General features: G+C 45.5%; 1 protein-coding gene across 2 annotated transcripts; it reads right to left on the bottom strand.

The window, feature by feature from the left end:
- Positions 1-46,297: 46,297 nt before the first annotated feature.
- On the bottom strand, positions 46,298-118,686 carry LOC121577384 (LHFPL tetraspan subfamily member 3 protein-like). Of its 2 annotated transcripts, none has more exons than XM_041891140.2 (4): positions 116,995-118,686; positions 62,362-62,598; positions 47,221-47,248; positions 46,298-46,603 (listed from the first exon to the last, which is right to left on the bottom strand). In XM_041891140.2, exons 1-3 carry the CDS (start codon positions 117,425-117,427, stop codon positions 47,232-47,234), a joined length of 687 nt encoding a protein of 228 aa, XP_041747074.1. In that variant the 5' UTR covers positions 117,428-118,686; the 3' UTR covers positions 46,298-46,603; positions 47,221-47,231. The 2 variants fall into 2 exon arrangements, with proteins under 2 accessions (XP_041747074.1, XP_041747075.1); XM_041891141.2 differs by having other exon boundaries at positions 47,221-47,245.
- Positions 118,687-144,179: the final 25,493 nt, after the last annotated feature.

Raw genomic sequence — 144,179 nt, 5'->3', positions numbered from 1 at the left:
TCTGAACAGCTCATGCAGATTGCACCATGTCATGACAGAATGTATAATTAAAGGGTTGTTTGTGATAGTTTTTATAGATTTCATGTCCCATTTGTAAAACCAATCTGCCCCAGTGTTCACATGTACCTCAAACTTTTCAATGTTCAACCATGAGGGAGAAGGACCATTGTCAAACCTCTGAGACAGAAATCTAGACTGCGCAGCCTAGTAATATATTCTGAAATTGGGGAGGTTTAAGCCCCCTTGACCGTAATCTATGGTCAGTTTGTCCAGGCTAACCCTAGGAGTTTTGCCGTGCCAGATGAACCATCTGGTCAGCTTGTCGAGACAGGAAAATAATGCACGGATGAGGAGAGATTGAAACAAATATAGAAATCTGGTCAGGACATTCATTTTAATTACATTAATTCTGCCCAGTAGAGTGAGAGGCAAGTCCATCCATTTCCACAGGCCACCCTCCACCTTTTGCAACAAGCCAGACAGATTGATTTTATAGAGGTTCTTTTTTACCACCCACCATTATGCCCAAATATGTGAAGCCCATAGGCGACCATCTAAAAGGAAACGTATGCTTGATGGTATGATGGTCAAAGACAACGGTAAGATTGAGCTTTTATCAAATTTGACCTTATATCCATAGAAATAACTATAATACTGTAATAGGTTCTGTACGTGAGAGAGGGAATGTTCTGCGTTCGTTAGAAATAAGATAAGGTTGTCCGCAAAAAGTGATAACTTATGGGTATGGGGGCCCACCTCAAAGCCATGCATGTCAGGGCACGTTCGAATGGTCTCAGCCAATGGTTCAATGGCAAGCGCAAAGAGCTGGGGGCTAATAGGACAACCCTGTCTGTTTCCCCTATAGAGAGGGAAAGAGGAGGAAGTATTCCCATTGGTAGCAATCCTAGCTTTAGGAGATTTGTAGAGTGATTTAAAAAAGTTTACAAACACAGTGCCTAAACCAAGCTTTTCCAAAACGCGAAAGAGATATGGCCATTCGACCCTATCAAAGGCCTTTTCGGCATCGAGGGAGACTGCGACACTAGGTATTTTGTTTTTGTTAGTAAGGTGAATTACATCAAAGAATCTTCTGAGATTATTGGAGGACAATCTATGAAATTATGAAGCCAGTCTGATCTGGGTTGACAAACAGGGGGAGGCATGACTCCAGTCTCTTACATGCTAACCAGTCATCACGCGCAAGTTGATTTTGTCCCCCCACACCAGACGCGATCAGGACACGTAGGTTGAAATATCAAAACTCTGAACCAATTATATTAATTTCGGGACAGGTCGAAAAGCATTAAACATTTATGGCAATTTAGCTAGGGAGGTGACCAAGAACCAGATGGTCACTCTGACAGAGCTCCAGAGTTCCTCTGTGGAGATGGGAGAACTTTCCAGAAGGACAACCATCTCTGTAGCACTCCACCAAATCAGGCCTTTATGGTAGTGACCAGACAGAAGCCACTCCTCAGCAAAAGGCACATGACAGCCCACTTGGAGTTTGCCAAAAGGAACCTAAAGGACTCAGACCATGAGAAACAAGATTATCTGGTCTGATGAAACCAAGGTTGAACTCTTTGGCCTAAATGCCAAGCGTCACGTCTGGAGGAAACCCGGCACCATCCCTACGGTGAAGCATGGTGGTGGCAGCATCATGTTGTGGGGATGTTTTTCAGCAGCAGGGACTGGGAAACTAGTCAGGATTGAGGCAAAGGTGAACGGAGCAAAGTACAGCGAGATCCTTGATGAAAACCTGCTCCAGAGCGCTCAGGACCTCAGACTGGGGCAAATGTTCACCTTCAACTAGGACAACGAACCTAAGCACACAGCCAAGACAACGCAGGAGTGGCTTCATGTCACGTTCGTACAGGATTGGACCAAGGTGCAGCGTGGTATGCGTACATGTTTTTTTATTGAATAAACACCGAACAAAACAACAAAGCAATGTAACGTGAAGTTCTAAAGGCTAACATCAAACAAGTCAAACACACAGAAACAAGATCCCACAACATAGGTAGGCAACATGGCTGCCTAAGTATGATCCCCAATCAGAGACAACGATCGACAGCTGCCTCTGATTGGAAACCACACCCGGCCAACATACATATACAAACATAGAATGTACACCCTGACCAAACCAACAAGAAACAACAGGCATTAAAGGTCAGGGCGTGACACTTCAGGATAAGTCTCAATGTCCTTGAGTGGCCCAGCCAGAGCCCGGACTTGAGCTCGATCGAACATCTCTGGAGACCTGAAAATAGCTGTGCAGCGACGCTCCCACATCCAACCTGACAGAGCTTGAGAGGATCTGCAGAGAAGAATGGGAGAAACTCCCCAAATACAGGTGTGCCAAGCTTGTAGCGTCATACCCAAGAAGACTCGAGGCTGTAATCACTGCCAAAGTTGCTTCAACAAAGTACTGAGTAAAGGGTCTGAATACTTATGTAAATGTGATCAGTTTTTTATTTTTAATAAATTCGCAAACAAATCTAAAAACCTGTTTTTGCTTCATCATTATGGGGTATTGTGTGTAGATTGATAATACAAAACTATTTAATCCATTTTAGAATAAGGCTGTAATGTAAAATGTGGAAAAAGTCAAGGGGTCTGAATACTTTCTGAATGTACTGTATACCAAACATTAGGGGGGGTATACAGAAGATAGCCCTATTTGGTAAAAGACCAAGTCCATATTATGGCAAGAACAGGTCAAATAATCAAAGAGAAACGAAAGTCCATCATTACTTTGAAAGTTTCTTCAAGCGCAGTCGCAAAATCCATCAATCACTATGATGAAACTGGCTCTCATGAGGACCGCCACAGGAAAGGAAGACCCAGAGTTACTCTTCACAGAGTTCAATTAACAGACATCTCAACATCAACTATTCAGAGGAGATTGCGTGAAACAGGGCTTCATGGTCGAATTGCTGCAAAGAAACCACTACTAAAGGACACCAGTAAGAAGAAGAGACTTGCTTGGGACAAGAAACACGAGCAATGGACATTAGACTGGTGGAAATCTGTTCTTTGGTCTCGAGTCCAAATTTGAGATTTCTGGTTCCAACCGCTGTGTCTTTGTGAGACGCAGTGTAGGTGAACGGATGGTCTTCACAAGTGTAGTTCCCACCGTGAAGCATGGAGGAGGTGTGATCGTGCTTTGCTGGTGACACTGTCAGTGATTTATTTAGTGGGACAATCATTTGTTTTTCAAAAGGACAATGACCCAAAACACACATCCAGGCTGTGTAAGGGCTATTTGACCAAGAAGTGATGGAGTGCTGCATCAGATGACCTGGCCTCCACAATCCCCCGACCTCAACCAAATTGAGATCGTTTGGGATGAGTGGACCACAGAGTGAAGGAAAAGCAGCCAACAAGTGCTCAGCATATGTGGGAACTCCTTCAAGACTGTTGGTAAAGCATTCCAGGTGAAGCTGGTTGAGAGAATGCCAATGCAGCATTCTGCATTCTAACTAAAGTTATACGACAGTGTACTGCAATCTTTTTTTGTAAGGGTCCTTTCTTGAAACATTCATTTCTTAACAGCCTTATCTATAATTGACATGTTTGCGCAGTGGAGAACATATAGGCCTTCAGTGTGTGACAGGTTTGTGATTCTGAAAGGACAGCATCCGTAATACCAGCGCACTCATGTAGGCGAGTGCACTTGTAAAACAGACAAAGGGCCAGCGGTGTAGTGGAGGGTATATACGCAGATATAAACCGTATACCCACTTTTTCAGTGGGCATTGTGTATACCCTACTGATGCGTATCAAAGTAGTGTAGTGGAGGTATACGACCAGTGGCGATTTTAGCATGTAAATCTCAGTGGGGCAAGCTCCCAACATTGTTTTTAGATGCATGTCAGCAAACCCACTACACAACACAACACTGAACAATACATTAATTGCACTATAACGGTGACAAATGGTGCACACAAACTGTTAGGGCCTACATAAAGCTGTCCCAACAGCAGAGCTTTCTTTTCAGTGAATCCTTACCACTGCTACACCTGGATATCAGCGGAGCCTTGTTTGGCAGTGAAACAGTTCCTTCTGCCTCATTTACTGCCTTTAAAAAAACATAGCTGATATGGCTGACTTGCTTAAACAAATGTGGTTTCTACTGACAATTGAGATGTACAAACTATGGCATAAGGGAACAACGAGCGGATAAGAGACAATCCGTAATTTCTATTAAGATAATGAGCGAGCCAGGACGGACGTAGTCAATATAACATTGTTCAGCATTTTTTAAATGTACAGCGACAGAATTCAGAACATGGGCCGTTCTTAAGGTATTCTCCCTGTACACCAAGTCAGTAGGCTAAGTTATAATGGGAAAAGGGACACAATTATTAGGGTGAGGCACATGGGCTACTAACAGCTTTCTACACAACATACACTTAGTATTACTTAGCTACATTATACATATCTCCCTGGCATATTACATCATTTATGCAGCAGACAATACAATACATTTTTGGAGTCACCTTCTGGCACGTGGTCCTTGATGGCAAATTTTGTCTTCAAAGTCTGGCATTCTCAGGTGGAATCATAACAGTGATCTTCAGGTCAGAGCTCTAGAAAGAGGCGGAGTTCCCGACTTGGGATTCCGAGTTGGATGACCGCTCAAAACTTATTTTCCCAGTCGGAGCTAGGTTTTCCCCCGAGTTCCCAGTTGTCTTGAACGCGGCAGAAGTCATGCTGGATTGACAGCATGGCCAATGTATCCAAACTTTTCTGTTCCATGGTGTTGAATGTTTATCCTTTTAAGCTTGTAAAAGAGACCCTTAAACCTAGACTTGGAACACACCCAGTCCACTGAATAGCAGGCTAGTGATTGCTTTGCAACACTTGCAGTTAGCCACTGATTCCTTCCAAACCACTCATTGTTGAATTTACTATTTCTAACTTGTTGTGTAATGATTATGTCCAATGGCCGATGAGCACTGGAACGTTGTATATACAATTTCTCTTCATATGACAAGGATGGAAAAGGATTTGCCAGTAGATTGGCGACGTAATTCATGATGATGACTGCTTGTCTATCTAAAATTTTGAAAGTATGATGCTGACATGATCAGTCCAATCAAAAATACAGTAGATATAACGTGATTTGATGTGATTTTATCTGTGGCCAATGACCTTGAGCCTTCTTGGATGGGCACTTCTAATGAAACTCTATGGCAGCACCCAAGGGGATGGAATTTAAGCTCTCCCCATAGATTTTGCGGTGACGTAGTGTCCCCATGAGTGAAAGAACACTGAGCCAATCACGGCGCAACAAGAGAACATTACCAACCCCTACTCTCCGTATTTTCTGCTGGCTGCCCCACCACCACCACAGAAAGCACTGAGCTAGGCTGAAACACCTGCATTTTGGAGCTGCCTTACTCAAGAAAGCTGCATATCTGCTGGACTGTTCCTTTTTACGGTACTACATCCTGTTTATGTTTAGCCTCAGCCCAAACATGGTTAGTTTATTGTTGTTTCGGTTATTTCTAATTGTACTATATCACTGTAGACCCCCCAGCCTAGCTGAACCTGCCTTGGTTAGCCCCTTTGTCCCTCCACCCATACACTCACAGACCGACTCAATTTATGCCTCTAGAGATACTATCTCTTTCAGTGTTACCCAACGCTTAGGTTTGCCTCCACTTTACTCATGTCCTTCCATATCCTTGTCTGTTCATAATGCCCTGAATCTTTTCTATAACACCCGAAATCTGCCCCCTTTATTCTATGTACCCAACGCACTAGAAGACCAGTTCTTAAAGCCTTTAGCCGTATCCTTATTCTAGTCCTCCTCTGTTCCTCTGGTGATGTAGAGGCTAACCCAGGCCCTGTAGCCCCCAGTATCACTCCTACTCCCAGGAGCTATCATTTGTTGACTTCTGTAATCGCAAAAGTCTTGGTTTCTTGCACATAAATATCAGAAGTCTACTTCCTAAGTTTGAGTTATTCACTGTGTTAGCACACTCTGCCAACCCTGATGTTCTAGCAGTGTCTGAATCCTGGCTCAGGAAGGCCACCAAAAATTCTGAAATTTCCATCCCCAACTACAACATTTTCCGTCTAGATAGAACTGCCAAAGGGGGTGGAGTTGCAATCTACTGTAGAGATAGCCTGCAGAGCTCTATCATACTATCCAGGTCTGTGCCCAAACAGTTTGAGCTTCTACTTCTAAAAATCCACCTTTCCAGAAATAAGTCTCTCACTGTTGCCGCTTGCTACAGACCCCCTCAGCCCCCAGCTGTGCCTGGACACCATATGTGAATTGATTGCCCCCATTTATCCTCTGAGTTTGTACTGCTTGGTGACCTAAATTGGGATATGCTTAATACCCCAGCCATCCTACAATCCAAGCTAGATGCCCTCAACCTCACGCAAATCATCAACGAACCTACCAGGTACAACCCTAAATCCTTAAACATGGGTACCCTCATAGATATCATCCTGACTAATATACCCTCTAAATACACCTCAGCTGTCTTCAACCAGGATCTCAGCGATCACTGCCTTATTGCCTGCGTCCGTAACGGGTCCGCGGTCAAACGACCACCCTCATCACTGTCAAACGCTCCCTAAAACACTTTAGCGAGGAGGCCTTCCTAATTGACCTGGCCCAGGTATCCTGGATGGATATAGATCTCATTCCGTCAGTAGAGGATGCCTGGTTGTTCCTTAAAAGTAATTTCCTCTCAATCTTAAATAAACATGCCCCATTCAAAAAATACAGAACTAAGAACCGATATAGCCCCTGGTTCTCCTCAGACTTGACTGCCCTTGACCAGCACAAAAACATCCTGTGGCGTACAGCATTAGCATCAAATAGCCCCCGCGATATGCAACTTTTCAGGGAAGTTAGGAACCAATATACACAAGCAGTCAGGAAAGCAAAGGCTAACTTTTTCAAACAGAAATTTGCATCCTGTAGCACTAACTCCAAAAAGTTTTGGGACACTGTAAAGTCCATGGAGAATAAGAGCACTTCCTCCCAGCTGCCCACTGCACTGAGGCTAGGAAACACTATCACCACCGATAAATCTACAATAATCGAGAATTTCAACAAGCATTTTGCTACAGCTGGCCATGCTTTCCATCTGGCTACCACTAACCCGGCCACCAACTCTGCACCCTCTGCTGCAACTTGCCCATGCCCCCCGCTTCTCCTTCACACAAATTCAGACAGTTGATGTTTTGAAAGCGCTGCAAAATCTGGACCCCTACAAATCAGCTGGGCTAGACAATCTGGACCCTTTCTTCCTAAAACTAGCCGCCGAAATTGTCGCAACCCCTATTACTAGTCTGTTCAACCTCTCTTTCATAACGTCTGAGATCCCCAGAGATTGAAAGCTGCCGCGGTCATCCCCCTCTTCAAAGGGGGTGACACTCTAGATCCAAACTGCTACAGACCTATATCCATCCTGCCCTGCCTTTGAAAGTATTCGAAAGCCAAGTTAACAAACAGATCATCGACCATTTCGAATACCACCGTACCTTCTCCGCTATGCAATCCGGTTTCCGAGCTGGTCACGGGTGCACTTCAGCCACGCTCAAGGTCCTAAACGATATTATAACCGCGATTGATAATAGACAGTACTGTGCAGCCGTCTTCATCGACCTGGCCAAGGCTTTCGACTCTGTCAACCACCGCATTCTTATTGGCAGACTAAATAGCCTTGGTTTCTCAAATGACTGCCTCGCCTGGTTCACCAACTACTTCTCAGATAGAGTTCAGTGTGTCAAATCGGAGGGCCTGTTGTCTGGACCTATGGCAGTCTCTATGGGGGTGCCACAGGGTTCAATTCTTGGGCCGACACTTTTCTCCGTGTATATCAATGATGTCGCTCTTGCTGCTGGTGACTCTCAGATCCACCTCACGCAGACGACACCATTTTGTATACATCTGGCCCTTCATTGGACACTGTGTTAACAAACCTCCAAACGAGCTTCAATGCCATACAACAATCCTTCAGTAGCCTTCAACTGCTCTTAAACACTAGTAAAACTAAATGCATGCTTTTCAATCGAACGCTGCTAGCACCCGCCCACCCGACTAGAATCACCACTCTACGGGTCTGACCTAGAGTATGTGGACAACTACAAATATCTAGGTGTCTGGTTAGACTGTAAACTCAACTTCCAGACTCACATAAAGAATCTCCAATCCAAAGTTAAATCTAGAATCGGCTTCCTATTTCGCAACAAAGCCTCCTTCACTCATGCTGCCAAACATGCCCTCGTAAAACTGACTATCCTACCGATCCTTGACTTCGGCGATGTCATTTACAAAATAGCCTCCAACACTCTACTCAGCAAATTGGATGTAGTCTATCACAGTGCCATCCGTTTTGTCTCCAAAGCCCCATACACTACCCACCACTGTGACCTGTACGCTCTTGTTGGCTGGTCCTCACTACATGTTCGTGTCAAACCCACTGGCTCCAGGCCATCTATAAATCACTGCTAGGCAAATCCCCGCCTATCTTAGCTCATTGGTCACCATAGCAGCACCCACCGTAGTCTGCGCTCCAGCAGGTATATCTCACTGGTCATTCCCAAAGCCAACACCTCCTTTGGCCGCCATTCCTTCCAGTTCTCTGCTGCCAATGACTGGAACGAATTGCAAAAATCTCTGAAGCTGGAGACTCTTATCTCCCCAATAACTTTAAGCATCAGTTGTCAGAGCACCTTACCGATCACTGCACCTGTACACAGCCCATCTGAAATTAGCCCACCCAACTACCTCATCCCTATATTGTTATTTAATTTGCTCTTTTGCACCCCAGTATCTCTATTTGCACATAATCTCTTGCACATCTAGCATTCCAGTGTTAATACTATTGTAATTATTCTGCACTATAGCCCATTTATTGCCTTACCTCCATAACTTGCTACATTTGCACACACTGTATATATATTTTCTGTTGTATTTTCTGACTTTATGTTTTTTTCTTTACCCCATATGTAACTCTGTGTTGTTTTTATTGCACTACTTTGCTTTATCTTGGCCAGGTCGCAGTTGTAAATGAGAACCTGTTCTCAACTGGCTTACCTGGTTAAATAAAGGTGAAATAAAAAAAAAATAAAAAAAGCAAAAAAGAGACCATGTTTGTGTGCGGCTTTATTAACTGATATTTGACATGTATTAATAGCAAGCTAATAGGCTAGCGTATTTATTTATGTAGCAAGCTAAAAAAAAACATGGACATTAACGTTAGCTAGCTAGCTGCTAGGAGGATGTCATGTCATGCCATTGGAAGAGTGGGTGAGTAACTTACTTTTTCCCCTCATATCATTTTGCGGTGGCTATACACAGCTAGAGATGCAGGTGTAATTTGGTTAGGTAGCAAGAACTTGAACGACTGTTATCCAGTTAGCATATCTCATCCATTCACAAATTCACTCTGGCTATCTACTCCGATTTCAGAGCACTCTCGTCTGAGTGTGCCAGAGCGCAGAACAACTGACAAATGTATGAACGCACAACACCCACTGAATATGACCGGTGTAAGTAAACGTTGGCAAAAAAAGTAATAGCTAGTCAAGAACACTGTAGATAACATGTAAACAGCCTAACCAGCTCTGCTATGGCGAGTAAAATGGTCAGATTGAGGTCTTCTCTCATTTGTGTCTGGAAGTAGCTAGCTAGTAAGCTAGCCAACTTCAGCCAGTTAGCTTTGGTGCTTGGTTGGGACAAGCATGCACTGGCAGGAAAGTTGCAGACGGACAAGTAGGCTACAATTCCCCATCGTTTATCATTGCAATTCTGACGGCCAACTAGCTGAAAAAGTTTGAGAGGGTTTATCCAATGTACCTTCATTAGATTTTAGCTCATCTTGCTCTGGTTATCATTAGTTGTTGATCTTGTTGATGTGCATAACTGAGGGAGAGAGAGCCTACCTTTTCATGGTTTTTGATCAATAGGACTGTAATGTTCCCAAGTGTAAGAGGACTCCTGTGGTGTTTACATATTTGCAGGAATTCACTCAGGTGTATTCAGTGGCTTTTGGCGAATGCATTCTAATTATCTAAAGTCGCGCTGTTGCAACTGCTGTAAACACACAGTCCAATTCAAAGTGAATGATGGCAGGCCCGTGTGGCAAATGGCTTGTTTGTATAACGGCCTACTGTAGCTCTGATTGGCTATAGCGCACCGGTCTGTGTAGACTCCGGTCCTGGACAAGATTTTATTTGGTTTATTTCAGCAGTGTCTATTAATTGTCCAAACTCGCAGCCTCTTTCCCACTCTATATTGCTATAGAATTTTCACAAATGCTTTAGTATACGTAATCCCCAAACATTCGAAGAATATGAAAACGTGAAAATGACCATACTGTATCTAAGTGCTCGCTTGTCAGATTATTATTATTTAATTTTTTGTCATATTCCTCCTGGGGGGGTAAATGAACAGATTTGAATGAGATTTCATGTTGCTGTCAGTTCAACTTTAAATGCAACGTTTCACACACAAGTTATTTTCAAAGAGATGGCTAACAGCAAGAGCGCTGCAATAAAAAAACACAGTTCCACTCACCAGATGATCATTTGAAACTTAACTTCTTGTTGAAAGTTATTCTTGAAAAGGGAGAAGCTAACATATTAGCAACAACATCCTCTTTGATAAGACCTGCTGCAACCGCTGCAAACTAGCCAACAACAAAAGCTAGCTAGCTAGACCATGGCAAAACTACTGCTCGCTATTGTGCAGTGACCTGTTGGCCTTCAAGAAGGCAGACGTTTCCATGAGTTTTTGTAAAAACGGTCCCACTCATTAATAATAATAATAATATGCCATTTAGCAGACGCTTTTATCCAAAGCGACTTACAGTCATGCGTGCATAAATTTTTTTTGTGTGTGTATGGGTGGTCCCGGGGGATCGAACCCACTACCTTGGCGTTACAAGCGCCGTGCTCTACCAGCTGAGCTACAGAGGACCACATTAAGTAAAAATGTGATTGGTTGATTCCACTGTCACTCCCAAATTTTGCCCTAATACAGTTGAATGGCAGATGCCTTGATCTAGCTTCTGATGGCCTAGCCAATGGCAGACTTAGCTAGCTAGATTTATCTCCCCAGAGACAGCCTTCTCTGAAGGCGTAAAGGCCCATTGTTCCCCACTGTGTTTGGGTTAGTAATAATTTGTATAGTGGCTCTATTTTCCCCTCACCATGCATTTTCACTATTCCGAATGTCTAAAGAATCCATGTTGTTCTGAAATATGAACACAGAAATACTGGACACTTAGAACTCTTATTATGGTGGTGATTTGACAAAATGACAATCATGGTCTTGAATTGGACTCGCATTTTTCGAATCTCGGCCTACAAATCATATTGTAGACTGCAAATTGACCGCAACAAGCCCAAACAGATATAATATTTGACTAAAATATAATAATTTCAAACCTTGCTTACATTTGTATACGATCACATTCGTAAAGTATTCAGACCGCTTGACTTTTTCCAAATGTTTTACGTTACAGCCTTGTTCTAAAATTGATGAAATACATTTCTTTATCAATCTACATACAATACCCCATAATGACAAAGTGAAAACAGTTTTTGTATTTCTGCAAATTTATTCAAACAAAAAAACAGAAATACCTTATTCACATAAGTACTAAGACCCTTTGCTATGAGACTTGAAATTGAGCTCCGGTGCATCCTGTTTCCATTGATCATCCTTGATGTTTCTACAACTTGATTGGAGTCCACCTGTGGTAAATTCAATTGATTGGACATGATTTGGAAAGGCACACACCGTTCAATGTAAGGTCCCACAGTTGACAGTTCATGTCAGAGCAAAAACAAAGCCATGAGGTCAAAGGAATTGTCTATAGAACTCTGAGACAGGATTGTGTCGAGGCACAGATCTGGGGAAGGGTACTAAAACATTTCTGCAGCATTGAAGGTCCCCAAGAACACAGTGGCCTCCATCATTCTTAAATGGAAGAAGTTTGGAACCACCAAGACTCTTCCTAGAGCTGGCCGCCTGGCCAAACTGAGCAATCGGGGGAGAAGGGCCTTGGTCAGGGATGTGACCAAGAACTCGATGGTCACTCGGACAGAGCTCCAGAGTTCCTCTGTGGAGATGGGAGAACTTTCCACAACGACAACCATCTGTGCATACTCCACCAATCAGGCCTTTATGGAAGACAGGCCAGAAGGAAGCCACTCCTCAGTAAAAGGCACATGACAGCCCGCTTGGAGTTGGCCAAAAGGCACTTAAAGGACTCTCAGACCATGAGAAACAAGATTCTCTGGTCTGATGAAACCAAGGTTGAACTCTTTGGCCTGAATGCCAAGCCTCACTTCTGGAGGAAATCTGGCACCATCCCTACGGTGAAGCATGGTGGTGGCAGAATCATGCTGTGGGGATGTTTTTCAGCGGCAGGGACTGGGAGACTAGTCAGGATCAAGGCAAAGATGAACGGATCAAAGTACAGAGAGATCCTTGATGAAAACCTCAGGACCTCAGACTGGGGCGAAGGTTTACATTCCAACAGGACAACGACCCTAAGCACCCAGCCAAGACAATGCAGGAGTGGCTTCGGGACAAGTCTCTGAATGTCCTTGAGTGGCCCAGCCAGAGCCCGGACTTGAACCCGATCTAACATCTCTGGATAGACCTGATAATAGCTGTACAGCAACGCTCCCCATCCAACCTGACAGAGCTTGAGAGGATCTGCAGAGAAGAATGGGAGAAACTCCCCAAATACAGGTGTGCCAAGATTGTAGAGTCATACACAAGAAGACTCAAGGCTGTAATCGCTGCCAAAGCTGCTTTAACAAAGTACTGAGGAAAGGGTCTGAATACTTATATAAATATGATTTCAGTTTTTTTTAAATATAAATATGCCAAAAATTCTAAAAACCTGTTTTTGCTTTTGTAATTATGGGGTATTGTGTGTAGAATGATAATAAAAAAAATATTGAATCCATGGTCTAAGGCACTGCATCGCAGTGCTATCTATGCCACTAGAGATCCTGGTTAGAATCCAGGCTCTGTCGTAGCCGGCCGCGACCGGGAGACCCATGGGGCGGCGCGCAATTGGCCCAGCGTCGTCCAGGGTAGGGGAGGGAATGGCCGGCAGGGATGTAGCTCAGTTGATAGAGCATGGCGTTTGCAATGCCAGGGTTGTGGGTTAGATTCCCACAGGGGGTATGAATTTTTTTTAAATAATGTATGCACTAACTAAGTCGCTCTGGATAAGAGCGTCTGCTAAATGACTAAAATGTAATGTAAATGTACTGGCTGTAACGTAACAAAATGTGGAAAAACTCAAGGGGTCTGAATACTTTCCGAATGCACTGAATCTCTCTATATTACGTGTGGGAATACTTTGGAACATATTTCTAAAATTAAAATCACTTAGAGCTGATTTGCTGGGGTTTTTACAGTCTTTATCCTCAATAAAAAGTGTTATGTTTGGAAAAAATCCAATACAACCCATTACGGAGTCTACGCTCCATATTGTCAAGCATTGTGGTGGCTGCATCATGTTATGGGTATGCTTGTAATTGTTAAGGACTGGAGAGTTTTTCAGGATAAAAAATAAACGGAATGGAGCTAAGTACAGGCAAAATCCTAGCTGAAAATCCACTTCCTTTTGAGTAAGGAGCTGGTATGGTTTAGGTACTCTATGAGATTGGGAGTCACTTACAGAGCAGTCGGAAAGGGTCCCGTTCAGGCAGGGAGATGACCACAGAGTTAAACCTCCTCTCAGTTCACTCCTGCAGGCATCTCAGCCAGGCTCTGTCCACCTCCTCTGGAGCCTCCAGCTCCTCCACAGAACAGATCTCAAACACACTGGGGGGTTGGGAGGGGAGGAGGAGGAGGGGATAGAAGACATGAGGTTTACTATGACAGCAGTAATACTAGCTAGTAGCTAAAGGGACCTGCAATTGTGTTGATTTAACTGCATCATGTCCGCACGCACACATATGCCTATGTCCTGGGTCTTGGGCGTGTGGGTATCTATTACTACCCTCATTATTCTGCAAATTACTAAACTACTGGTAACTTTACCAACCATTATCTTCTTAATGTAGCGGTAAATTAATTTTGGCTGATCTACAAAAAAGTTGAATACATATTTTCACCAATGCAGTAAATCTGGATTAGTGGTCTGAGTAATTTTTTTAATGAAGTAAAGCATCTTATATAAGAGAGCTTAGATGAGGATTTCTTCCTAAATGCTGTCTACTCACCACACGGACTCATAGTTGTATCAGTTCTGCTGACTTGGTAGGATACAGAAAGCAGTTGCTGACTTCGTCGGGAGAGGTTGTGTTTTTCTCTAGCAGGAGGTAAGCTTGGCTTCTCATATGGTGTTGAGTAAAGCTTAAACCATGTATTTAGATCGTAGGTAGGTAGTTAATTTAGGTAGTTATTGTAGGTTTCCGTAGGCAATTATTGTAGGTAAGTATTGTTTACGTATTGTTTAAGTATTGTTACGGCGGAGCCCGGCGAAGCACGAGGCTAGCTAGCTAGCGGGTAGCTACTGGTAACGTTTATTGGTTATTATCTGTTTAGTGCAACGGTGGAGAGTGGTTTCCAATGTTAATGTGCTAGCTAATGTGCTAGCTAGCTAGCCAACGTTTAATTTTTTTGCTGCGTTATGAAAGGAACTTGACACGGACATGAATGATCTGTTTTGTGTGTTAACACACTCTTGGTATGCTAGCTAGCTAGCGGGTAGCTACTGGTAACGTTTATTGGTAATTATCTGTTTAGTGCAACGGTGGAGAGTTGTTTCCAATGTTAATGTGCTAGCTAACCAACGCTTAATTTTTTTGCTGCGCTACGTAAAGAAACTAGACACGGACATGAATTATCTGTTTAGTGTGTTAACACACTCTTGGTGGTTTGTTGTAACCAAGTATTGGTGCTAAACTGTGTGTTATTGGATGCTAGCATGCTAGTTAGCTATGGCGTCATAGCTAGGCATCGTGGGCTGTTGTGGTTAGTTACTGTGGGTTGGCATTGTTGTTCGGCGGTGCCGGGGTAGTACGAAGCTAGCTAGCTAGCCGTTCTTCAAACAAGGTCAACACAGTGGCCATTGCTAGCTAGCCAACAGACACGGACACGAATTATCTGCTTAGTGTGTTAACACACTATTGGTGGTTTGTTGTGACCAAGTGTTGGCGCTAAACTGTGTGTTTTTGGATGCAAGTGTTGGTGCTAAACTGTGTGTTTTTGGATGCTAGCATGCTAGTTAGCTATGGTGTCTTAGTTAGCTAGCTGAATAAAGTGGGTTGAGTCTATTCCTTTAAACATTGAACCGCTGTGGTTCACAACAATTCTGATTTCTAAAGGTGGAAGTTGGTAGAGTTTTTGTTCGGGTGGTTCAGTGAAACAATTATAGTTGTTAGAAGTAGAAGTTTTTGGTGAGGAGGCCCTGCTCTCTACTGTCCCAGATGTTTAGTTCATTTCATTCCGATCTCCTCTGCATTATTGTAGCCATTTGCTACAGCCTGTCAACTATGCCTCTGCCTATCCCTGTTCTCTCCTCTCTGCACAGGCTACACAAACGCGTGGCTGCTGCCTCTCTAACCTGGTGGTCCCTGCACGCACCCCACACCTGGAGTTCCAGGTCTCAGGCAGCCTCTGGAACTGCCGTTCTGCTGCCAACAAAGCTGACTTCATCACAGCCTATGCTAATCTCCAGTCCCTCGACTTCCTGGCGCTGACGGAAACATGGATTACCACTGAAAACACTGCTACTCCTACTGCTCTCTCCTCGTCTGACCATGTGTTCTCGCATACCCCAAGAGCATCTGGTCAGAGGGGTGGTGGCACAGGAATCCTCATCTCTCCCAAGTGGACATTCTCAATTTTTCCCCTAACCCATCTGTCTATCTCCTCATTTGAATTCCATGCTGTCACAGTCACTAGCCCATTTAAGCTTAATATCCTTGTCATCTATCGCCCTCCAGGTTCCCTTGGAGAGTTCATCAATGAGCTTGACGCCTTGATAAGTTCCTTTCCTGAGGATGGCTCACCCCTCACAGTTTTGGGGGATTTCAACCTCCCTATGTCCACATTTGACTCATTTCTCTCTGCCTCCTTCTTTCCACTTCTCTCCTCTTTTGACCTCACCCTCTCACCGTCCCCCCTACTCACAAGGCAGGCAATACGCTTGACCTCATCTTTACTAGATGCTGCTCTTCTACTAATCTCACTGCAACTCCCTCCATGTCTCCGACCACTACTTTGTTTCCTTTTCTCTCTCGCTCTCCTCCCACACTACTCACTCTGCCCCTACACAGATGGTAATGCGCCGCCGCAACCTTCGCTCTCTCTCTCCCACTACTCTCTCCTCTTCCATCCTATCATCTCTTCCCTCTGCTCAACCCTTCTCCCTCCAATCTCCTGATTCTGCCTCCTCAACCCCTCCTCTCCTCCCCTTTCTGCATCCTTTGACTCTCTGTGTCCCCTATCCTCCCGGCCGGCTCGGTCCTCCCCTCCAGCTCCGTGGCTTGATGACTCATTGCGAGCTCACAAAACAGAGCTCCGGGCAGCGGAGCGGAAATGGAAGAAAACTAAACTCCCTGCCGACCTGGCATCTTTTCACTCCCTCCTCTCTACATTTTCTTCATCTGTTTCTGCTGCTAAGGCCACATTCTACCACTCTAAATTCCAAGCATCTGCCTCTAACCCTAGGAAGCTCTTTGCCACATTTTCCTCCCTCCTGAATCACCCACCCCCCGCCCCCCCCTCCTCTCTCTCTGTGGATGACTTCGTCAACCACTTTGAAAAGAAGGTTGACGACATTCGATCCTCGTTTGTTAAGTCTAATGACACTGCTGGTCCTACTCACACTGCCCTACCCTATGCTTTGACTTCTTTCTCCCCTCTCTCTCCAGATAAAATCCTGCGACTTGTGACTGCAGGCCGCCCAACAACCTGCCCGCTTGACCCCATCCCTCCTCTCTTCTCCAGACCATCTCCGGTGACCTTCTCCCCTACCTCACCTCGCTGATCAACTCATCCTTGACCGCTGGCCATGTCCCTTCCGTCTTCAAGAGAGCGAGAGTTGCTCCCCTTCTCAAGAAACCAACACTCGATCCCACTGATGTCAACAACTACAGACCAGTATCCCTTCTTTTCTTTTCTTTCCAAAACTATTGAGCGCTGCCGTCTTTAGCCAACTCTCTTGCTATCTCTCTCAGAATGACCTTCTTGATCCAAACCAGTCAGGTTTCAGGACTGGTCATTCAACTGAGACTGCTCTTCTCTGTGTCACGGAGGCTCTCCGCACTGCTAAAGCTAACTCTCTCTCCTCTGCTCTTGTCCTTCTAGACCTGTCTGCTGCCTTTGATACTGTGAACCATCAGATCCTCCTCTCCACCCTCTCCGAGCTGGGCATCTCCGGCGCGGCTCACTCCTGGATTGCGTCCTACCTGACCGGTCGCTCCTACCAAGTGGCGTGGCGAGAAGCTGTCTCCGCACCACGTGCTCTCACCACTGGTGTCCCCAGGGCTCAGTTCTAGGCCCTCTCCTTTTCTCCCTATACACCAAGTCACTTGGCTCTGTCATATCCTCACATGGCCTCTCCTATCATTGCTACGCTGACGATACACAACTAATCTTCTCCTTTCCCCTTCTGATAACCAGGTGGCGAATCGCATCTCTGCATGTCTGGCAGACATATCAGTATGGATGACGGATCACCACCTCAAGCTGAACCCTGGCAAGACGGAGCTGCTCTTCCTCCCGGGAAGGACTGCCCGTTCCATGATCTCGCCATCACGGTTGACAACTCCGCTGTGTCCTCCTCCCAGAGTGCGAAGAGCCTAGGCGTGACCCTGGACAACACCCTGTCGTTCTCCGCCAACATCAAGGCGGTGACCCGCTCCTGCAGGTTCATGCTCTACAACATTCGGAGAGTACGACCCTACCTTACACAGAAAGCGGCACAGGTCCTAATCCAGGCACTTGTCATCTCCCGTCTAGATTACTGCAACTCACTGTTGGCTGGGCTCCCTGCCTGTGCTATTAAACCCCTACAACTTATCCAGAACGCTGCAGCCCATCTGGTGTTCAACCTTCCCAAGTTCTCTCATGTCACCCCGCTCCTCCGCACACTCCACTGGCTTCCAGTTGAGGCTCGCATCTACTACAAGACCATGGTGCTTGCCTACGGAGCTGTGAGGGGAACGGCACCTCCTTACCGTCAGGCTCTGATCAGACCCTACACCCAAACGAGGGCACTACGTTCATCCACCTCTGGCCTGCTAGCCCCCCTACCTCTACGGAAGCACAGTTCCCACTCAGCCCAGTCAAATCTATTCGCTGCTCTGGCACCCCAATGGTGGAACAAGCTCCCCCACGACGCCAGGACAACGGAGTCGCTGACCACCTTCCAGAGACACTTGAAACCCTACCTCTTTAAGGAATACCTGGAATAGTATAAAAGTAATCCTTCTACCCACCCCCCATAAAAAAATAAAGTGGTTGTCCCACTGGCTATCATAAGTTGAATGCACCAATTTGTAAGTCGCTCTGGATAAGAGCATCTGCTAAATGACGTAAATGTAAAAATGTTCATCCATAAATCAGGTGAACAGTTTAGAAATTACACCACTTTTTGTACATAGTCTCTCGACCCCCCCTTCCCCGCAATGATTACATAAAGCATGTGATGCACAAATATCATACCCCCAAGACACGCTAACCTCTCACTATTACAACAACAGTGGAGGTTAGCATTTTTGGGGTGTATGATATTTGTGCGTCTAACTTTCATTCATCATTATTCACGATTAATTCAGGATTATCCAATCATGGTAGCATCCAAATTAATGTAGAAGTGTTTAGAAACATATTATATTCTTATTTACAATAAAAGTGACTCTAAAATGACACAATACATTATTTACCATTCATTTCTATTGGACACAAAATAATCTGAAACACAAGCAACACAAACAGCAAATGCATCCAACGAGTTTGTAGAGTCACATGCTTGATGTAATGATTGTGTGATAGGAATATGGGACCAAATACTAAACTTCTGACTACTTTAATACACAAATGAATTTGTCCTAATATTTTTGGTCCCCTAAAATGGGGGGAATACACCAAATGCAGTGCATTCGGAAAGTATTCAGACCCCTTCACTTTTCCACATTTTGTTACGTTACAAACTTATTCTAAAATTGATTAAATTACATTTTATCCTCATCAATCTACACACAATACCCCATAATGACAAAGTGAAAACAGTTTTTGTATTTTTGCAAATTTATTAACACTAAAAAACAGAAATACCTTATTTACATAAGTATTCAGACCCTTTGCTATGAGACTCGAAATTGAAATCAGGTGCATCCTGTTTCCATTGATCATCCTTGAGATTTTTCTACAACTTGATTGGAGTCCACCTGTGGTAAATTCAATTGATTGGACATGATTTGGAAAGGCACACATCTGTCTATATTAGGTCCAACAGTTGACAGTGCATGTCAAAGCTAAAACCAAGCCATGAGGTCGAAGGAATTGTCCGTAGAGCTCCGAGACAGGATTGTGTCGAGGCACAGATCTGGGGAAGGGTACTAAAAAAATTCTGCTGCATTGAAGGTCCCCAAGAACACAATGGCCTCCATTATTCTTAAATGGAAGAAGTTTGGAACCACCAAGACTCTTCCTAGAGCTGGCCACCTGGCCAAACTGAGCAATTGGGGGAGAAGGGCCTTGGTCAGGGAGGTGACCAAGAACCTGATGGTCACTCTGACAGAGCTCCTGAGTTCCTCTGTGGAGATGGGGGAACCTTCCAGAAGGACAACCATCTCTGCAGCACTCCACCAATCAGGCCTTTATGGTAGAGTAGCCAGACGGAAGCCACCCCTCAGTAAAAGGCACATGACAGCGTGCTTAGAGTTTGCCAAAAGGCACTTAAAGGACTCTCAGACCATGAGAAACAAGATTTTCTGGTCTGATGAAACCATGACTGAACTCTTTGACCTGAATGCAAAGTGTCACGTCTGGAGGAAACCTGGCACCATCCCTACGGTGAAGCCTGGTGGTGGCAGCATCATGCTGTGGGGATGTTTTTCAGCTGCAGGGACTGGGAGACTAGTCAGGATCGAGGGAAAGATGAACGGAGCAAAGTACAGAGAGATCCTTGATGAAAACCTGCTCCAGAGCGCTCAGACTGGGGCGAAGGTTCAGCTTCCAACAGGACAATGACCCCAAGCACACAGCCAAGACAACGCAGGAGTGGCTTGCGACAACTCTCTGAATGTTCTTGAGTGGCCCAGCCAGAGCCCGGACTTGATCCCGATCGAACATCTCTGGAGAGACCTGAAAATAGCTGTGCAGTGACACTCCCCATCCAACCTGACAGAGCTTGAGAGGATCTGCAGAGAAGAAAGGGAGAAACTCCCCAAATACAGGTGTGCTAAGCTTGTAGCGTCATACCCAAGAAGACTTAAGGCTGTAATCGCTGCCAAAGGTGCTTCAACCAAGTACTGAGCAAAGGATCTGAATAATTATGTAAATGTGATATCATTTTTTATTCATTTACAAACATTTCTAAAAACCTGTGTTTGCTTTGTTATTATGGGGTATTGTGTGTAGATTGATGAGGGGGAAAAAACTATTTTAGAATAAGGCTGTAATGTAACAAAATGTGGATAAAGTCAAGGGGTCTGAATACTTTTGTCCTCAGAACAGTCTCAATTCGTCGGAGCATGGACTCAACAAGGTGTCAAAAGCATTCGACAAGGATGTGTCACTGTCCCAATACTTTTGGAGCTCACTGTAAGTGTGTGTTTTGTCCCCGCCTCTCTCACCCTCAGCTCCCTCTCGGATACTGATGCAGCTATGCTCCCGGTGCAACCCTATCACGGTACACACGGTACACACATACGCTACACTGGCGGCAGTAGATCCAGTTCATCTCCTGGTGTTCAGAGCACCTGATGATGATAAATGTTTTATTATTATTTGACAACTGTCAGCAACAACCTGAATTACATGCACAATTTACCATGAAATGATTCACTACAAATTATTAGAAGATGCAATATTTTAGTGTCATGTCAACCAAAGGTGTTAGGAATTAGACTTAGTGCAGCTCATAAAAAACGTACATGAATTTTCATAGCCTATAAATAAATACCACAGAGACAGTACACATGGTATAAAAAAGTTAGGTGAGTACAAGTTTACAAAACACCGTAAATATACTGAATAACACTGAAACTTTACCTCCAGGGTGATATATCCTCCATGGGAAGCAACAGGGTGTGGCTCTGGAACACAGGTGACTCCAGGTGGGGGCGGAGGTGTTCGGAGCACATGGAGGCTCCACACACCAAGCAGGTCTTCACAGCAGGGAGAGAGCCCTGCCTGGGGCAGTTGTGGCAGGGCAGGGGTGTTTCGCTGGAGGTCTGGCGGCTGGGGCCGGAAGTCCGGTTGTTGGCAGCACGGGTAGGAGAGGTGGGTGTGCTGATTTGACCAGGGGATCTGTAGGGGATCTCTGGAAGTGGCTCCCTCTCAGTTTCAGCTTTCTCCTTTGCAGGGGTCACTAAACGTAAATGGTTTGTTTGGGTTGTTTCAGCAGATTCCTTGGTGGGTGTCAGGGGTTCTCTTGCAGGGGGTGGCAGTGGGTCCAGTTCGATGAAGGTGACTGTTCTTGGCGATGTGTTGTTGATGCTACACATGTTACCTGCTGCTGCTGGTTCAGGTGATTTTTTAGGTTCATTCATGGGTTCACTTGTAAGAGGTACTCTTGCAGCAGAGGGTGTGTCCTGCTCATTGGGTTTCTCTCTCACAGGGGATATACAGTGAGGGAAAAAAGTATTTGATCCCCTGCTGATTTTGTACGTTTGCCCACTGACAAAGACATGATCAGTCTATAATTTTAATGGTAGGTTTATTTGAACGGTGAGAGACAGAATAACAACAACAAAAATCCAGAAAAACGCATGTCAAAAATGTTAAAAATGGATTTGCATTTTAATGAGGGAAATAAGTATTTGACCCCCTCTCAATCAGAAAGATTTCTGGCTCCCAGGTGTCTTTTATACAGGTAACGAGCTGAGATTAGGAGCACACTCTTAAAGGGAGTGCTCCTAATCTCAGTTTGTTACCTGTATAAAAGACACCTGTCCACAGAAGTAATCAATCAGATTCCAAACTCTCCACCATGGCCAAGACCAAAGAGCTCTCCAAGGATGTCAGGGAAAAGATTGTAGACCTACACAAGGCTGGAATGGGCTACAAGACCATCGCCAAGCAGCTTGTTGAGAAGGTGACAACAGTTGGTGCGATTATTCGCAAATGGAAGAAACACAAATTAACTGTCAATCTCCCTCGGCCTGGGGCTCCATGCAAGATCTCACCTCGTGGAGTTCCAATGATCACGAGAACGGTGAGGAATTAGCCCAGAACTACACGGGAGGATCTTGTCAATGATCTCAAGGCAGCTGGGACCATAGTCACCAAGAAAACAATTGGTAACACACTACGCCGTGAAGGACTGAAATACTGCAGCGCCCGCAAGGTCCCCCTGCTCAAGAAAGCACATATACAGGCCCGTCTGAAGTTTGCCAATGAACATCTGAATGATTCAGAGGAGAACTGGGTGAAAGTGTTGTGGTCAGATGAGACCAAAATGGAGCTCTTTGGCATCAACTCAACTCGCCGTGTTTGGAGGAGGAGGAATGCTGCCTATGACCCCAAGAACACCATCCCCACCATCAAACATGGAGGTGGAAACATTATGCTTTGGGGTTGGGACAGGACAACTTCACCGCATCAAAGGGACGATGGACAGGGCTATGTACCATCAAATCTTGGATGAGAACCTCCTTCCCTCAGCCAGGGCATTGAAAATGGGTCGTGGATGGGTATTCCAGCATGACAATGACCCAAAACACACGGCCAAGGCAACAAAGGAGTGGCTCAAGAAGAAGCACATTAAGGTCCTGGACTGGCCTAGCCAGTCTCCAGACCTTTATCCCATAGAAAATCTGTGGAGGGAGCTGAAGGTTCGAGTTGCCAAACGTCAGCCTCAAAACCTTAATGACTTGGAGAAGATCTGCAAAGAGGAGTGGGACAAAATCCCTCCTGAGATGTGTGCAAACCTGGTGGCCAACTACAAGAAACGTCTGACCTCTGTGATTGCCAACAAGAGTTTTGCCACCGAGTACTAAGTCATGTTTTGCAGAGGAGTCAAATACTTATTTGCCTCATTAAAATGCAAATCAATTTATAACATTTTTGACATGCGTTTTTCTGGATTTTTTTGTTGTTATTCTGTCTCTCACTGTTCAAATAAACCTACCATTAAAATTATAGACTGATCATGTCTTTGTCAGTGGGTAAACGTTTCCCCTCACTGTAGATCTACATTGTAGAATAATAGTGAAGACATCAAAACTATGAAATAACACATATGGAATCATGTAGTAACCCAAAAAGTGTTAAACAAAGCCACCCTTTGCCTTGATGACAGCTTTGCACACTCTTAGCATTCTCTCAACCAGCTTTACCTGGAAAGCTTTTTCAACAGTCTTGAAGGAGTTCCCACATATGCTGAGCACTTGTTGGCTGCTTTTCCTTCACTCTGCAGTCCAACTCATCCTAAACCATCTCAATTGGGTTGAGGTCGGGTGATTGTGGAGGCCAGGTCATCTGATGCAGCACTCCATCACTCTTCTTCTTGGTCAAATAGCCCTTACACAGCCTGGAGGTGTGTTGGGTCATTGTCCTGTTGAAAAACAAATGATAGTCCCACTAAGCCCAAACCAGATGGGATGGCGTATCGCTGCAGAATGATGTTGTAGCCATGCTGGTTAAGTGTGCCTTGAATTCTAAATAAATCAGACAGTGTCACCAGCAAAGCACCCCCACACCATAATACCTCCTCCTCCATGCTTTTTGGTGGGAAATACACATTCGGAGATCATCCATTCACCCACACCGCGTCTCACAAAGACACGGCGGATGGAACCAAAATTCGTAAATTTGGACTCCAGACCAAAGGACACATTTCCACCGGTCTAATGTCCATTGCTCGTGTTTCTTGGCCAAACCAGGTCTCTTCTTATTATTGGTGTCCTTCAGTAGTGGTTTCTTTGCAACAATTCGACCATGAAGGCCTGATTCACACAGTCCCCTCTGAACAGTTGATGTTGAGATGTGTCTGTTACTTGAACTCTGTGAAGCATTTATTTGGGCTGCAATTTCTGAGGCTGGTAACTCTAATGAACTTATCCTCTGCAGCAGAGGTAACTCTGGGTCTTCCATTCCAGTGGCGGTCCTCATGAGAGCCAGTTTCATCATAGCGTTTGTTGTTTTTTGCGACTGCACTTGAAGAAACTTTCAAAGTTCTTGACATTTTCCGTATTGACTGACCTTCATGTCTTAAAGTAATGATGGACTGTCATTTCTCTTTGCTTATTTGAGCTGTTCTTGCCATAATATGGACTTGGTATTTTACCAAATAGGGCTATCTTCTGTATACCGCCCCTACCTTGTCACAACACAACTGATTGGCTCAAACGCATTAAGGAGGAAATAAATTCCACAAATTAACTTTTAATTGAAATGCATTCCAGGTGACTACCTCATGAAGCTGGTTGAGAGAATGCCAAGAGTCTGCAAAGCTGTCATCAAGGCAAAGCGGGGCTATTTGAAGAATCTCAAATATAAAATATATTTTGATTTGTTTAACACTTTTTTGGTTACTTTATGGATTCCATATGCGTTATTTCATAGTTTTGATTGCTTCATTATTATTCTACAATGTAGAAAATAGTAAAAATAAAGAAAAACCCTTCAATGAGTAGGCGTGTCCAAGCCTTATACTGGTACTGTGTATATACAGTACCGTTCAACAGTTTGGTGTCACTTAGAAATTTCCTTGCCAGAGTTGCAAAGAAAAAGCCATATCTCAGACTGGCCAATAAAAAGAAAAGATTACGATGGAACACAGACAAAAGAACACAGACACTGGACTTTTTCTTTGCAACTCTGCCTAGAAGGTCAGCATCCCGGAGTCGCCTCTTCACTGTTGACGTTGAGACTGGTGTTTTGCGGGTACTATTTAATGAAGCTGCTAGTATATAGTCTGTTTCTCAAACTAGACACTCTAATGTATTTGTCCTCTTGCTCAGTTGTCCACCGGGGCCTCCCACTCCTCTTTCTATTCTGGTTAGATCCAGTTTGCGCTGTTCTGTGAAAGGAGTAGTACACAGCGTTGTACGAGAACTTCAGTTTCTTGGCAATTTCTCACATGGAATAGCCTTCATTTCTCAGAACAAGAACAGACTGACGAGTTTCAGAAGAAAGTTATTTGTTTCTGGCCATTTTGAGCCTGTAATTGAACCCACAATTGCTGATGCTCCAGATACTCAACTAGTCTCAAGAAGGCCAGTTTTATTGCTTCTTTAAATCAACACAACAGTTTTCAGCTGTGCTAACACAATTGCAAAAGGGTTTTCTAATGATAATTAGACTTTTAAAATGATCAACTTGGATTAGCAAACACAACGTGCCATTGGAACACAGGACTGATGGTTGCTGATAATGGGCCTCTGTACGCCTTTGTAAATATTCCATTTAAAAAAATCAGCAGTTTCCAGCTACAATAGCCATTTACAACATTAACAATGTCTACAATGTATTTCTGATCAATTTGATGTTATTTTAATGGACAAAAAATTTGCTTTTCTTTCGAAAAAAATGAAATTTTGAAGTGACCCCAAACTTTTGAACGGTAGTATATATATATATATATCCCTGTAATGCTTAGAGAAGATCTCATGTCAAGTGTTACTGAAGGTTCACCTGCCTCATCTAAAGCCTATTATTTTAGGGTGTTGCTTTAAGCCACCACAGGCTGACAGTCAGTATCTAGATAATGTGTGTGAAATGCTTGATAGTGTGTGTGATGTTAACAGAGAGGTCTATTTTCTGGGTGATCTGAACATTGACTGGTTAGCAACTAGCTGTCCTCTCAAGAGGAAGCTTCTAACTGTGACTAACACCTGTAAAATGACTCAGGTTATTACTCAACCAACTAGAGTGCATACCAATAGTGTTCGATCAGTGACATCCACTTGTATTGATCATATCTTCACTAATGCTGCAGCTTTGCTCCAAAGCAATATCAGTTCCCATTGGCTGTAGTGACCATAACATTGTGGCAATAATTTATAAGAGATCACAAAAAATGTTCTCAGGACATTTGTTGAAGATGTAAAAAATGTATGTTTGTCTGATGTGTATGAGGAAGTGAATCTAGATGCAGCACTGGAAGTATTTGTAAAATTATTCATGGAGATTGTTTACAAGCATGCACATGCTAAGAAATTAACCGTGAGAACTGTTAGAACCGCCGGATTGATGACGAATTGAAAAAATTTATGGTTCAAAGAAATGATGCAAAAAAGGTGGCAATCAAGCCAGGCTGCTCAGCTGATTGGTTGACATAGCCTACTGTAACTTGAGAAATATTGTGACTAAACTTATCAAAAAGAAGAAATTACATTACCAAACCAAGATAAATCACATAAAACACAATGGAAAAACACTTTGGAGTAGCCTACCTTAAATGATATCATGGGCATAAAACCCAATCCATCTCCATCACTCTTTGAAGTTGATGGGTCATTTATAACAAAACCTTTCGATGTTGCCAATCCTTTCAATGAGTAATGGAAAAGTGGAAAAACTCAGTAGTGAAATGACAACATTGAACAGTGAACCATCATATTTTTGTATAAAGGATCTAATCATGAAAGAGAAGGATTGCTGTTTTGAATTTGGTCAAGTCCGTGTGGGAGAGGTGGAAAAACTATTGTTATCTATCAGTAATTATAAGCCACCAGGAATAGACAACCATGATGGGAAACTATTGAGAATGGTAGCAGACTGAATTGCCACCCCTTTTTGCTATATCCTTAACCAAAGCCTAAAGGAGTATGTATGTCGAAAAGGGGTGGAAAGAAGCTAAAGTCATTCCACTGCCTAAAAATTGTAAAGCACCAATCAGTTTGCTGCCTGTTCTTAATAAACTGACGTGTTTGACTAAATACAATGCTATTTATCTGAGAACAAGTTAGCTACTGACTTTCAGCATGCATATAGAGAAGGGCACTCAACTTGTACTGCACTGACTCCGTTGACATATGAGTGGTTAAAATAAATGGATAATAAATTGATAGTTGAAGCTGTATTGTTAGATGCAGCCTTTGATGTTATTGATCATAAAATGTTGTTGAAGAAACTCACTTGCTATGGCTTTACATCACCTGCCATCACATGGTTGGAGAGTTATTTATCCAATAAAACCCAGAGAGTGTTCTTCAATGGAAGCTTCTCTAACATCAGATATGTACAGTGCAGTGTCCCTCAGGGCAGTTGCCTTGGGTAGTTACTCTTCTCTATTTTTACAAATGATTTGCCACTGGTCTTACACAAAGCTAGAATGACTTTGTATGCGGATGATTCCACACTCTACATGTCAGCACCCAAAGCCAGTGAGCTCACTGAAATTATAAATAAGGAGTTACAGTCAGTATCAGAATTGGTGATTAATAATCAACTGGTCTTAAATACAACTAAAAGCATTGTATTTGGTTCAAAACATTCTCTAAGACCTAAACTTCAGCTGGAGTTGTGTATAAAGGGTGGGACCATTGAGCAAGTGGACGAAGCTAAACTCCTAGGTATAACACTGGATGGTCAATTATCATGGTCAAGTCATATTGACAAAGTTGTTGGGAAGATGTGGAGGGGTATGTATGCTCTAAAAATATGTTCTGCGTTGACACAAAAATCAACTGTATTAGTTGTTCAGGCTCTGGTCTTGTCCCATCTTGATTACTGTCCGGAAATATGGTCAAGTGCAGCAAAGAAAGACCTAGCAAAGCTGCAGCTGGCTCAAAACGGAGCAGCACGCCTTGCCCTTAACTGCACATACAGAACTAACATCAACAACATGCATGCCAGTCTTTCCTGGTTGAGGGTTGACGAGAGATTAACTGCTTCTCTTCTAGTCTTTATGAGAAGTATTACTGTAATGAAAATTCCAGATTGTCTGCATAATCAAATAACATTCAGCAAACAGCCGTACATACCCCACAAGACATGCCACCAGGGGTCTCTTTACAGTCCCCTAAATGAATTCACGGCAATGCACAGTCTTATACAGAGCCATGATCGCATGGAATTCCATTCCATATCCAATTACTCAAGCAAAAAGCTAAATTACCCTTAGAAAATATTAAACAACATTTAATGGAACGGGACTGTGAAGGGACACACAAGCACCCGCACACACATTCATTGTTTAGTTGTATTGTTTGTACTATTATTTGTTGTTGTATTGTTTGTATATCACTGTATTTGACATTTGTGTGACTGTCCTTGTCTATCAGTGTTTTGTTACTTGCCTTGTGTTTTTTTGTGGAGCCCATGACGAATAGTTGCTGCTTCTTCAAAAGCTAAATGGGGATCCAAATAAACCAATAAATAAACGTGACATCCTGGCAACTTTGGAAAAAAACACTAAAAACACTTTGTCACTAGTTACCATAGACACAAAGTCATAAACCCTGCCAATTTCTACAATTTATCTTCTTAAAATGTGATTCTAAACATAACACTAACATGAACCACACTGCTAACCTCATGCCTAACCTTAAATTAGACCAAAAAGCACAGTTTAGTTTTCATAAATGTGTAATATCCAATCTAGAGTTTGTGACTGTGGTAACTAGTGGAAACATTTGTGCCTCTTGTTCACATGCGTATCTGCCCATTCAATGGCTAGAATGGTCCCACCTGATCTTGCCTCCTCCCGACTGCCTTCCATTTTGAAAGACATTTATTTTCATTGTTAGAGCGGCCACCAGAGTATCTGGTCAATATAATGGTGTGTTACCACGAAGGTTTGGAAAGTTACCTGTGGTGTGTGTATTTGAATACTCTTCATCTCGCCACGGCCTTGCAGTAGTGTCTCTCTCAAATCCAAATGGTAATTTCTTGTTTTCCTCCTCACACTCAGGACAGTAGTAAGGCCTTGTTGGCGAACTGCTCCACAACTCCTGTATACAGCAATAGCAGAAACAGTGTTTGCATCTCAGCGCGGGCGGATTCCGACATATACTGTGGCACAATGTACATACCATGGGCTCACGAGCTGGGGTCTCCAACGACGCACTCATGTTCTTCTTCTTCTTCTTCTTCAATGAGGTTTAACGACGGTTGGCTTCCAATTTGTTGCATTACCGCAACCTACTAGACTGGAGTACAACTCCCTTATATTTTGCTTGAAAAATTAAATGAAGAAATACCCTACCATCTAACACTACACTCCCAAATTCAAAATTGTTATTAATAATTAACACCATCCTTCTCCACTATTTAAATATATTAATTCCTCCCTCATGCCCTCATCCTGAAATGATTGGACATCACCACTTAGCACTCCCTGTAACTCTTCTGGTGTCAAGTCTCGCACACCCAAATACCTCGTCTGCAGCTGCCACCACAACTTCAATTTTCTTTGACTTACGTTCCATCCCTGCAGTACAATTAATAACCATTGCTATAAACGCTTAAAAATCCAATCTTACTGAAACATATCACTTGTTGGCCTATCCCTCTGTACTGGTACATATCTACTACTCTCACCACTCCTCCCCCATGACCCATCTTCTTCTACTGTCTTCACTGCCTCTGCATATGACAACTTCTTCACTACTCTTACCCTGGAAACCTCAACCTGCTTCTCTCGCACAGGACATTTCTGATCCCCAGCCCCATGGGCACCCCTACAATTAGCACATACCACTACTTTCCCCAATTCTACACAATCCTTTGTCTCATGCCCTTCTGCACACTTCTCACACCTTGGATCCTCTCTCCTACACACTGCTGCCACATGCCCATAAGTTTGACACCTGTAACATTGTAATGTATTCGGCAATAAGCTCGTACAGGATAACTTATATATCCTAACTTCACTTTGTCAGGCAAAGACTCAACTTCAAAACTCAAAAGAACAGACAATGACTCTTCTGTTTCCCCACTCTCGCCACCCTGTTTGCGTCGCACCAAATGACGAGCATCACAAACACTGGGAATCTTCCCCTTCAGTTGGTCCACTTTTACATTCACTGCTACCCCAGTAATCACTCCTTTCAATGGCGCCCTTTTCCTGAGAGCGAAACAATTCACAATTCTTTCCCCCATTTGTTTAACCCTGAGCGCCTTTTCCGTCTGCCCAACAGAAACACAAACAATTATCACTAGACCACTTCTGGTTACCCTCACCGATTCCACTATACCCAACGCTTTTTTCACCCATCTTGAAACCACAAATGGATCAGCCAAAAGGCAAGGGTCCACTTCTTCCACAAACTTCACTCCTACTGTCACAGACTCATCTTTGTCCTGACCCTTGGTGCAAGCCTCGGGCTCCGAGTACTTCACCACACCTACCACCTCCGATACTTCACCCTCATTCACTTCCATTTCTCCTCCTGTCTTCAGCTCACTTTGCTTACATTTCCTACCATTCTTTACCAAACCTTCTCCATTTTTCCCGTCATTTTTTCCCGACTCAAGCTCACAATCTTCCTCCCTCTCTCTCTTAGACCTCCTCTGTCTCTCTTTTTCCTTCCATTCCTCCTCCGTCAGTATACGTCTCCTTATCCCACAGCTGTCTGTTAGACATCGTTTTTCCTCCACAGGACTACAGATACTCCGGACATCTCTTCTTTCGACGTCAGTGAAGACAGGAGGAGAAATGGAAGTGAATGAGGGTGAAATATCGGAGGTGGTAGGTGTGGCTGTTTCACCACCACACCGCATTCACCGTCGAGTTAACACCTGACAACGCACCCATGTTACCGGTAAAAGGCTATTTTAGTCGTTTTTGACAGCGGAAACGAAAATGTTTGTAAAAGTAGGAGCAGAAGCCAAGTGTTTGAATTACCTACAGAAGCTAGTCCCTCCCACCTCGTCCCTTGTGCTCTTAAAGGTACAGTAACATAATTGCCTTGTCTGACCCAAATACAGTGCATTCGTAAAGTATTTAGACCAGTTGACTTTTTCCACATTTTGTTACGTTACATCCTTATTCTAAAATTGATTTAATTGTTTTTTCACCTCATCAATCTAAACACAATACGCCATAATAAAAACATTTTTGTAGACATTTTGGAAATGTAAAAATATGACATTTACATAAGTATTCAGACCCTTTACTCTGGACTTTGTTGAAGAACCTTTGGTAGCAAATACAGCCTCAAGTCTTCTTGGGTAGGACGCTACAAGCTTGGCACACCTGTATTTGGGGAGTTACTCGCATTCTTCTCTGCAGATCCTCTCAAGCTCTGTAAGGCTGGATGGGGAGCATCGCTGCACAGCTATTTTAAGGTCTCTCCAGAGATATTCGATCGGGTGCAAGTCCGGGCTCTGGCTGGGCCACTCAAGGACATTCAGAGACTTGTCCTTAAGCCACTCCTGCGTTGTCTTGGCTGTGTGCTTAGGGTCGTTGTCCTGTTGGAAGGTGAACCTTCGCCCCAGTCTGAGGTCCTGAGTGCTCTGGAGCAGGTTTTCATCAAGGATCTCTCTGTACTTTGCTCCGTTCATCTTTCCCTCGAGCCTCACTAGTCTCCCAGTCCTTGATTCTGAAAAACATCCCCACAGCACGTTGCTGCCATCACCATGCTTCACCGTAGGGAGGGTGCCAGGTTTCCTCCAGACGTGACGCTTGACATTCAGGCCAAGGAGTAAAATCTTGTTTTCATCAGACCAGAGAATCTTGTTTCTCATGATCTGAGAGTCCTTTACGTGCCTTTTGGCAAACTCTAAGCACGCTGTCATGTGCCTTTTACTGAGAAGTGGCTTCCATCTGGCCACTCTACCATAAAGGCCTGATTGGTGGAGTGCTGCAGAGATGGTTGTCCTTCTGAAAGGTTCTCCCATCTCCACAGAGGAACTCTGGAGCTCTGTCAGAGTATTTACCACAGGTGGACTCCAATCAAGCTGTAGAAACATCTCAAGGATGATCAATGGAAACAGGATGCAACTGAGCACAGTTTTGAGTCTCATAGCAAAGGGTCTGAATACTTATGTAAATATGGTATTTCTGTTTTTTCTTTTCAATACATTTGCAAAAATGACAAAAAAACTGTTTTTGCTTCGTCATTATGGGTTATTGTGTGTAGATCGATGAGGATTAAAAATAAAAAAATAAAAAAATTGAATAAGGCTGTAATGTGAAAAATGTGAAGAAAGTGAAGGGGTCTGAGTACTTTCCGAATGCACTGTACATGTAGAGAGGGCAGGCCTACAGAGAACATAGAAAGTAAGCCTTCCGTCACAATTTAAATAAATAAATAATGCATAGTAGCCTCACCAACCACTGAAAGCTGCTCGATATAAACTCTCTCTCTCTCTCTCTCTCTCTCTCTCTCTCTCTCTCTCTCTCTCTCTCTCTCTCTCTCTCTCTCTCTCACACATACACAAACAAACCATTCATATAGACTTTTCTGTGAAAACAGAATAACTTGTGACATGTTTTGAAGTTGATCTTGGACTCTGAATTCTAATCTCCGGTTGAAGCTATTTCTTAATCTGATTGACTGAACAATGCCACTGCATGTGCTCTGCTTCATAGTTTACATTCTCTAAGGTGGTCTGGGCTTTTGCAGCTCAGACATGCAGTCATAAACCAACACGACAGACATGGCTATAGCAGTGTTTCCCAAACTCGTTCCTGGGGACCGCAAGGGGTGCACATTTTGTTTTTTGCCGTAGCAATACACAGCTGATTAAAATAATCAACTCATCAAGCTTTGATTATTTGAATCAGCTGTATTTGTGTAGTGCTAGTACAAAAACCAAAACGCACATCCCTTGGGGTCCCCTGCCTAGTCCCACTGTTACATTTTATTGATTCTGAGATTGTTGAACCTACATGAGTTCCTGCAGTATTGCTTTGTGATCATGATTCTGTCAGCTCGTGGTCCAGTACCTATAGTTGAAGTCAGAAGTTTACATACACTTAGGTTGGAGTCATTAAAACTCGTTTTTCAACCACTCCACAAATGTCTTGTTAACAAACTATAGTTTTGGCAAGTCGGTTAGAACATCTACTTTGTGCATGACACAAGTAATTTTTCCAACAATTGTTTAAAGACAGATTATTTCACTTATAATTCACTGTATCACAATTCCATTGGGTCAGAAGTTTACAAACACTAAGTTGACTGTGCCTTTAAACAGCTTGGAAAATTCCAGAAAATAATGTCATGGCTTTAGAAGCTTCTTAGGCTAATTGACATCATTTGAGTCAATTGGAAATGTACCTGTGGATGTATTTCAAGGCCTACCTTCAAACTCATTATTGGAAAATCAAAAGAAATCAGCCAAGACCTCAGAAAAAAATTGTATACCTCCACAAGTCTGGTTCATCCTTGGTAGCAATTTTCAAATGCCTGAAGGTACCACGTTCATCTGTACAAACAATAGTACGCAAGTATAAACACCATGGGACCACGCAGCCGTCATACAGCTCAGGAAGGAGACGCGTTCTGTCTCCTAGAGATGAACGTACTTTGGTGCGAAAAGTGCAAATCAATCCCAGAACAACAGCAAAGGACCTTGTGAAGATCCTGGAGGAAACAGGTACAAAAGTATCTATATCCACAGTAAAACAAGTCCTATATCGACATAACCTGAAAGGACGCTCAGCAAGGAAGAAGCCACTGCTCCAAAACCGCCATAAAAAAGCCAGACTTCGGTTTGCAACTCCACATTGGGACAAAGATCGTACTTTTTGGAGAAAAGTCCTCTGGTCTGATGAAACAAACATAGAACTGTTTGGCCATAATGACCATCGTTATGTTTGGAGGAAAAAGGGGGAACCCTTGCAAGCCGAAGAACAACATCCCAACCGTGAAGCACGGGGGTGGCAGCATCATGCTGTGGGGGTGCTTTGCTGCAGGAGGGACTGGTGCACTTCACAAAATAGATGGCATCATGAGGAAGGAAAATGATGTGGATATATTGAAGCAACATCTCAAGACATCACTCAGGAAGTTAAAGCTTGGTCGCAGATGGGTCTTCCAAATGGACAATGACCCCAAGCATACTTCCAAAGTTGTGGCAAAACGGCTTAAGGACAACAAAGTCAAGGTATTGGAGTGGCCATCACAAAGCCCTGACCTCAATCCTATAGAACATTTGTGGGCAGAACTGAAAAAGCATGTGCGAGCATGGAGGCCTTACAAACCTGACTCAGTTACACCAGCTCTGTCAGGAGGAATGGGCCAAAATTCACCCAACTTATTGTGGGAAGCTTGTGGAAGGCTACCCGAAACATTTGACCCAAGTTAAACAATTTAAAGGCAATGCTACCAAATACTAATTGAGTGTGTGTAAACTTCTGACCCACTGGGAATGTCATGAAAGAAATAAAATCTGAAATTAATCATTATCTCTACTATTATTCTGGCATTTCAAATTCTTAAAATAAAGTAGTGATCCTAACTGACCTAAGACAGGGACTTTTTACTAGGATCAAATGTCAGGAATTGTGAAAAACTGAGTTTAAATGTATTTGGCTAAGGTGCATGTAAACTTCCGACTTCAACTGTATGTCGCATAGGTAGAATATCCTCATACACCAAGATGACAGCTCTTTCTGCCTCAATGGGCTTCAAAAATAGCAATCTTCAGGCAATGACCAAATATTACCTATCACCTATCACCATCACTCTATTGAAAAGAAAAATGGTCTCACGTTAAGTAAAGGGTGTATCGGCTCATACAATAATATTTTATTAGAGGCAGTCTGTCTTATGGCTTTCTACAGGTTTTTATGGTTGGGGAATACACTTCGTTTGAATTTCTATTGAATCGTTGCATGATCTCACAATTTCTGATTTATGTATGGACACTCGCATGTTCACCGTGTTGGTAAAGCATTCTTAAACTGATAGGAAGGGTAAAGGTACTCCAGTTGTCAATGCTCAAACTAACACTGCTTTCTGTCCTCTCTGCCATGTTACACTACCTGCAATGGCGACCACTGGCCACTCCGGGCGATCCATTATTCTTCACCAATGCTGGCAAACCAATGACGAGATTCTGGTTTTCATCACAGTTCCGTCTCCTCTGCAAACGCTGTGGGCTATCTCCTGAGCTATACGCAGCTCATTCATTTCGCATTGGCGCTGCTTCAATGGCTTCTCTATCTGTCCCTGCATCCACACTAAAGATCACAGGGGGTTGATCCTCTGCTTCCTACGAATACTATATTAGATTAAACGGCAAGGACATTTTGGATGCCCAAAAGTGATGAGTTCATCTGCCAGTTCCATGCCTTATATAGTTCGCTATGACGGCGTTCAGCCCACAGTCAATAGCATTGCTTTGGTGGTTATCGTAATAGATGTCAGTGCATACTAGCTACAGGTGGTTGGCTGGGTGCATATTGCTTAGGTTGCTTGTTAGATGGTAGATATTTCATGTAGGCCCACAGATGATTAGGCTACTCGTATAGTTCAGGGAGAGAACCTGGCGGTGCGTCTCTAGGGCGGCTAGGTTCACACTGCTACGTTGGCAAGATTGGCAGATGAAGCTCATCTTGCCTCAAGCGAGGGCTACCCGGTGGTACGTCACGAGGAATAGAAATCATACGTTTATGCCACACATGGTTAACATTCTCACATGGTATTTATTCTTGCGATGGTAGGTTTAATTTAGCTGGCCTATTTGATTATATCTAAACGGCGCTCTGCCGAAGCTACACATAGTCGGCTGGCGTAAGGTTCTGCTGTTTTGGGGGATAGGTATAGTTTACCACGCTTACTGCCTGTAGGCTATTTTATATTAAAGCTTTGCTTGGGCAATGAGCTACCCTGAAGGAGCAGAGCCTATATCACCAAGACTTGCATTATTCATTGCTTAATTGTCACATGCTTGGTAAACAACAGGTGTAGACTAACAGTGAAATGCTTACTTGCGGGCCGTTCCCAACAATGCAGCATCGGTTTGTGGTGGTAAATAGACAGCTACGAAAAATATAGATGAAAACTCTCTTGGTAAATAGTATGGTCTACAGCTTATCATGAGGTATTCTAACTCAGATGAGCAGAACCTTGAGACTTCCTTAATATTAGAGATAGCGCACCAGCTGTTGTTGACAAAGAGACACCCTCACCGGACGCTGCTGTTCTGTCCTCCGATGCATGGAAAACTCAGCTAACTGTATATTATCTATTTCCATGTCCTTGTTCAGCAATGACTCCGAAAAGCATAGTATATTACAGTTCTTAATGTACCGTTGATAGGATAGTCTCGAACGGAGCTCGTCCATTCTCCAGCGATTGCACATTCACCGATAGAACAGAGGGTGGTTTAGGATTTGTCACCATAGTCTCATCAATGTGCCCGCATGGCGAGCTCTATAGCGACGTTTTTTCCTCTTCCGAGTGTCAGGGATTAGGGCCTGGTCCGAGGTGAGCATTATGTCCTGTGCCGAAGACTCAAGTAGAGGTCTTCGTCCAGATCGATGGTGAGTTATTGCTGTTCTGATGTCCAGAAGCATTTTTCGGTCATAGGAAAAGATGGCAGAAACATTATGTAAAAAAAAAGTTCAGATCAGCGCAAAACCCCCCACAAAATAGCAGAATTGTCCAGGAGCCTGTAGAACGGGGGCTATGCATCCCAGCGCCATCCCAGTTCCACGTTTATTCTATTATAGACACCTTAATGCATACTTTTAAATATAATTATGTGAGTTAAACATACAAATAAAAAATTAAGTTGTAATGTTACTGTCCCCACTACAACAACAAAAACGACTTAAATACATGCAATTCTGTCTTTGAAAACATTTAATTTAAATACTGTAGAATTCCATTAATTCCTATGGAGGACTGCTTTTTCTCGGGAGTGCCAATATGGCCGACCGGTGGCTTCAAAGCCTCTCATTGGCCAATACATAGCATCAGCATTCCAGGGTTTATATACATAATTGATGTAAACAGGGTAAGAAAACCATACACTTGCTTGTCTGTCTCATGTCAATCTAGTGCTACAGTTTCTATAACTAGACAGCAGAGGATGCTAAAGGTCCCATAACATGATCAGTGCGTTTTTGCTGCCAACTTTACTTTATTTTGCTAGCTGACAACTTTATGTTTTTTTTGTTTTGTTTTGTTTTTAATTACCGTTTATATTTTTAGTTTTTCCATCGCAACTTTTTTCCCTCATTCAACTTTTTCACTCCGGACGCTTTATCTGGAAATGGTTCGTCAACATCTTCAACAGCCGAAGCTAAGTAGTAACATTAACATGTCTTCTAATTGCAGTCGCTGTACTCATAATATACAGGAGAACGATCGCCTTATGGCGAGAATAGCTGTGCTACAAGCCCAGCTTCAGACGCAATCGTTAGGCAAGGGTAATTTCAGTGTAGGAAAGGAAGAAACAGCGTCTGTGCCACCAGTAAGTACAGATAGTAACGTTAGTATAAATCCCCCCGCACAGTCCCCCGAGCCGGACAACTTTCTCATGGCTTCTGGAGGGAAATACTGTTGGAATGCTCAACCGGTGTCGCTCATTCAGCCGACAGAAACTTTCAACCGGTTTTCCCCATTATGTAGCGAGTCGGAGTCTGAGTCTGAGTCTTCTCTTGTCTCTACTCCTCCCGTTACGGGGTCTGAGACGCCGAAGGCTCCCACCATTAGCTCTGACAAATTGAAAACCCTAGTCATTGGCGACTCCATTACCCGCAGTATTAGACTTAAAACGAATCACCCAGCGATCATACACTGTTTACCAGGGGGCAGGGCTACCGACGTTAAGGCTAATCTAAAGATGGTGCTGGCTAAAGCTAAAACTGGCGAGTGTAGAGAGTATAGAGATATTGTTATCCACGTCGGCACCAACGATGTTAGGATGAAACAGTCAGAGGTCACCAAGTGCAACATAGCTTCAGCGTGTAAATCAGCTAGAAAGATGTGTCGGCATCGAGTAATTGTCTCTGGCCCCCTCCCAGTTAGGGGGAGTGACGAGCTCTACAGCAGAGTCTCAGCACTCAATCGCTGGTTGAAAACTGTTTTCTGCCCCTCCCAAAAGATAGAATTTGTAGATAATTGGCCCTCTTTCTGGGACTCACCCACAAACAGGACCAAGCCTGACCTGCTGAGGAGTGACGGACTCCATCCTAGCTGGAGGGGTGCTCTCATCTTATCTACCAACATAGATAGGGCTCTAACTCCTCTAGCCCCACAGTGAAATAGGGTGCAGGCCAGGCAGCAGGCTGTTAGCCAACCTGCCAGCTTAGTGGAGTCTGCCAATAGCACAGTCAGTGTAGTCAGCTCAGCCATACCCATTGAGACTGTGTCTGTGCCTCGACCTAGGTTGGGCAAAACTAAACATGGCGGTGTTCGCCTTAGCAATCTTATTAGGATAAAGACCTCCTCCATTCCTGCCATTATTGAAAGAGATCGTGATACCTCACATCTCAAAATAGGGTTACTTAATGTTAGATCCCTCACTTCAAAGGCAGTCATAGTCAATGAACTAATCACTGATCATAATCTTGATGTGATTGGCCTGACTGAAACATGGCTTAAGCCTGATGAATTTGCTGTGTTAAATGAGGCCTCACCTCCTGGTTACACTAGTGACCATATTCCCGTGCATCCCGCAAAGGCGGAGGTGTTGCTAACATTTACGATAGCAAATTTCAATTTACAAAAAAAAATGGCGTTTTCGTCTTTTGAGCTTCTAGTCATGAAATCTATGCAGCCTACTCAATCACTTTTTATAGCTACTGTTTACAGGCCTCCTGGGCCATATACAGCGTTCCTCTCTGAGTTTCCTGAATTCCTATCAGACCTTGTAGTCATAGCAGATCATATTCTAATTTTTGGTGATTTTAATATTCACATGGAGAAGTCCACAGACCCACTCCAAAAGTCTTTCGGAGCCATCATCGACTCAGTGGGTTTTGTCCAACATGTCTCTGGACCTACTCACTGCCACAGTCATACTCTGGACCTAGTTTTGTCCCATGGAATAAATGTTGTAGATCTTAATGTTTTTCCACAAAATCCTGGACTATCGGACCACCATTTTATTACGTTTGCAATCGCAACAAATAATCTGCTCAGACCCCAACCAAGGAGCATCAAAAGTCGTGCTATAAATTCTCAGACAACACAAAAATTCCTTGATGCCCTTCCAGACTCCTTCTGCCTACCCAAGGACGTCAGAGGACAAAAATCAGTTAACCACTTAACTGAGGAACTCAATTTAACCTTGCGCAATACCCTAGATGCAGTTGCACCCCTAAAAACGAAAAACATTTGTCATAAGAAACTAGCTCCCTGGTATACAGAAAATACCCGAGCTTTGAAGCAAGCTTCCAGGAAATTGGAACGGAAATGGCGCCACACCAAACTGGAAGTCTTCCGACTAGCTTGGAAAGACAGTACCGTGCAGTACCGAAGAGCCCTCACTGCTGCTCGATCATCCTACTTTTCCAACTTAATCGAGGAAAATAAGAACAATCCAAAATTTCTTTTTGATACTGTTGCAAAGCTAACTAAAAAGCAGCATTCCCCAAGAGAGGATGGCTTTCACCGTAATAAATTCATGAACTTCTTTGAGGAAAAGATCATGACCATTAGAAAGCAAATTACGGACTCCTCTTTGAATCTGCGTATTCCTCCAGGGCTTAGCTGTCCTGGATCTGCACAGCTCTGCGAGGGCCTGGGATCGGGAGAGACACTTAAGTGTTTTAGTACTATATCTCTTGACACAATGATGAAAATAATCATGGCCTCTAAACCTTCAAGCTGCATACTGGATCCTATTCCTACTAAACTGCTGAAGGAGCTGCTTCCTGTGCTTGGCCCTCCTATGTTGAACATAATAAACAGCTCTCTATCCACCGGATGTGTACCAAACTCACTAAAAGTGGCAGTGATAAAGCCTCTCTTGAAAAAGCCAAACCTTGACCCGAAAAATATAAAAACTATCGGCCTATATCGAATCTTCCATTCCTCTCAAAAATTTTAGAAAAAGCTGTTGCGCAGCAACTCACTGCCTTTCTGAAGACAAACAATGTATACGAAATGCTTCAGTCTGGTTTTAGACCCCATCATAGCACTGAGACTGCACTTGTGAAGGTGGTAAATGACCTTTTAATGGCGTCAGACCGAGGCTCTGCATCTGTCCTCGTGCTACTAGACCTTAGTGCTGCCTTTGACACCATCGATCACCACATTCTTTTGGAGAGACTGGAAACCCAAATTGGTCTACACGGACAAGTTCTGGCCTGGTTTAGATCTTACCTGTCGGAAAGATATCAGTTTGTCTCTGTGAATGGTCTGTCCTCCGACAAATCAACTGTACATTTCGGTGTTCCTCAAGGTTCCGTTTTAGGACCACTATTGTTTTCACTATATATTTTACCTCTTGGGGATGTTATTCGAAAACATAATGTTAACTTTCACTGCTATGCGGATGACACACAGCTGTACATTTCAATGAAACATGGTGAAGCCCCAAAATTGCCCCTCGCTAGAAGCCTGTGTTTCAGACATAAGGAAGTGGATGGCTGAAAACTTTCTACTTTTAAACTCGGACAAAACAGAGATGCTTGTTCTAGGTCCCAAGAAACAAAGAGATCTTCTGTTAAATCTGACAATTCATCTTGATGGTTGTAAAGTCGTCTCAAATAAAACTGTGAAGGACCTCGGCGTTACTCTTGACCCTGATCTCTCTTTTGACGAACATATCAAGACTGTTTCAAGGACAGCTTTTTTCCATCTACGTAACATTGCAAAAATCAGAAATTTTCTGTCCAAAAATGATGCAGAAAAATTAATCCATGCATTTGTTACTTCTAGGTTAGATTACTGCAATGCTCTACTTTCCGGCTACCCGGACAAAGCACTAAATAAACTTCAGTTAGTGCTAAATACGGCTGCTAGAATCCTGACTAGAACCAAGAAATTTGATCATATTACTCCAGTGCTAGCTTCCCTACACTGGCTTCCTGTTAAGGCAAGGGCTGATTTCAAGGTTTTACTGTTAACCTATAAAAGCGTTACATGGGCTTGCTCCTACCTATCTTTCCGAGTTGGTCCTGCCGTATATACCAATACGTACGCTACGGTCACAAGACGAGGCCTCCTAATTGTCCCTAGAATTTCTAAGCAAACAGCGGGAGGCAGGGCTTTCTCCTATAGATCTCCATTTTTATGGAACAGTCTGCCTACCCATGTGAGAGACGCAGACTCGGTCTCAACCTTTAAGTCTTTACTGAAGACTTATCTCTTCAGTAGGTCATATGATTGAGTGTAGTCTGGCCCAGGAGTGTGAAGGTGAACGGAAAGGCTCTGGAGCAACGAACAGCCCTTGCTGTCTTTGCCAGGCCGGTTCCCCTCTCTCCACTGGGGTTCTCTGCCTCTAACCCTGTTACAGGGGCTGAGTCACTGGCTTGCTGGTGCTCTTTCATGCCGTCCCTGGGAGGGGTGCGTCACTTGAGTGGGTTGAGTTACTGACGTGATCTTCCTGTCTGGGTTGGCGCCCCCCTTGGTTTGTGCTGTGGTGGAGACCTCTGTGGGCTATACTCGGCCTTGTCTCGGGATTGTAAGTTGGTGGTTGAGGATATCCCTCTAGTGGTGCGGGGGCTGTGCTTTGGCAGAGTGGGTGGGGTTATATCCTTCCTGTTTGGCCCTGTCCGGGGTTTCTTCGGATGGGGCCACAGTGTCTCCGGACCGCTCCTGTCTCAGCCTCCAGTATTTATGCTGCAGTAGTTTATGTGTCGGGGGGCTGGGGTTAGTTGGTTATACCTGGAGTACTTCTCCTGTCTTATCCAGTGTCCTGTGTGAATTTAAGTATGCTCTCTCTAATTCTCTCGTTCTCTCTTCTCTCTGAGAACCTGAGCCCTAGGACCATACGTCAGGACTACCGGGCATGCTGACACCTTGCTGTCCCCAGTCCGCCTGGCCTTGCTGCTATTCCAGTTTCAACTGTTCTGCCTGCGGTTACGAAACCCCTACCTGTCCCAGACCTGCTGTTTTCAACTCTTAATGATCGGCTATGAAAAGCCAACTGAGAGACCTGAGCCCTAGGACCATACGTCGGGACTACCGGCCGTGGTGACTCCTTGCTGTCCCCAGTCCGCCTGGCCTTGCTGCTATTCCAGTTTCAACTGTTCTGCCTGCGGTTATGGAACCCCTACCTGTCCCAGACCTGCTGTTTTCAACTCTTAATGATCGGCTATGAAAAGCCAACTGAGATTTATTCCTGATTATTATTTGACCATGCTTGTCACTTATGAACATTTTTGAACATCTTGGTATGGTTCTGTTATAATCTCCACCCGGCACAGCCAGAAGAGGACTGGCCACCCCTCATAGCCTGGTTCCTCTCTAGGTTTCTTCCTAGGTTTTGGCCTTTCTAGGGAGTTTTTCCTAGCCACCGTGCTTCTACACCTGCATTACTAGCTGTTTGGGGTTTTAGGCTGGGTTTCTGTACAGCACTTCGAGATATTAGCTGATGTACGAAGGGCTATATAAAATAAAATTGATTGATTGATTGATCAGTAATGCAGTACCCACAACAGCTATGCAAATCCAAGAAAAAACACTGGGCAAACACACCATTGTTCTACAGTGAAAACCTTTATTAATAATATTCATATATTCTTTATAATAACTTTATTTATTCCATTGCAGTTACCCTTCTCTTCCATGTATTTGCTTAATGTTTGGTGTCTGTATGATATTAATATTTACATTGGTGGTGCATATATACATACAGGCGAGGCTGGGACAGGCCTTTCGTTCCTACAGTATTAACATTATTAGCTCACACCTCTTCCTTCTCATATTCATTCTCTTTCTCCTCCCCCTCTTTTTGCTCTTCCTCCTCTCAGCTCATGATGGAGGTGACTTAAATAACTTCATCAGGCCTTATAGATTAATCAGTCAATTATTACATATGACCCTCTCCACAATGAATATACCCTGTATGTCCCCATAATGAATTATGAACACATACTGAAAAAGAAACATGAGAGAGAGAGAAAGCGAGAGATCAAGAGAGAGGGAAATAAATAAATATGTACATGACTACATAGTATAAGACTAATTCTGAGATGAGGCTGGTGTGTTGGTACATTAAAAAGGTGCATTTAACAAACACATGCTCATACTCACATACTGAAAAAACATGAGAGACAGAGAGATAGAGAGAGCTGGTGGGTTGGTACAATAAAACGGTTAATTTAACAAACACACACAGACACTGAAAAAACATGAGAGAGAGATAGAAAGAGAGAGAGCTGGAAAGGGGGAGAGAGAGAGGGAGAGTGCAACAGAGAGAGAATGAGATGGAGAAAGAGCAAGAGAGAGAGAAAGAGCAAGAACGATAGAGAAAGAGAGCGAGGAAGCGAGAGATCAAGAGAGATGTACAGGACTACATAGTATAAGACTCATAATGAGACGAGGCTGGTGTGTTGGTACAATAAAAAGGTGCATTTAAAAAACACACGTTATGTTCTTCTATCCTCGTGGGGACCTAAAATTGATTTCCATTTAAAACCCTATTTTCCCTAACCCAAAACCTAACTCCTAACCACTAACACTAATTCTAACCCTAATTGTAAACCTAAACCTAAACCTAACCCCTAAGCTTAAAATAGTCTTTGTTCTCATGGGGACATGGGAAATGTCCCCCGAGGGAGAATTTTCCTTATTTTACTATCGTGGAGATGTTTGGGGATTTTAGAACCAACCCCCCTACATGCACACACACTCCTACACACACACATTCACCCAACAGCTACAAGATATGGAGCAGACATACAGTCATATACCTCCCCCATCACAGTGAATAAGAATATACCATACCACAAACTACAAAATATTGAGATTCTCCTCAAACGCAAGTACTGTGCAAAACGAGCTGCGCTGGGCATCGACTACGTACGCTTGAAATGGAGTAGCAAACTGAATTCCTACAATAGTGCTTCTTTGATATTTTAGTATTTATACATGTTTCAGCCCCAACTTTGTAAAACTAGAATTATTTTCAGTGAATATCTATATACAGTAACCGTAGCCACTCACGTTAGACAACAGTACTCTAGTAAAGAGGGGTATTGAGGAATATTAGGAGAATGAGGATAGGTTTTGTTTGTAAGAGTTCACACATTATGTTGAGATATCATAAAGTTACACCCAGTAAATCATGAGAATAGGTGATTTCCTTCTTTTCACAACTAAAACATAAACACATATTCAGGAGATGGCATGGCATGGTACACTAATATACAATAGCTACTGTTGCTCAGCGTGTTAGCGTATGGATTTATTACAAGGTTAAAATCGAAGGATATGTATTCACGTGTGACTTTACATGAGTATGTGTGTGTGTGTGTATTTGCTCACTCACGTGCATTTATGTACGTGTGTACCGTACTACCGTGTTTGTGTATTTGTATCAGTACAATACTTCAACCCAGTACAACCCATCCATATTCTTGCAGATAATCCATACGTCTTCAGTTGGTCAGTCAAAGTCTCCTGTGTTGGTCTTGGTTGATTATCGGTTGTGTAAGGGTTGTCTGTCTCTGCTGGGGTTCTAGGGGCTCAGTGATAAGGGAGTAGTGTGGAGTAGAGATGCTCTATAGGGCTAGGACTGTGATCAGGGCAGACACCAAAGACATACAGTACCAGTCAAAGGTTTGGACACACCTACTCATTCAAGGGTTTTTCTTTATTTTTACTATTTTCTACATTGTAGAATAATAATGAAGACATCAAAACTACATTTACATTTAAGTAATTTAGCAGACGCTCTTATCCAGAGCGACTTACAAATGGGTGCATTCAACTTAGGATAGCACCATGGTTTTGTAGTAGATGCGAGCTTCAACTGGAAATAACACTTATGGAATCATGTAGTAACCAAAAAAGTGTTAAACAAATCTAAATATATTTTATATTTGAGATTCTTCAAATAGCCACCCTTTGCCTTGATGACAGCTTTGCACACTCTTGACATTCTTTGAACCAGCTTCATGAGGTAGTCACATGGCATGCATTTCAATTAACAGGTGTGCCTTCTTAAAAGTTAATTTGTGGAATTTCTTTCCTTCTTAATGCGTTTGAGCCAATCAGTTGTGTTGTAACAAGGTAGGGGGGGGGTATACAGAAGATAGCCCTATTTGGTAAAAGACCAAGTCCATATTATGGCAAGAACAGCTCAAATAAGCAAAGACAAACGACAGTCCATCATTACTTTAAGACATGAAGGTCAGTCAATCCGGAAAATGTCAAGAACTTTGAAAGTTTCTTCAAGTGCAGTCACAAAAACCATCAAGCGCTATGATGAAACTGGCTCTCATGAGGACCGCCACAGGAATGGAAGACCCAGAGTTACCTCTGCTGCAGAGGATAAGTTCATTAGAGTTACCAGCCTCAGAAATTGCAGTCCAAATAAATGCTTCACAGAGTTCAAGTAACAGACACATCTCAACATCAACTGTTCAGAGGGGACTGTGTGAATCAGGCCTTCATGGTCGAATTGCTGCAAAGAAACCACTACTGAAGGACACCAATAAGAAGAAGAGACCTGCTTGGGCAAAGAAACACGAGCAATGGACATCCGACCGGTGGAAATGTGTCCTTTGGTCTGGAGTCCAAATTTGAGATTTTTGGTTTCAACCGCTGTGTCTTTGTGAGATGCGGTGTGGGTGAACGGATGATCTCTGCATGTGTATTTCCCACCGTAAAGCATGGAGGAGGAGGTGTTATGGTGTGGGGGTGCTTTGCTGGTGACACTGTCCAGTCCAGACTGTGAGTGAGGAGGTGCCTAAGGTCGCCCCGGAACTGCGACCCTCTCCTGTAACAGTGATGGAGTGCTGCATCAGATGACCTGGCCTCCACAATCCCCCAACCTCAACCCAATTGAGATGGTTTGGGATGAGTCGGACGGCAGAGGGAAGGAAAATCAGCCAACAAGTGCTCAGCATATATGGGAACTCCTTCAAGACTGTTGGAAAAGCATTCCTTATGAAGCTGGTTGAGAGAATGCCAAGAGTGTGCAAAGCTGTCATCAATGCAAAGGGTGGCTATTTGAAGAATATATTTTGATTTGTTGAACACTTTTTTTGTTTACTACATGATTCCATATGTGTTATTTCATAGTTTTGATGTCTTCACTATTATTCTACAATGTCAAAAATTGTAAAATAAAGAAAAACCCTTGAGTAGGTGCGTCCAAACTTTTGACTGGTAGTGAATGTACATATCATTGGCAGATACAGTATATATTATAAACTAGAGAGTGAGGGGTAGAATATTACAGTGTGAACGTGCAAGTGTGAATGGATTGGAGGCTTCTAGTTCCATAGCTATCCATTTCTCCTCCTCTTCCCTCCGTCATCCCCCACTCTCTCTTTCTCCTTTCCTTTCTCTCACTCTCTCCTCGCTCTCTCCCACAGCCATGGTGTGCTGTCCTCTTCTGGGGGTGATGGGTAAAAAGCTGGAGAGTGATGAACGGTGAACACACACACTAGGAGAGAGAGGGGGAAAAGGGGACATGGTTATGGTGTGACCAATCAGATTGTTTATGCACTGACATTTCAATTTATGACCCATTTCCTCTGTAGTCCCATAATAGCACAGTGAGGACACATATTACATTTCCATGCCAATCAAGCCAGTTGGAATCATATTACATTAAATAGGACATGATAGTTTAAGCAAAGAGGCCCCCACTGCTAATTGAAATCATAGATACATTTTTTGGAGCCAAAATGTAGTTTGTCAATGGGGGCTCCTGAGTGGCGCAGTGGTCTAAGGCACTGCATCGCAGTGCTAACTGTGCCACTAGAGATCCTGGTTCGAATCCAGGCTCTGTCGCCGCCGGCCGCGACCGGGAGACTCATGGGCGGCGCACAATTGGCCCAGCGTCGTCCAGGGTAGGGGAGGGAATGGCCGGCAGGGATGTAGCTCAGTTGATAGAGAATGGCGTTTGCAACGCCAGGGTTGTGGGTTCGATTCCCACGGGGGGCCAGTATATACAAAAAATATGTATTCACTAACTGTAAGTCGCTCTGGATAAGAGCGTCTGCTAAATGACTAAAATGTAAAAAATGGGGCAGTTTCCCTGTATTTTGCATGACTTACCTATGGATGTTTTAGGCATTCCCAGCTTCTGTGCGAGAAGAGAAGGTGACAAGTAGAGAGACAGTGGGGGAGAGAGAAAAATAGAGATTGTTTTAGCAAAAATACACAGATAGCTGGTGTGTGTAGTATCTATAACAATCAGCAGCGTGTGTCACATGAGTGCAGTATGCGTTTCAATGAGACTGCAATGAACTTCAATGAGACTGCAATGAACCTCTCTCTCTCTCACTCACTCAGTCACTCTCTCACTCACTCACTCGGTTGTTTGGTTCCATTAAAACCTACACACTGATCCCATTCCCCAATGGTGTTGTTTGCGTAGGGATAGGGTCCTACCAATAACTATTTTCATCTGAAGAACCCTTTTTGGAAGAAAGCCTTATTTGACGATTATTTGGGAGGCAAGAAGGGTTCTACGTAGAACCCTTCTGAATAAGCTTTTTTATTGTAAATGTTTTTCTATTAAATAGTGCCTGAGCATTAGTGGTTACCTCAGTGTTTAAACTTTAACATTATGAGTGAGTAATCTGATAAATTTAAAATGATAGGAAGATGTGAGAATTTTTAAAACTGTACTTATATGGGAATATTTGTGCATGTATCTGGTATTCCCTTAATCATTTTACATATACAGTACTTACAGTGCATTCAGAAAGTATTCAGATCCCTTGACTTTTTCCACATTTTGTTATGTTACAGCCTTATTCTAAAATTGATGAAATCTACACACAACACCCCATAATGATGAAGCAAAAGCAGGTTTTTAGACATTTTTGCTAATGTATAAAAAATTAAAAACTGAAATATCACATTTATATAAGTATCCCGACCCTTTACTCAGTGCTTTGTTGAAGCACCTTTGGCAGGGATTACAGCCTCGAGTCTTCTTGGGTATGATGCTACAAGCTTGGCACACCTGTATTTGGGGAGTTTCTCCCATTCTTCTCTGCAGTTCCTCTCAAGCTCTGTCAGATTGGATGGGGAGCATCGCTGCACAGCTATTTTCAAGTCTCTCCAGAGATGTTCGATAGGGTTCAAGTCCGGGCTCTGGCTGGGCCACTCAAGGTCATTCAGAGACTTGTCCCGAAGCCACTCCTGCGTTGTCTTGGCTGTGTGCTTAGGGTCGTTGTCCTGTTGGAAGGTGAACCTTCGCCCCAGTCTGAGGTCCTGAGCACTTTGGAGGAGGTTTTCAACAAGGATCTCTCTGTACTTTGCTCCGTTTATCTTTCCCTCGATCCTGACTAGTCTCCCAGTCCCTGCCGCTGAAAAACATCCCCACAGCATGATGCTGCCACCACCAAGCTTCACCCTAGGGATGGTGCCAGGTTTCCTCCAGACGTGACAATTGGTCATCAGACCAGAGAATCTTGTTTCTCATGGTCTGAGAGTCCTTTAGGTGCCTTTTGGCAAACTCCAAGCAGGCTGTCATGCGCCTTTTACTGAGGAGTGAGTGAGAGTGAGTGATTGAGTGAGAGCGAGGGAGAGAGAGAGAAAGAGAGAGAAAAGTTAATTGCAGAAGTCTCATAGAAACGCATGCTTATTCAAACTGTCAACTTGATTGTTGATCATTGCTAGACAGCCATTTTCAAGTCTTGCCATAGATTTTCAGGGCAATTTATGTAAAAACTGTAACTAGGCCACTCAGGAACATTCAATGTGGTCCTGGTAAGCAACTCCAGTGTAGACTTGGCCTTATTGTCCTGCTGAATTTTTCTCCCAGTGTCTGTTGGAAAGCAGACTGAACCTAGTTTTCCTCTAGGATTATCCTAAAAAAAACTCCCTAGTCCTTGCTGATGACAAGCAAACCCATAACATGATGTAGCCACCACCATGCTTGAAAATATGAGCAGTGGTAATCAGTGATGTGTTGTGTTGGATATGCCCTAAACATAATGCTTTGTATTCAGGACAAAAAGTTCATTTCTTTGCCACATTTTTTGCAGTAGTACTTAAAGCTGCAATATGTAACTCTTTGTATGTTTTTAAATGTTCAAAAGCTCCAATAAGTCACTAGTGGTCTTCCAAAGTGATGCAACAGTGACAATAGTGCGCCCCTGGCCTGCCTGAGAACCGCTGTATTCACTGGTATTCATTTTCCCAGTCGGGTCGGATTTTCCCACTAGATTTTGTGGCGTGCAAAATGAGTGACGTGTTTTCTCAGTAATGTTATTAGCTAGCTATTATAGCTAGGAGTCAGAAGGGCAAAGGATTGAATGCATGCCAAAGCCAATGTTTTACATGAATGCAGAGCTATGATAGTCAAAAGTACACTTTTACAATCAATACACATCTTTATAGCCATAGCTCTTGAGAATCAAGACAAGGGGCCATCCCAGTAATATTATTAGCTAGCTAGCTAGTATAGGAGTCAGAGGAAGGCAAAGGATTTGCCAAAGCCAAGGTTATTTTCCATGCCGCGCTATGATAGTCAAAAATGTTTATATAAGTGTGATAACTAATGTAGTAAAGATATCGTCATATATCTTTTAGCATGTAAATCTTGGTGGGGAATTTTTTTTAAAAATTCAGATGCATGCCAGCAAAGCCACTGCACTACACATCACAACACTAAACAATACATTAATTGCACTACAAATGGTGCCCACAAACTGTTAGGGCCTACATAAAGCTGTCCCAACAGCAGTCCAACAGCAGTCCCAACACCTTACCACTGCTACACCTGGCTGTCAGCGGAGCCTTGTCTGGCAGTGAAACAGTTCATTCAGCCTCATTTAGTGCCTTTAAAAAAGATATAGCTGATATGGCTGACTTGACCTCTTAATGATCGGACCCTTTTTTTCAATTTTCGCCTAAAATGACATACCCAAATCTAACTGCCTGTAGCTCAGGACCTTAAGCAAGGATATGCATATTCTTGATATCATTTGAAAGGAAACACTTTGAAGTTTGTGGAAATGTGAAATTAATGTAGGAGAATATAACACATTAGATCTGGTAAAAGATAATACAAACAAAAAAACATGTGTTTTCTATTTTTTATTTTTTTCATCATCTTTGAAATGCAAGAGAAAGGCCAGACAGTGATGTAGGATTCTAGATGTAATTTAGATGTTGTCCACCAGATGGCATCAGTGGGTGTGCAAAGTTTCAAACTGATCCAGTGAAGAATTACATCACTACACAATATTTTGTATCAAGTCTGCCAGGAGTTTTGCCAAATTGGTTTTCTAGTACATAACTATAGAGAACATACAAACATTGTATGGTAATACAACATTTTAGTTTGCACACTCCCAGGAATGTCAGAAATGAAGGATCGTTAGCTCCGCTACAGAAAAGACACTAACCTTCACACATCTAGATGGCCGGGCGGGTTGGGTGTGGAGTCAGAGGTCAAACTGTAGAACCCAGCTCTTACATTTGAATATAAAAATAGATTTTTCAAACAAAACTACACTATATTTTATCTCTGGGACCCACAGGATGACAAATCAGAGCAAGATTACTGAACGTAAGTACATTATTTACCTTCAGAGGTGAATGTATCAAACCAGTTGCCTTGATAAAAGCATGGTATTTGTTCACTGTAATAGCTACTGTAAATTGGACACTGCAGTTAGATTAACAATAATGTAAGCTTTCTGCCCATATAAGACATGTCCATTTCCCAGAAAGTTAGCTGTGGTTTACAACACCATTCTAGTCACATATCGCATATTGAGCAACAACCGTCCCGTATAAGGGACACCGATCCCATAGAGGTTAAACAAATGTGGTTTCTACTGACAATTGAGATGTACAAACTATGGCATAAGGGGACGAGGAGCGAATAAGAGACAATCCACAATTTCGTTTAAGACATTAAAGAGCGAGCTAGGATGGAACTAGTCAATATACAGTGGGGAGAACAAGTATTTGATACACTACCGATTTTGCAGGTTTTCCTACTTACAAAGCATGTAGAGGTCTGTAATTTTTATCATAGGTACAAAAATCCAGAAAATCACATTGTATGATTTTTAAGTAATTAATTTGCATTTTATTGCATGACATAAGTATTTGATCACCTACCAACCAGTAAGAATTCCGGCTCTCACAGACCTGTTAGTTTTTCTTTAAGAAGCCCTCCTGTTCTCCACTCATTACCTGTATTAACTGCACCTGTTTGAACTCATTACCTGTATAAAAGACACCTGTCCACACACTCAATCAAACAGACGCCAACCTCTCCACAACGGCCAAGACCAGAGAGCTGTGTAAGGACATCAGGGATAAAATTGTAGACCTGCACAAGGCTGGGATGGGCTACAGGACAATAGGCAAGCAGCTTGGTGAGAAGGCAACAACTGTTGGCGCAATTATTAGAAAATGGAAGAAGTTCAAGATGACGGTCAATCACCCTCGGTCTGGGGCTCCATGCAAGATCTCACCTCGTGGGGCATAAATGATCATGAGGAAGGTGAGGGATCAGCCCAGAACTACACGGCAGGACCTGGTCAATGACCTGAAGAGAGCTGGAACCACAGTCTCAAAGAAAACCATTAGTAACACATTACGCCGTCATGGATTAAAATCCTGTAGCGCACGCAAGGTCCCCCTGCTCAAGCCAGCGCATGTCCAGGCCCGTCTGAAGTTTGCCAATGACCATCTGGATGATCCAGAGGAGGAATGGGAGAAGGTCATGTGGTCTGATGAGACAAAAATAGAGCTTTTTGGTCTAAACTCCACTCGCCGTGTTTGGAGGAAGAAGAAGGATGAGTACAACCCCAAGAACACCATCCCAACCGTGAAGCATGGAGGTGGAAACATCATTCTTTGGGGATGCTTTTCTGCAAAGGGGACAGGACGACTGCACCGTATTGAGGGGAGGATGGATGGGGCCATGTATTGCGAGATCTTGGCCAACAACCTCCTTCTCCTAGTAAGAGCATTGAAGATGGGTCGTGGCTGGGTCTTCCAGCATGACAACGACCCGAAACACACAGCCAGGGCAACTAAGGAGTGGCTTCGTAAGAAGCATCTCAAGGTCCTGGAGTGGCCTAGCCAGTCTCCAGACCTGAACCCAATAGAAAATCTTTGGAGGGAGCTGAAAGTCCGTATTGCCCAGCGACAGCCCCGAAACCTGAAGGATCTGGAGAAGGTCTGTATGGAGGAGTGGGCCAAAATCCCTGCTGCAGTGTGTGCAAACCTTGTCAAGACCTACAGGAAACGTATGATCTCTGTAATTGCAAACAAAGGTTTCTGTACCAAATATTAAGTTCTGCTTTTCTGATGTATCAAATACTTATGTCATGCAATAAAATGCAAATTAATTACTTAAAAATCATACAATGTGATTTTCTGGATTTTTGTTTTAGATTCCGTCTCTCACAGTTGAAGTGTACCTATGATAACAATTACAGACCTCTACATGCTTTGTAAGTAGGAAAACCTGCAAAATCAGCAGTGTATCAAATACTTGTTCTCCCCACTGTAACTATTTGTTCAGCACTTTTGAAATGTACAGCAACAGAATTCAGAACAAGGGCCGTTCTTACAGTATTCTCCCTGTACCCCAAGTCAGAACTGTAGGATAAATCAAGGGGGCATATAAGCAGACAATGAAAGCTCTTACAATATTCGATGATGACATTTCTCTAAAACAGGCTATAGGCTACATGTGCTCCACCAAGTCAGAACAGTAGGCTAAGTTATGAGGGGAAAAGGGACCAAATTATTAGGGTGAGCACATGGGCTACCAATAGCTTACTACACAACATACACTTAGTATTACTTTCTTAGCTACATTATACAGTAAAAGTCGGAAGTTTACATACACCTTAGCCAAATACATTTAAACTCAGTTTTTCACAATTCCTGACATTTAATCCTAGTAAAAATTCCCTTTATTTTAAGAATGTGAAATGTCAGAATAATAGTAGGGAGAATGATTTATTTCAGCTTTTGTTTATTTCATCACATTCCCAGTGGGTCAGAAGTTTACATACACTCAATTAGTATTTGGTAGCATTGCCTTTAAATTGTTTAACTTCGGTCAAACGTTTCGGGTAGCCTTCCACAAGCTTCCCACAATAAGTTGGGTGAACTTTGGCCCATTCCTCCTGACAGTGCTGGTGTAACTGAGTCAGGTTTGTAGGCCTCCTTGCTTGCACACACTTTTTCAGTTCTGCCCACAACTTTTCTATAGGATTGAGGTCAGGGCTTTGTGATGGCCACTCCAATACCTTGACTTTGTTGTCCTTAAGCCATTTTGCCGCAACTTTGGAAGTATGCTTGGGGTCATTGTCCATTTGGAAGACACATTTGCGACCAAGCTTTACCTTCCTGACTGATGTCTTGAGACTTTGCTTCAATATATCCACATAATTTTCCTTCCTCATGATGCCATCTATTTTGTGAAGTGCACCAGTCCCTCCTGTAACAAAGCACCCCCACAGTGTGATGCTACCACCCCTGTGCTTCACGGTTGGGATGGTGTTCTTCGGCTTGCAAGCAACCCCCCTTTTCCTCCAAACATAGCGATGGTCATTATGGGCAAACAGTTCTATTTATGTTTCATCAGACCAGAGGACATTTCTCTAAAAAGTACGATCTTTGACCCCATGTGCAGGTGCAAACCATAGTCTGGTTTTTTTATGGCAGTTTTGGAGCAGTGGCTTTTTGCTGAGCGGCCTTTCAGGTTATGTCGATATAGGACTCGTTTTACTGTGGATATAGATGATTTTGTACCTGTTTCCTCCAGCATCTTCACAAGGTCCTTTGCTGTTGTTCTGGGATTGATTTGCACTTTTCGCACCAAAGTACATTCATCTCTAGGAGACAGAACGCGTCTCCTTCCTGAGCGGTATGACGGCTGCGTGATCCCAAGGTGTTTATACTTGCATACTATTGTTTGTACAGATGAACGTGGAACCTTCACGCGTTTGAAAATTGCTCCCAAGGATGAACCAGACTTGTGGAGGTCTACAATATTTTTTCTGAGGTCTTGGCTTATTTCTTTTGGTTCTCTCATGATGTCAAGCAAAGAGGCACTGAGTTTGAAGGTAGGCCTTGAAATACATCCACAGGTACACCTCCAATTTACTTAAATGATTTCGATTAGCCTATCAGAAGCTTCTAAAGCCATGACATCATTTTCTGAAAATTTCCAAGCTGTTTAAAGGCACAGTCAATTTAGCGTATGCAAACTTCTGACCCACTGGAATTGTGATACAGTGAATTATAAGTGAAATAATCTGTCTGTAAACAATTGTTGGAAAAATTACTTGTGTCATGCACAAAGTAGATGTCCTAACCGACTTGCCAAAACTATAGTTTGTTAACAAGAAATGTGTGGAGTGGTTGAAATACCAGTTTTAATGACTCCAACCTAAGTGTATGTAAACTTCCGACTTCAACTGTACATACATCCCTGGCATATTACATTATTTATGCAGCAATATACAATACATTTTTGGACTCAACTTGTTGTGCTGTGCTCACTTGAACAGGAAGGTGGCACGGCGGTCCTTCGTGGGGCAGATTTTGTCATCAAACTTTGTCATCAAAGTCTGGCATTCTCTGGATTTATGATGCTTTCAAGACAACTGGGAACTCTGAAAAAAACAACGTCGAATCATGATGTCAGTGATCTTCAGGTCGGAGCTCTAGAGAGAGGCCCGAGTTCCAACTTGGAATTCCGAGTTGGATGACCATTCAAAACGTATTTACCCAGTCAGAACTAGTTTCTTTCGAGTTCCCAGTTGTTTTGAACTCACTGAAGTCAGAGTTCCCAGTTCTGAGTTTCCAGTTGTTTTGAATGTGGCAGAAGTCATGCTGGATTGACAGCATGGCCAATGTTGAATGTTTATCCTTTTAAGGTTGGAAAAGAGACACTTAATCTCAGACTTGGATCACACACCCACTCCACTGAATAGCAGGCTAGTGATTGCTTTGCAATGCTTGCAGTGTTACGGTTCGGCACTGTTGGTCCGGTTCCCGCTTGTTTCCCTTTTCCTTTTTCCCCTGTGTGTGTGTGTTGTCTGTGTCTGTCTCCCCCTGCTGTGCAGCCCAGTCAGAGGATCTAGGTCAGGGGGCGTGGCCATTCTCTCTCATGCTCCGTTACTTCCAGCTGCGGCTCATTGTCATCAATCAACCAGCAGTTATCTACCCGGGCTGGACACCTCTCCAGCGCCAGTTCGTTCCTACACTACCTGTGGTAACTTGGCCCCGTACAGCAATCTCAGTCTAGTTGTTACTATCTCAGCATTATAGTTGTTTCTGCCACGTTTTGTAACCTGTCTCTCCTTCGACCAGATCCCGTCTGTTCCTGCTGCCTGCCTACCTGCCATTCCCACGCCGCAACCTGCTCATCTGTTGTCTGATATCCTCGTCATCCAGCTCTCCGGACTACTGGCTCTCCCCCCACTCAGCTCCTACCCCGGTCTGAAGCTATTCCACCCTGAACTGTTTCTCTCTGCCAATTCACGCTGAATAAACGACATCCTAATTCACCCTCTGTTGTCCGTGTGTCCGTCTCTGCACCTGAGTCCCCCACCAAGCCTAATAGAACGAACTGGCCAAACATGGACTCAGCAGAGATGCCACATGAAACAACGGGTGATGGCGTACAACGCGCCCTCCATTCACAGGGAATGTTATTGGGACAACACGACCAACTCATCCGGACTCTTGTGGATAACAACCAGCAGTTGTTGGATCAAGTATCTCATCTCACCTCTCAGGTAGCTAACCTGGTAACACTCACTACCCTTCCTCCCTCTGCTTCTCCTCCGCCTGTTCCTCCTACAGTGGCTCCAGGCTCGGCTTCCGCTCCTGCCCTTCGGGAACCCCCTACAACCTCACCCGAACCTTTCACCGGGGACCTGAACAAATGCCGTGGTTTCCTGCTTCAGTGCCGCTTGGGTGTTCCAACAGAAGCCCCTGTCTTTCTCCACGGAATCCTCAAAGGTACATTACGCACTGGGGTTAATGAGGGGCAAAGCTTTGATTTGGGCAGAAGCGGCTTGTTCTACTCAGCAGATTGCCAGCCTGTCGTTTGACGATTTTTTCCTCTCAATTGAAAGTTGTGTTTGATCACCCGGACCATGCCGGGACCGCCACAAAGAGACTATTGAAGCTACGACAGGGCACGGGTAGCGTGGCTGAATACGCCATTGATTTTTGGACCTTGGCAGCCGATTCCAAGTGGAATGACGAAGCTCTTCAGGGAGCGCTTTGTTAACGGTCTAAGTGACACGATTAAGAATGAACTAGCTGTTCGTGATGAGCCTGCTAACCTTCATGTTCTCGTTTCCCTTGCTACACGAATAGACAACAGGCTACGGGAGAGGAGACAGGAGAGGGGCGGTCGGGTCCACACCGCAGGCGGCCCCCTCGCTTTCTGCAGCCCGAGCTACACCACCACTCGGACACCGCCCACACACCGCAGCGGATCCCTCCACGGAACTAGACGAGCCCATGCAGCTGGGCCGTGCTCGTCTGTCCCCTGCCGAAAAGGAACGGCGCATGCGGGCTGGTGAGTGCATGTACTGTGGGGACCGCACTCATTTCCTGGTTAACTGTCCGGTTCGCCCAAAAGACCAAGCTCGCAGGTAAAAGTGGGCATACTTGCGAGTGCTACACCTGACTCAATGCCCACAGCACCCCGTCTAGTTATCCCAGCTACAGTCCAGTTCAGGAATCTATCTCTCCCACTAGCTGCTCTCATCGACTCTGGTGCTGAGGATAGTTTCCTTGACGTTAACCTGGTCACTCAGGCTGAGATCCCTGTTAAGCCCCTGCCTAAGCCTATAACAGTAACCGCTATTGACGGCCATCAGTTTGCCAACATCACCCATCAAACTGTCCCCGTTTCTCTCATGCTGTCCGGCAATCACAAAGAAACCATCCAGTTTAAAGTAGTCTCCTCCTCGGCCTCCCCCTTATCCTCGGTTTCCCTTGGCTTAGCATTCACAACCCCCCATATTGACTGGCAAAACCACAAAATACACAGTTGGAGCACTCACTGCCATTCTGTTTGCCTTGGGTCGGCTATTCCGCCCTCGGTAGGTTCCCCTGCTTCCCCTGTCAAAACCCCAGACCTCTCTTCAGTCCCTGAGGAGTACCTGGACCTGGCCGAGGTATTCAGTAAGTCCAAGGCACTTTCATTACCACCTCATAGGCCATACGATTGCGCTATTGAGTTACTGCCTGGAGCCCCTTTGCCGTCCAGTCGGCTTTTCAATCTGTCCCGGTCCTGAGAGAGAAGCTATGGAAACCTACATAGGCGACTCCCTAGCCTCTGGCATCATTCGTCCCTCATCTTCCGCTGTTGGTGCTGGGTTCTTTTTTGTAGAGAAGAAGGACAAAACATTACGCCCCTGCATTGACTACAGAGGACTTAATAACATCACAGTCAGAAATACGTACCCCCTGCCTCTCATCAACTCAGCATTTGAACCCCTTCATGGTGCCACCGTGTTTACCAAACTCGACCTACGTAACGCTTACCACCTCGTTAGGATCAGGCCGGAGACGAATGGAAGACTGGGTTCAATACCCCTCTCGGACACTTTGAATACCTAGTCATGCCATTCGGTCTCACTAACGCCCCAGCAGTGTTTCAGGCCATGGTTAACGATGTGTTGAGGGATTTTCTACACCGTTTTGTGTTTGTCTATTTGGATGACATTCTAATATTCTCTAAGTCACAGGATGAACACGTCTCCCACGTCCGTCTGGTTCTCCAACGCCTCATGGAAAATAAACTGTATGTGAAAGCAGAAAAATGTGAGTTCCACCGGCAGTCCGTCCCCTTTTTGGGCTTTATTATCGAGCGGGGACAAGTGTCACCAGACCCTGACAAGATCAGAGCGGTTGTGGAGTGGCCCACACCCACGTCTCGGAAGCAGCTACAACGCTTCCTGGGCTTCGCCAACTTCTACCGCCGCTTCATCAGGGGTTTCAGCCGAGTGGTTGCCCCCTGACCAAGCTCACCTCCCCTAAGGTGCCATTCCTGTGGACGCCTGAGGCCGAGTCAGCTGTGAGTACATTGAAGGAACTGTTCACCACCTCACCTGTTCTTATTCATCCAGACACTAGTTTGCAGTTTATTGTGGAAGTGGACGCCTCTGATTCGGGGTGGGGGGCAGTCCTGTCACAACGTTCCCCACGGACCAGAAGCTCCATCCTGTGGCCTTTTTCTCCAGGAGATTGACCCCTGCTGAGAAGAACTACGACGTGGGTAACCGGGAGTTGCTTGCTGTCAAGTTGGCGTTGGAGGAGTGGAGGCACTGGCTAGACGGAGCAGAGCAACCCTTCATAGTCTGGACAGACCACAAGAACCTGGCTTACATCCAGTCATCCAAGAGGCTGAACTCCCGTCAGGCCAGATGGGCTCTGTTCTTCAGCAGGTTCAAGTTTATTTTAACATATCGTCCTGGCACACGTAATGTCAAGCCTGATGCTCTCTCTCGCCAGTTTACAGACAATGAAGACTTCAGCAATCCTGAACCTGTTCTGCCCGCTTCCTGTTTGGTGGCGGCTGTTCACTGGGAAATCGAGTCCCTCGTCCGATCGGCACAAGAGTTGGAACCTGACCGCCGATGGCCCCCCGACCTTCTCTATGTTCCCGCAGCCGTGCGGCCGCAAGTGCTCAACTGGATCCACACCTCACGATTCTCCTGCCACCCTGGTATGAACCGTACACTGTCGCTACTTAAGAGGCACTTTTGGTGGCCATCCGCCGAGGCTGACGTCCGGGAGTACGTGGCGGCCTGTTCCATCTGTGCCCAAAATAAGGCTTCCCACAGGGGCTCCTTCGGGCCTGCTGCGGCCTCTCCCAGTCCCGAGTCGCCCTTGGTCTCACGTGGCCTTGGACTTCGTCACTGGACTTCCTATGTCTGAGGGTAATGACACCATACTCACCATCGTGGACAGATTCTCTAAATCTGCCCATTTTGTTGCATTACCAAAATTACCGTCTGCCAGTGAGACAGCCGACCTCTTTGTCCTACATGTATTCCGTCCCCATGGAATACCTGTGGACATAGTGTCCGATAGAGGTCCACAGTTCATTTCTCGGGTATGGAAGGAGTTTTGTTCGGCTCTGGGTGCCTCTGTCAGTCTCTCATCAGGTTTCCATCCCCAGTCCAATGGCCAGACTGAGAGGACCAATCAGGACCTGGAGGCTGCTCTACGCTGTGTGACATCCCAGAACCCGTCCACCTGGGCCAAACATCTCCCGTGGGTCGAATATGCCCACAATTCCCTCACCTCATCTGCCACCGGCCTCTCACCTTTGAGGCGGCTTTGGGGTACCAACCGCCATTGTTCCCGTCTCAAGAAAAGGAGTTAGCCGTCCCCGCCAGTTCACGACAACCTTCGTCGCTGCCGCAAGGTGTGGGTGGACACCCGTGAGGCCCTTCTACGGACAGCAGAGCGTAACAAGAGGGTGGCGGACAGGCACAGGGTAGTCGCTCCCCAGTTCCAGCCTGGTCAGCGAGTCTGGCTCTCCTCCAGCAACATCCCCCTGCGCACTGACTCCCGTAAGCTGTCGCCCCGGTATTTGGGTCCTTTCGAGATCGACTCCATCATCAACCCTTCGGCTGTTCGGTTGAAGCTTCCCCAGGCCATGAGAGTCCATCCTACATTTCACGTGTCCCAGCTGAAGCTGGTCTCCTCCAGCCCTTTGTGTCCGCCTGTGGATCCCCTCCGCCACCGCAGTATTATTGACGACCATCCAGCCTACACGGTGCGGAGACTGCTGGACGTCCGGAGGCGTGGTAGAGGGCTTCAGTACCTGGTGGACTGGGAGGATACGGTCCCGAGGAGAGGTCCTGGATTCCCCCGACGATTTATACTGGATCCGCAGCTGGTGGCTGACTTCCATAGGGACCACCCTGACAAGCCGGGTGGCGCCGGGTGGCGCCCGTTGAGGGGGGGTACTGTTACGGTTCGGCACTGTTGGTCCGGTTCCCGCTTGTTTCCCTTTTCCTTTTTCCCTGTGTGTGTGTGTTGTCTGTGTCTGTCTCCCCCTGCTGTGCAGCCCAGTCAGAGGATCTAGGTCAGGGGCGTGGCCATTCTCTCTCATGCTCCGTTACTTCCAGCTGCGGCTCATTGTCATCAATCAACCAGCAGTTATCTACCCGGGCTGGACACCTCTCCAGCGCCAGTTCGTTCCTACACTACCTGTGGTAACTTGGCCCCGTACAGCAATCTCAGTCTAGTTGTTACTATCTCAGCATTATAGTTGTTTCTGCCACGTTTTGTAACCTGTCTCTCCTTCGACCAGATCCCGTCTGTTCCTGCTGCCTGCCTACCTGCCATTCCCACGCCGCAACCTGCTCATCTGTTGTCTGATATCCTCGTCATCCAGCTCTCCGGACTACTGGCTCTCCCCCCCACTCAGCTCCTACCCCGGTCTGAAGCTATTCCACCCTGAACTGTTTCTCTCTGCCAATTCACGCTGAATAAACGACATCCTAATTCACCCTCTGTTGTCCGTGTGTCCGTCTCTGCACCTGAGTCCCCCACCAAGCCTAATATGCAGTTAACCACTGATTCCTTCCAAACCACTCATTGTTGAATTTGCTATTTCCAACTTGTTGTGTAATGTTTATGTCCAATGGCCGATGCCATAGACTTACATTAGAAGTGCCGTTTTACGTAGGCTCAACGTCAAATCACGTAGCTTTGATTGGACTGATCATGTCAACATCATACTTTCAAAATCTTAACTAGCAAGCTAGCAGATCCTCATGAATCAAGTTGACAATCTACTGGCAAATCCTTTTCAATCCTTGTCATATGAAGAGAAATTATGAAGAGGCACTTCTAATGTAACTCTATGGCAGCACCCAAGGGGCTGGAATTTGAGCTCTCCCCGTAGATTTTGCGATGACATAGTGTCCCCATGAGTGACAGAACACTGAGCCAATCACAGTGCAACTAGAGAACATTACCAACCCCTACGCTTCGTATTTTCTGTTGGCTGCCCCACCACCTCAGAAAGCACTGAGCTAGGCTGAAACACCTGCATTTTGGAGCTGCCTTAGTCAAGAAAGCAAAAAAGAGACCATGTTTGTATGTGGCTTTATTAACTGACTGATTTTCTGCCCCACCTGCCCTGAATGACAGGTCGCCACTGGTCATATTGCTATCTTGCACCAGGCAGGGAAATTCAAGGTAGCTATTATCAACCATGTAGCTAGCTACTAATAGCTATGTTAGCTAGCTACCTTGACATTGCTAACGTTAGCTACCTTTCTGGCTGACAACATGAATATTACAACAATGTATAAAAAATTTGTACCTGTTCTGAAGACATTATTGCTCAAATGGAATCGAGTTATCTTAAATCTTGTCCGTAACTGTTAACGCACAGTCTCAAATTTCCCGACAATGTTTCCCGACAACCTCTCCCGAAATGTGAGCAAGACAAAGGAGCTGATCGTGGACTACAGGAAAAGGAGGGCCGAACAGGCCCCCATTAACATCGATGGGGCTGTAGCGGAGCGGGTCGAGAGTTTCAAGTTCCTTCGTGTCCACATCACCAACAAACTATTGTGCAGAAAACACAGAGCCGGTCAAGTTGTATTGGAAAGCTGATAAGCAGACAATTCATCAGGTTGACGATGGAAATCTTACCATGAACTTTGTTTTCCATCACCAACTACATTTCAACATTTCATTTTTTATTAATTTCTAAAATGTTCTAAAAAGAAATGTGCACTTTGAAATTATGGGGTATTGTGTGTAGATCAGTGACACAAAATCAAAATGTAATCAACTTTAAATTCACAACAAAATGTGGAAAAAGTAAAGGGGTGTGAATACTTTCTGAAGGCACTGTATATGGTTCCACTTACCACTTTTTTTCTAAGAGTGTACTCTCATATATGTGTGTGTATGAGCATGCATCCGCACATGAGTGTGTGTGTGTGTCTCTGTGTGCTGTTTGTGTGCTGCTTGATTGCAGTGTATCCATAGTGTCTTCTACAGTCCTTATAGGACCCGCACAGCACATCATTTGCTCCAAAATGCTCCTATTGCTCCATCGTACCTTTATTTGGCTAGTTCCCTACCACTTTGGATCAAGACGTTGTCAAGTAACTAGCCAAATAAAGGTATGGTGGAGCAATAGTGTGTACCGGTCCTAATGCGTCCTAATGGACTCCATTGACTATTCTCCAGTATTACCCTTGCTCTCGGCCAGCAGTTCCTCGGTCATGAGTCCGTCCTGCCTGTTGCCCAGTACGAAGGCCAGGAAGGAGAGCATGAGGGCATTCAGGACCCCCATGATAGCCAGGATGTAAGCCCAGCGCATGGAGCACGCTCCCAGGCTGTACTTGTCTGTCTGCTCACCGCACATCCTCCGCACCTCGTCACTGTCCCAGCCATCAGGGTAGATTATACAGCCCATCACCAGACACACACCTGGAGGGGAGGAGAGGAGGAGGGGGGAGAAGGGGTGAAGGGAGGAGAGGAGTGGGGGAGGGAGGAACAGAAAGATGAAGAGTAGGGGTATAGTAGTGGGATTAGGAGGGTTAGGAGAGAGAGACAGAGAGAGAGAGAAAGAATGATAGAGAGAAAAAACAGATATTATTTCCAGTGCTTTATGTCTTTCCCCTTCTATCATCTCCTGTTTGCTATTAATTCATTAATCTATCGATCTCTCCAGACCTCTGCTCTCCTGGGGACCACAAGAGTTTCTATCTGCAAGCTCGCAAGGGGAAAGTGGATACCTAGTCAGTTGCACAGCAGCAACAACAAGGCTGAAAAGCTTCGCCAGAAGCTAAGAGTAACAGAAGGTTGATGGTATGAAATCATTCCTCCAAGGCCCTGCAGTCTTTCCCTGCTATCTTCTATATCTGTGATGGTCAGTGAACTGACAGTCCGGGCTGAGCTAGCCTGTTAGTTAGTCTTGTTTTGCTACATGAGTTCATATTCATACCCCCCTCTCAGAAACTCAATGCATAGTACACACACGCAAGCATGCACGCACACACACTGAAGAGACACAGACCATGCACAGATGTGCTGCTTTGAATTTGGCTTTCGCCCCTTCGCCTCTCCCTCTTCAATATTAAGTAGCTACTTCTTGATCGCGGTTTGGTTTTCGCCCAAGGGGAAGAATCTTCCTCATCTTCAATTTGGATGAGGTGTGTGTGCTGTGTGTGTGAGTGTGTGTGTGTGTGTGTGAGAGAGAGAGAGAGAGTGTGTGTGTGTGTGAGTGTGTGTGGGCGCGTGCTTGAGAGTGTGTGTGCGTGCATGCGTGAGAGTTTGTGTTTGTGTGTGCGTGAGAGTGTGTGTGTGTGCGTGCATGTGTTAGAGTGTGTGTGTGTGTGTGTGTGTGAGGTGACGCTGTGGCAGTAGAAGAAGGAGGTGGAAAAGGAGCTGACTGCACAATTACCCAGAATGCATTTCAACATTAATAATACAACACGTTCCTCCACCCCCACAACTTCTCTCAAATCCCCTGACACTGTTTGTGTGTGTGTGTGTGTGTGTGTACTCTTCTCTCTCTGACCTTTCATCCTCTCCTTCCTCTCACGCCTTATGGAGGTGGAGGCACCAGACAGGCCGCCCGACACGGGAATCTCACGGGTCAGTTCGGGACAGCCCAGTTAGTGGACCCAACCTCCAGAACGCGAGGGGCCAGGTGATCGTGGTGGACGGCGTGCTGTTACCCGGGCTAAGTGAGTCGCACTACCCACACTTTGCCATCAAGCGTAATTTATTGTATCAGATAGTAAAGCACAATGGGGAGACGAAAGACTTGTTGTTCATACCCACCCAGTATGTTAGAACTGTCTTGCAGCTCGCCCACACCCACCTGCTTGGGGCACACCTGGGGATGGAGAAAAACAGGGAGCGGATTGTGAATCCATTCCACTGGCCCGGAGTCAAGCGTGCCGTGTAGGACTACTGCCGTACCTGCCCGGAGTGCCAGATCACAGCCCAGAGGGCACATTATAGAAACCCTTTGGTTCCCTTACCCATTATAGGGGTGCCGTTTGAGCGGATGGCAATGGATCTGGTGGGTCCGTTGGTGAAGACCACAAGGGGACGCCACCCGGTATCCAGAGGCGATCCCGTTACGTACGGCAGCAGCAAAAGGTATCGCACGGGAGCTCTTCCATTTATTCAGCCGGGTGGGTATTCCACGGGAAATCCTGACGGACCAGGGAACTGCATTCATGTCTCGTATAATGAAAGATGTCTGCAATATGTTACGAATCAAACAGGTGTGGACCAGTGTGTACCATCCACAAACGGATGGGCACATGGCCCAGGCGTAATGCGCCCAGGAGCAAGTATACAACCGGGGGGCCCAACCACGAGAGTTCCACCCGGGTGAGAAGGTCTTGGTGCTGATCCCCACAACAGAGAAAAAATTCCTGGCTATGTGGCATGGGCCCTACGACATCGTCGAACGGGTAGGCAACGTCAATTATAAGGTCCGCCAACTGGGGCAGAGAAAACCACTCCATGTGAACCAACTGAAGAAGTGGCACGCACGAGATGCGCTGTGTGCAATGTGGACCCGGCCCCAGCAGAACCCGCCCTCTGTCGAAGTTTCCATGGGGGAAGGCAAGATACGTCAGCACCCTGGACCTGACGAAGGGGTACTGGCAGGTGCCACTGCCAGCGGCCTCCCGGGAGAAGACGCCTTCTCCACCTCGGGGGAGGGGGGGGGCTATACCACTACTGGGTTCTTCCTTTCGGACTCTACAGGGACCCAGCGACCTTCCAGCGATTCATAGACCGTGTCCTGCGCCCGCACCGTGAGTATGCTGCTGCGAATTTGGATGATATAATCGTGCACAGTGACAGTTGGGAGTCCCATCTCTGTAGGTTACAGGCGGTGGTGGATGCGCAAAGGGATGCAGGGCTGACCGCAAACCCCCACAAGTGCAAGCTGGGCTATGCAGAGGTGGAGTACCTGGGCTATCGAATCGGGCGGGGAAATGTGAAGCCCCAAGAAAGATTAAGGAATGGCCGGTCCCCCGAACCAAGAGGCAGGTGAAGTCGTTCCTGGGTTTAGCAGGCTACTACAGTCGTTTTGTACCTAACTTTGCTGCAATAGCTTCTCCCCTCACAGTCATGACAAAGGCACGCCTACCCAAGACAGTGGGGTGGACGGAGGACACAGACGGCATTCCAGGCCCTGAAGGATGTGCTATGTTCGCACCCAGTACTCGTCACCCCAGACGGGGAGGTCTACCCCGGGGGTTGGTGATAGAGGGGAGGTATGTGCCGTGACGTTGGCTCCCTCTGCTGGGAGTACACGGGCTGGGCACCCCGACGCTGATGGGCCAAGTAGAGGTAATTAGGGGAGAGTGCCAGCCAGCTGTGCGGGCCACATAAAGGGAGCACCATGGTACACCGCGAGGAGGACAAGACAAAGAGAGAGGCAAGGAGTGCACCGGCGAAGGGGAATGAAGCTCCTGGAGGCACGGAGCCGAGTGTGAAAAGAAGTACAGAGCCAACCCTGAATGATTTTGTTGTTATCTTTATTTTTGTTGCCTAGTAAAGTTGTGTTTTTCTGACTAGAACCTCCCTGTTTCTGTGTCCATCTCTGCACGCTCAACCCAACACCCCACGGTTTACCACAAACGAAACGTCAACGTTCTCCGATATCTGTTGAAAACCCGTAGGTCCAATATGGGGCGTATCCCCCCCTTTTTGGGAACCAGGAAGTAATGAGAGTTGCTGGTACTATTCTGATTGCCCTTTTGCTCAACATAGAGCAGATCTCCTCTAGTATTCGACGTTTGCTACTGAAAGCACCACTCCGTTGAATGAGGTTTTCTTTCTGGCAAACTGACGCCTGTACCTTCTCGTAAACGTGGACAGGACCCATAAGTGAGCGAAAGAACGAGTAATTGAAATATAACAGAACAGAGCTTCTCCTAGCTTCTTCCTTTCCTCTCTTCTCCTCTCCTTCCAGTCCATCTGGCTCTGACTGTCAAAACCCATTTACACAAGGAGAGCAAGGAGAGAGTTCAGGTGGATCTACTGACTGTTATCAGCCTGGGATGGAAGGAGAGAGTTCAGTTGTATCTAATGCTGTCAGAGGGATGGCTGAATAAGTGCAGAGTGGACTAAGCCGTTTCCACATCAGGGGTTGATGAAGGGAACGAGACTAGCTGAAAGGCACTGACTTTGTACCCTTTTCACACTACTGAGCAGAGCAAAGCCAAGCTAAGCTGTACTGCACCAGTCTGGTTATGCCCTAGTTGCTGGAACCGCGCTGGACAAAGTGAAAAGAGAGCTGTTAAGGGAGAGGAGCTGTCCATTGTGCTGAAAAGTAGGGAAGCAACCTATGCACTGGGCTGTCCACGTTGCTGGGTGTGCTACACAGGAGAATAGGAGATGTCACTTGGCCTAAAGGGTTTGTGAAAAGGTATTAAGAGATGACAAAGCTTAAAATACAATCATGCGTTAGTAATACCAGCATTTGTCAGATTGAAGGGGATATTACTCAAGGGCATAGTCTACTTTGACTAAGATTATGATTTTTTTTAGATTATGATGTCATCAAGTTACTACAATTGCATAAGTATATGTATGACTTCAATCTTCAGTCTCATGAATGTATTTATTTCAAAGCTGAGAAAAGCTCTGGGGTTTCTCTCCTTGGATTTGGCTTTGTCTTGTCACTGACATGAATATTACATTGTGGCAAAGGGGAGAGGGGGAAAGGGAGAGGGGGAAAGGTACACATAGCTAGAGTGCTACTGGTACAGGTGTGAAAATGGAGAGAGAGAGAGAGAGAGAGAGAGAGAGAGAGAGAGAGAGAGAGAGAGAGAGAGAGAGAGAGAGAGATTTAATTGCTATAGAAACAATGGTGAACACAGCATTCAGTCTGGTTTAAAAAGGCTATTTAGCACAACTAGGGGGCAACACTGAGTTACTTTCCCATTTTACACACACACCTTTCCCATCTCCTGTCTCTTGAGACACCATGTCATAACAGGAACAGAAGGGGAGCACATGTCAAACACACTGTAACAACACACACACACAAACGCACGCATAAGCACACACACACACAAAGACACACACACACGCACACACACACACACACACACACACACACTGTATCAACCCAGAAACACTACAATCCACAGCTATACAATGCAGCACCTGCCACAGCCAGCACCCAGCAGCTCCATTCTAACATTTAAACAGCAGCACAGCACCAATCTGCCTTATAGCTCTGTTACATAACATAATAACAAAACCAAGGCTTAATCACAAACCACTAAGACACAATAACAACAACAGTTAAACATGCAACGAAAATGACAATGCTTAGTCCAGATTTTGGGATATAGGGTTTAATTGGGGGGTTTAAACACACTGTAGGAAGTGACAGAGTTGACAACTGGTTGTAATCTGGTTATACTGTAATTGCATCATTTCAACCAGGGTTCTCTCTCTCAATCCCAATCCCACTGCTTCAAGTCGCTTTGTGCAGAAATTATGGGGAATTGGGGATATATTAAAGTGATTCTAAATAACACTGTTTGTTGTAGTAGATCTATTAAATAATCTCAGAACAAAAAACCAAATATCTTGTGCGCTAGTTATATTTTGTTTCTAAATGAAAGTCTGACATTAGAAATTAAGTAAATCCTATACCACTAGCTAAAACATACAGTACTGTAGTACAGTTGACATCAGTGTTTATTTGTTCAAGTGTTTCATTACTGTAAGTACATCTGAATGTGAAGACTGACCCTTCATCTACAGAGTAATATTCGGGATGGATGAGTTATGCAATGAGTCATAGCAACAGCATCAGCACCACCTGACTGCATGCAGCTGTCGATCAAAGAGGATGTTAACTGATGGCATTTTCTCCTCTTTTAGCTTTGCCCTTTTCTCTCTGTTCTGTTCCCTTGAGAGCAAGACGAGAGAGAGAGAGAGAGAGAGAGAGAGAGAGAGAGAGAGAGAGAGAGAAATAACTACGTAGAGAAATGTAAATGAGCAATTAGAAAGTGCTAGAGAGGGCAAAAAGAGAGAGAGGTGGTGGAAACACAGAGAGAGGGAGTGATAGAGAGAGAGAGACAGGAAAGGGAAGAGTGAGAGAGAGCACCTGCGGGGAGTGGCGTCCTCTGTGTGGCTCACAGCACGTTCCCTGGATGGTACAATACCACTATGCATGTCACACACATACACACACACACACGTCATCATGACTCTGGCTGCCATATGACTCAGCCTTGAGCCCAGAGCCCTTTGGCCCAAAGAGGCTTTTCTCAGGCACCCAGCTGGAAACACTGGGACCTTGGGATTGGAAAACTGGGCTGTGTCTGAACATTTTACTAGCTAAATCCGTACATTATCCCTTGTTTCCTCAATTTCTTTCAAAGCTCAAAGCTTATCCTCCAATGTGGAGGAAACAATGATGGAGGAGCCAATCATTTGGCTAGTAGTGTTTTCAGACACAGCCCTGGAATGGTAAAACTAATTTGGCTAACAGGATCTTGTGTAAGTGATCCAGAGATTGTTGTGATTTAAGATGGGAAGAAGGGAGGGTAACCAGGGAGGGAGGGAGGTAGGGAGAGAGGGAGGTTGAGATAGAGGAGATGAGAGACGGATGGAGAGAGAGAGAGGGATGGGAAGGGAGGAAAACCAGGGAGGAACTGAGGGATGGAGGGATGTTTGAAAGCAAGACAGGTGTAGACCTTACCGTGAAATACTTACGAGCTCTTTCCCAAAAATGCAGAGTTAAAAAGTAAGAAAAGATTACCAAATAATAAGAAAAAAAGGAAATAGTAACACAATAAAATAACAATAACGAGGCTATATACAAGGAGGACCGGTACCACAAAATGTCAGGTCACGGAAGTCTGGAACTATCCTATCAACATCCTTTCAAAACTGGTTGAATGGCTACAGTTGAAGTCGGAAGTTTACATACACCTTAGACAAATACATTTAAACTCAGTTTTTCACAATTCCTGACATTTAAACCTAGTAAAAATTCCCTCAGTTAGGATCACCACTTTATTTTCATAATGTGAAATGTCAGAATAATAGTAGAGAGAATTATTTATTTCAGCTTTTATTTCTTTCATCATATTCCAAGTGGATCAGAAGTTTACATACACTCAATTAGTATTTGGTAGCATTGCCTTTACATTGTTTAACTTGCGTGAAACGTTTCCGGTAGCCTTCCACAAGCTTCCCACAATAAGTTGGGTGAATTTTGGCCCATTCCTCCTGACAAGGCTGGTGTAACTGAATCAGGTTTGTAGGCCTCCTTGTCCGCACACGCTTTTTCAGTTCTGCCCACAAATGTTCTATAGGATTGAGGTCAGGGCTTTGTGATGGCCACTCCAATACCTTGACTTTGTTGTCCTTAAGCCGTTTTGCCACAACTTTGGAAGTATTCTTGGGGTCATTGTCCATTTGGAAGACCCATTTGCGACCAAGCTTTAACTTCGGTTTTGGAGCAGTGGCTTCTTCCTTGCTGAGCGGCCTTTCAGGTTATGTTGATATAGGACTTGTTTTACTGTGGATATAGATACTTTTGTACCTGTTTCCTCCAGCATCTTCACAAGGTCCTTTGCTGTTGTTCTGGGATTGATTTGCACTTTTCGCACCAAAGTACATTCATCTCTAGGAGACAGAACGCGTCTGCTTCCTGAGCGGTATGACGGCTGCGTGGTCCCATGTTGTTTATACTTGCGTACTATTGTTTGTACAGATGAACGTGGTACCTTCAGGCGTTTGGAAATTGCTCCCAAGGATGAACCAGACCTTTGGAGGTCTACAATATTTTGTCTGAGGTCTTGGCTGATTTCTTTTGATTTTCCCATGATGTCAAGCAAAGAGGCACTGAGTTTCAATGTAGGCCTTGAAATACATCCACAGGTACACCTCCAATTGACTCAAATTATGTCAATTAGCCTATCAGAAGCTGCCATGACATCATTTTCTGGAATTTTCCAAGCTGTTTAAAGGCACAGTCAACTTAGTGTATGTAAACTTCTGACCCACCGGAATTGTGATACAGTGAATTATAAGTGAAATAATCTGTCTGTGAACAATTGTTGGAAAAATTACTTGTGTCATACACAAAGTAGATGTCCTAACCGACTTGCCAAAACTATAGTTTGTTAACTATAAATTTGTGGAGTGGTTGAAAAACGAGTTTTAATGACTCCAACCTAAGTATATGTAAACTTCCGACTTCATCTGTAGTTTTACCCCTTTAAGCACCTGCAATTTACCACTGGTGATATAAATTACACAGTAAACGAGAATTGCCTCCAACCAAATAATTAGAATTTTGAATCATTTAGTCCAGACAATTTTTTTTACTTTGAAGTGAAAAATCTCAATTTCAGATATTTCTTTTGGGTCCTGTGCAGTTGTAAATCAAACAAATGTCATGTTTAAGATGAGGGAGGAGGATAATTTTTTTAATGAGCATGGCCTTATTTCTATTACAGCATATTGGATGACTGTCATTCATATTCCATTCACCCAGTTCAATGTAACATCAATAGTTTTAGGCTACTACATGATACGAAAAATGTTCCCTATACACATCATGAGGTTGCTACAACCTAGTGTATGAATGAAAGTTTACAACGTAGGTGCACACAGGTCGAGAGAAAGATTTGAGGTGACAGACAGTGACACATGGACAGACAGTGACACATTCAATATCGCCTTGCACACTCTTGCCTGCATCTAGCTGATTTAGGGTGTAATCATTAGCCCAACAGTTGCAAACGAGAGTTTCTATTGGACAAATTCAGATATGTTTATCCCTGTTTCGTTCCGTTTGCTTCAGTTTAAGAAACAGAATTGGCGGAATGAATACACTCCTGATCACACGCAAACAGTTCACTTTCATAGCCACATACAAACAGCTCATTATATTCCTTCTCGAATCTAAGCGCTCTCCTCTCACCTTTTCCCTTCGCTTGTGGACTTCAATGCACAACACATCAGCTGTCTGTGACCAGGCAAAAAAAGCTTTCCAAGCCAAACCTTCATATCATAACTGCTACACACAGCCCACATTGTTGTCACCATATTAACTAAAGTAACGTCATAGTCAACATAGCTAATATAACTACTTCCTCTGGAAGTTGTCATAATTACTGTATAAGTCTTTGGAAGGGGGTGAGAACCATGAGCCTCCTAGGTTTTGTATTGAAGTCAATGTACCCAGAGGAGGACGGAAGCTAGCTGTCCTCCGGCTACACCATGGTGCTACCCTATAGAGTGCTGTTGAGGCTACTGTAGACCTTCATTGCAAAACAGTGTGTTTTAATCAATCATTTGGTGACGTGAATATACAGTATTTTGTATAGTTTTATCTAAAAAGTATAACTTTTTAAATGTTTCACTATTTTTATTTTTATGAAATTCACTGAGGAGGATGGTCCTCCCCTTCCTCCTCTGAGGAGCCTCCACTGGTGTGTGTGCGTGCATGTGCGTACATGTCTTCTCATGTCTTGTGTGTGTGTGGATGTGTGTATGACTATGCGTGCGTGCATGCGTTCATGCCTGCCTGCTTGCCTGCGTCCATGTGTGTGTGTGAGCATCTCTCTCTCTCTGCAGGGCTCAGTAGCTGTGTTCTCCTCATCTCTGTATCATCTGCAGCAGTACATCTAAGTAGCCATGAAATGGGATTATGATCAAATCAAAGTTTATTTGTTGCTTACACAGATTAGCAGATGTTAAAGCAGGTGAAGCAAAATGCTTGTGTTTCTAGCTCCTGCAGTACAGTAAATGTCTAACAGTACAATACTAATACACTAAAAATAAAAAAAGAGAGAAACAAGAAATTAAGAAATATCAGAATGAGCAATGTCCCCCACAATTTCCCACTCTCCCATACCGAATAGCATGAAGCCACAGGGCTCTTCTCGCAGGCTCCATTTCCCTACGTGGGATCATTGCGAACCATAGGTTTGAGATATTTTTCGGCATGTTTTGTTATTTACGGCGAAGTTGGCTCTTTTACACTGGGATCAATGGGAAAGAATGTTTGTTTTTCCCAATTTGTGGGCGTGGTCGAGGGTAATTCCTTATTATTACCTGAATATCGACTCGGCGTATGGACAATGTATAAGTATGAACAGCAGTACTTATATAGGAGGAGAATACAGTATGTACATATAAAATGAGTAATCCATTTCTTAATTTCTCAGAGATAAAATAAAATGTCAACAGAATAATGTTGCAGGAATGCTAATCTTATCTGTATCTAACTACAGAAACAATTTCAGAACAATAAACATGATTAAAGTGACAAGTGTTCAATGACTCTATGTACCTGCACAGCTCCCACTGTCCTTTGTGGAGCACAGCTATCTCTGTTTAAATAGCTGTGAAAAAACGTAATCATACACACACACACACACACGCACACGCACACACACACACACATATACACACACCTCTATCTCTCACAGCATTTGGACTGCCATTACATCTACTGTATGTCACGCCACCGCTGTTTTTAACATAATTTGTTACGTCTTGCGGTGACACATCCTCTTTGTGCTGATAAATAAATGTACATGTTTACTTAACAGACAACATGAATATTCACTAGTGTATGAAATGCCCTAAGGCTGTCAGGGTGGCATTTAAGGTAAAAACAAAAAATGTCTCTGGGTGATAAATGTATTATTCTGAACTTGCTGTATTATTTTGGGGAGACAGATTTGATCCCTGTGGGGATTTGTATTATTATGAATATTTATCTGTGTAGCCGGACGGTGTTACAAATGTTCTTCTCCCAAAGCCACAGGAGCCACAGGAGCCACAGGTGCAATGCTGACCCACATGTGGCCAAAGCACAACGAAGCAAAATGACAACAGTTTGTTCCCTAGTGTTGTTCATTAGGTATGACACAGTTGGCTTCCTGGCATGGAAAGTATGACCTCTCCCTAGAGCATTTGCCCTCTAGACTCTAGAAGATGTCCCTGTTTGTCCCTGGTGTCTGGCATGGTCTGACCTGTCTAGGACCTCCAGGCATAGGGACTCAAAGAGTCTGGCTACAGAGGAAAACTGGATTACTGGATGAGTCACTCCCTGGAGGTGCCACACTGCATGCCCAGACTGTGGGGGGGTAGTGGGAGCTGGGTGCTTGTGGCTGTGGGGCTCAGTTGGTAAATGCATGTTGGTAAAAGTGTGGCTCTACCAGCAATGCCAAGGTTGTGGGTTCAATTCCTTCAGGGATCACATACACATACAGTGCCTTACAAAAGTATTCATCCCCCTTGGTGTTTTTCCTATATTGTTGCATTACAACCTGTAATTTTAAATTGATTTTTATTTGGATTTCATGTAATGGACATACACAAAATATTCCAAATTGGTGAAGTGAATTGAAAAAATAACTTGTTTCAAAAGATTCTGTCCATAGGACCACTTTAAGCCGTACACTCCACAGAGCTAGGCTTTACAAAAGAGTGGCCCAAAAAAAGCCATTGCTTAAAGAAAAAAATAACACGTTTGGTGTTCGCCAAAAGCCATGTGGGAAACTCCTCAAACATATGGAAGAAGGTACTCGGGTCAGATTATTCTAAAATTGAAATTGAGAAAACGCTATGTCTGACGCAAACCCAACACCTCTCATCCCCCCGAGAACACCATCCCCACAGTGAAGCATGGTTTTGGCAGCATCATGCTGTGGGGATGTTTTTAATTGGCAGGGACTGGGAAACTGGTCAGAATTGAAGGAATGATGGATGGTGCTAAATACAGGGAAATTCTTGATGGAAACCTGTTTCAGTCTTCCAGAGATTTGAGACTGTGGCAGAGGTTCACTTTCCAGCAGGACAATGACCCTAAGCACACTGCTAAAGCAACACGTGAGTGGTTTAAGGGGAAACATTTAAATGTCTTGGAATGGCCTAGTCAAAGCCCAGACCTCAATCCAATTGAGAATCTGTGGTATGACTTAAAGATTGCTGTACACCAGCAGAACCCATCCAACTTGATGGAGCTGGAGATGTTTTGCCTTGAAGAATGGGCAAAAATCCCAGTGACTAGATGTGCCAAGCTTATAGAGATATACCTCAACAGACTTGCAGCTGTAATTGCTGCAAAAGGTGGCTCTACAAAGTATTGTCTTTGGGGGGGTGAATAGTTATGCACGCTCAAGTTTTCAGTTTTTTTGTCTTTTTTCATGTTTGTTTCACAATATAAAATATTTTGCATCTTCAAAGTGGTAGGCATGTTGTGTAAATCAAATGATACAAACCCCAAAAAAATCAATTTTAATTCCAGGTTGTAAGGCAGCAAAATAGGAAAAATGCCAAGGGGGGTGAATCCTTTCGCAAGCCAATGTACTATGAGGCTGGATGAGGATGTCCTAAAATGCACTCCATACTGTGAGAATAGAACCAGCTCCCTCTGCTCACTCACTCTGGACAATGAAGATGAATCAGTAGATCCCCAGTCAGACTAAGCCAAGTCCCAGGAAAGATAACGATGGGGTGCTGCTTGGCAGCAGACGATTATGGGCCATAATTGAGGAGAAGATAAATGGAGCAATTTAGATCATGCAGTAAGTAAAGACAGTTAATGACGTGTGGAGAGATCGAGGAGCTCAGAGGAAATCGAGAGAGAGCTTGCAGGCTTTAACTGAAAGCCCTTACTGTCAACATCATCATGTATTTTTTGCCAAGCCAGCAACATAATGCCTGCAGCAGCCTAGCAACCTAACATCAATTCAGGGATTATGTTCAGCTAGGAAACAGTTGATTCCATCACCACCTCATCTCTGATAGACCCTTTGTGTTTGGACTGAGTCAGGGTAAGTGTGTGGGGTGGGGTGTAGGGATGTGACAAATGTAAAAAAAATAACTTTAAAAAATTCGTTTAAACTGCCATTTTCTTTATCGTTGAAACTTCTAAACAAAATTAAAAAAAACATTAAATTACGTGAATTCACAATTCAGATATGGTACTGCGTATGACCGTGCGATGGACATTTTCATGTTTGTGCTTTTCTAATAACCAATTTCTGTGTTCATGCAAGTGTCTGATTGAACGTGCCTGGGAGGAATCCTCACTATCAGTATAAGCAATTTGGCATTACGCCCAGAACCTTGTTTTGAGAACGAAAGGGATATCTCAGTTTCAAGGTCTCAGCTTGGAGAGAAGAAGCCTCATGAGGTATTGGTCTGTCACATGCATGGACCGGTATTGGTTGGTCACATGCATGAACCAAACGCTAATGATGAATTCATTTTGAATAATGAATAAGCTAAATCATGCAAATGTAACTTGTCTGTGTAAGCAGTATTTAAGCAAACTAACGGGACTGCCCCGTTGGAGCTCACTTCAGACCGGTACTTTATGCATCTAAGTTTGATTGTGACCTCTCCAGCTTGCTGTTAATAAACAATGATTAATTTAAGATTGACTTCGAGTGTCCCGGTATAGAATTTCCATGGCAACCGCTAGGAGGCAATGCAGTTCAATGCAGCAAGTAGTCCTGGCTACCTACCAGATGGCACTCACCTGTCTTCCACCCACTGAACAACGATGATATTAATGCCGTTATAGGTTCTCTGTTGTGTGCCTCTCCTCCATGTTCTCAGTTGTCAGTACATGGGACTTCATGTCCCACTTCTCATTAATGTGATGGTTTGTTGCAGTGATGTATGACAGCGTGTTCATAGACGTACAACAATCTGTTGTTAATGCCACGTATGGTGTTTGAGAGCTCGCGCTTTGTACTTGCAGAGTAATCATTGTACAATTTCTCCATCAGAGCTGTCACGGTTTTTCGACATGGCATGTTGAAGTCTGGTTGTAGATATGCCATTGACAATGGCTGCATATCAACTGCAATCATTTCTGGAATCAGCTCTGTGATTTTCTCACTCCGTCCCTTATCGCACTGTTTGCATTTCATCAACTTCTCATTTAACTTCTCAAAGTATTGCCATACAGGTCTTCGCTGCTATCGCTTCCCTGTCTCACTCTCTGCCATTTTCCCAACTGTTAACGACGATGACGTGTGAGTGCTTTATGTCCGTGACAAATCTTTAGAAAGATGCATATCTCTAACGGTCGTCCCCAGCGTGCATTGTTTTATGCACGTGATGTCAGAATGCACTCACTGTTCCAAAATGTGATTGTTACGCAACAGGACAGTTAACATGAGCTGCCTGCTAATTATCTATAGGCTATGTTTCAACTTGTCAATTTCAAATTATTTTCTAACAAGTTTTATTTTCTAACAACAGTTTGAATTGAGGTGTGTTACGCCTCCTCATTAATTCACATAGAAATAGCCAATTTCACTGTTGCGGACAATTTATGTTTGAGGCTTTACTGAGCCGGACAAACTCTTCTAGGAGAGCCCTTCCCCATTTTTTCCACTCATCAAGTATGCAGACATTTGCGCAGTCTGGCAAATTTTCTGGCTGGCGCTCGCATTGTTGCGTTGTTGTTTTCCAAATAATAACTTTGGACATGTGTGTGTTCCTATCAAAGTAAGTGTTTTATTTTCTGTATATCGTGTTTTCGTTTCTACCGTAGCATACAGTATGTATGTACAGTGGGGAGAACAAGTATTTGATACACTGCCGATTTTGCAGGTTTTCCTTTCTTACAAAGCATGTAGAGGTCTGTAATTTTTATCATAGGTACACTTCAACTGTGAGAGACGGAATCTAAAACAAAAATCCAGAAAATCACATCGTATGATTTTTAAGTAATTAATTTGCATTTTATTGCATGAAATAAGTATTTGATACATCAGAAAAGCAGAACTTAATATTTGATACAGAAACCTTTGTTTGCAATTACAGAGATCATACGTTTCCTGTAGGTCTTGACCAGGTTTGCACACACTGCAGCAGGGATTTTGGCCCACTCCTCCATACAGACCTTCTCCAGATCCTTCAGGTTTCGGGGCTGTTGCTGGGCAATACGGACTTTCAGCTCCCTCCAAAGATGTTTTATTGGGTTCAGGTCTGGAGACTGGCTAGGCCACTCCAGGACCTTGAGATGCTTCTTACGGAGCCACTCCTTAGTTGCCCTGGCTGTGTGGCTGTGTCGTTGTCATGCTGGAAGACCCAGCCACGACCCATCTTCAATGCTCTTACTGAGGGAAGGAGGTTGTTGGCCAAGATCTCGCGATACATGGCCCCATCCATCCTCCCCTCAATACGGTGCAGTCGTCCTGTCCCCTTTGCAGAAAAGCATCCCCAAAGAATGATGTTTCCACCTCCATGCTTCACGGTTGGGATGGTGTTCTTGGGGTTGTACTCATCCTTCTTCTTCCTCCAAACACGGCGAGTGGAGTTTAGACCAAAAAGCTCTATTTTTGTCTCATCAGACCACATGACCTTCTCCCATTCCTCCTCTGGATCATCCAGATGGTCATTGGATAACTTCAGACGGGCCTGGACATGCGCTGGCTTGAGCAGGGGGACCTTGCATTTGCTGCAGGATTTTAATCCATGACGGCGTAGTGTGTTACTAATGGTTTTCTTTGAGACTGTGGTCCCAGCTCTCTTCAGGTCATTGACCAGGTCTTGCCTAGTAGTTCTGGGCTGATCCCTCACCTTCCTCATGATCATTGATGCCCCACGAGGTGAGATCTTGCATGGAGCACCAGACCGAGGATGATTGACCGTCATCTTGAACTTCTTCCATTTTCTAATAATTGCGCCAACAGTTGTTGCCTTCTCACCAAGCTGCTTGCCTATTGTCCTGTAGCCCATCCCAGCCTTGTGCAGGTCTACAATTTTATCCCTGATGTCCTTACACAGCTCTCTGGTCTTGGCCATTGTGGAGAGGTTGGAGTCTGTTTGATTGAGTGTGTGGACAGGTGTCTTTTATACAGGTAACGCGTTCAAACAGGTGCAGTTAATACAGGTAATGAGTGGAGAACAGGAGGGCTTCTTAAAGAAAAATGAACAGGTCTGTGAGAGCCGGAATTCTTACTTGTTGGTAGGTGATCAAATACTTATGTCATGCAATAAAATGCAAATTAATTACTTTAAAATCATACAATGTGATTTTCTGGATTTTTGTTTTAGATTCCGTCTCTCACAGTTGAAGTGTACCTATGATAAAAATTACAGACCTCTACATGCTTTGTAAGTAGGAAAACCTGCAAAATCGGCAGTGTATCAAATACTTGTTCTCCCAACTGTATGTAACGTTATGTATAAACTCCCGAGTGGCGCAGTGGTCTAAGGCGCTGCATCGCAGTGCTAGCCGTGCCACTAGAGATCTTGGTTCGAATCCAGGCTCTGTTGTAGCCGGCCGTGACCGGGAGACCCATGGGGCGGTTCACAATTGGCCCAGGGTATGGGAGGGAATGGCGGGCAGGGATGTACCTCAGTTGGTAGAGCATGGCGTTTGCAATGCCAGGGTTGTGGGTTTGATTCCCACGGGGGGCCAGTATATAATTGTAAGTAAGTATTTTAGCAGACGCTCTGGATAAGAGCGTCTGCTAAAATGTTAATGTATTCACGTTTCCAAGTACTGGTTGACAAATAATGCATTCCGATTATTGCATAGATTGTAATGGACACCTATAATGTGTGTAAATACTTTTTTGAAGGTTGTACTGATTATAATGAGCTAATGCTAAGCTATTTGCCAGCTATGTGTTGCACCATGTTTGTTGACATTATACAATGCATTCTGGGTGTCACGTAAACATCTGTTAGACCAAAGACGCTATAATGAGGTGAAGAAATGGTTCACTCATCGTTCGAATAAACTTCCGGAAGTGAAGGATCGTAGACGACAGCCCATTAGATTTGGCATGCAGAGTAAAAAAATGTTTCCTTTTATCTTTGTCAAAGTTGATAGTTTCAGTACAGTTTAAGTTTTTCAAAAGGATTTGTTAATTATTTTATTTCTGTTTACTAAATTGTTTTTTCATGATTACTCTTCATTTTAGTTTACTATAATAACCTTGGACTGGATATTTGCCAATAAAACCGAAGGGTGTGTGAGTCGATTTACTCTTCGTCTCAGTCTCATCAGGACACCAGCTCGTCTTCCGCGTTTACAATTCCTGCGCTTTTGTAGTCCAAACAAAGGAATAGGAAACAAGGGAAAGGGTGAGTTGGAGTGTAACTCGAAATTGAGGTTAGTAACTGTTGATCTGATGTCCAAAAGTGTTTGGCGATCATATGTGATAATATTATTAAATGTTTGTTTCAAAAAAAGTTGAGATAAACATGAAGAAAGTCACTAAATAGCAAAGTCGGGTTGGAGCTCGTAAGATCTCGACCTTTTCCGCCAGCGCCATCTGTTCAAAATAATAATTTATTATTTCTGAGCCATACACTCCATTTGTATTCCTCCATGGTGTTGCATTGATATACTCTACATACAGTGCATTCAGAAAGTATTCAGACCCCTTGACTTTTTCCACATTTTGTTACGTTACAGTGTCACGGATTCTGCCGAGGCTGCTCCTCCTCCTTGCTCGGGCAGGCTTCGGCGTTCGTCGTCCCCGGAGTACTAGCTACTGCCGATCGATGTTTTTGGTGTTTGTCTTGTGTTGTCTAGTTAGTACACCTGTTGCAGATTAGTGTTGATTGTGTAGCATATAAGTTCCCTTGTTTTACGTTTGGGCTTTGTGTGTTATTGTTCATTGTCTTCTTGATGTTCGGCCTAGCTACTACTTCGGATTACGCATATGGTGTTTTTCCCTCCAGTGTTGGAGACGTTTGTTTTGTGCGTAACGCTCAGTAAAGTAGTCAACCTGATTCTCTGTGTCCTGCGTCTGACTTCACTCGCCGCGTACACATCACCTCCTGACAAACAGCATTATTCTAAAATTGATTAAATCGTTTTTTCCCTCATCAATCTACACACAATACCCAATAATGACAAAGGAAAAACTGAAATATCACATTTACATAAATATTCAGACCATTTACTCAGTACTTTGATGAAGCACCTTTGGCAGCGATTACAGCCTCAAGTCGTCTTGGGTATGATTCTACAAGCTTGGCACACCTGTATTTGGAGGGTTTCTTCCATTCTTCTCTGCAGATCCTCTCAAGCTCTGTCAGGTTGTATGGGGAGCGTTGCTGCACAGCTATTTTCAGGTCTCTCCAGAGATCGGGTTCGAGTCCAGGATCTGGCTGGGCCACTCAAGGACTTTCAGAGCCTTGTCCCGAAGCCACTCCTGCGTTGTCTTGGCTGTGTGCTTAGGGTCGTTGTCCTGTTGGAAGGTGAACCGTCGCCCCAGGCTGAGCTCCTGAGCGCTCTGGAGCAGGTTTTCATCAAGGATCTCTCTGTACTTTGCTCCGTTCATCTTTGCCTCGATCCTGACTTCACCGTAGGGATGGTGCCAGGTTTCCTCCAGACGTGACGCTTGGCATTCAGCCAAAGAGTGAAATCTTGGTTTCATCATACCAGAGAATCTTGTTTCTCATGGTCTGAAAGTCTTTAGGTGCCTTTTGGCAAACTCCAAGCGGGCTATCGTGCCTTTTACTGAGGAGCGGCTTCCGTCTGGCCACTCTACCATAAAAGCCTGATTGGTGGAGTGCTGCAGAGATGGTTGTCCTTCTGGAAGGTTCTCCCATCTCCACAGAGGAACTCTAGAGCTCTGTCAAAGTGACCATCAGGGTCTTGGTGGTTCCATACTTCTTCCATTAAATAATGATGGAGGCCACTGTGTTCTTGGGGACCTTCAATGCTGCAAAAAAATGTTGGTACCCTTCCCCATATCTGTGCCTCGACACAATCCTATCTCTACGGACAATTATTTCAACCTCATAGCTGGGTTTTTGCTCTGACATGCACTGTCAACTCTGGGACCTTACATAGACAGGTGTGTGCCTTTCCAAATCATGTCCAATCAATTGAATTTACCACAGGTGGACTCCAATCAAGTTGTAGAAACATCTCAAAGATGATCAATGGAAACAGGATGCTCCTGAGCTTATTTTCGAGACTCACAGCAAACTTGAAATGTCAAAAAAAATACTTATGTAAATAAGGTATTTCTGTTTTTATTCTTAATACATTTGCAAACATTTCCAAAAACCTGTTTTCGCTTTGTCATTATGGGGTATTGTGTGTAGATTCTTGAGGATGTTTATTTATCTAATCCATTTTAGAATAAGGCTGTAACGTAACAAATGTGGAAAAAGTCAAGGGGTTTGAATACTTTCCGAAAGCACTGTATACTGTATACTTAGCGCTATCACTAGTGGGAAGCATTCGGAGTGTAACTGCTGCAGGCGGGTGCCTCTTTTCTTTGTACTTGGTGAGAAGGTGACAACAGTTGGTGCGATTATTTGCAAATAAACACAAAAGAACTGTCAATCTCCCTCGGCCTGGGCTCCATGCAAGATCTCACCTCGTGACGTTGCAATGATCATGAGAACGGTGAGGAATCAGCCCAGAACTACACGGGAGGATCTTGTCAATGATCTCAAGGCAGCTGGGACCATAGTCACCAAGAAAACAATTGGTAACACACTACGCCGTGAAGAACTGAAATCCTGCAGCGCCCGCAAGGTCCCCCTGCTCAAGAAAGCACATATACATGCCCGTCTGAAGTTTGCCAATGAACATCTGAATGATTCAGAGGAGAACTGGGTGAAAGTGTTGTGGTCAGATGAGACCAAAATCGAGCTCTTTGGCATCAACTCAACTCGCCGTGTTTGGAGGAGGAGAAATGCTGCCTATGACCCCAAGAACACCATCCACACCGTCAAACATGGAGGTGTTTTTCTGCTAAGGGGACAGGACAACTTCACCGCATCAAAAGGACGATGGACGGGGCCATGTACCGTCAAATCTTGGGTGAGAACCTACTTCCCTCAGCCAGGGCATTGAAAATGGGTCGTGGATGGGTATTCCAGCATGACAATGACCCAAAACACATGGCCAAGGCAACAAAGGAGTGGCTCAAGAAGAAGCACATTAAGGTCCTGGAGTGGCCTAGCCAGTCTCCAGACCTTAATCCCATAGAAAATCTGTGGAGGGAGCTGAAGGTTCGAGTTGCCAAACGTCAGCCTCGAAACCTTAATGACTTGGAGAAGATCTGCAAAGGGGAGTGGAATAAAATCCCTCCTGAGATGTGTACAAACCTGGTGGTCAACTACAAGAAACGTCTGACCTCTGTGATTGCCAACAAGGGTTTTGCCACCAAGTACTAAGTCATGTTTTGCAGAGGGGTCAAATACTTATTTCCCTCATTAAAATGCAAATCAATTTATAACATTTTTGACATGCGTTTTTCTGGATTTTTTTGTTGTTATTCTGTCTCTCACTGTTCAAATAAACCTACCATTAAAATGATAGACTGATCATGTCTTTGTCAGTGGGCAAACGTACAAAATCAGTAGGGGATTAAATACTTTTTTCCCTCACTGTAGCTAGCTAGCTAGCTCACTTTTGTATGTAAGTCAATGAGAACAAGATGGCGTTACGGATGATTTTTTTCCCGCTCATAAATGTTTTGCCTCTTAAATAGATGTATTTTTACAAACGAGGGCTCATATTTAGTGTATTTACATGTGTACATATGAACCAATACATATGTATTTTAGAAGGTTACTTTTTATCAAATGTGTAACTAATGGTCACTTGCTAATTGCTCACCGCTAAGTAGCTTAGTGATAGGCTATAACTAGATTTCAATTTTGTCCAAGCTAGCTATTTTTAGCTTCTGTTATTGTTAGTTGTCCATTTATTTTTGTTACATTTAATACTCAGGCCTAAAATAGATTTGTATGTATTTGAAAATGTGTGTCACGGTTTCGGCCGAGGCTGCTCCTCCTCCTGGTTCGGGCAGGCTTCGGCGGTCGTCGTCCCCGGAGTACTAGCTGCCACCGATCTATGTTTCATGTTCGTTTGGTTTGGTCTTAATGTTGTACACCTGTGTCTAGTTAGTCCTCGTTAGTGTTCTATTTAGTTCTCGTTGTGTGTGTCTGTGTTTGTGTGTGATTGCGCCTCTGTTACGTGTTGGAGCTACATTTTTCCCTCCAGTGTTTGGAGTGGTTTCTTTGCACATGTTTTGTGCACTGTTTATTTTGTCGCCTGTGTGCGCCTGGTATTCGCCTTCAGGCTTATTGTGCTTTTGTTTATGTGAATTTTGCACTAAAGCCTTTGAACTGAGCCTCTGCGTCCTGCGCCTGATTCCTACACCACACCCACCTTCAGCACCTTATGACAGAATCACACACCACAATGGAATCAGCAGGATCGGCAGAGACGCCTGTGTCGCTCGAGGAGCATATCCGTGGACAAGATGGCCAGATTCGACAACTGGAGACCGCTCTACAGGAGGTAATCTACACCTTGCACCGATGGGAGGCCAGCCGGGTACCCACACCTCCACCTATCCTGCCCACCCCATCGGTCGGTCCACCAGTCCTAGGTTCGGAACCCAGGGGGATTCGGCTCTCGCTCCCGAGGGCGTATGACGGAACAGCTGCCGGGTGTCAGGGGTTCCTCCTGCAGGTGGAGCTCTACCTGGCCACTGTACACCGGTGCCCTCGGGATACGAGAGCGTTTCCGCCCTCATCTCCTGTCTCACGGGCAAGGCGTTGGAGTGGGCTAACGCCGAGTGGAGGAGAATGGACGCCAACACCGTGACCTACGCAGAGTTCTCCCGCCGCTTCAAGGCCGTGTTCGACCATCCACCTGAGGGCAAAGTGGCGGGGGAGCGTCTAGTCCAGTTGAGACAGGGGAGGAGGAGCGCGCAGGCGTTTGCTCTAGAGTACCGGACTCTAGCGGCTGATGCAGGGTGGAATGAGCGGGCTCTCATCGACCATTTTCGATGTAACCTACGAGAGGACGTTCAACGTGAGTTGGCCTGCAGGGATACCCATCTTACATTCGACCAGTTGGTCGATATGTCCATCCGTCTGGACACCCTGCTGGCCACCCGTGGACGTCCCGAGGGGAGTCCGTCCATTCCGCCCTCCGGCGCCTCCGAGCCGAGCCCTATGGAGCTCGGGGGTGCCGAGCGCTAGAGAACGGAGTAGGAGGAGCCCGAGGGGGCCTGTCTCCTGCACCAAGTGCGGTCGTGGAGGGCACACTGCGGCCAGGTGCTGGGGAGGGTTCTCCGGGGGGAGAAGACAACAGGCCACGCACTGGGGGCCTCCCAGGTGAGTAGACGTCCCACATACCCAGAGCTTTCTGTTGCGCACTTTTGTATACCTGTGTGTTTTCCACAGGTTGCACCTCATTCCCAGCATAAGGCGCTCGTAGATTCAGGCGCAGCTGGGAATTTTGTTGATCGGAAGTTTTGTTTTGAGTTAGGGATCCCTCTCCTACCTGTTCACAAACCTTTTCCCGTTCATGCCTTAGATAGCCGTCCGTTGGGGTCGGGGGTTGATCAGGGAGATCACAGCGCCACTTCGGATGTGTGCGCAGGGGGGTCATGAGGAGACTATACAGCTGTATCTGATCGACTCTCCTGCGTACCCAGTGGTGCTGGGGATTCCCTGGTTAAGCACCCACAACCCTGCTATTTCGTGGCAACAGAGGGCTCTCGATGGGTGGTCTGCTCAGTGCGAGGGGCGATGTCTGGGTGTTTCCGTGGGGCGACTTCGGTGGAGAGTCCAAACCAAGTGCCCGCACTGCACATTCTGCCTGAATATGGGGATTTAGCTCTCGTGTTTAGCAAAACTAGGGCGACGCAGTTGCCTCCTCATAGACAGGGGGATTGTGCGATTGATCTCCAGGCAGGAGCAGCGCTCCCACGGAGCCATGTGTATCCTTTGTCTCAAGAGGAGAGAAAAGCTATGGAGACTTACATAGCCGAATCTTTGAGACAGGGATACATTCGGCCCTCCACTTCTCCCGCCTCCTCGAGTTTCTTTTTTGTGAAAAAGAAGGATGGAGGGTTGCGCCCGTGCATTGATTACCGTGGTCTCAATCAGATTACTGTGAAATACAGTTATCCACTCCCTCTGATTGCGACCATGACGGAGTCATTGCATGGAGCGCGTTTTTTCACAAAACTGGATCTCAGGAGCGCGTATAACTTGGTGCGCATTAGGGAGGGTGACGAATGGAAGACAGCGTTTAGTACCACGTCAGGTCATTTCGAATATCTCGTCATGCCATATGGGTTGATGAATGCTCCATCAGTCTTCCAATCCTTCGTAGATGAGATTTTCCGGGATATGCAGGGACAAGGGGTGGTCGTGTACATTGATGACATTCTGGTGTACTCGTCTACCCGAGCCGAGCATATAACCCTGGTGCGTCGTGTATTGAGGAGGCTGTTGGAGCACGACCTATATGTCAAGGCAGAGAAATGTCTGTTTTTCCAGGAGTCGGTCTCCTTTTTGGGTTATCGGTTGTCCGCGTCAGGGGTGAGAATGGAGGTGGATCGTTTGTCCGCTGTGCGTAATTGGCAAACCCCAACTACTGTAAAAGAGGTGCAGCAGCTTTTTGGGCTTTGCGAATTACTACCGGAGGTTTATCCGGGGTTTTTGGACAGGTGGCAGCTCCCATCACGTCCCTTCTGAAGGGGGGTCCGGTGCGACTGCAGTGGTCAGCCGATGCGGACAGGGCCTTTAGGAGACTGAAGGACCTGTTTACGTCGGCTCCGGTGCTGGCGCATCCGGATCCCGCATTACCCTTTCAGGTTGAGGTAGACGCGTCTGAGGCTGGTATAGGGGCCGTTCTCTCTCAACGGTCCGGCACGCCCCCTAAACTCCGCCCCTGTGCTTTTTACTCCAAGAAGCTCAGCCCGGCGGAGCGTAACTATGACGTTGGGGACAGGGAGCTGTTAGCTGTAGTTCAAGCCCTTAAGGTGTGGAGGCATTGGCTTGAGGGGGCTCAACACCCTTTCCTCATTTTGACTGACCATCGGAACCTGGAGTACATCCGGGCAGCGAGGAGACTGAACCCTCGCCAGGCTCGATGGAGTATGTTTCTCACCAGGTTCGTATTTAAAATCACGTACATCCCTGGGTCCCAGAATGGTAAGGCAGATGCGCTGTCCCGGCGGTATGACACGGAGGAGAGGTCCGTTGAGCCCACTCCCATACTACCGGAGTCGTTCCTTGCGGCACCGGTGGTGTGGGAGGTCGATTCCGAAATCGAGCGAGCGTTGCGTACCGACCCCAGCCCTCCACAGTGTCCTGAGGGTCGGAAGTACGTTCCGCTCGAGATTCGGGATCGACTCATTTACTGGGCTCACACGTCACCCTCCTCTGGACATCCGGGTATCGGCCCGGACAGTGCATTGCCTTAGCACTAAATACTGGTGGCCCACTTTGGCTAGGGATGTGAGGGTTTATGTCTCCTCCTGCTCGGTGTGCGCCCAGTGTAAGGCGCCCCGACATCTGCCCAGGGGTAAGTTACAGCCCCTACCCGTTCCACAACGACCATGGTCCCACCTCTCGGTGGATTTTGTAACAGACCTTCCCCTCTCTCAGGGGAATACCACCATCCTGGTCGTTGTGGACCGTTTCTCTAAGGCCTGTCGTCTTCTCCCTATGTCGGGTCTTCCTACTGCCCTACAGACTGCTGAGGCCCTATTTACCCACGTCTTCCGCATTACGGGGTCCCCGAGGATATAGTGTCTGATCGAGGCCCCCAGTTTACCTCCCGGGTGTGGAGAGCGTTTATGGAGCGTTTGGGGGTCTCGGTTAGCCTTACCTCGGGTACCACCCGGAGAGTAACGGGCAGGTAGAACGTGTCAACCAGGATGTGGGTAGGTTTCTGAGGTCTTATTGCCAGGACCGGCCTGAGGAGTGGGCGCGTTACATTCCCTGGGCCGAGATGGCCCAGAATTCTCTCCGCCACTCCTCTACCAACCTAACCCCTTTCCAATGTGTATTAGGTTACCAGCCGGTTCTGGCACCGTGGCAGCAGAGCCAGATCGAGGCCCCTGCGGTGGATGATTGGATGAGGCGCTCGGAAGAGACGTGGAACGCTGCCCACGTCCACCTGCAGCGGGACGTCCGTCGTCACAAGGCGAGCGCCGATCTCCACCGCAGTGAGGGGCCGGTGTACGCACCCGGAGATCGAGTCTGGCTCTCTACCAGAAACCTACCCCTCCGCCTGCCCTGCCGGAAGCTGGGTCGGCGGTTTGTGGGGCCCCTTTAAAGTCCTGAGAAGATTGAACGAGGTGTGTTATAAGTTACATCTACCTGTTGAATATAAGAATATTAACCCCTCGTTCCATGTGTCTCTTCTCAGGCCGTTGGTAGCTGGTCCACTCCAGGACAATGAGATAGGAGAGACTCCTCCGCCCCCATTGGACATCGAGGGGCTCCGGCGTACACCGTTCGGTCCATCTTGGACTCCAGACGCCGGATGGGGGTCTCCAGTATCTCGTGGAGTGGGAGGGGTACGGCCCGGAGGAGCGGTGCTGGGTGCCGCGGAGGGACATCCTAGACCCATCTCTCCTGTCGGAGTTCCACCGGGACCATCCCGCGCGCCCTGCTCCAGCGTCCTCCTGGTCGTCCCCCGAGGCCGGGGTCGGCGCACGGCTGGAGCCGCGCGTCAAGGGGGGGTACTGTCACGGTTTCGGCCGAGGCTGCTCCTCCTCCTGGTTCGGGCAGGCTTCGGCGGTCGTCGCTCCCCGGAGTACTAGCTGCCACCGATCTATGTTTCATGTTCGTTTGGTTTGGTCTTAATGTTGTACACCTGTGTCTAGTTAGTCCTCGTTAGTGTTCTATTTAGTTCTCGTTGTGTGTGTCTGTGTTTGTGTGTGATTGCGCCTCTGTTACGTGTTGGAGCTACATTTTTCCCTCCAGTGTTTGGAGTGGTTTCTTTGCACATGTTTTGTGCGCAGTTTATTTTGTCGCCTGTGTGCGCCTGGTATTCGCCTTCAGGCTTATTGTGCTTTTGTTTATGTGAATTTTGCACTAAAGCCTTTGAACTGAGCCTCTGCGTCCTGCGCCTGATTCCTACACCACACCCACCTTCAGCACCTTATGACAATGTGTGAATTTGTTTGCTAAACAGATACTTTTCTGCAAAGAGATGATTTTGAATTAGGGCTGTCAGAGTTAATCATTTAACTGGAGTTAACTTATTGTCAAGGCGACGTGTATGCTGTGAGCGAAGTCAAGCGCAGGACACCGAGCTACTGGCAGACGAACTTTACTTGCACAGAAATCAAAAATACAAGCAAAACCTCCAAACAGGGAGGAACAAAATACGCATACACCCGAACACTGCCGACCTCACGGAAAACAATCACACACAATAACCAATGAGAGACAGGGGGTTATAAAGGGAATACAATGTAACATAATGGGAAACAGGTGAAAATAATCAAGACAAACTCGACAAACACCGAAACATAGATCGGTGGCAGCTAGTACTCCGGGGACGACGAACGCCGAAGCCTGCCCGAGCAAGGAGGAGGAGCAGCCTCGGCTGATTCCGTGACACTTATTGTAATTTTAGTGCACACTTTTTTTTATTGTGATTAATTGCATTGTCTGAAAGAGTTCAAAATAGTCTGACAACATCCAAAATACATAATCTATACAGCTAAAAACAACAATGCGATGACAAAACAAGTTGACATTGAGGTTGAAGAAATTCCTTTATCAATTTACCTGATTTTAAGTAGACGTCAATACTCTTATAATGCTTTTATTTAAAACATCTTAAATTACAGCTCAATTAGAGCAAATTCTCAATTAGAGCAAATTCTGAAAACAGTCAATGTTCTTGGCCCTCTTGGTCTAATGGTCAAGACACTGGCTTCTCCTGTGGGAGACCCAGGTTTTAATCCCGCCGGTTACAAAAACACACGTGTAATGTAGGGAAACCACGCGTCTGAGTCATGTGAAAAATCTAAATTGATTTGTTTACATGTGAAAAATTAACATGAAACTTCACACGTGTCTGACTCTTCACAATACATTTTTCAAAATCAAATCAAATTTTATTTGTCACATTCACGTGTTTAGCAGATGTTATTGCGGGTGTAGCGAAATGCTTGTGCTTCTAGCTACGACAGTGCAGTAATATCTAACAAGTAATATCTAACATTTTCACAATTTCACTGCCTGTTCATCCTGCTATCATCCACAAGGTGAGGTCATTACAGGTGCATCAAAGCTGGGACCGAGATAATGAAAAACAGCTTCTATCTCAAGGCCATCAGACTGTTAAATAGCCATCACTAGCACATTAGAGGATGCTGCTGCCTATTGAAATCACTGGCCACTCTAAGAAATGGAACACTAGTCACTTTAATAATGTTTACATATCTTGCACTACTCATCTCATATGTATATACTGTATTATGTTCTATAATATTCTACTGTATCTTAGTCCATGCCGCGCTGTCATTGCTTGTCCATATACGGTGGGGAGAACAAGTATTTGATACACTGCCGATTTTGCAGGTTTTCCTACTTACAAAGCATGTAGAGGTCTGTAATTTTTATCATAGGTACACTTCAACTGAGAGACGGAATCTATGTATCGCGAGATCTTGGCCAACAACCTCCTTCCCTCAGTAAGAGCATTGAAGATGGGTCATGGCTGGGTCTTCCAGCATGACAACGACCCAAAACACACAGCCAGGGCAACTAAGGAGTGGCTCCGTAAGAAGCATCTCAAGGTCCTGGAGTGGCCTAGCCAGTCTCCAGACCTGAACCCAATAGAACATCTTTGGAGGGAGCTGAAAGTCCGTATTGCCCAGCGACAGCCCCGAAACCTGAAGGATCTGGAGAAGGTCTGTATGGAGGAGTGGGCCAAAATCCCTGCTGCAGTGTGTGCAAACCTGGTCAAGACCTACAGGAAACGTATGATCTCTGTAATTGCAAACAAAGGTTTCTGTATCAAATATTAAGTTCTGCTTTTCTGATGTATCAAATACTTATTTCATGCAATAAAATGCAAATTAATTACTTAAAAATCATACAATGTGATTTTCTGGATTTTTGTTTTAGATTCCGCCTCTCAAACAAAAATCCAGAAAATCACATTGTATTATTTTAAAGTAATTATTTTGCATTTTATTGCATGACATAAGTATTTGATCACCTACCAACCAGTATGAATTCCGGCTCTCACAGACCTGTTCGTTTTTCTTGAAGAAGCCCTCCTGTTCTCCACTCATTACCTGTATTAACTGCACCTGTTTGAACTTGTTACCTGTATAAAAGACACCTGTCCACACATTCAATCAAACAGACTCCAACCTCTCCACAATGGCCAAGACCAGAGAGCTGTGTAAGGACATCAGGGATAAAATTGTAGACCTGCACAAGGCTGGGATGGGCTACAGGACAATAGGCAAGCAGCTTGGTGAGAAGGCAACATCTGTTGGCGCAATTATTAGAAAATGGAAGAAGTTCAAGATGACGGTCAATCACCCTTGGTCTGGGGCTCCATGCAAGATCTCACCTCGTGGGGCATCAATGATCATGAGGAATGTGAGGGATCAGCCCAGAACTACACGGCAGGACCTGGTCAATGACCTGAAGAGAGCTGGGACCACAGTCTCAAAGAAAACCATTAGTAACACACTACGCCGTCATGGATTAAAATCCTGCAGTGCACAGAAGATCACCCTGCTCAAGCCAGCGCATGTCCAGCCCCGTCATGAAGTTTGCCAATGACCATCTGGATGATCCAGAGGAGGAATGGGAGAAGGTCATGTGGTCTGATGAGCTTTTTGGTCTAAACTCCACTCGCCGTGTTTGGAGGAAGAAGAAGGATGAGTACAACCCCAAGAACACCATCCCAACCGTGAAGCATGGAGGTTGAAACAACTTTTTTGCAAAGGGGACAGGACGACTGCACCGTATTGAGGGGAGGATGGCTGGGGCCATGTATCGCGAAATCTTGGCCAACAACCTCCTTCCCTCAGTAAGAGCATTGAAGATGGATTGTGGCTGGGTCTTCCAGCATGACAACGACCCGAAACACACAGTCAGGGCAACTAAGGATCTAAGCATCTCAAGGTCCTGGAGTGGCCTAGCCAGTCTCCAGACCTGAACCCAATAGAACATCTTTGGAGGGAGCTGAAAGTCTGTATTGCCGACAGCCCCGAAACCTGAAGGATCTGGAGAAGGTCTGTATGGAGGAGTGGGCCAAAATCCCTGCTGTAGTGTCTGCAAACCTGGTCAAGACCTACAGGAAATGTATGATCTCTGTAATTGCAAACAAAGGTTTCTGTACCAAATATTAAGTTCTGATGTATCAAATACTTATGTCATGCAATAAAATACAAATTAATTACTTAAAAATCATACAATGTGATTTTCTGGATTTTTGTTTTAGATACCGTCTCTCACAGTTGAAGTGTAACTATGATAAAAATTACAGACCTCTACATGCTTTGTAAGTAGGAAAACCTGCAAAATCGGCAGTGTATCAAATACTTGTTCTCCCCACCGTATATGGACAAGCAATGACAGCGCGGCATGGACTAAGATACAGTAGAATATTATAGAACATAATACAGTATATACATATGAGATGAGTAGTGCAAGATATGTAAACATTATTAAAGTGACTAGTGTTCCATTTCTTAGAGTGGCCAGTGATTTCAATAGGCAGCAGCAGCCTCTAATGTGCTAGTGATGGCTATTTAACAGTCTGATGGCCTTGAGATAGAAGCTGTTTTTCATTATCTCGGTCCCAGCTTTGATGCGCCTGTAATGACCTCACCTTCTGGATGATAGCAGGATGAACAGGCTGTGAAATTGTTAGATATTACTTGTTAGATATTACTGCACTGTCGGAGCTAGAAGCACAAGCATTTCGCTACACCCGCAATAACATCTGCTAAACACGTGTATGTGACAAATAACATTTGATTTGATTTTGAAAAATGTCATGTGAAGCGTCAGACACGTGTGAAGTTTCATGTTAATTTTTCACATGTAAACAAATCAATTTAGATTTTTCACATGACTCAGACACGTGGTTTCCCAACATTACACGTGTTTTGGAGGGCGGGTAGTTTGCCCCCGGTAATGCGTTCGGCAGACCGCACCACCCTCTGGAGAGCCCTGCAATTGTGGCGGTGCAGTTGCCGTACCAGGCAGTGATACAGCCTGACAGGCTGCTCTCAATTGTGCATCTGTAAAAGTTTGTGAGTGTTTTAGGTGCCAAGCCACATTTCTTCAGCTTCCTCTGGTTGAAGAGGCTCTGTTGCGCCTTCTTCACCAAACTGTCTGCGTGGGTGGACCATTTCAGTTTGTCAGTGATGTGTACGCCAAGGAACTTGAAGCTTTCCACCTTCTCAACTGCGGTCCCATCGATGTGGATAGGGGGGTGCACCCTCTGCTGTTTCCTGAAGTCCACGATCATCTGCTTTGTTTTGTTGACATTGAGTGAGAGGTTATTTTCCTGGCACCACACTCCCAGAGCCCTCAACTCCTCCCTGTAGGCGTCCTCGTCATTGTTGTTAATCAAGCCTACTACTGTTTTGTTGTCTGCAAACTTGATGATTGAGTTGGAGACGTGCTTGGCCACGCAGTTAGCCTCCGTCCTCCTCTGGGTACATCGACTTCAATACAAAACCTAGGAGGCTCATGGTTCTCACCCCCTTCTATAGATTTACACAGTAATTATGACAACTTCCAGAGGACGTCCTCCAACCTATCAGAGCTCTTGCAGCATGAACTGACATGTTGTCCACCCAATCAAAGGATCAGAGAATAGATCTAGTACTGAAAGCATAAGATACAGCTAGCTAGCACTGCAGTGTATAAAATGTCGTGACTAATTGACTCAAAGAGAGAGAAAGACAATAGTTGAACAGCTTTGAACAAATTAATTTATTCCCAAATGAAGCAGGAGCAAGAAAGAAATAGAGAGAGATTGTCATTTTCTTTCACTTTCAGTTTCACTTACTTAGCTAGCAAATGCAGCTAGCTAGTTTAGCCTACTCAACCATCCTGCTCAAACAGAGGGATGCTATGTTAACTAGCTAGCTATGACTATCCAACACAACACTGGAACTCTTCCAAGTCATGGTAAGCTTTTAGTTTTACAAATGTATTGCCGCCGGGGCCCGCCGGTGCAAGTGTTAAACTGCTTACTGACTGTACACTGTAACGTTACTGCATGATTGTAGCAGGTTTACTAACGTGTTAGTTCTATTGTTAGTTCTATTAGCTATGTTGACTATGACTACAATATGGTGACAACAATGTAGGCTGTGTGCAGCAGTTATGATATGGCTTGGAAAGGTTTTTTCGCCTGATCACATACAGCAGATATGTTGTGCATTAACGTCCACAAGCAACGAAGGGAAAAGATGAGAGGAGGAGAGCGCATAGATGCGAGAAGGAATACAATGTGGCTGTTATGAAAGTGAACTGTGTTTACGCGTGATCAGGGGTTTATTCATTCCGCCAATTCTTTTGAAAAACGTTCCCTAAATGGAACAAAACGGGGATAAATATATCTGAATTTGTCCAATAGAAACTCTTGTTTGCAACAGTTGGACTAATGATTATACACTATATCAGCTAGATGCAGGCAAGAGTGTGCAAGGCAGTATTGAATGTCACCTCACATTTTTCTCTCGACCTGTGTGCACCTACGTTGTAAACTTTCATTCATAGACTAGGTTGTAGCAACCTCATGATGGGTCTAGGGAAAATGTGAGTATCATGTAATAGCCTAAACCTACCGCTGTTACATTGAACTGGGTGAATGGAATATGAATGACAGTCATCCAAAATGTTGTAATAGAAATAAGGTCATGCTCATAAAAAAATTAAACATTGTCCTCCCTCATCTTAAACGGCACTGACCGCCACTGAAATCTTAATTGGGCTTGTCTAACCCGGTCTCTCTCTTTCTGACGCACACAATTCTCCAGGTTGTAGCTAGCAAAGGTGGGAGATGGAGGGATGGAGGGAGGAGTGCAGTCAGTGGTAACTGGAGCAGTGTGCTGAGCAGAGCAGGGAGCACAGGTTGCAGAAGAGGTGGGTGTTGGGGGGGATAGAGGGATTGAGGGATGGGGGAGAAGTGCAGTCATTGTTAATTGCAGTGTGCAGAGCAGGCAGCACAGGTTGTAGCTAGTAGAGCTGGGTGATGGAGGGATGAAGGGATGGGTAGATAGAGGGATGGGAGAGAGGAGTGCAGTCAGTGGTAACTGCAGGTTGTAGCTAGCTAGCAAAGGTAGGTGATGGAGGGATGGGGGAAGAGTGCAGCAGGCAGTGTTAACTGCAGTATGCAGTGTAGAGCAGGAAGCAGGCGGCTAGAATTGGGGCTGCAGAGCTCACTCTCTCTCTTTCTCTCTTATATAACTGGTCCAGATGCGTCCCAAGCCCCGACCCATATACCTCATTAGAGGATGGTGATTGGCCAGGCCAGCAGGGCTACCATGCTACAGCGAGGATAGAAAGGATGGGGAGCTGGGGAGCTGGACATTGGGAAGAGGCCATGACTGGATCTGAGGGCTTGTATCTTTCGGTCAGTGATTCACCAATCAAACAGTGTGACTGTGAACGCAGGCCAGGATTAGGGCTAAGGGCCTGTGGTGGCTTGGTACCGCCTGCTAAAAGAGGTCATTGACTTGACTAATTATATGGCTAACACTTTAGAGCCATGCATTATGAAACCATGGAAATGGCCATAGAAAAAGAAAAAAGACAGACCATTGCCCTAAATAAATCACGTACATTATATTGCACTGGTCATTCTGACCCCATCTTTATTTTTATTTTTTTCAATTGTTTTTCTTTTATGATCAAGCAAATAGGCAACTTAATCAGCATTGGACATTTTTATTGTTAGCGCACGTCCAACACATTTTAACATGATATTCAATATAACAGAGTAAATTCATAGTACATGCATACCCTACCAAGCAACAATGCTAATCAATTCTACCATTAGAACAAAACAAAAATGAATTAGAAAATAAACCTTCTGACCCCATACTGACATAGAGAATCTTTCCAGTAACATGCAGTAGTTAGGCAAAAAGTCACGCATGCACACACACACACACACACACGCGCGCATGCGCACGCGCACACGCATACGCACACGCACACGCACACGCACACACACACACACACACACACACACATTCACACACACACACACACACGCACACTGCTGCTGTCACTACAGTGTGGTACATTTTAATGGGTCGCAGTGTCCTTGTTGTCTCACCTCATCTCTGCAATAAATCATCAGCAGTGTGTGTGTGTGTCTGTCCCTCCCACTCTCAGATCATTGAGATTAGCTCCGATAGGAAATCTATAGTCCACACCCAGCGGGGAACTCTGGGACACTGGAGGACTCAGGCAGGATGACTCAGGGGAGGTAGGATGACGTGACATGTCATTTGGGATCCCACCGATATACACAAACAATGTATTCATTCATCAGCATTGATCGGCTTGGTTTGAATTCCACAAACATTGTGACTTTCACAGTCCTTAACCATATTCCTGCATCTATAAATCATCCACATAACTCTCTCTCTCTCTCTCTCTCTCTCTCTCTCTCTCTCTCTCTCTCTCTCTCTCTCTCTCTCTCTCTCTCTCTCTCTCTCTCTCTCTCTCTCTCTCTCTCTCTCTCTCTCTCTCTCTCTCTCTCTCTCTCTCTCTCTCTCTCTCTCTCTCTCTCTCTCTCTCTCTCTCTCTCTCTCTCTCTCTCTCTCTCTCTCTCTCTCTCTCTCTCTCTCTCTCTCTCTCTCTCTCTCTCTCTCTCTGCCTCCAAACCACTGCAGATCACTGTGACCACTCCGTTCCACTGTTCCGACCAGCATAATAAAGTTCTGAACCGGTTCGAACCAGAAAAAAGTACCAGTTTTTATCATTCCTTTCTGTTGCATTTTAACTTGTGAATTTTGCGGGGTGGGGAGAGAGCAAGAGAGAGGGATGGGTATGGAGGAGGCTTGACATCATGATATGAGGTGCATTATTATATAACACATATATATGTGTTTAGGTTATTAGAGGGCTTATCATTACTTCACTGAATTACATAATTATATGGTAGCTAGATACCTAGCTACGGAGGAGCGGCAAATATGGAGGAACTGAACAACCGAGAGTTGGCTCAATGCTGAGGCTAGCTCAATGCCCTGGATCAGAGCTAGCTAACAAACGTGTGTGTGCAGTGGCACCAGAATTCAAAACACGAATTACCTTTTTGTTGTTAATAAATCCAATGTGAAACGTGATAACTATAGTAACCTTAACTAGCCTAGAAAACTAGCTGGCAGGCAGACACTGGAAGGAGAAGTTTCTGAGTGACAAAGTGAGTGCTTTGCATAGGCAGGTGTTTTATTAACCAGTTCTCATGCTTTTAAAAGGTTCTGTTCCGGAACACTAGAGATCCGTTTTTTCGGTTTGGTTCCCTGAACCGGTTTCAACCCCTGGTTCAGGTGTTTGACGCCATCAAACGAGAGTGTGACGTGCGTGTGTGCGCGTGTTTGTCATATGTGCGTGTATGTGTGTGTGTGTGTGTGTGAAGTGCTTGGCTGATGGTTCCCCTATGCCTCCTAGCACCCTAATTAAATTGTGTTCAACTGGCTTGTTTCTTAATTAAAAAGCAGTAAAGTAAGGTATTAATGCAGAAGTGGTTTTTAAAGCTAATCAGCTGTGCAGAGAGAGGGGGGAGAAAGGGAAGGGGTAGTGAGAGCGAGGGAGAGAGAGGGAGAGATACAGAGAGGGAGGGAGGTAGAGATACACAAAGAGAGATAAAGAGATACAGAGAGGGAGGTAGAGATACACAGAGAGAGATAGAGAGAGAGAGTGTTTGTATACAAGTACCGTAGTTACCTACATTGTACTGTACCTTAGACTGCAGGTCCACTGGGCGCCAGTTCAAGTAGCCTATGTAGGCTACAGCACGTATCGTGTGAATTCTTCTTTGGATAATAATACATGGACAATATTTGTATGGGGTAGATGTATTTTTCTTTTTTTATCAATTGTTTTAGTATATGTTCAAGGCAAGCAATAGGCAGAATCCATTATTGGTGGCCTCAGTGCCTGTGTGGTCCAGCGGTTACAGCCACACACATAATTATGCCAGAGTTGTCATGGGTTCGAATCTCAGTTTAACAAAATCGTCTTTGGATAGGCTCAAATGCAAAGACATTTTCACGAAATGAAAAATTAAAGCCACACCAAACTGGCTTTCAATCCACAACAAGGATGACATCAAATGCCGGCATCAAAATGAGGGTACAGTAGGCCTATGCTACCGTAGCTGGCGCAAAACAGCTTAGCAATGGAAATCTCACCTATGTAAGGGCCATCCACACCAAATACCATACCTATATTGACAAATTATACATAGCCTAACTATAAAACGTGGGCAAGCATCCACACTGGAGGAAAGTGCATTGTTCTACAGTAGACCTACATTTGTCAATCAACTGATGGCCCAAATCAGCTCATCAACTCAGCCAGGGAAACACAAACAGTAGGCTATTATCGGTTTTAACCCCTTTCATTATGTGACAATGAATAGGCTAATGGTAAGCCTACAGAATGTATTGGAATATAATCAAATAACAAGGAGCCTATTGCAAACATCGATGGCACTATATTATTGGCGGCTGTTGTCTCGTTAAACCATCAATATGCGCTAAATTCACCCACACAGCTGATCTCAATTGCAACCATTATTGGTCACCTCATTACTTCTCCCTAAAAGATGATGTCGGTGTTACCTTAGTCCTGCTTGCAACCAAAGTCTTTCAAGATACAGTATGTTCGCACTTTGGTTGGTATTGTCATCAGAACAACTTAGTCCTTTTTGAACAGACTGACAGATGTCTTGAGATGTTGCTTCAATATATCCACATAATTTTCCTTCCTCATGATACCATCTATTTTGTGAAGTGCACCAGTCCCTCCTGCAGCAAAGCACCCCCACAGCATGATGCCGCCACCCCCGTGCTTCACGTTTGGGATGGTGTTCTTTGGCTTGCAAGCAACCCCCTTTTTCCTCCAAACATAACGATGGTCATTATGGCCAAACAGTTCTATTTTTGTTTCATCATACCAGAGGACATTTCTCCAAAAGGTACGATCTTTGTCCCCATGTGCAGTTGCAAACCATAGTCTGGCTTTTTTATGGCGGTTTTGGAGCAGTGGCTTCTTCCTTGCTGAGCGGCCTTTCAGGTTATGTCAATATAGGACTCTTTTTACTGTGGATATAGATACTTTCATACCTGTTTCCTCCAGCATCTTCACAAGGTCCTTTGCTGTTGTTCTGGGATTGATTTGCACTTTTCGCACCAAAGTACGTTCATCTCTAGGAGACAGAACGCGTCTCCTTCCTGAGCGGTAAGACGGCTGCGTGGTCCCATGGTGTTTATACTTGCGTACTATTGTTTGTACAGATGAACGTGGTACCTTCAGGCGTTTGGAAATTGCTCCCAAGGATGAACCAGACTTGTGGAGGTCTACACATTTTTTTCTGAGGTCTTGTCTGATTTCTTCTGATTTTCACATGATGTCAAGCAAAGAGGCACTGAGTTTGAAGGTAGGCCTTGAAATACATTCAAAGGTACACCTCCAATTGACTCAAATGATGTCAATTAGCCTATCAGAAGCTTCTAAAGCCAAGAATTTTCCAAGCTGTTTAAAGGCACAGTCAACTTAGTGTACGTATGTAAACTTCTGACCCACTGGAATTGTGATGCAGTGAGTTATAAGTGAAATAATTTGTCTGTAAACAATTGTTGGAAAAATTACTTGTGTCATGCACAAAGTAGATGTCCTAACCGACTTGCCAAAACTATAGTTTGTTAACAAGACATTTGTGGAGTGGTTGAAAAAACGAGTTTTAATGACTCCAACCTAAGTATATGTAAACTTCCGACTTCAACTGTAGATGTCGTAGTGGAGACAAATATCTATCTTATGTTATTAAGCTATATAACTCGACGGATGTTGATGTGTATGGATGCATTTCAGATACATTTGTGTACATTTGAATGTTGCAATAATAGGACCTACAGGCTTACAGTAGCAATAGGACATGTATTAATATTCTGTCTGGTGCTTTTAGTGTTTGAGCGAGCGAGAGCTGGCACTGGTCCGAATGACTCGACTGTCCCCACATGGAGAGAAAGAGAACTGCTGGTTTTCAGGCTCATTTGAATATCCTGATACGCAGGAAACATTTTCGTGACAAAGAGTGATCAAATTAAGATCCGACATCTGTAGAACACTAGTTGTTGCATATCTACTGTATGTAACATACCACTGAGCCATAGATTCCCCATATTATTCACTACTTGAATAATATAGAATGTAGATATGCTGTTTGAATACCTTGCTGTCAGGCTTTGTGTTTCTGTTCCTTTTGATCATGAATTAGAAGTGAGACACAGACACTCAGGTGAAGGAAAAGCTTTGATGCTATAAGTACCATGAAACTGCAGCAGTGAGAGCTACTCTGAGGACAGAGCCCAGTCAGCCCACATCTAAAACACACAATACCCCTGCTCAAGTAGGAGATTTAAGCACTGCGTAAGACATGAGACGAGGAGGAGATGAGAAGAGGAGAGGAGGACAGGTTTGGGAAAATGCACACGCAATCTATATTCTCAGCGGGAGTTTCTTCTTAGCTCTGCTAGCGCTGCCTGAAACTGTCTGTCCTGACCCCTAAACCCTTTTCAATCAAATCAACTCGAATCACAACACTGCTTTCTGCACATAAATCCGCACACACACACACACACACAGGCATGCATGTACACACGCCACGTGTGCGCAAACACGCACGTACACACACTTACACACTACACACCTACCACCGCCGCAGCCGCATCATGACTCGCTAAGGTGATATAGAAATGATCTCTGGAGCACTTTCTCATCTCCCTACACCTCCTCTCTCCCTCTTAATTTCTCTCACCACCCCTTCCTCTCTCTAGTACTATCTTTATTGCATTACCCCCTTCTCTTTCTCTGTCTCTGTCTCTTACTCTCTATCTCTCCACCCCCCTCCCCCCTCTCTCCTCTCTCTCCTGTGTATCATGGTTAACTAACACTTCATGGCACTGAAACTCCATTAGTGTCTTAGAGAACCACACACCACGCCGATGAGACACAAACATTATGACAAAAAACCAACCAAAGACAAAAAAAAAATAATAGTAAATATCCGTCCAACAAAGAACAAAACAAAACAAAAAACAAACCCCCAACAAAAAGCAAACCCACACAGTTTAAATCCGCCACCCAAAATAGACACCCGAACACCAACCGCCGCCTCAACTCCGACCGGGGGAGCATGCTCCAACCAAATCACACTCACCCAGCATAGAAATGAACAACAAGAACCCCCAACACAGAAATACACCCAAACAATGAAAAATGAACAACCCTGGCTCAATAATCAAAGTCCATGGAGCCAGAGTGTCACAGTACCCCCTAAAGGTGCGCACTCCGGGCGCACCAGCATACAGTCTAGGGGAGGGTCTGGGTGGGCGTCTGTCCATGGTGGCGGCTCTGGCCCAGGTCGTGGTCCCCACCCCACCTTAGTCACTATCCGCTTCGTACCCCTCCACCTGACCACCCCCAACTAAACCCCACTGGATTAAGGGGCGGCACCGGACTAAGGGGCAGCACCGGACTAAGGGGCAGCACCGGACTAAGGGACAGTACCTGACTAAGGGGCAGCACCGGCCTGAGGGGCAGCACCGGACTGAATGGCGGATCCTGGCTGGCTGGCTCTGGCGGATCCTGGCTGGGCGGCTCTGGCGGATCCTGGCTGGCGGAAGGCTCTGGCTGATCCTGTCTGGCAGAAGGCTCTGGCTGATCCTGTCTGGCAGAAGGCTCTGGCTGATCCTGTCTGGCGCGAAGGCTCTGGCTGATCCTGTCTGGCGGAAGGCTCTGGCTGATCCTGTCTGGCGGAAGGCTCTGGCTGATCCTGTCTGGCGGAAGGCTCTGGCTGATCCTGTCTGGCGGAAGGCTCTGGCTGATCCTGTCTGGCGGAAGGCTCTGGCTGATCCTGTCTGACGGAAGGCTCTGGCTGCTCCTGTCTGGCGGAAGGCTCTGGCTGATCCTGTCTGGCGGAAGGCTCTGGCTGCTCCTGTCTGGCGGAGAGCTCCTAGCGGCTCCCGATCTGGCGGACGGCTCTGAAGGCTCATGGCAGACGGGCGGCTTTGCAGGCTCAGTACAGACGGGCAGTTCCTGCGGCGCTTGGCAGACGGACAGTTCAGACGGCGTTGGGCAGACGGGCAGTTCAGACAGCGTTGGGCAGACGGGCAGTTCAGACGGCGTTGGGCAGACGGACAGTTCAGGCCCCGTTGGGCAGACGGCAGACTCTGGCCGTCTGAGGCGCATCGTAGGCCTGGTGCGTGGTGCCGGAACAGGAGGTACCGGGCTGAGGACACGCATCTCAGGGCTAGTGCGGGGAGAAGCAACAGGGCATGCTGGACCCTGGGGACGCACCGTAGGCCTGATGCGTGGTGCCGGAACTGGAGGTACCGGGCTGAGGACACGCATCTCAGGGCTAGTGCGGGGAGAAGCAACAGGGCATGCTGGACCCTGGGGACGCACCGTAGGCCTGATGCGTGGTGCCGGAACTGGAGGTACCGGGCTGAGGACACGCATCTCAGGGCTAGTGCGGGAAGCAGCAACAGGGCATGCTTGGCCCTGGGGACGCACCGTAGGCCTGATGCGTGGTGCCGGAACTGGAGGTACCGGGCTGAGGACACGCATCTCAGGGCTAGTGCGGGGAGAAGCAACAGGGCATGCTGGACCCTGGGAACGCACATAAGGGCTAGTGCGGAGAGCCGGAACAGGGCATGCTGGACCCTGGGGACTCACATTAAGCCTAGTGCGGAGAGCAGCAACAGGACGCACAGAACTCGGGAGACACACAGGAGGCTTGGGGCGTGGTGTAGGCACTGATGGGAAAGGGCTGGCGACGCGCACCGTATCCCTGGTGCAGTGGCCGGAACAGGCCGGGCCGGCTGGCGAAGCGCACCCGTATCCCTGGTGCGAGTGGCCGGAACAGGCCGGGCTGGGCTGGCGAAGCGCACCGTATCCCTGGTGCGAGTGGCCGGAACAGGCCGGGCTGGGCTGGCGAAGCGCACCGTATCCCTGGTGCGAGTGGCCGGAACAGGCCGGGCCGGGCTGGAGGCACACACCACTGGCTCTACCCCGGGAACTGGAACGGGCCGGACCGGACTGGATACACACCTCAGTCTCTCACGCCGTGCCTCTACATCTCCTTTCCCTACTTTGGCCAGTGACCCCCGTAACCTGGTTGCCTCTTGAATTCGCCCCTTCTCTGCCTCCGTTAGCCCCGTCGTCCAAGCCATGTGCCCCCCCAAAAAAACTTTTTGGGGTTGCCTCTCGTCCTTCCAACGATGATGGCCCTGCTGACGCCAGTTGCTCCTCTCTCGCCGGGCCTTGATCTTCCCCAGGTCCCTTGCCCCCGTTTAGACCCGAGCAGGCTGTCTGTAGACAGTAGACACAAGACAGTAATGTAGACAGTACACAACACTCCCCTGTTGTTTCACTATTTACATTAAATACATCTATCCCACTGGGGGTGTGAAGTCATCCACTCAGGAAAGTCTCCAATCAACTTTAAAACCTCTGCAATGTTAAGTCACATATTAAGGGGACTTCGAGTGGTTCTGGAATGGTTCCGACCAACATTGTTGTGTACAGAGCGCTCTGTGAACGGCGCAACATCAATTGCTGTGCACTCCGTGACAGCTTTAGTTGTCCCGCTTCGCATGCCGCTCTCCACTCTCATCTGAGATGCAGTATGTGAAATCTGACACCTCATTTGCATAGGGAGCAACACGTCACATTTTCTGGCCTATCCAGACAAAGGACCGATTTCTCCGCGCTATGAACCTTGCAGTCCCGCTTAAAATACGACATATGAAACGGAAGACCCTAGTGATTGCAGCAAACACAGTCCCATATAGCTGTGATGTTACCAGGTGGATTTAGAGCTCGCAACATGAAAAAATACAGCATAATTTTGTAGAATTGAAACAAGACTACTTTTTCTTCCTGGTCAGAGGGACAAAATCACCTTGTACTTAAAGCTGAAGTTTGAATGGCGTATCTGCATCGCTCAGAAGACACTAGGCAGAAAATCCTCTGTCTTCAGTTATATGGGGGCAGCAGGTAGCTTAGTGGTTAAGAGCGTTGTGCCAGTAACCGAAAGGTCGCTGGTTCTAATCCCTGAGACGACTAGGTGAAAAATCTGTCGATGTACCCTTGAGCAAGGCACTTAACCCGAATTGCTCCTGTAAGTCGCTCTGGATAAGAGCGTCTGCTAAATGACTAAAATGTAAATATGAAATGGTGGCTATTTTGTACTGTCACTAAGTATGATCATATTTATTTAACAGTATAAGAAAGGTGAAATATTATAGTAAGTTGTTTAGAATGTGATTGTTCATATATTTAGAAAGCATTTCAATAATTTCAAACCCTATTCCCCCAAGTTTGTGTATTATACTTTTTCTTTCATATTTTCATATTATTCTCATATTTGTACAGTGTACTTCACCTTGTGTCCTCAAAAGTGACTACGCCTCAGCAATTTATGACTATTTTTATAGAAAAAGTTGTCACAAGTGTAGAGAGGAGTAGGCAGGAGGCAGTCGCAGGTTTAGAACTACTGAATTTATTAAAGCACCACAGCTTAGAGCGGGACGAAACTCAAAATATAAAGCACTCAGGAAATAGTAGGAGAGATTCCTCTCAGGAAAACAAGCAACATATACAATGACCGACAAAGACAAATGACAGAGGGAGTATATATACAGTGATAGAGTGGGGATTGGAACCAGGTGTGTGTAAGTACCCCGAGGTGAGGCTGACCGTGACCCCCAGTCGTTCCATGAAGGCCTTCCAGACACGGGAGGTGAACTGAGGACGATGGTCAGACATGATGTCCTCCGGGATCCAGTAGTGCCGGAAGACGTGAGAGAAGAGAGCCTCCGTAGTCTGCATGGCTGTAGGGAGACCAGGTAGAGGAATCAAACGACAGGCTTTGGAAAACCAGTCCACAACGACCAGGACAGTGGTGTGCCTCTCCGAGGGGGGAAGGTCTGTGACAAAGTCCACGGAGAGATGGGACCAGGGTCGTTGTGGAACCGGCAGCGGGTGGAGTTTGCCATAGGGGAGGTGTCTCCTTGTCTTGCTCTGTGCGCAGGTGGAGCAGGAAGAGATGTAAACCCGGACGTCCCGTGCCAAGGTGGGCCACCAGTACTTGGCAGAGAGACAGTCGATAGTACGGGCTATACCCGGGTGCCCCGACACAGGTTCTGTGTGTGCCCAGGCGAGGAGACGGTCCCGCACATCAGAGGGCATGTAGTTACGCCCCTCGGTGTGGGCAGGTGAGGGCTCCTGTCGCAGGCTCGATGGATGTCCGCGTCCTCATTCCACAAGACAGGAGCCACAATGCGGGACAGGGGAATAATGGGTGTCGCTTCCTCCCTCTTATCCTCTGTGTCATGCATCGGCCTTAACGTTCTTAGATCCCGGCCGGTAGGAGAGGGTACAGTCAAACCTGGTGAAGAATAAGGCCCACCTGACCTGACGCGGGTTCAGCCTCTTCGCTGCTCGAATGTACTCTAGATTCTGGTCGTCCATCCAGACAAGGAATTGGTGTGCCGCCATGCCTTCAGCACCTTCTTGATGGCCAAGAACTCACGATCCCCCACGTCGTAATTCCGCTCCGCAGGAGACCGCTTCCATGAATAGAAGGTACGTGGATGAAGTTTAGGCGGCGATCCGGTACGTTGGGAGAGAACAGCCCCTACTCCAACCTCGGAGGCATCCACCTCCACGATGAAGGGCAGAGACGGGTTAGGGTGAGCCAGAACCAGTGCGTTCGTAAACCGTTCCTTGAGCGTACGAAAGGCTTCGTTGACCTCCCCAGTCCAGAGCAGCTGAAGAGGAACTCCCTTCAGGAGGGAGGTGAGAGGGGCCACCACTGTGCTGAAACCCCTGATGAAGCACCTGAAATAGTTGGAAAAACCTAGGAAGCGTTACAACGCCTTGATGTTGGAGGGAACAGGCCTCGACCGTACTGTGCTGACCCTCTGTTCTTCCATCTCCACTCCCGCGTTGGATATCCGATAGCCCAGGAAGGAGACCGCCTGCTGGAAGAAAAGGCAATTTTCCGCCTTGGTGTACAGGTGATGCCCTATCAGCCTCTCCAAAACGGACCTGACATGAGAGACATATTGCTCGCATGTAGTGGAGTACACCAAGATGTTGTCTATGTACACCACTACACAGCGACCCAACATTTCTCTAAACACCTCGTTAATGAAGGATTGGAACACCGAGGGTGCATTTGTCAGGCCGCAGGGCATTACCCTGTATTCGTAGTGCCTGGTGCTGGTGCTGAAGGCGGTCTTCCATTCATCCCCCTCTCTGATGCGCACCAGGTTGTAGACACTGTGTAAATCCAATTTGGTAAAGTACTTAGCACCGTGCATCTGTTCGATCACAGTGGGTATGAGAGGCAGGGGATAACTGAATTTAACCATAGCCTTATTCAGTGTCCGGTAATCGATACAGGGGCGGAGACCGCCGTCCTTCTTCTTCACGAAAGATAAGCTGGAAGAGGCCGGAGAGGTGGGCGGACGGAGGAATCCTTGGGCCAGCGCGTCCTGGATGTAGACCTCCATGGCTTCGGTCTCTGCATGCGAGAGAGGGTAGATGTGCCACCGTGGGAGGGTAGAACCAGGCAGTAGGTCGATAGTGCAGTCCCATGGGCGATGAGGGGGCAGGCACGTGGCACGAGTCTTCCAAAAAGCCACCTGTAGGTACCGGTATTCCTCACGTGGGTGACCTGGTCCGGACTTTCCACGGAGGTGGCACAGATAGACACCGAGAGATACCTCTCCTGACACTCCTGCGACCAACCCAACAACCTCCTCTCTGTCCACGATATACTGGTGTTATGGAACTGTAACCAGGGGAGACCTAACACTACGGGGTGTGCAGGAGAGTCTAAGATGAGGAATGTGATGCGTTCATGGTGGTTGTGATCAACTGTGAGGGAAATGGGAATCGTGGTCTGGCTCACCAGTCCTGTTCCTAGGGGACGGTTGACTTCCTGCAGTAGGAGCAGAGACCTTGTTGACGGCGGCGTTAACGTTCCTCTGGGGGAAGGTGCGTTGTGCCCACCTCCATAGGCTCAGTCTCGCTGGAGGTTCCTGAGAGAGACCCAAACCCCTGGGATGGGCGACGACGGGCACACAGGAGATTATCCAGGCGGATGGCCATGGCGATGAGCTGGTCCAGCGTGAGGTCCTCATCGCGACAGGCCCGCTCGGTCTGGACGTCCGCCTGTAGTCCGCTGCGGAAACCGTCAACAGGGCCTCGTCGTTCCAGCCAGTGGACGCAGCCACCGTCCGGAAATCCAGAGTGTTCTCAGACGCTGTCCTGGACCTCTGGAGCAGACGGAGGAGACGCTCACCTCCTTCTCGGCCCTCTGTTGGGTGGTCGAAAACGGCACAGAAGAGTTGGGTGAAGCGCTCATAGGACTGTACTTCTGGACCGTCCCTCTCCCAGACGGCGTGCGCCCACTCCAGAGCCCGGTGTGTAAGCACTGAAATCACCAAGGCCACCTTGTCCCTCTCGTAAGCCGTCCCAGCATGACGTGCAAGTTGGAGGTCACACTGCAGGAGAAACCCCCTACAGCGAGCTGGGGTGCCATCAAACCACTCCGGGAGAGGCAGGTGGACGTTGCTGATCGGACCAGGTGGTGTAGATGGTGGTGGGGTTGCTGGAATGACCGTGAGGAGCTGGGAAGGTGGAGGTGTAGCCTGCAGTTGGCGTACGGTCCGGATAACCTCGTCCATGGCAGTCCCGAGGTGCTCCAAGCACCTACAGCGGAGAGGTCGGGATGTCCTGCTGCCTCCTGTTTCCTTGGGTCGGTCATTCTGTCACAAGTGTAGAGTGGAGTAGGCAGGAGGCAGTCACAGGTTTAGAACTACTGAATTTATTAAAGTACCATAGCTTAAAGTGGGACGAAACCCACAGTGCAAAATATAAAGTACTCAGGAAATAGTAGGAGAGATTCCTCTCAGGAAAACAAGCAACATATACAATGACCGACAAAGACAAATTACAAAGGGAGTATATATACAGTGATAGAGTGGGGATTGGAACCAGGTGTGTGTAATGATGACGAGACAAGTCCGGGGTTGATGAGTGAAGGGCGTGGCCAGCAGCAGGTTCGGCAGCAGCTAGAAGGCCGGCAACACCGAGCACCTGAGCTGGACAGGAGGGGGAGCCAAAGCGAAGGCTGGTGTGACAAAATGTGAGATTTTACTCTATCTGGCAGTATAAGCACTAATATGTATTGTTTATGGCCCCCTCGTGATAAATAATTACTTTTGTGTATGTCTATTTAGACGGAAATCTACATTTTGACATTACATTTAACAGGAGGTTGTCTCTCTCAGAGGAACTGCTGAGGATGACTCACTCCACTGATCCAGAATCAGCTAGTCAACTAACAGGGTAGGGATCCTCAATTCACTGGGGCTCCATAACACTGCTCTGAAGTCAGTAAAAGATTGTGCCCACACAAGATTTTGACACGTCCTTTGAGAGAGGGTGTGTGTTCGAACCGTCGGCTTTTGATGAGCCCTACAAACCTCCAGATGACCCTCCCTAACCCTCCTAACCCTGTCTGACGACCCACCCTAAACCCTGGGTCCCTGGCTGATGAGCAGATGGCCTATGGCCCACTCACTCACTCAATCTAGTGGACAGGAACACAGTGTCATGTTCCACAGAATTAAACAGCACACAGGGTAGGGGTCATTACTGCATTTAAGCACACAGAGAGAGCGTGTGTGATTCAATATGCACGAACACACACAAACACAGCCGTGGACAATCCTGCAGACATAGATTACGTGTCTACGGCATATGGCTGAGGTTCCAGGAGTCAGGCATGGGTAAATAACTAATATATCATCACCACTAACAATCTATTAGTCTGATGCCAACATGCATATTCACTTTGTTTATGATTCGGTGCTGTAAGGGGCTTGATGTTTGTTTTCAAATTGAACGGCAGATTTAAGTGCCTCCTCATCAGGCCAGGGGCAGAGAGAAATTGAAGGTCACGCATCACGCAGTAGACTGCAGTCTGTTGGTAAGTTTCCCTACACTGTAAAACTTTTCCCTGTAAATGTACAGCATTATACTGGCACCAGAGTTGCCAGCTTAATACTGTAAATTGGCTTTACAGCATAGATGCAGTTATATCTTTGACAGTACTATTTTCCTTACTGTAAAAACACATTACAACATACCTGCTGTAAATTGACAGGGATGTTATAATGTTTTAAAGTAAGGAAAATAATACTGGTCATATCTTTTGAACCGCTAGAATCAAGCCAATTTGTCTGTAGTAATGGTGACAACATACCTGTCAATTATTATCTAGGTGATATTTTTCTTGGTTGCACAGCAAGTTATTTACGAGCAATTTAGAGCAGACCGAAATGGCATGCAGTAATTCAACATTGGCTAGCAATAAAGATAATAATAAACAAGTCAAGGTACCGTACCTATCCAGCAGCTGCTTTAAGAAGATATTTACATAATATAATATAATAATATAATAATATAATAACATCTCACCTGACAGCATGAGGTAATAATAACTTTTTTTGAATCTACTAATAAGAATTTGAATCTACAGTAGGCATAAGCTATTACTGTAAAGAAATACAGTATGTCTGAGTAATTTTTACAGGAAGCTTCTAAATACAGTTAATAACAGTCTTTTTCAACATTTTACCCATAATGCAGTGCAATCTACAGTATTAATATTGTAAAACACATTTACGGTATTTTACTGTTCAAATTACAGAAAAGTCTTACAGTGTAGGGATCTGATGGTGCTCTCTGAAACACTCACACACTCCAGTGCAGGAATGCATGCACATATGCATGTGCACACACACATTCTGTATTGCAAACACTGGCCACATCTGGTCTTCAGGTTTAATGGTGCTGGCTCTCTCTTTCACAGAGCTCTCTCTCTCCCTCATTCTCTCTCTCTCTTTCTCTTTCTTTCTTTCTCTCTCTCCTGCAGCAATGCATCTCTCCAATTAACTGGTCTTTAATGCTCCTTTCAGTAACAGCCTCTCAGTGAAGCTAATGGACTGTGAGAATAAGAGCCAGAGAGAGAGAAAGGGAGAAAGGGAGAGCGAGAGAGAGAGAGAGCAGAGAGAGAGAGAGAGAGAGAGAGAGAGAGAGAGAGAGAGAGAATCATCATATTCTCAACCTCATATTTTCATACATTGTCTGTCTGTCTGTCTGTGTCCAGAAAGCTTATGTTTCTATTAAATGTGTTATCTGCCATTTCTCCGCTTTTTGCTGCAGCTCTTCTCTTTTTCTCAACCTATTTCCTTTTATCTTTTTTATCCTTAATTTCTCACCACTCATTTCATTTTTCTCTTTAACACTCCATGATGTGATGGTAGAGTGTATATTTCTCCCCTCTCCCCAACGTCAGCCTGAAGTGGTTCTTCTGAGGCTGATATGTAATGACATCGAGCATTACATTTACTCCCCAAGTTCCTTGTTGAATTACCTCCAAACGCTCAAATGCTGGCTTTGATGCACACGCAAACACACACACTCCAAAGCACTAATAGGAACAAACGCTACAGTAAGTCCCTAGGTGTGCACTTAAACCTAAGCAAGCAGTGTATGTGTGTGTGCATGTGTGTGTCTGTGCTTGTGTGCATGTGTGTGTGTGCGTATGTTTGTGTTTATGTGTGTGAGCCAGATAGCCATGTGGTTGTGTCTCATTTAAGGTCATGTTGCAAGTTCAATTTGCCAATAAAAATATAATATACACCACTTGTAAAGGCATTACCCCCAAAAAAACAGGTTGTTTTTTTTACTAGCAACTGGCAGGATGTATCTGGCAGCTTTAGATGAGAGGGGAAAATGAATATATTTGCTAGCTATCCATCTGATTGATAAAGTTGATAAAAATGCCATTAGCTAGCTACACTGAAACAGCTGGGGGAAAGCTAGCTAACATTACCTAACTCACACCATCAGTCTCTGAGTTGACCTTAGCTATCGAGCTAGCTAACTAGCTAAGTGGACTGTAGCTAGGTTTCTAGAAAATAACAACTATATATTTTCTTGCTATACTTTAAAGACTATTTACTATTGAACACTTTTTGTCAAACTACTTCGTTTCCCTGCCTGTTTAATGATGCATTGGTGACTGAAAAGGTTGGCAAGAAAAATACCCCTCTTGATTTCACTGGAAATGGGCTGTGTTGTCTTGGTATAATTTAGCTTAATAGGCTTGTGCACATTTACAATATGATTACATTGACGGGGGGAGCTGGTCCTAGATCACTATTCCTACTCTGAAGATGCTTTGCAGTCAGACTGCAATACAACTGCAGTACAATGCAGTATAACTGCAGTTAGAGTGCAGTATAACTGCAGTTAGAGTGCAGTATAACTGCAGTATGCTGCAAATACTGTGTCCAAAATAACCGTTTTTTTACTGCAGTAATTTTGCAGGGTAACTGCAGTTACAGTGCAGTATAACTGAAGTTCAAGTGCAGTACACTCATGTTATTCTGCAATTACTGCATCCAAAATGCCACAGTCAACTGCAGTTACTGCACCTTTACTGCAGTTTCAAACTGCAATCTTTTTTTGTAAGGGGTGTGGTGTGTCTGATATACATGAATAAAAATGTATTCACCATGGACATGAGACTTTCATTTATTTGAGACCTTTTGAATCATAAACTGTAAGTGTATTTGTCTTAATGTTTAAGTTACCACAGAAGTTAGTACAAATGTGAAGACCAATATGACAAACATGCTATGAAAAAGTTATTGCTTTGTAATCTTACAATAAAAACATGTAAATGAGTTGTTTATACAACATTTTCTTGCATTTAGTCATCCCCAAAATGTGGCCATTGAAAACCTTGATAGATCCATCCTTCCTCAGTCTTGATAGATCCATCCTTCCTCAGTAGACTCCTTCTTACCTACTCCTGTCTCTCTGTCTTCTTCTAGTTTAAAAACTATACGGCTGTAGTCCAGTGCTTCATTGTCAAAAGAAACACACTCGCACACAGCCATCTGGTGCAGCCAGGCAGTCAAATGGCCTTCCCCTGAACATCAAGCAAGGACAATGTTCTATTTCAAGTTTTTATGGTGTGTGTGCAGCCCAGCAGAATACTGTATAATCGATTTTATCACCAATTTACAATGTCAGATTTTGTTTGATTGTTGACATATCAGATTGATACATACAGTATATGCACTACTAATTATATATATATATATACATCTTTCTTTTATGAAACATGGCCTTTAACAGAGCGTGCTGTAGGGCAGAAAACAGAGCTCAATAAGCTATGGGACCGAAATGGACCTTATACTTTTACACTCTAACGCAGGGCTCTAGCCTTTACCATGCATTTAGCATACGCTTATCCAGAGCAACCTAAAATCACTAATGTAGGCAAAACAACCACATCATGATCACAAAAATCTTCCTCAAAATAGCTGTTATCTGCACAATCAGTGCTAGTAAGAGCATAACCCTAAACAGTACATGCAGTAGGATAGATTCAATGTTCTTGAGCTCACACATTCTCTAGGTCTAGGTAATGTCTTAGTTCACTCACAGCAATTCACACCAATGAGTCATTCCCAATGTGCTTGTTTCTCACTACAGGAACAACAGCTTATTCACAATGTTCTGGCTGAAAAAACAACAGCAGAAACTACAGAGGGAAGGAGATAAAAATGTGCACAACATGACAACAAAATTTGCAGAGGAGAAATTATCATTGACCTCACGCTCTGGTTGCCTCTAAGGGCACTGCCTGCACTGACGGCTTTGTTAAGCTTTTCGCTGTTAATTGGTGCACCAAGTGGAGAGCTCCAGGATCAGAGGGAGAGAGTGAGGATAGAGAGAGAGGGAAAGGGAGAGAGGCACGCACTGTACAGACTGCAAGGAGGAGAGCTGCAGGATCTGACGAGAGAGGAAGCGAGGGAGGAGAGAGAAAACAGAGAGAGAGAGGAAGCACGTACTATACCGACTGCAATTAGGCTTAGAACAGAGGAAGGGTAGGGAGGGAGGGAAAAATAAAGTGAAAAAGGACAGATATGGGGGTAAGGTTAAAATTAAGGATAGAAAGAGGAAGAAAGTTCCTAAACCCAGAGGTGCACCATCGCAAGACTTCCGGGAACGCTTGCGAAACAGATCAAATAGACCAGGCTGGGGTTTAGGGTTTGGGGTTTGATAAGTCAATGAGAGAAGTGAAAGATTCTTCCTTAGTTGTCCTTTTCTCGAAATCTAAAGGCACAACCTAGACTCGAGCCAATGTCTTAATTGTTGAACATCGTGAAAGTGACAAACTGAAACGTTTTTATTTTAGCCAAAAACAACTTTATATCGAAGAAGTGCCTTTCATTTGATGGCTTGCATACGCGCAGTTCGGCACGAGACGACCGTTAGACCCGATGAGGTGTTACTGCGCATGAGCTTAGCTAGCCAACGTAGCCATGACATCGGGGTGAGTAGGGAACAGTCTCGAAAACCCGACCCTAGGCAACAGTGACTAGGGTCTGGTTTCAATTACGGACTCTTTTGGCAACTTCGATAAGGGGAAAAAACATGTTCCGGGTTGGGTCCTCTTCTCACATTTTCCGGGGTGGGACAGATAACTCTCCCAACAAATCACGAGGCAGACATGCCAGAACGTTGCGATTCGAAACCAAAGTTTGCAGGCAAAACCTTTACAGTGGTTTTAGGCAAGGTAGTTGATGCAAGCTAGCCACTTACGAAATGCACTCATTAAAAAGAACCTCCATGATCTCCATCTTGCTAGCTACTATTTTGTATTTTATTCAAGCGGATAAAGTAGTGACGTAGGCAGTGAATAAGTTCCTCTATGCCAAAATAGTCTGTCATTGAAACCAGACCCTAGTTGCCTAGGGTTGGGTTTTCGAGACTAGGTAGGGAAGGGAGTCCTTGGAAGGGAGAAGTGGCGAGTGGGACCGAAAAGGAGCACTTATGCGCTCTATGCGTTTTTAGGAAACGCATGGAGTGCACTACACACACGGATGGTAGACATTTTGAGTAGCTATAATATAATCTCTACTGCTCCTCCACTAATGTCTCCTGGTGGTTTTTACTCTCTCATTAACGATGCATCTTATTTCCTGGGTTTTGCATGCAGCCTTTTCACAACTCTTTTCCCCAGGTTTCAACCGAGAGATCCAGAGAAATATATATATATATTCGCCCTCAGAACAGCCTCAATTCGTTGGCGCATGGACTCTACAAGGTGTTGAAAGTGTTCCACAGGGATGCTGGCCCATGTTGATCCAATGCTTCCCACAGTTGTGTCTTATATTGCTTATATTGACTTGTACTGATTTGTATTACTCTCTAGTCTCAAGGCTAGAAAACATAACATTAGGGTAAGGGTCACATCAGGAATGCAAGTAAAGTGAACCACCTGTGCACCACTGCCAAGCCACGTCAGATAGAAGCCGAGTTAAGCCTTGCCTAACCTAACCTTGAGCGAAACAAAAAGTAATGGAGGTTGACTCTGATGAATAGTGAAGCTGGCCTGGCCTGGCACGCACGCTTGCACGCATACACACACACACACACACACACACACACACACACACACACACACAACTCCTGTTGGTTTGAAAGGGCTGCTTGTTTCCCTCGACTCTTTCATCTCTCTAACTGCAGCACCACGAGCACAGTGGTGTCCTCATTAAGACTGGCTTATTGCTGCCTTTATTCAGACCAAGATAACACATCATAGACCTGGACTCCTTCCAAATAATCGCCTTCTCATTCAGAGTGTGTGTGTGTGGTCAGAGAGAGAGAGAGAGAGAGAGAGAGAGAGAGAGAGAGAGAGAGAGAGAGAGAGAGAGAGAGAGAGAGAGAGAGAGAGAGAGAGAGAGAGAGAGAGAGAGAGAGAGAGAGAGAGAGAGAGAGAGAGAGAGAGAGAGAGAGAGAGAGAGAGAGAGAGAGAGAGAGAGAGAGAGAGAGAGAGAGAGAGAGAGAGAGAGAGAGAGAGAGAGAGAGAGAGAGAGAGAGAGAGAGAGAGAGAGAGAGCAGGAACTGTTTGATGCAATGTTTATTTACATGTTTAGATTGATTTGAGCAGAAGGAAAGAAGATACCAGGAATTTGACAGAATTAATGGAATGGAATCTTATCTGATCTAGAAGGTTCTAAAACAAAACAAATTTAAGAGTATCTTACATTAGCATAAAAACACTAAGTAAATATACTGTATCTTGATGGTATTCAATCATATCTAATTCCTATATAGCGCACTACTTTTTACCAGAGCCCTATGTGCCCTGGTCAAAAGCAGTGTAATATAAAGGGAAAAGGTTGCAATTTCGGACACAGCCTAAGTAACTACACTGTTGCGTCAGTGCTCCAGTGGGAAATCAACACAACGTGGTACTCAGGCTATTCTGCTAAAGATGACTGTAACCCATTTAAATGTATTCATGTTCAATCAGGCGACTCCTGACATTATTTAGTGAAATTGAAGGGAAGGAAACCTGGCATGGGGTCAGGTAATTATGTTCATCCTGTGTAGTGAATTAGAATTAGTCATTTTTACTGGTTAAATAGCTGCAAATTGAACTCATACGAGGAAAAAGTGGAATCCGCAAACTGCTCGAAAAATAATTACAAGTGAATTGGACCATAATCCAAAAACATCTACTGCACTGAGGACCTCAATTCACCTCTCTTTTACCACACTTTATCTATCCATGTATATGGAATATGCAGTAATTCTTCTGACTTAAATGCATATTCTCCTCGTTATACACAGAGTATACAAAACATTAAGAACACCTTCCTAATATTGAGTTGCCTAACCCTGACCCCCCTTTGCCCTCAGAACAGCCTCAATTAGTCGGGGCATGGACTCTATAAGGTGTCGAAAACGTTCCACAGGGATGCTGGCCGATGTTGACTCCAATGCTTCCCACAGTTGTGTCAAGTTGTCTGGATGTCCTTTGGGTGGTGGACCATTCTTAATACACACAGGAAACTGTTAAGCGTGAAAAACCCAGCAGCGTTGAAGTTCTTGACACAAACCGGTGCACCTGGCACCTACCACCTGGCACTTAAATATTTTGTCTTGCCCATTCACCCTCTGAATGGCACACATACACAATCCATGTCTCAATTGTCTCAAGGCTTAAAAATGATTATTTAACCTGTCTCCTCCCCTTCATCTACACTGATTGAAGTGGATTTAACAAGTGACATCAATAAGGGATTCACCTGGTCAGTCTATGTCATGGATGTTCTTAATGATTTGTATACTCAGTGTATTCTGAACTGCATGCACCTGTGACAATAACATGACTGCAGGTGAAACCCCTATAGCTGTCCATTCAACACCAAGGACAGCTCTAACTGGTCTATCTCTCCCTGCAGAACCACCTGCTAACCAACCTATACTGAACAAAAATATGAACGCAACATGCAACAATTTCAACGATTTCAACGTTCATTAAAGGAAATCAGTCTATTGAAATAAATAAATGTGGCCCTAATCTATGGATTTCACATGACTGGGCAGGGGCGCAGCCATGGGTGGGCTTGGAACCCACTTGGGAGCCAGGCCCAGCCAATCAGAATGAGTTTTCCCCACAAAAGGGCTTTATTACAGATGGAAATACTCCTCAGTTTCATCAGCTGTTCGGGTGACTGGTCTCAGACGATTCCGCAGGTGAAGAAGCCGGATGTGGAGGTCCTGGGCTGGTGTGGTTACAAGTGGTCTGCGGTTGTGAGGCCGGTTGGACGTACTGCCAAATTCTCTAAAACGACGTTGGAGGCGGAAATTAACATTCAATTCTCTGGCAACAGCTCTGGTGGACATTCCTGCAGTCAGCATGACAATTGCAGGCTCCCTCAATACTTGAGACATCTGTGGCATTGTGTTGTGTGACAAAACTGCACATTTTAGAGTGACCTTTTATTGTCCCCAGCACAAGGTGCACCTATGTGATGATCATGCCGTTTAATCAGCTTCTTGATATGCCACACCTCAGGTGGATGGATTATCTTGGCAAAGGAGAAATGCTCACTAACAGGGATGTAAACAAATGTGTGTACAACATTTGAGAGAAATAAGCTTTTTGTGCTTATGGAAAAATTCTGGGATCTTTTATTTCAGGTCATGAAACATGGGACCAACACTTTGCATGTTGCGCTTATATTTTTGTTCAGTATACATGGCTGTCCATTCAGTACCATGGTCAGAGTCAACCGACATAAGTACAGCATTACAACCCCTACAGGTCCCTTCAGCACCGTGGACAGCGCCAATCGCAATACCTAACCATTCTACATGGCTCTCCGTTCAGCACCATGGACAGTACCACATCACATATCTCTTTTCAGCACCACAGACAGGATTAAAACGGCATTGCTGTTCATTCAGCACCACCTGCCTACCACCCTACAGTCGGCAGGACAGAGTACCCTCCTAACCAGTTTAGGAGAATATTAGGACGGGAAAACATACTAGATGGATAGACATAGGGCTATTTCCTAATTCATTGGAATTGTTACAATGTAGGGCCAACATTGTGTCAGTGCAGGGGCAGTCCGCAGTAGTCTATTTCTTAACATGAAACATGAAATCTTAACACTTGACTAGCTCCATGCACGGGAAGACACTGATATAATAGGCATATGTGTTATATTTTGATCACTTAACCAGGCCAGATAAGCTAACCATAATATTCAGTTCATTTGTATGCATATAGCTAACTTAAAACGCTATACACAAACCTTGCAGGAGGAAGGTTTAGGACTACTTACAAGACATTACTCCAAAAACAAGCTGACCTAGCGGCACTCACTGACTTACCCGAGGCCCCCTGCATCCAGCCGCAGATCTTATAGACGGTGTTGGTGGAGAACAGGAAGAAGAGAGTGAAAGAAGCAATGCAAGCTATCACCAGCATCATTGACATCCCGACGAAGAACGACGCGGCCTTGAACGCGGTGGAAGGGATCTGAGCGAACTCGGTGAAGGTTCCTGTGCAGTCGAGCTCCCTCTGGATCCCGTCGCCGGTGCAGAAGTGGAAGAGGCCGAAGTAGCCGGCCTGCGGGGTGTCCACGCCGTCCCCGATCCAATAGGGCTGGCTGAAGATCACCACGTTCAAGATGGCGAACAGGATGGTGAAGATGGCCCACAGGAGTCCGATGGCACGGGAGTTGCGGACGTAGTTATGCTGGTATAGTTTAATGTCTTCCGAAGACATCGATGGGAGCATCGACGCAGCCGATCCGGGAATCATTGTAGCACAGTTAGTGTTGTATCCCAGTCCCGGTATTCTTATGATGTAGGTAAGCCTATTAAAGTAGGTCTATGAGCAACGGGGGGCACTGACTAATTAATTAGTTGAGAAATGCAGGAGTGAGTAGATATTTTTTGCTGTAGAAATGCAACCCAATGTAGCCTAGATAGATATCCACCCATGCAACTGAATGAATCACAGTAAAGGCAACATCTGGCAAGCATATTCAACTGGATAGCCAAAAGCTCATCTGCAAGCTCGCGCCTATATTTAGCCTAAACGATAACTCTGAGAACTTGGCGACTCCTGAACTAGCCTGTATGAGAAATAATTCCCTCCCACCTTTCTCATAGGCTATGTATGGCTGTCTAGCCGTTTGTCAGACATCGCTTCTGGCACGTGTCACTTGTATGTCTCCGGAATACCTCCTTGAAAAACACAGCAAATATCAGATTGTTATTCGGATATTACCCATAACACATGACTCATTATAAGATTCAAACCAATATCAAATAATAAGGCCTTCCAATAGCTTACAGAACAGCAGTTATTGCAATAGCCTATGGCTCTTTCCTAAGCAATGATGACGACAGCGACGGTGTCAAACCCGAGCAAACGAAACGCAATGTCTATGATGCCTTCCCTCCGGTATAGCCCAAATCACATTCCTACGGGATAATTCACAGCATCTAGTCGGCACAGCCCGGTCCAGGTAGTTGCTACGGAGATTTTTTTCACGAGCTACCGCAGCATCAGCAGCCTCCGTCAGTGATGCCGGAAGAAGGATGAGGAGGATGAGAGGAAAGAGAGAGACACGATTCAATATCCTCACCAGAGGAAGTAGACAATGATGTGCATGTCAGCGCTGACGGTGATCCGTTCTCTCAACTTATAACAACTCTGTTTCTGTCTGTCCCATGAGCTGGTTTAATGTAGGCTGTTACATTCTAAGCACGATCTTCAAAGATAAGTATAGCCGACGTGACAAGCCGTCAAACACACTGCTGCATCACGACCCAATCTCGCTCTAGCTCTGGTAGGCTACCCTCTCTGTAGGCTAGGCTACGGCAACAGGATCCACATGACAATCCCTCCTAAATCATCGCAATCAGATGATCAGAGCCGTTCGTGCGTCGAAATGGAGCCTATACAATAATCTCGGAGCCGTTTTGCTCACGCGGCTCGGTCAGGGCGAAATTGTCCTCCACAGACAGATTCAGTGGCACAGGCCAGGTTTGGTTAGTGCACGCGGCGCGCCTCCCCCGGTCTTTCTCAAAAATGTTAGACTACCTGCCATGCAGAACTGATCGCCACCGCTGCTGCTGTGCTCATAACAGTGGGGCCAATATGTATTGTTATTATACTGAACAAAAATATAAACTCAACATGTAAAGTGTTGGTCGCATGTTTCATGAGCTGAAATAAAAGATCCCAGAAATGTGTTTACATCCCTGTTTGTGAGCTTTTTTTTATTTTTATTTGTACATTTAAGTCATTTAGCAGATGCTCTTACTGTTATACTATTCCAGGTATTCCTTAAAGAGGTAGAGTTTCAAGTGTCTCCGGAAGGTGGTCAGTGACTCAGCTGTCCTGGCGTTGTGGGGGAGCTTGTTCCACCATTGGGGTGCCAGAGCAGTGAATAGCTTTGACTGGGCTGAGCGGGAACTGTACTTCCGTAGGGGTAGGGGGGTTAGCAGGCCAGAGGTGGATGAACGTAGTGCCCTCGTTTGGGTGTAGGGTCTGATCAGAGCCTGAAGGTAAGGAGGTGCCGTTCCCCTCCCAGCTCCGTAGGCAAGCACCATGGTTTTGTAGTATGTGCGAGCTTCAACTGGAAGCCAGTGGAGTGTGCGGAGGAGCGGGGTGACATGAGAGAACTTGGGAAGGCTGAACACCAGACAGGCTGCAGCATTCTGGATAAGTAGTAGGGGTTTAATGGCACAGGCAGGGAGCCCAGCCAACAGCGAGTTGCAGTAATCCAGATGGGAGATGACAAGTGCCTGGATTAGGACCTGTGCCGCTTTCTGTGTAAGGTAGGGTCATACTCTGCAAATGTTGTAGAGCATGAACCTGTAACGATCCCGGCAGTCTGAGTCGGGTCCTGTCTGGTGACTAGTGTTTCTGTTCGTGATCTCCAGTTTCCCGAGGGTTCGGGAACGCTCCGGGGAGCGCTCTTGATTTCCGCACCTGCATCCCATCAGCAATCTGCACACCTGGTCCTGATCATCACCCTTCTTAGGCTCTGGCCTAACATCCAGTTCCTGCCGGATCGTTAGCCATGAACAGTATGTTTGTCAGCGTATCAGCCTCTAAGCTACTAGTGTTAGTTTTGTTGTTTTGCACCTTGTTGGCTTGCCGTGTACTTACCTCCGTTTGTTTCTATCTGCAGTCTCTCACCCGGAACCTTCTCCCCACCTCTGCCTGATGGTCGGCGGCTGCCGAGCCATTACCGGACCAACCACTGCACCCTCAACAACCCATCCACGCCACCCGCTCTGTTCCCTGGATTATTCAGCCTCACTCGGGAATCTGTTAAATAAACACTCACCTTTGTCTCAACGTACCTTGTCCGGGTCTGCTTCTGGGTTCTGGCTTAGTAAACCGTGACAGAACGATCCGGCCAGTAATGAACCCAGCGGACCTGGACTCTGTTCGCCATGCCATTACCCAGCAGGAGAAGATGTTGGGCCATCATAGCACGGTACTACAGGAGATCGCGTTGTCAGTTCGGAACCTTTCTACCGGTCTGACGGAGGTCCAGAACCAACGCAAGTGTCCGGTGGAGGATCCACTACCGGTTTCACCCATCTCGCCTGCCGCTTCTGAAGTTGTGTCCCGCCGTGAGCCCAAGGTTCCGACGCCGGATAAATATGAGGGGGAGCTGGGAAGATGCCGTTCCTTCCTTATGCAGTGTGGATTAGTGTTCGATCTACAGCCCTACTCTTATGCCACAGACAAGGCTAGGATAGCCTTTGTGATTGAGTTGCTGCGTGGTCGAGCGCTGGAGTGGGCTTCAGCCGTTTGGGGGAACGACAGGATCCCTGCATGGCTTCATACCAGGGGTTCACGGCCGAGATGAGGAAGCTCTTCGACCATTCCGTCCGAGGGAGGGACGCAGCTAGGCGCCTGTTTTCACTTCACCAAGGAATTCGCAGCGTGGCCGACTTCGTGATCGAGTTCAAGACGTTGGCTGTGGAGAGTGGGTGGAACGAGGAGTCTCTGCAAGCGGCCTTTTACCAGGGTCTGTCGGAGCAGCTCAAGGATGAGTTGATCTCCTATCCGGAGCCTAGTGACCTGGATAGCTTGGTAGCCTTGTCTATTCGGGTGGATAATCGAGTCCGAGAGCGAAGGAGGGAGAAGCAATGGGGTCCGTCCAATCGATCAGCTTCTCAGTTCCCAGTCGGGTCGGGTGGTGGACCAGAACACGTCGATCATTCGCCACCACAAGGGATTAGTGGAGAGGACCTCTCTCCCGATTCTGAACCCATGCAAGTGGGGCGGCACGGGTTAACCAAGGAGGAGCGTCAACATAGACGTAAGACCAACTGCTGCCTCTACTGTGGTCGCTCGGGACATTACATCTCCACTTGTTCCCGGCGGTCGTCAAACTGCCCGGCTCGCTAAAGTTGGGAGGACTTTTAGCGAGCCAGTTTCAACCTCTCAGTACCTCTGTCAGACCCCGTTTCCGGCTACCCTTGTGAACAGGAATCAAAGCTTAGCGATTAACGCTTTTATCGATTCAGGTGCCGATGGAAGCTTTCTTGATGCCGAGTTGGTGGAACAGCTGGGGCTTTCAAGGAGCAATTGCCGAAGCCATTGAAGCGACCACTCTGAACGGCAGTAGTCTGGCACGTATCACGATGAGGACTGAACCGGTTAAGATGCGGTTGTCGGGGAATCATTCTGAGATGATTTCATTCTTCATTCTGCCGTCTTCCCATGTTCCTCTGGTCCTTGGATACCCCTGGCTGAAGGAACACAATCCCACGTTCGATTGGGTGACGGGCAAGGTAACGAAGTTGGAGCCTTGATTGTCATGCTAACTGTCTCAAGACTGCCTGCCCCCATTCGGTTCCCAGTCAGGTGATTGAGGCTAAACCCCCAGATTTGTCCCTGGTTCCCGAGACATATCACGATTTGGGGAGGTTTTCAGTAAGCAGAAGGCTCTGTCACTCCCCTCCCCACCCGACCATATGATTGTGCCATCAACCTGTGCCCGGGAGCTGTCTACCCCAAGGGAAGGTTATACAGTATCTCCCGACCTGAACGTGAGGCGTTGAGACCTACATCAAGGAGTCCCTAGCGGCTGGTCTCGTTCGTCCCTCGTCATCACCCCCTGGGGCAGGATTCTTCTTTGTGGGTAAGAAGGATGGCTCTCTTCGACCATGTATTGATTATCGGGGGTTGAATGACATCACGGTCAAGAACAAGTATCCCCTGCCATTGATGAGTTCTGCCTTCGACTCCTTACAGGGTGCTACGGTATTCACCAAGCTAGACCTACGCAATGCGTATCACATGGTCCGGATCAGAGAGGGGGACGAGTGGTTGACGGGTTTCAATACACCGATGGGTCACTTGAGTATCAGGTGATGCCGTTTGGACTGACCAATGCTCCAGCGGTATTCCAGAGTATGGTGAACGACGTCCTGAGAGATATGATCGGTCTCTTTGTGTTTGTTTACCTGGATGACATTCTGATCTTCTCGAAGGAACCTTCCGACCACGTCCAGCATGTCCGGCAGGTTCTGCAGCGATTGTTGGAGAATCGCCTGTTCGTGAAGGCCGAGAAGTGCGAGTTTCACGCCCACACGACATCCTTTCTCGGGTACATCATCTCCAGGGAGAGATTAGGATGGACCAGGAGAAGGTTAGAGCGGTTCTGGAATGGGCCCAGCCCGGTACGAGATTGCAGCTCCAGAGATTTTTGGGGTTTGCGAATTTCTACCGCAGATTCATCCGGGATTACAGCCGTGTGGCCGCTCCGTTAACTGCCTTGACTTCCAGTATCAGGACCTTCAAGTGGAATCCGGAGGCGGATCGAGCGTTTCTGGATTTGAAGAGGCGATTCACCAACGCACCGATTCTCTCTCAACCGACACGGCCCGTCCAGTTCGCCGTTGAAGTGGACCGCGTCTGATGTGGGAGTTGGCGCCATCCTGTCGCAGCGATGCTCCACGGACAGTAAACTCCATCCCTGCGCCTACTACTCGTCGCCCTTTCGCCTGCGGAGAGGAATTACGATGTGGGTAACCGGGAGCTTCTCGCGGTGAAACTTGCCTTGGAGGAGTGGCGCCACTGGTTGGAGGGGCGGAGCAACCGTTTACTGTCTGGACTGACCACAAGAATCTTGCTTACGTGCAATCGGCTAAACGTCTCAACTCCCGTCAGGCCAGGTGGGCGTTGTTTTTCGGACGATTCAAGTTTTCCCTGACGTTCCGACCTGGATCTAAGAACGGCAAGGCGGACGCCTTGTCCCGGATGTTCTCCAAGACGGAGGAGAGTGGGTCCAAGACCGAGACAATTCTCCCCGGAACTGCGTCGTGGGAGCAGTTATGTGGAAGATTGAGGAGGAGGTGCTGGCGGCCCTTCGGACTCAGCCCGGTCCCGGTAACGGTCCACCCGGGTCGGTTGTTTGTGCCTGAGTCGGGTTCGTCCTGCTGTCCTCAAATGGTCCCACGCCAGCAAGATGGCTTGTCACCCTGGCGTGGCTCGGACAATGGCGTTTCTTCGCAGACGTTTTTGGTGGCCTGCCATGGCCGAGGATACTCGGGGTTTTGTTGCTGCCTGTCCAGTGTGTGCGCAGAATAAGAGTACCAATCGGCCCAGCTCTGGACTACTTCACCCCTCTTCCTATTCCCCGGCGACCATGGTCGCATCTGGCCCTGGACTTCGTCACTGGGTTGCCCGCTTCTGAGGGGAACACGGTCGTTCTGACTATCGTGGACAGATTCAGCAAGTTCGCCCACTTTGTGCCACCGCCAAGCTTCCCTCTGCCTCGAGACGTCCGAGATCCTGGTTAGGGAGGTTTTCAGGGTCCACGGGTTGCCCAGTGATATCGCTTTCCGACCGTGGCCCTCAGTTTACCTCTGCTGTCTGGAGGTCCTTCTGTTTGGCCATTGGAGCTACAGTCAGTCTCACATCTGGTTTTCACCCCCCAATCCAATGGTCAGGCGGAGAGAGCCAACCAGAAGATGGAATCCACGCTACGCTGTCTGGTCTCTTCCAACCCCACCTCCTGGGTCTCTCAGTTGCCTTGGGTTGAGTATGCCCACAATACTCTCCCTACATCTGCCACTGGGATGTCTCCCTTCCAGTGCCTGTGGCTACCAACCTCCCCTGTTCCCTTCTCAGGAGAAGGAGCTCTCAGTGCCTTCTGTTCAGGCCCATATTCTGTGCCACCGGACCTGGCATCGGGCCAGAAAGGCACTCCTTAGAGTTTCGGGACCGGTATCAGTTCCAGGCGATGTCGCGGATCCCCGCTCCCACCTATACCATCGGAGATAGGGTTTGGTTGGCCACACGGGATCTTCCGTTACGGACTGAGTCTAGGAAGTTGTTACCGAAGTTCATTGGTCCGTTTGTGGTGGAGAAGGTGATCAATCCAGTGGCAGTTCGACTCAAACTACCGAGGACGCTCAGAGTCCATCCCACCTTTCATGTCTCCTGCCTCAAGCCTGTCTTCCTCAGTCCTCTGTTGCCTCCTCCGCCTCCTCCTCCTCCTCCTCGGATGATCGGAGGTGGTCCCTGCCACACGGTGCGTCGCATCATGGATTCCAGACGGCGGGGCCGGGGTTTCCAGTATCTCGTGGACTGGGAGGGGTATGGGCCTGAGGAGAGGAGTTGGATTCCGCGGCGACAGGTCCTAGATGCTGACCTCATCAGTGACTTCTACCGCCTCCATCCTGGCGCTCCGGGAGTCCGCCGGTGGCGTTTGGCCGGAGGGGGGGTACTGTAACGATCCCGGCAGTCTGAGTCGGGTCCTGTCTGGTGACTAGTGTTTCTGTTCGTGATCTCCAGTTTCCCGAGGGTTCGGGAACGCTCCGGGGAGCGCTCTTGATTTCCGCACCTGCATCCCATCAGCAATCTGCACACCTGGTCCTGATCATCACCCTTCTTAGGCTCTGGCCTAACATCCAGTTCCTGCCGGATCGTTAGCCATGAACAGTATGTTTGTCAGCGTATCAGCCTCTAAGCTACTAGTGTTAGTTTTGTTGTTTTGCACCTTGTTGGCTTGCCGTGTACTTACCTCCGTTTGTTTCTATCTGCAGTCTCTCACCCGGAACCTCTCCCCACCTCTGCCTGATGGTCGGCGGCTGCCGAGCCATTACCGGACCAACCACTGCACCTCAACAACCCATCCACGCCACCCGCTCTGTTCCCTGGATTATTCAGCCTCACTCGGGAATCTGTTAAATAAACACTCACCTTTGTCTCAACGTACCTTGTCCGGGTCTGCTTCTGGGTTCTGGCTTAGTAAACCGTGACAGAACCTGCAGGATCGGGTCACCGCTTTGATGTTAGCGGAGAACGACAGGGTGTTGTCCAGGGTCACGCCAAGGTTCTTTGCACTCTGGGAGGAGGACACAATGGAGTTGTCAACCATGATGGAGCAGGCAGCATTTCTCCTTCGCCAAGATAATAAATCCACCTGACAGGTGTGGCATATCAAGAAGCAGATTAAACAGCATGATCATTACACAGGTAATAAAAGGCCACTCTAAAATGTGCAGTTTTGTCACATAACACAATGCCACAGATGTCTCAAGTTAAAAAGGGAGTGTGCAAATGGCATGCTGACTGCAGGAATGTCCACCAGAGCTGTTGCCAGAGAATTTAGTGTTCATTTCTCTACCATAAGCCGCCTCCAACGTCGTTTAAGAGAATTTAGCAGTACGTCCAACCGGCCTCACAACCGCAGACCACATGTAACCACGCCAGCCCAGGACCTCCACATCCGGCTTCACCTGTGGGATTGTCTGAGATCAGCCACTGGGACAGCTGATGAAACTGAGGAGTATTTCTGTCTGCAATAAATACCTTTTGTGGGGAGAAACGTATTCTGATTGGCTGGGCCTGGTTCCCCAGTGGGAAACCCATGACAGCGCCCATGTGAAATCCATAGATTAGGGCCTAATACATTTATTTCAATTGACTGATTTCCTTTTATGAAATGTAACTGTTGCATTTTGCATTAATATTTTTGTACAGCATAGATAAGGATAAGGAAGGACATCCGAGTGTGTTGGTGCAATAGAGGAAACAGAGTCACCTCACTCCCATTTACCCATTGCCTATAATGAAAACAGACATCAAAATGCATTACTATTCTTTTTTTAAATTATGCCCAGCTCACCATGCCCCTTGGTGATGTGAGGCCTGAGGCAATTGCCTCTTCTGCCTAATGGTAATCCACCACTGAGTGCTAGCATTTGAAAATATGATTTACCTGTGGCCACAAAGTGATTGGATGTCTGCAACTTTGTTCTTCAAAATGACTTTCAAATATGAATTATAAATTCATAGCCAACTATTCATAATGGTAGATGAACTCACATAAACGTCTAATATTTGTACAGTATCCCATGCACACAGTGTTTACGGTTTGCGCATATGCAGTAACATACAGATTTGGTTCAGTTTTCAAGTTTTAAGTTTCAACAAATGAGGGATCACAGCTGGAGGGAGCAGGATTTTATACAACACAGGAAGGAGATCATTTTGATCTGGATTAAACAGGGTTCTGACAAACTGGCCCCTATTTCATCATCATGATGACTCATCTCCAAGCCAGGGTTTAGCTGGATTAGTCAGTACAAATGTATCCCAAATTGCACCGTATTCCCTACATAGTGCACTACTTTTGACCAGAGTCAGTCAAAAGTACTGCACTATAGGGAATATGGTGCTATTTAGGAAGCAGCCATGCAATGAGTAGCCATATGGCCTGTTCATACACAGTATTTGGGGGGATTTGTGTGTTTAACGCTGTCTTTTAGGGCACATTATTGCCGCTCTCCATGGCTACTGAGCGAAGAGCCATGTAGGTTGGTGCTGTCCATGGTGCTAAACCAACACGGTAGGTTGTACTCCTATGAAAGGAGTGCAATGGGTAGACTGGTTGTAGACCCCGAGCCCCTACTACACCCTGATCAGATCTGAGGGTGTAGGACAGAGCTTATACAACATGGTAAGAGCTTCATCTTACCTTTTGAATGGCTGGGTCCGCGTGGAAGGGAGGAAAACTATGGGCCTACTGGGGCTAGAGAGTAGAGACTGAGGAATATTTCATTATCCCCCCCTTTATTGATTTATTTCTCTGTGCTCTTTCAAAACATGACATAGATCTCTCTAAGAAACGGCACTGTTGAACAATGAGATGAAAACAATATAATGTGATTGTCACGTTCATTCATAAACGGGACGGACCAAGGTGCAGCGTGATATGCAAACATGTTTATTTAACGAATAAACACAATGACAAAACAATAAACCAACGATACGTGACGTCCTAAGGTACACACAACAAACCTCACACGGAACAAGATCCCACAACCCACTAGTGCCAAAAGGCTGCCTAAGTATGGTCCCCAATCAGAGACAACGAGCGACAGCTGCCTCTGATTGGGAACCACACCGGCCAACATAGATCTAGACATACTAGACTTTAAACATAGATCTACACCACATAGAAAAATACACACCCTGACTCAACAAATAAGAGTCCCCAGAGTCAGGGCGTGACAGTGATGAGGCCACAAGGTCATAGTATGGGTGGGATGACTGTGACCCTATCACACACACACACACACACACACACACACACACACACACACACACACACACACACACACACTGAACAAACTTTATCTTTGACCTGACGTCCTTAATCCAGAATCAGTTGAGTGCCAGACAAAACCCATTTGATCATTGTTTCATTATTTATATGGGAGAGGAGTTTTGGGATGAAAATTGCCTGGAATACAAACGACATTGAAACTGAAAGGGGAATTTCATAACGGAGTATATATTCATTTATCTGTCGGTCTTGCCATTTTGTAGGCTAGTATCATTTTGTGTGTTTTTGATGTAACATTTCAGTAGTCCTGGTTGGGAAGGCATGTTACACCAAACTAAAATATTACACACCCTCCCCCCTCATTGAATTAACTCAAAAATAAAGATTATGACCACAAATAACAATAACTGCAGCGACCCTGTTTTTATAAACATGGATATCAAACTTTGCCACTTCAGCATGCTTTTGTGGCAGAGTCGATGCCACGCAAGACTCCGGTCTTTCTCATTACACTACAATCAGAGCTAGCTGCAGACAGTGATCAGCTAGTGGGCAATTAGATTTGTAAATTTTGATGCCATATTTATAATTATATAAAATGTATGCCACCAATATTTTCTACCAACAGGTTTCTGTGCCAATAAGCAAAGCATAACTGCATACCGATTACCGACTTCGGGCGCATCAACATCATGGTTTGCGCTTTCAACACCACAATCAAATAGAGTATGTCAATCTCGACAAACAGAAAATATATCCCTCCCTACCTTGTACCCAGTATCAAAGGCTTGGCCAGACAATTTCTTAATGTAATTAAACTTTTTGGTGTTTTGTAACAGATGTCTCTTTCCATTCATCAATTGGCCGCTGCACAGTTTGGATGCTGGAATTATATTAGAGTGGAGTGGACAAACGAGCGCAGGTAGCCTACAGGAGACTTTTGAAGTAGCCTAATCAGATTAAAACGTTGTGACTGGTTGTGTTTATGCCACACATAAAATATAATACGTTTTAAAAGTTAAATGACAACTAATTAGGCTATATTGAAGTGTTAGGTTCTAGGTGTGTGAGGAATAGCTGCTCGGATCAGAGAGGAGGCAGAGAGCGTGTTAAGCTTCCCTGAATAACTGGGCCTGCTGAGAGCATATGTGGCCACATTATTATAGGACGACTTGGGAGAATGATGATCCGCAACAGACAGCGCATCAGTATCAAAGTAAAAATACTGCCAGACTGGCCTGCTACTGTGCCGTTCTAGACCTTATAAACTGTCATGAGTCCACCCACAACTGATCCAAATGGAATGAAACAGTTGCATGTCTCATGTCTTTACTGTTCTGTTTCTTTCATGCGCAATGATGCACCTTGCCTCTCCGCTGCCAATCAGCTATTCCTCTATGTTCTTGTGGATTTATATAGAAAATTGGCACATGACACACAGGTTGGGATATCAAGGTCAACTGTGAACCAACTATATTAATTTTGGGACAGGTCGAAACACACATTAAGCTTTCATGGACGTTTAGCTAGCTTGCTGTTGCTAGCTAATTTGTCCTGGGAGATGAACATGGGTTGCTATTCTACCTGAGGTGCATATGGTCCTTTTTTTGTTGCTGGATCTTTGTGGAGTTTTGAATAATTTTGGGTCGCACAGAATCATGTGTTCTGTACTGCGGCAATTGATCGGGGGAAACATAGTTAGTTTTTGGTTGGTTTTCTTTGATTGGTCTCTCCTCGTTTGTTTATTTTCTTCTGTGGATTTTAATGGTGGTTGGCAACCAAATTGAAGGTGTATTACAGCCACCAACGGGACTGAAGTGTGGACCTTGTTCGTCTTTCAATCACCCACGTGGGTATATGCTTGTAAAAACCAATGAGTAGATGGGAGAGGCGGGACTTGCAGCGCGTCAAATTCTGTTTTGGCGCCTGACTACGCAGACACCAGCGAGCAGTTTGGATGAGATGGTAGAGTATATTGACCTGTGGTGTAGAAAGCACGTGCCTAAGATAGATAGAACAATCTATCTATCTACAGTATCTATCTATCTATCTATCTATCTATCTATCTATCTATCTATCTATCTATCTATCTATCTATCTATCTATCTATCCATCTATCTATCTATCTATCTATCATCTATCTATCTATATATCTATCTATCTATCTATCTATCTATCTATCTATCTATCTATCTATCTATCTATCTATCTATCTATCTATCTATCTATCTATCTATCTATCTATCTATCTATCTATCTATCTATCTATCTATCTATCTATCTATCTATCTATCTATCTATCTATCTATCTATCTATCTATCTATCTATCTATCTATCTATCTATCTATCTATCTATCTATCTATCTATCTATCTATCTATGTGCTGGAAATAGTCTCCCAAATAAATAAATCCACTCTCATTATGATATGCACCTTCTAATTCAGCCTGTAGATGGTCCTATTGCTCTTGTTATAAAGACTCCATTGACAAAGATGCAGTATTCTAGTTGGCCAACAGGGGTCAGTACAAACTCACACTACACAGAGACATAGATACAGTATCTCAACCTTAAGGATATTCAAATCTTACTCTACGAGGTCTGGGAGTGCTGCTGGTTTTGTGTTCTACTTTATAATGAATTGCATTCACCTGGTGTCCCTGGTCTAAATCAGTATCTGCTTAGCACAGGAGGTTGGTGGCACCTTCATTGAGAACCGGCTTGTGGTAATGGCAGGAGCGGTATAGGTGGAATGGTATCAAATACATCAAACCCATTATTATGAGCCGTCCTCCCCTCAGCAGCCTCCACTGCTGCTTAGAGGGTAGAATGGGGGAAAAAAACCGTGGAACTGGCTTCGAGGTCCAGATATGAATTTCAGGATTCTAGAGTAAGGGCCAGTGAAGGACATGTCATCTAGAGATGCTAATTTTACTCTCTGGATCCAATAGATAGAGAACAACACAGTGTCATAAGAATACATGTATTATGTGGAGACTGACACATTTTCATCCACGGTGAACTAACATAGAAGTGTTAATATATAATATTAAGCAGATGCTTTTATCCATAGCATCTTACAGCATTCATGCATACAGTTTATGTATGGGTTGTCTTGGGAATCGAACCCACTATTCTGACATCGCAAACACCATGCTCTGCTAACCATGCTCTACCAACTACTAAAGGGGACCCCAACATAGAAAAACGGCAAAACAGCAGATATTTTATGTAGCACCTTAATGCAGTCAGTGGCCATAGTTTAAACAGATAGACAAGGTCTACAAAGACCTGTAAACCATGTTTTCTGTTACCAGCAACCCTGGTCCTAGAGAGAGCCATTGTGTCAGTAGTTTTGGATTGAAGAAACCGGCTTGATTCAGCTATTCTGTGATTTTCCCACTGCAGCTTACTAAGACGAGGAGCAGGGTTGGCCAACACAGGGTTAAGGGCATTTGAAGGAAAGGGGCATAATCAGACAGAGACCCAGGCATTAGACCCAGACAGGGCCAGACCAATGGACCAAAGGATGCAGACGGCATACATGGGTTCAAATAGTATTAGAAATATTTTAAATACTTAAGATGTGATTGTGTGAGCTTGCCTGCAGCAATGGAACCAATGAACTGGTTCCAAAAGTGCAAACTAATCTCGCCCATCTGGCCTTCCAAATTTGAAAGATTTTCAATACTATTTGAACCCAGGTTTTGGAGACGGGGATGAGCAGGGAAACAGACAGAAAAGCGAGGGGAGGAATTAAAGAGAATAAGAGGACAGAGATGGTGCCTGTGAGAGTTGGTGGGAAAGAATAGCTGGGAGAGGATGAGAGAGATTTGGGGGCAGCTGTCTCAACGAATTTAGGGATGAAAGATAGCCAGTAAAATTCCACTACGGTTGGCTGAAAACACAGTAGCAGTGTATTGCTGAACATAATCAGTGTGTGTGTGTGTGTGTGTGTGTGTGTGTGTGTGCAGGAGAGAGTGCCAGAAAGAGAATGCCTGTGTGTAAAGAGATAAGGGGGAGGTCGTGGGGAGGTTTGGCCCTCCTGTAGCTCAGTTGGTAGAGCATGGCACTTGCTACGCATGGGTTGTGGGTTCGTTTCCCACGGGGGGCCAGTATGAAAAATGTATGCACTCACTAACTGTAAGTCGATCTGGATAAGAGTGTCTTCTAAATGACTAAATTGTAAATGTTTTCAGTGTTTGTGAACGGAGATGGATGGTTTGTGGTCTCTTTCAAATGTCAGACCTTTTTTTTTCTTCTGTTGTGTACTTACCACTTTTTTTCTTGTTGCTAAAAGCGTCTCTTATCTTATGTCTGCTGGTACTGATCCCTGTTCACCTGTTTGTGATGTTGTTGCTCTTATTACTCTTTTAAGAGTCCCGCTCCGAGGTTGTAAGAACTGTTTTAAGAATCCCCTGTCTTCTAAATACTGTTCTAAGAATTGTTCTAATATCCCTGTGTCTTCTTAGAGCTCTGTGATGCTCATAGAACTCTCTAGGTTTGGTCATTTGTTGATTAGCATTTTGCCCACAAGCTTCAAGAGCCTACATACGAAACAGAAGACATTGGTTTCAAATACTAGTTGGAGAGTAAGTTATTTTGATACTGTATTTCCAGTGAATAAATATTTAAAAGGATGTTGTTTAGTACGAGTGATCAACAACAACTCAGAGAATGGAGCCTAGAAGGTGGATAAAGTTTTTCAAGTGATAGATTCTTCTTGTTTTTCAAGAGAATGCACAGCAAATAGTAGGCTACACTCTTAGAAAAAAAGGTCCTATCTAGAACCTAAAAGTGTTTTTTCGGCTGTCCATATAGGAGAACCCTGTGAAGAACCTGTTTTGGTTCCAAGAAGAACCCGTTTTCGTTCCAGGTAGAACCCTTTTGGGTTAAATGTAAAACCCTTTCCAGAAAGGGTTCTACATGGAACCCAAAAAGGTTCTACCTGAAACCAAAACAGGTTCTCCTATGGGGATAGCTGAAGAACCCTTTTGGAACCCTTTTTTCTAAGAGTGTATTTGGTACACAGGAGTCTGGTGTTGTTGTTGTTCATACTAAATGGTTTCTCCGCCCAGAGACTCAAGAGTTCGACAGACTGACACATTGGGTTGTGAGTGACTTTCCGGCCTTGTTGTTGTTGTTGAAAACAAGCTGGCCTATTGTAGAGGTGACCCCTACTGTGTCCCACAACCAACCACTCTTTCTGTGTGTGTGTGTGTGTGCATGCTTGTCTCTCTCCGTGTTTGTGTGTGTGTGTGTGCTCACATCCGCGTCAGTATGTGTGTGTGTCTGCTCTATTGTAGATTGCTCTACCCCTACTGTTACCCACAACCACTCTCTCACACACTGTTTACCATGACAATACTGGCTCTGGCACTTTCCCTGGCTGTCACTGTCGTTCCCTCTCATCCTTATGTAATTTCATTGTAATTAGCTAGTGTTTTCATTTTTCCTTAAGCCCCGTCGTTCATTTTGGCGTTTCCCCCCTCTGGTTCCTTTCATCTGTGACTGGGGGATCATACAGAGAGACTGTCAAAAGTTTGGTGTATTGTGTGTGTGTGTGTGTGTGTTGTGGTGCGTTCCCGACTCGAGGAGAATAAACCCGACAGTAAACAAAAGATAAAATAGCCAAAGCAGAAGAGGGGGGAAAAAATCAACACAATGAAAAGCTGTTGGATGGATACTGTGCTGACTGTTGGAGTGTGTCAATCTTGAATCTTTCTCAGGCGTTAGTGAAGAGCTATGAGAGAGCTACAGTATCTGTGGGAGTTTGGGACATGTCTTTGTGGAATTGTCTAGTCGAGTTTGTTTGGTCGAAAGAGGCTGTAAGATCGATAGTCTGCCTTCCCACTGGGCACAGATTGCAATTCAACATCTATTCCACGTTGGTTCAACATCATTTCATTGAAATGACATGGAAACAACGTTGATTCAACCAATGTGTGCCCAGTGGGTTTATTTTAAGTCAGTTGCAACTAAGACCTCAATGTTTATAAATCTATGAAAGAACTTGGTTTAGAATCGTTTCTGTCATGATGATAGTCTGCTAATAGCTGGCCAGCACAGGCAAGAAATAGTTCAAAGTAGGGTTGCAAAATTCTGTTAACTTTCCCAAAATTCCCAGATTTTCCAGAAATCCTGGTTGGAAGATTCAGAGCATCAGGAGAGAATATGCAGAATTGTTCCGTGTTGGAGGCTTGTATTGTGTTAGCCTTAGGACTTCACGTTTCGTTTGGTTTGTTGTTTTGTCGTTGTTTATCAGTGTAATAAATATGTACGCATTTCACGCTGCGCCTTGGTCTGACCCGTCCTTAAACGAATGTGACAGAAGATCCCATCAAACACGGACCAAGCAGCGTGCCCAGGAGGACCGAACACCCTGGACACAGGTGGGGAAGATGTGGTCGTGGGAAGAGATATTTGCGGGGAAAGGACCATGGGCGAAGGTAGATGCCCAGGCAGGAGAGGAGCAACGGCAACACGGAGGGCACCGGTCGAGGAGGAAGCCCGAGAAGCAGCCCCAAGAAAATGTTCTTGGCGGGGGGCACACGGGGTGGTTGGCGGAGCCTAGTTTCAGATCAGAGCCAACTCCTCGTACTCACGCGAGGAAGCGTGTGACTGGGCAGGCTCCGTGTTATGCGGCGCTACGTACTGTGTCGCCAGTGCGCTGGCACAGTCCTGTACGCCCTGTGCTAGCACCACGCACGTGCCGTGTGAAGATGGGCATCCAGCCAGGACGGGGTGTGCCGGCTCAACGCTCCTGGTCTCCAGTACGCCTCCTCGGTCCCGCATATCCTGCACCGGTTTGACGTACTGTATCGCCAGTGCGCGTGCACAGCCCAGTGCGTCCTGTGCTAATGCCTCGCACATACTGTGCGGAAGTAGGCATCCAGCCAGGACGGGTTGTGTCAGCTCTCCGCTCCAGACCTCCAGTCCGCCTCCACAGTCCGGTACGGCCCGTTCCTACTCCCCGCACCAAGCCAGTGGTGCATGTTTCCAGTCCGGCCCGGCCCGTTCCTGCTCCTCGCACCAAGCCAGTGGTGCGTGTCGCCAGTCCGGCCCAGCCTGTTCCTGCTCCTCGCACCAAGGAAGTGGTGTGTGTTCCCAGTCCGGCCCAGCCTGTTCCTGCTCCTCGCACCAAGCCAGTGGTGCATGTCCCCAGTCCGGCCCGGCCCGTTCCTGTTCCTCGCACCAAGCCAGTGGTGCGTGTTCCCAGTCCGGCCCGGCCTGTTCCTGCTCCTCGCACCAAGCCTGTGGTGCATGTCGCCAGTCCGGTCCGGCCCGTGCCTGCTCCTCGCACCAGACCAGTGGTGCGTGTGTCCAGTCCGGTCTGGCCCGTGCCTGCTCCTCGCACCAGACCAGTGGTGCTTGTGTCCAGTCCGGCACGGCCTGTGCCCGTTCCACCGGTGCCAGGTCCAGACCAGACCAGGGGCGCAATAGGGAGGCGGAGAGTATGTGGTCGTCATGCCCGGAGCCGGATCCGTCTCCGAGGCGGAATGCCCACCCGGCCCCTATCCTGTTATGTAAAGGTTGTGCGGTCGGAGTCCGCACCTTTGTGGGGGGGGGTACTGTCACGCCCTGACTCAGGGGACTCTTGTATGTTGAGTCAGGGTGTGGATATTCTATGTTGTATTTTCTATGTTTGTGATCTAGGTTTTGTAGTTCTATGTTTGGCCGGGTGTGTTTCCCAATCAGAGGCAGCTGTCGCTCGTTGTCTCTGATTGGGGAGCATACTTAGGCAGCCTATTGGCACTCTTGAGTTGTGGGATCTTGTTCCGTGTTGGAGGCTTGTATTGTGTTAGCCTTAGGACTTCACGTTTGGTTTGGTTTGATGTTTTGTCGTTGTGGTTTTGCTGCGCCTTGATCTGACCCGTCCTTAAACGAACGTGACAGAGTAACCTCATTATGTAGTAGTTGTGGAGTTATATAAATGCCTATCAGAAGCTCTGTTAGAGGATCATGTTATCATGTCCCAGACTGTGTTGAAGCGTATGTCTGCTCTGTCTCCTCAGCCCCTCTGACCCTCTCTGGTTATCTCTGACATTCTGTTTACTACTGTCGCTATGTTAATAATACTCCAATTAGACTGATAATACATGGTGGTGTACGAATGAGGCTTCTTGCATAGTTTGAGTGTGTTTGTGTGTGTGTGTGTATGTGTGCGCGTGAGTGTGCGTGAGTGTGCGTGTCTGTCTCTCTCTCTGTTTGTACAGCATGTTCTGCCTTGTAGCAAACCAGGGAATTTGGGGCTGTGGTTGGAATTATTGGTCTATGGCGATTATCTCTTTCTTACTTGTCCTAGTTTCATCAGTTGCAGTGTTAGCTTACTATAGGCCCCTTCACGTCACACTGACATACTTTTTGAGTTTTTAAACCCTAAAGCGCTGGTTGCCATTTATGAAGGTTAGTGAGGGCTCAATCAGTCTATATTCGCAGCTCAGAAATAGCCAGGCAAATATCAGCTGTAATATTCATCTTATTTGACAGTCAAAGCTTGAGGCCAAACATACTTTTACATCTCAGTCTTTCTATTATTGATGGTATGCTTACCGGGCTTATAACATCACACAACCATGTAGCATAGGTATGGCATAACCATGTTATTATTGATGACTCATAGTTTGTTATATTTCTTTGTAGAAGGTAGAAGGCTTGTGATGTGAGCGAAATGTGTACTGAGTATAGGGTTGAATGTCATTTGTGTGCCACTAGATGGCAGAATGCCCTCGCCTGCTTACTTTGGCAGGGCTGCTCTACTGCTGTAGGAGTTGAACCGAGTCCTGCTGAACATGGACAGAAAGGATGCCTTATTATTCTCATTATTATAATAATAATATGCCATTTAGCAGAAGTTTTTATCCAAAGTCATGTGTGCATACATTTTTACGTATGGATGGTCCCAGGGATCGAACCCACTACGCTGGCGTTACAAGCACCATGCTCTACCAATTGAGCTAAAGAGGACCACATTATAGTATGGCATTGGTTGAAGCTCAATGGTTATGTGCATGCTTACACACACACACACACACACACACACACACACACACACACACACACACACACACACACACAGTGTACGTTGTGAGCATGCACACACACAGACTGATAATGGTTGTGGATTGAATAATACAGTATGTTACTATGTACTGGTTTGCCTTGCTTTCTCGTTTGCCTAGCATTCTATAAATCAAATCAAATGTTATTTGACACATGATTCGTGAACAACAGGTGTAGACTAACAGTGAAATGCTCACTTACACCACAGTAAGTGAATGCGCTCCTCATTTTTGTATTCCTGACAGTGATTGTGAATCTGAGCTTGCCCTTGACGAAACCCAGCCAAACAGATGGTGCAAGAGCCTCCCTTTCAAATGTAATATGATTATGATTAATATAGGCTATGTGCTCGTTCGAGAGCTACTGGGATAGTGATACAGTGTGTTGGCCATGTGTAGCTAATGGGGATGAGGTGAGAGAATCAGAAATAGACTGGGAGGTGTGTGTGTGCATGTGTGTCTGTGTGTGTCTGTGTGTGTGTGTGTAAGAGTGAGAGAGAATGAGGGAGAGTAAATGTGTGGACTGATATGAGTGTGTGTTAGTCAGTCAAGCTGTGCCAGCCACAGAAATCAAATCCTATGAAATGGCTATTGGGGTTGGTTGGTCAGCAGTAAATCTGGTACCTTAGCGCTAACCTCCCTACCCCTATCTCAACACAGTCCCCTACGATTTTAGCCATGTTATGCCACGATTTTGCTGTCCCAGACAAATTGTCCACATCGTGGGCAAATACTTAGGTCGTAAACGATTTTCAGACGTCTTGGCTCGTTCAGTGTGACAGGGTCTGGGTCTGACGATTAAGTACCATTACGTGCTGTTGTAGGCGCCCACACATTTCTGGCGGTGTCACAAATGTTGAGCCTTTATCATGTAGTTTGGCTGGTGTTATGAGCCGATCCCGGTGACTGGCCAATAGGAACACGGCCGGCACTGAGTATGCACATAATAATATGATTATTGTGAATAGTCAGATTAGTATAATAGTTTGATTTAAACATGTAAATGCTTTGCTTATATTACACATCTGAAATCAGGCTACCTGATAAATGCACAAAATCGCCAATCAAAAGAAACTTTCTACAACAGCGACCATCTTATTTTTGGGAAGCCTATTTGATTCTGAGCTCGGACATATACAGTTTCTACCTGAAAAATATTTATAAGATGCATACTTTCAGTTTTTTTCGGGAGGCTTGCGCAATGTGCTGCTGGTGCTGGCACATGAGCAGATCAAATACACTGCTGCAGTTGACATAGCCTACGCCGACTGACGTAGCCTCACAAGCCAATTGCAGAATGTGACGACAGAACTGAAGCAAATCGTACAATCTGGCCAGGTTGATAATTTGGTAACGTCGCACAGTGTGACATGTAATAATCGTAAAAGACTGAATCCGACGAAAAGTGTGGGAAGGCCTTACCATACCACACTTTTCCTGTGTCAAGTCTTTAGGAAAAGCTGTCGATTGGGAATACATTGGGAATGCCACAGGCAACGTTTCAGATTCCTCCAGAAGAAAGGTATCATGTGGTGTCATCAGTTCAAACACACATCAATTGACTCTACCTCCTTCACACACACACACACACACACACACACAAACACACACACGCATACACACACTGAGAGGGTGAAGAGTGGTAATGTGTGTGTGTGTTTTTGGCTGACATTATAGCTGCATGGGCCAGGCTGACTCTCTCTTTGCGTTTGCTTGCTGTGCGTGACTGAGTGAGAGTCGAGCATCAGGAGCAGCCAGCTGTGTGTACCTCTACCAGGGACAAAGACCTGCATCTGGGGAGACGTTTCACTTCACCTCCAGATCAAACCCACAGCCACCTTCACCGACTGACAGCCCAACCGCACTGACTGACACAACAGGGCTCTTGAACCACATAGCTCCCCCCTCACTCTCTAAGTCTCTCTCTCTTTCTCCCTCTATCATTTTCTTTCCCTTCTCTCTCTAAATCTGTCCATCCATCCATCTTCCTTTCTCTCTCCCAGCCACCCCCCCCTCCTCCTTCCCTCTCTCCTACCTCTCTCCCTCCATCCCTGCTCCATCCCTCCTTTCCACTCTCTCCCTCCATCCCTGCTCCATCCCTCCTTTCCACTCTCTCCCTTAGCTCAATCTCACGGCCCTGGCTTCTCTTGTCTCTCTTTTCTTAGTGAACCTTTCTCTCATCCATTATTGAAGCTTGTTTTTTCCCCCTGAGTCTCAGAATAAAGAAGGAGAACGGATCTTTTGAATTTTTAATACCACGCATCAAATATGTATCCTCAGTCATTCTGTGACCGTACCAACTGGTAACCTTTTAGCAGGACACAACACTCGAAGTCCCAAGAAGATGTGAGGAGAAAGGGAGGGAAAGACCCAAACACCCTGACCTCATAGATGGAAGGAATGAAGAGAGGGGGAGGGTCGAGAGAGGGGGATGGGTGATAGACAAAGGAGGACAAGATAGATGGACGGAGAGAGCGGAGGGTGTAAATTGACAGATAGGGGGCAGGCTAATGGGTAAAAGGCATATTTTCAGTGTTATCATTGACCACCTCTGTCAGAGAGAAGGCTAGAGCAGAAACAGAAGAAGAAAAACAGAGTAATGACACCTTCATGAGAAGAACTTCATTCGAGATACGTTTTATGAATATCTTATGCTATCAATGCATGTATACCACCTTCAAATAAAGTGTGACCAAGAAAAATAGAAAAGGTAGAGTGAGAGGAAAGGGGTGAGGGAGCGGGATAGGTTGATTGGTGAATGTTGATGGAAGAGGACACAGCCTGTTTTAGCTGTAGCTGAAGCGAAGGAAGGTGGATAATCATATTCACGGAGTACCTGGAATTATTTGAATTCCAAAGCTATCTGGCGTACATGCATTGTCTCCTCTCCTGGCTGGTGTGGGTTAGTTTGTTATGCGTCAGGCAAACCTGTTAGAACTCAGTATTCAGTCACACACAGCACCCACCGTCTGTTCTACACAACACACCCGGTGAACACACCTGCCACACACACACACACACATCCACGCACGCACACACACACTAGCTATCTGCCTGCCTGCCACATACTGTATTCTGTCTGATTTTTTACATGGCATTGCATACAAGGAGGGTAATGATGAGGCCCTGAGCTACTCATGCTGAAATAGTGTGTGTGTGTGTGTGTGCGTGCGTGTGTATGTGTGTGTGTCTGTGTGTGTGTACAGAGAGCATGAGAGAGAGAGTTTCTTCTTTTCTTCTTTTTACGACTTTAATAACTTATTTGTTTATATTTTTGATCAGGTGTATTGCAATATTTGGGGTTGGGTAGCTTACTTTCTAAATGTAATCCGTTACAGTTACTAGTTACCTGTCCAGAATGTTTATCAGTAACGTAACTTTCTGATTACCCAAACTCGGTAACGTAGTCTGGTTACTTTCAGTTACTTTTAGATTATTTTCCCTTTAAGAGGCATTAGAAGAAGACAAAATTAATATTACCAACTGAAAGACATCTGTTGCAGGATAAATCAATGTTATAGTTTACATACCTGGCCATAAATGGATGTTGCATTTTACTTTATTGGTTATGTAGGCTTCTTCTTACCCATCGCTTTCTACTTCTGTAGCGGGTGATTTGGACGGAGTCAGGCACAGGAGGTGTAAATAATGACCATCATTATGTTTGGAGGAAAAAGGGGGAACTTGCAAGCCGAAGAACACCATCTCAACCGTGAAGCACGGGGGTGGCAGCATCACGCTGTGGGGGTGCTTTGCTGCAGGAGGAATTGGTGCACTTCACAAAATAGATGGCATTATGAAGAAGGAAAATGATGTGGATAGATTGAAGCAACATCTCAATACATCAGTCAGGAAGTTAAAGCTTGGGTCTTCCAAATGGACAATGACCCAAGCATACTTCGAAAGTTTTGGCAAAATGGCTTAAGGACAACAAAGTCAAGGTATTGGAGTGGCCATCACAAAACCCTGACCTCAATCCTATAGAAAATGTGTGGCCAGAACTGAAAAAGCGTGTGCGAGCAAGGAGGCCTACAAACCTGACTCAGTTACACTAGCTCTGTCAGGAGGAATGGGCCAAAATTCACCCAACTTATTGTGGGAATTTTTAGTAGGATTAAATGTCAGGAATAGTGAAAAACTGAGTTTAAATGTATTTGGCTAAGGTGTATGTAAACTTCAGACTTCAACTGTACATGACTCCTGGGCGGCACAGCGTCTAACCGGAGGTTTATCGCACAATCCCCTGCCCGATGGGGTGGTAATTTGGTCGCCTGCGTTTTGGAAAACGCTTGCTCCAAATCGAGGTATTCAGGGGGAATGCGCACGGGGGAGGTATTGTCTAGACTTTCCACCGTGGTCGCACCAACGGAAACAGCTAGACACCTACATTGACACTCTCGCAACCATCCCGTGAGAGCCCTCTGTGGCCATGAAAAGGTGGGGTGGTGTAGTGCTAGCCAGGGAAGACCCAACACAACAGGGAAATCAGGGGACTCAATGATGTGAAACGTGATTTGCTCATTATGGGTCTCCTGCATAATCATAGTGACTGGTGCTGTAACCTCCCTAACAAAACCTGACCCTAATGGTCAATTGTCAAGTGCTTTGATGGGTAATGGAATAGACAGGGGAACCAAAGGAATACATAGACTAAGCTAAAGATCTGAACGAGTGTGGGTTTGCGATACCTGGGGTGACACGAGAATGTCCTGCCTGCCGCCTCCAGAACCAGAAGAACTCTGACGACATCGTAAAGCAGAATGTCCTCTCTTGCCACAAGAGTGACACTGGATCTGTCGTCCTCCGTTCTCCTGGATCGCTGCACCACCCAGCTCCATCGGAACGTGATCTGGGTTGAAGGGGGATGAAACGAGCAGGCCCCTTCCAGGACGTCCTCTCGAAGCCAGCTGGTTTTCCAACCAGATGGCGATGTCCACCAGTTGGTTGAAGGTCAACGTGGTATCCCGGCAAGCTAGCTCCCTTCGGACGTCCTCACGCAGGCTGCATCGGAAGTGGTCAATTAGGGCCCGCTCATTCCACCCGGACCCAGCCGCTAGAGTTCTAATCTCCAGGGTCAAGTCTTGCGCGGTCCTCGTCCCCTGCCTCAGATGAACCAGACGCTCGCCCGCCTCTCTTCCTTCGGGGGGATGATCGAAGACTGCCCGAAAGAGGCGAGCGAACACATGGAAACAATCACACACAAAGAGATGGGGCAGAGGGAATACTTATACAGGGACTGATGAGGGGATATGAACCAGGTGTGTGTAAAAAACAAAACAAAACAAATGGAATAATGAGAAGAGGAGCAGCAGTGGCTAGAATGCCGGTGACGACGAACGACGAAGCCTGCCCGAACAAGTAGAGGAGGCAGCTTCGGAGGAAGTCGTGACAACTTCAATACAAATAATAATACAATTCTTTACATTAAAAACCAAAGTCTATCAGATTTCCAGTCTTTCCAATTAATTTAATACCCCTTGGTCTTCAAGAATAGGAAATATGGAAATATTTCTTAGCCAAATTGTTTTACCTGAGCATAAGCCAAAAACTAAGGATGTACAGTGAGGGAAAAAAATATTTGATCCCCTGCTGATTTTGTACGTTTGCCCACTGACAAAGAAATGATCAGTCTATAATTTTAATGGTAGCCTTATTTGAACAGTGAGAGACAGAATAACAACAACAAAAATCCAGAAAAACGCATGTAAACATTTTTATAAATTGATTTGCATTTTAATGAAGGAAATAAGTATTTGACCCCCTCTCAATGAGAACGATTTCTGGCTCCCAGGTGTCTTTTATACAGGAAACGAGCTGAGATTAGGAGCACACTCTTAAAGGGAGTGCTCCTAATCTCAGTTTGTTACCTGTATAAAAGACACCTGTCCACAGAAGCAATCAATCAATCAGATTCCAAACTCTCCACCATGGCCAAGACCAAAGAGCTCTCCAAGGATGTCAGGGACAAGATTGTAGACCTACACAAGGCTGGAGTGGGCTACAAGACCATCGCCAAGCAGCTTGGTGAGAAGGTGACAACAGTTGGTGCGATTATTCACAAATGGAAGACACACAAAATAACTGTCAATCTCCCTCGGCCTGGGGCTCCATGCAAGATCTCACCTCGTGGAGTTGCAATGATCATGAGAACGCTGAGGAATTAGCCCAGAACTACACGGGAGGATCTTGTCAATGATCTCAAGGCAGCTGGGACCATAGTCACCAAGAAAACAATTGGTAACACACTAGGCCGTGAAGGACTGAAATCCTGCATCGCCCGCAAGGTCCCCCTGCTCAAGAAAGCACATATACATGCCCGTCTGAAGTTTGCCAATGAACAGCTGAATGATTTAGAGGAGAACTGGGTGAAAGTGTTGTGGTCAGATGAGACCAAAATCGAGCTCTTTGGCATCAACTCAACTCGCTGTTTTTGGAGGAGGAGGAATGCTGCCTATGACCCCAAGAACACCATCTCCACCGTCAAACATGGAGGTGGAAACATTATGCGTTGGTGGTGTTTTTCTGCTAAGGGGACAGGACAACTTCACCGCATCAAAGGGACGATGGACGGGGCCATATACCGTCAAATCTTGGGTGAGAACATCCTTCCCTCAGCCAGGGAATTGAAAATGGGTCGTGGATGGGTATTCCAGCATGACAATGACCCAAAACACACGGCCAAGGCAACAAAGGAGTGGCTCAAGAAGAAGCACATTAAGGTCCTGGAGTGGCCTAGCCAGTCTCCAGACCTTAATCCCATAGAAAATCTGTGGAGGGAGCTGAAGGTTCGAGTTGCCAAACGTCAGCCTCGAAACCTTAATGACTTGGAGAAGATCTGCAAAGAGGAGTGGGACAAAATCCCTCCTGAGATGTGTGCAAACCTGGTGGCCAACTACAAGAAACGTCTGACCTCTGTGATTACCAACAAGGGTTTTGCCACCAAGTACTAAGTCATGTTTTGCAGAGGGGTCAAATACGTATTTCCCTCATTAAAATGCAAATCAATGTATAACATTTTTGACATGCGTTTTTTTCTGGATTTTTTTGTTGTTATTCTGTCTCTCACTGTTCAAATAAACCTACCATTAAAATTATAGACTGATCATTTCTTTGTCAGTGGGCAAACTTACAAAATCAGCAGGGGATCAAATACTTTTTTCCCTCACTGTATTAGCCTACTCTGTTGTTTATGATATTGTTGTCACAGAGGACAGATTGGGCTCATTGCTTCCAGTTGAAAAATAAATGCTGCTCTCATGGAATGGCATGCTTTGAGCACTACTGAAAAGTGCTATTTGCAAGTGAAAAATGAAAATAGTAATCATCTAGATTTTGTTTACGTTTTTGTTAATCTCAATAATTTGCAGCTGTTTAAGTCTACCAAAAGGATGCGAATTTGAGCATGTATACGTTAGGCCTACGGATGTTTTTTTTATCTGCACGAATTTGATTGAGAAATAAAATACCAATTTTCGGTCTTCTTAAATTAAACTTGTTTTTGACAGTATTTGGAGCACAATAGCCTGCCATGGAGCAGTTTATAAGGGAGACACTCCATTTTCCATAGGCTGGGATCCGCACTATGCAACTGTTGCAAGAGCGCAATTTTCACTGTCTGTCTACTGGTGGCAAACATAATAATTGACAGGCAGCTTAAACTTCTTCAATTCATCCATTGTTGGGTTAAAATACACACATACATTTGTGAAGAACCATTCACGACAACTACAATCCGTAAGGCGCAAATAGCTAAATGAGACACCAGCACTGTGATTCACATCCTGATATCCGTATCACCCATAAACTACACCACTGCTGTCGTCCTTACCTCTAAGCGTTTATTCAAGTTGGTTGTATAATCTTTGGATTCCGACAGCAGTTGCACCATAACTTG

Source organism: Coregonus clupeaformis, chromosome 11 (genome assembly GCF_020615455.1).
Source record: "Coregonus clupeaformis isolate EN_2021a chromosome 11, ASM2061545v1, whole genome shotgun sequence".
Classification (NCBI taxonomy): Eukaryota; Metazoa; Chordata; class Actinopteri; order Salmoniformes; family Salmonidae; genus Coregonus; species Coregonus clupeaformis.
This window is presented reverse-complemented; position numbering and strand designations above follow the sequence as displayed.

What these genes read in the sequence shown, in the direction of transcription:
- LOC121577384 (XM_041891140.2), bottom strand. Translation starts at nt 117,427, where the DNA reads ATGATTCCCGGATCGGCTGCGTCGATGCTCCCATCGATGTCTTCGGAA. An exon ending in CTGGATGCAGGGGGCCTCGG is followed by an intron (nt 62,599 to 116,994) that starts GTAAGTCAGTGA and finishes CCTCCCCTCCAG; the next exon opens with GTGTGTGTCTGGTGATGGGC.